Raw genomic sequence first — 107,744 nt, forward strand, 5'->3', positions numbered from 1 at the left:
TGATTCACAAGAAAAGTTTATGTGGTTTTTATTAATTTCCTAGGATCTTCACAAAAGAGCAGAATTCAAAATGACCACACCATGATATTTTTTATACATTCTAGACAAAGAACATTAAATTTGTGAAGAAATGGCAGAAACAGTCTATATGTGAGAGAGTATTGAATTCTAGGGTTGTTATTAAGAAACAGAGAGATGGTGGCGGATGCGGGGACCATAGTAAGGTGAGGATTATTTTGGAGTTTGTTTTCTCACATTTACAGAATTCTCACTTGCCAGTCTCCAGAGTGTAAGGGCATTTTCTAGCGCTGCTCTGTGAAGTAGGTCTCCCTCCCCCCCAAATAATCTTGTCCTGCACAGGAAGGTAGACCAATGGCTCCTTCTGACGTGATTTCAGAATGAAATTAGTCAAGGTGATGATTTGGCTTGTTCTGAGGTGGCTTGTCTTCAACACCTTTATAACATTATCTACTAGGTTCCTACATGTGTCAGCACTGGGCTCCGTCCACTTGGTGGCTGGGCAGAACACAGGACTGAGAATGGTACCTGCTCCAAAGGGGGACACGCTCTAGAATAAAGAAACACCTCTGGGAAACCGAGGGGAGAATACTGCAGGCTCTCTCCTGGAACCTTGGAGGCCCAGGAGATAGATGCTACAGAGGGGAGATTGGAGATACAGTGAGTCTGCATACAGACCAAGAACTTGGCACTAAGTGATTTAGGTTTCTATGCACACTGCATGGTATGATGAGTTGAAGGCAAATTTGTTTGGCTTCTCTTAGAACACACAGTACCCAGCAGAAAATGAAGAAGACATAGTCGTGGCTCTCCCTTAGGAGGAGTTATGTTTGTCAAGTGTTTTGTGACTGGGAGGCACAAGTGTGCCCATTCCCTCAATTCCAGACCGTCAGAGGGAAGTTTCACTTCAATGTACATCCTAAGGAGGGCTCAGGCTTGGTGATGTGCAGAGGGATATGAAACAGATAATTAGACTTACAGGGAAGTGGGAAATACTCTGCCGAGCTTTCTTCACACAATGGAAATGAGTCATTTAAAAATTATGCAGTTTTTGTTACGATAGGTTCAGTTTGTTTCCTTTGAACGCTCTTATTTGCTTTGTTTTCTTTCTCCCTTTATTAGGCTACTAGTTCCATGCAGGAAAGGGGCATTTACTTTGCTCTCTCTGCATCCTCCGAGTCTCCGAAGTCTTAATATGTACACTGAATACTTGTTGATGATATGTTGTTGGATAAAAAAGGGAATGTCAGCTCAGAAATTCGACACTAGCAGGCCATATACATAACGTAATCTATTGTAACAACGACAAGGGAATGCAGCAACTGTTTAATTACAGAGGCGTTTCTGTATCATAGCTAACTTCACGGGGTGTCCTTTATCCTGAGCTTGCTTAGCTCTAAAATCTTACCTTAATTTTTTTTCTCATTTGCTAAGTTTTTAAAAAACCTTCAGGGTTGCGACTGTACAGTCCAAGATTTTGGAAACGCGCTCTCTAACCTTGGGATCCTGGGTGAGGACGGTGTCCTCTGCTGCCCACTTGGTGTGTCACTCTGACGATCTTAGTCTGAAGAATGCCCGCGCTTCCATGTCAGAGCTGTGGGCGTCTGGGTGACATCATCCTTATCCCGAAATGCAGGATCCTGCGCCGCATCGACCTTGGGCTCAAGTTTATGAAGCATCCCTGCTCGCCCAGATAGCCCTGCCTCTCCTAGTGTCTCCTGCGTCCTTGGCCTCAGGACCTCCGGCGGCCACCCGGGGCCACTCGGTGACACCTGACGCACCGCGGGCCAGGGCTCTCCTCCCTCCCTCCCTCTCTGCTCGCCCCGCCCCGGCCGACTCAGTAGCCCGCCTAGGCGTGTCCCTCGCTGCCCGCCGTAGCCCGGCGCTCGGCCGGCCGCCGTTCCCAAGATGGCCGCGGCGCGCACTACTCCTGCGGCGGGCTAGAGGCGGAGGCGGAGTCGAGTCCCTCCCGCACCCCGTGGCGGCTCCGGGTCTCCCGCACCAGGCTGCAGCTGACGACCCGCGGCGGCCATGCGGGGCTCGGTGCACGGATGAGAGACGCCATCGCCGAACCGGTGCCCCCTCCCGCCCTCGCCGTCACCCCTGCAGCCGCCATGGAGGAGCCGCGGCCGCCGCCGCCGCCGGAACCCGAGCCCGAGCCAGAGCGCTGCTCGGCGGCGAGGTGAGTGCCTGGCTGCAGCGGCTGCTCCGAGGGAGCCCGACTGCGCGCGAAGGGGGCGTGGGGTCCTCCGCTGCATGCCAGGTGGGTGAAGAGCATCCAGAGCTCCGGCGGCAGGAGGGGCGCGGTGCAGCCCCGGAGCCTGTGCTTGGCTTCCGCGCGACCCCTGTCCGGGTCACAGAGGCCAAGCTCCAGAGCGACCACCGGCCCTTGCAGCCCTGCTCCCGGGGCCCCTGCTGCAGACTTCCCCCGCTTGCCTCCAGACGTCGCCGCCGCAGCGCGGGCTGGGCTCTGTGATCTGACTGAAGGAAGGTGGTCCCTCTTTTCCTTCTTCCAGGAAAGGAGAGGCGTCTTCCCCCTCCGTTCTTTCGCCTCTTCGCACCCCGCCTTCCAGCCTGCTGTCCCTAGGGAGAAGCTGCACCAAAACTGCAGACAGGGTTACTTGCTAAGGTCTTTTTTACTGTTCTTCAGCGGCAGCCTGATGCTGAGTATTGTGCACGGATAAACTGAGGGTTAACCTGTGAAACTTTGCTACCGCAGTAAACTCCAGGATGGAACTTTGGTGCCCAAAGTATCTCTTGCATTCTCTTCCATAGAAGCTCTCCTAACTACTTATAAAAGTCATTAATTTTTTCTTGGGGAGATAAACTCACCGTGCCCTGTTTTTGTGTTTACGTGTCCCCTCTCTTCCAGTCCTTTGAATCTCAGGATAAGCTTTGGCTGCCCCCTGTCTCCTATAGTGAAGGTGTCCCCTCTCTTCCAGTCCTTTGAATCTCAGGATAAGCTTTGGCTGCCCCCTGTCCCCTATAGTGAAAACACTCCCACAGCTCCTCCCGGTTAAGGTCTTGCCCTATAATCCCAGGAAGAAGGCAGTTAAATAGCTTGCTTTTTCCTGCTTGAAGAAATAGCAAATTTATAGCTTAGTGAGATCTGGACACAGGAGCCATTCACATCCTTACCTGTCACCACTGGGGTGACTGGGAGGAACTTTTTTTTTCAAAGCTGTGAAAACCACTACTTTGTTTCTTTTCTTTTCTTTCTTTCTTTTTTTTCTTTTTTTGAGACACGGTTTCTCTGTAGCTTTGGAGCTTGTCCTGGAACTAGCTCTTGTAGACCAGGCTGGCCTCAAACTCAAAGAGATCCGCCTGCCTCTGCCTCCCGAGTGCTGGGATTAAAGGTGTGCACCACCACCGCCTGGCTACTAATTCCAAGATGGTTCTGTGACATCTTAAGGGACAGTTTCTTTAAAGGCTTAGGACAGAGTGGTCTGAGAATTCCTCCAACATTTTTTAGACGTTTTATCAGAAAGTTCATAATTTTCCTAAATGTGTTGAGTTGTTGAGCAATTTGGACTCCTGCACACGTTATTTTTAGAAATAATAAATGTGAGTCCTTAACGCTTCAAGTGTTTTGCCCCTTGCCCATCACTTCTTTTAGTTCATTTAATCTTTACTACAATCTTACGAGTTAATTCTGCTATTCATCGCCTTTACACGGGGGGAAACTGAGGCAAAAGGTAAGCAGTGTATATGAAGATTAACTGCTGGTAATGAACAAAGGTCTGGCTGCATAGTTCGTGCCTTAATTATCGCGAGTGAGAGGGATGATTTCATATCCACAGGCCCGACGTTGTAATTCTGGGTAACTGTACTCTGGGGGGGAAATGGTCTTGAACGTTGTAAGGTAGAGGTGGAAAGGGAGAGGGATAAACAAATGTGCTGTAAAAACGCCACTTTTCTATTGATAAAGCCGCCTTGCTTTCCGGCCAGGATTCTGTCTCTTTGTTATAATAAAAATAGGTCAGGATAATGGGCTCCATCCAACTTTAAGTGAACAGCAGTGTACAGAACAAGAAGATCTTTGAAATATTTTTCTTAGCAACATTGCAGTTAATTTTACAATAGCAAATCTGTAAAGCAGATTCCTTGGTAAAGCTGTTGCTCTGCCTGCCTTTTTGCTGCAGTAATCGACACTGCCTCCTCTTCAATAGGCAGGGGTGACCTCTGGCATGGTTACTGTAGGTCTGTGGTGAGCGATGCTGCAGGGGAGCTGCAGTTGTTTATTTGTGGTCCACGTTCTTCACTATTTACAAGAGGCTCGCTGTGTGCATTCAGAATATGCTCAGCTCCTCCTCCAAAGACAATGGAGACCACTAATATGTTCCTTAGTGTTCCCAGGTTAGCTGGCTTGCTGACAGACCAGAATAAAGCTTCTGGCATTGTTGTTCATCCGCCGTACGTGTGTGTCATTGATCAGGAAGGCTGTATTAGCGCACAGGTCTTTGGTAGGAGTCAGGCCTGTACATGTTGGCCTCCAAAGCTGTATGGCAAGCACACCACTGGCAGATGCCAGCGCCCAGGACGTCTGCTGTGGGTGCGCTTTGCTCCTGACGCGTGAGTTATGCAATGATGGAAGAACACAAAACAGGTTGCCAGCTGACGGTGCTCTGTCATAGCTTTAGTGCTTATTGTCCGCCGTGGGTACTTCTGATCCTCCTTTTTGGTAAAGAATTCCCGAAGGTGATTCCAGTTGCTCTTAGAGATTAAGCTTTTGAATAAACATTCCTCTTTGTTTTTCAAGCATCTGGGTCAGTTTTAAAAGGATCCTGAAACTGCTTTCGAGAACTATTAGAATTAATTTGAAGCAACTTTTGTGATTTATATTTTATATCTGTGCATTTACAAAACAGAATAAATTTGATAGGAAGTCTGATATAATGTCCCTTCCTGTTGCAACCTTCGCTTTAAAATAGTTATGTTATCTATGGCTCATTGTTCTCATTCACTGGCTGTCTAAGTACATGCCAATAAATATTGTACGTCCTTCTAGCCAGTGGCTTTCTCATTTACTCTGAGTAGTGTGACTTTCTCCTAGCTTTATTGGTGATAAGAGGATTCACTTCTTAAAAAGCATTTGAGTGTCCTCCCTGAGTGTCTGATCTTGGTGTCTGTCATCTTGAAGCCCCACCTTGAGCTCATTTGTTTCTGTCTTGACTCGGGATGTCACTTGTTACTAACCTCGTGAAGTGCCAGACTGTTTCTGCATCTGATGTGTCTCGAACCTAAACCACCAGAACAGTAGGTGCCTTTGCAGGGGCAGCTTTAGACAGCAAGGAGCAGCCAACTGGCCACAGTGACCTAGAGCTCCAGCGACTGCAGAAACTGTGTTCTGGCGTAGATATGACTTGGCTGTCCCTGGTTCCTCACTTTGTGAGGTTGCTTTATTTCCTTCTTGTATATCATCCTCTTGGTGCCTTGAAAATCTTGTTCTGAACTCTACTGAAAGATGGGGATACACAGGTTTTGCCTACTTAGTGGCTAGATTGCCTTGACTTCCTGCTGGTTAGTTCCTCATTCCTCACAGGCTATCTGTTCGGAGCATTCTCCTGTCTCCGGCTTCCCATTAGACCAGGGGCAATGGAATCTGCTAAAGGACTATGTAATGCTGTTGACGAGTCTACAGGCTACTGGAAATACTTTTATTGGGGAAAATGGAAGCAATGTTAGGCCAGGAGATTGGCTGACGATTCTAGGTCTTCCTAAGGTAGTGCCATATTGGCAATGAGCAAGTCCACGTGCTTGTGGGGCTCGTGTTTCAAGGTAACTATGGCCTATAGAAAACCCCAGAACACACACACATGCATGCACATACATATATATCTATGTGTGTATATGTATGGGCGTGTGTGTACATATACATATATAAGTATATATTCACACATACATACATACATACATACATACACACACATATATATATGGGGTCCTTGATTTCAAAGGACACCATAATTAACGTCAGCAGGCCCGTCTTGGGCACAGCCTTTGCCGCCAGTCTGAGAGACAAAGGTCTTTCTCTTAGGTATTCCTCTTTCTTGACATGGCATGGGTTACTTTCTCCACCCTGTGTCACAGCTTTCCCTCGATTGGGTTACATAGTTAGTTTTTAATCTTTAGTCGGCGTTTGGTACCTTCCTAGCTGCTTTTCGAGTATTCCGTTCATGAAGGATCATGATGCTATGCGGTTTTTCTGGATCTCAGTCCACATTTAAAAAGTTAATTAGAATTCTGTAGCTATTAAAAGCTATGTTGTTAAAGAACATGTAGTGACATGGGAAATGCTCACAGAGCAAGTCTTTTTGGTAGGTCCTGACTACCTATTTTTAGAAAGATTCCCAAATGCCTCTACTGTCTGATGTGCCCTCCTTTGAGCCCGGCGTAGGAAGCAGTCACCACCAGGATCTGTAATGCACAGTTCTGAGTGGTTTGCTGCTCAGCTGCCAGCTATCCAGCTGTCTGCCTCCTGCCCCCACCTGAAAGTGCCTCTCTCTCCTCTGCACTGGGCACCGCCCCCTGCAGCAGCACCGCCCCCTTTTTGAGCTCTGCTTGCAGGAATAGACTCCTCACCAAACTGTGGCCTCAGGCTTACTTTCTAAGGCTTTTCACTTCAGAGCTGGGGAGAGGAAACTCCTGTTTGATAATTGGAATGCATCATATAAAGTTGAGTGGAGAACTAACTCTCAAAAGCTGTGGCCAGCCTCAGAGAGGTTTGCTCTCACACTGGGATAAAGGTGGAGACTGGAAAGTCTTTGACAAGTTAGTTTCCTGTATGCCCAGTCAGTCCTCCCTTTGCTCTTCATTTGACCTGTAAACTAGTAAGTTCTCTCTTTCCTTCCTTCCTTCCTTCCTTCCTTCCTTCCTTCCTTCCTTCCTTCCTTCCTTCCTTCCTTCCTTCCTTCCTTCCTTCCTGCTATATGGTTTATGTGTTCATGTGTGTATGCATGTGAATGCATGCACCTGTGTGTGTATGCATGGCAGCTAGAGGTCAGTGTTGAGTATCTTTGATTGCTTTCTGCTGTAGATTTTCTCAGTTTCTCATAGGACTTGAAATTCTCCATTTCAGCTCCATTGTCTGGCTAATGAGTTCCTTGTAGCTTCCTGCCCACCCCCCAAGCCCTGGGGTTAGAGCTGTCAATCATGCCTGGCCTTTATGTGGGTGCTAGGGATCTGAACACAGCTCCTTATGCTTGCATAGAAACTCTCTCCTCACTGAAACATCCTCAGCTCCTAAATTCCCTGTTCTTAGAACTATAAATTGGATTAGGTGTCTAAGAATCCCAATACATAGTCTGATATCATTTTAAAAGCCACACACAGAAAAACCATTGGGAACATACTGTTTTTTTAAAGCTTTTCATAATGAACAAGTTATGTTTATTTTAAAATAATACATAACATAATTATAGGACTCAAATCTGTGCGTGTGCATGTGTGTTTGTATGTATATGTGCACACGTGTGTATAGGTGCATGTGACCATGCACATCCTGCAGAGGCTAGAGGAGAATATTAGCTATCATCCTGTATTGCTTCCCACCTTACTTTTCTTTTTTCTTTTGAAACAGAGTCTCTGTGTAACTCTGTGTAGTCTCTGAAGTTCATCATTTTGGCCAGTGTGGCCTTTCAGCAGGCCCCAAGATCTGCCTGTTTTCTGCCCTGCCCCCACCACCCCCATGCTGGGATGGCAGACATGCATCTGACTTTTACATGGGTGCTAGGATCTGAACTTAGGTCCTCTTGGCTTCACAGCAAACACTCTTAATCACTGTACTGTCTCTCAAGTCCCAAATTATTTTCTTTAAAAATGATTATTTTTGTTCATAATGTGAAGCACGATTAATACAAACTCAGAGAGAGAAATTGGGGTTCAACTTGAAGATCCGAAAAGCAAAACAGTCAGCCACTGGCTCTTACCTCCACCTCAGTCTGAAATGGCGATCCTGCCTCCAGGAATCTCAGAATAAGACTGTGTGAGAGCTGTCTCCCCTGTCTTACATTCCTCTCTAGGGCTGGGATTAAAGGCGTGCACCACTGGGGTTAAGGCATGCACCACCTGATTTCTATGGCAGCTAGTGTGGCTACTGGGATTAAAGGTGTGTGTTACCATAGTCTGGTCTGTAAGGCTGACCAGCGGGACTGTTGTACTCAGATTTTCAGGCAGTCTTTCTTTATTAAAATACAATTGAACTGGCACTACACATACGTCTGTATATGTGTGTCTGAGAGTGTCTGCCGCTTGTGTGCAGTTTCCCATGGGGACTAAGAGGTGGCATTGGATCTCGCTGGTGCCGGTTCTGAGTCATCCAATACCCAGCCCCCATATTCTTAACTACTACATTTATTTGAGTGTCTTGATTTCGAATTTTTACTAAATATTGAAATTTATGAGTTTCTATATACCCTATGAAGAGAGTATTGTTACTAAATTTTAAATGAACTTAAATTTTATTTTATTAATTTTTGGTGTGTGTGAATTACACGAGTTGATTAAAGCAAACTGGTTTTCTTTAACCGTTTAGTTCATCTCCTATTAAAGGGTTCTTGAGTGGAAACAAAAGAAAGGGCTGGAGTTCTGATGGTCTTTCATATTTATAGAGAGCTTAGCTTAACTACGTTCCCCACACGTGTGCGTTGTTGAAAGCGGCCTCTGTTTGCAGTGGCATATTTGAGGGGGCCTCATTCTCCTGGCGGTGGGTGTGGTCAGCGTGTTCTGGTCTCTGCAGACCTCAGCCTCCTGGAGCAGAGTGTTTGCTTTGCGGTGTGTGTCCACTGACAGCCAAGTGAAGGCTGCCTTTTCACTTGCAAGCACATCCACTTGTCCTGTGTTGCAGACCGCAGTGGTGTGTTCGTCTCCTGGATCTTACCGGCGGCACATGTTGCTAAAGCAGAGCGAGTGCTGCTGGGAATATATGAGGCCTTCTATCAAAGTGTTTCATAAATGGATTTCATGACAGCGCTATTTCAGAAGGACGAAGCTGTCTGTAGAGAAATGTGAACCCTGAGCTAGGAAGCTGACAGCGTTCTGCTTTTAGGGAGCTCTTTGCTTGTGAGCTGTTTGAAGGCGCTGTGCATGGATTTTCGGCAGAGGGCATCTCGCTTAGAGAACTTAGTAGAAATTGTTAACCTTTTTAGTCTTTTGATAGGGGAAATTTTGAAAAAAAACCTTTGATACATTTATTTAAAATCTGAAGTTTTTTTTTATGAATTGTGTTCTCATGTAGCTTAGCGTGGGCATTGAAATACTGATCTTTCTGCCTCTCTTTCGGGGTGCTGGGACTATAGGTGTATGCCACCTTGTCTGATTTATACTGTCTACGGATTGAACCTAGGGCTCTGTGCATGCTAGGCAAGAACTCTACCAACTAACATATCCCCCTAGTAACTGAAATCTAAATTATTAAATTTGTTAGCACATACTCATGATACAGAATAATGTGTATCACAATGGGTGTGCGGTTCTCATGTTCTTTGATGATATTCCTCTCTCCCATTGCACTCTCTTACAGTCTTCTTACTGATTTCTTCCTCTTCCCATTGGATTATCCTGATAAAGATGTAAAAGAATATAACTTAACTTGATTTTCTCATTAAAAGTTTGAAATAATTTGTTTACATACAGTTAGTTTTTACTTAAATGAAGAACTATGCATTTACTAAGGCAAGTCTTAGGGATGGTAGATTCTTTAATGTTCATCTCATCCAACTTCCCAGCCATGAAGACTTTAGAGTAGTGGGAACTTGGAAAGACACATGCTGTGCCTCTCTCAGTGTAGAGAAGAGGGGAAAAAAATGTCTCCAAAGGCTGCAGTTGCACCAGGTTATAACTTAGGACCAGGTCCACGAAACTGCTTCTCGCTCCCTTCATCACCCTGAGCCCAAGATGCTCTTTAGCCATCTAACTCGCTCACATAGCTGGGCTTCAACTCAACCCACGAAAGCAGTGCCTTGGCCTTATGGCCATTATGAGTCCTAGGTAGATCAGTTAGACAGCCATTATGGGTTCTAGGATCAAATAGGGGGGAGATTCTTTTTGGGGGCAGAGAGAGAGAAAGAGAGAGAGAGAGAGAGAGAGAGAGAGAGAGAGAGAGAGAGAGAGAGAGAGAGAGGAGACAAGGAATTCCCTCTTAAGTCATTTTACACAATTTTTTCCCCCCATAAAAATGTTGGGCCCAGGATATAGATGTGCTAGAGGTCAAAAGACTTTGCATCAGTGGTTGATCGTTTGGAGAAGCAGGCAAGAAAGCTCTTCATGTTGTGAGCAGAGCTTACTAAGACATTGTGCTTGGAGTCTGGGAGACCAGCATAGCGGTGTTCATGCAGACAGTAAGAGTTGCTTTTGGTCAGGTTTTCAGTGAGTTCACAGTGGAGCAGAGGGGTGTGAGGAGTGTGGAAGTGAGAGTGAGTGTGAAGTGTGGACAGAGCTGCTGTGGATGAAGAAAAGAAAGTGCCCTGCACGTGGGGCCATAAGACGTCCCAGGAAGCTGTGCTCCACTCAGAGGCCCCTGCAGCTGCGGTGAGAACTAATCTCAGTGTGCAGGCGGACCTCCGTGCTGCCGTCCATGCAGTACTGGTTCTGCGTGAGTGGATCAGCAGACGGAAGGGTTATGAGGCCATGGAGCCTGAGCTAGGCGGTATGTGGCAGCGTTGACGTCCCTGTGGAGCAGGCTCTTTCTAAGATACTCTGGAGAGCACAGGTGGAGGAACAGGGGGCTCCTGGGGAGCCAGCACAGCCCTCTGGGGTCCAGGCAGTGTCAGCAGAGCCCCAGGTTATGGCCACGGTGCTCCTGACTTGCTTTGGCCGGTTTCACTGCTGCCCTCCTCCTGTTCCTCTCTTTTGGAACAGGGTTTTTTGTTTCATGTTGTTTTATATTGGAAGTGGGCATTTTGATTTTACAGTGGTCAGAGTCACAAAATCGCCTCAGCTCTCAGAAGACGCTGACTTTTGAGCAGTGTAGGAGCTGTGAGACGCTGAGACTTTCTAAAGTATGAACTAGATTTGTTTTGTATCATGGATGATGGTGTGTCTGTAGGGTCTATGGCAGACTATTGTCTTCAGTAGGAAGTATCCTCTGCAGGCTCACAACTGGTATGTAAACAGCTGGTCCCCAGCTGGTGGCACTGTTTGAGGAGATTGTGAAAACTTTGGAGCCTGGGGCCTAGCTGGCAGGGGTAGGCTATTGGCGCTGGCCTCCATGGAGCTCCCTGAATCCTGTCCAGAGAGATCTGAGCAAACGCCACCTCAAGCCTCTGCTGCCATGAGGAACTGTATTCCTTGTGCTGGGAGCCAAACCAAACTCCCTGTGAAGTTGCTTCCAGTCAGGTATTTGGCTACCTTGAGGAGAAAAGTTAGCAGAATGGGGATCAAAAGCAATTTTGAGAAAAACAGGCAAAATCTCATACTTTTGTGTCATGCAGGGGTGTTACACAGTCCAGGCCTTGTGTAGCCCATGAGGTGGTTCTCATGCTGTTTGTCCCTGAAGCAGGAAGTCTCTGAGCCTGGTTTAGGATTCACCGCAAAGAGTAACATTGGAGTATAGGAATGCCTTTTCTTTAAAACACGACTGTGTTTTAAGATTTTTCAAATAGTGCAATCCTTAAAGATGAAAATTGGAACTCAGTTTTCATTGCGTGCGTGTGTGTGTGTGTGAGAGAGAGAGAGGTGGGGGAAGGAGGAAGGGAGGGAGGGCGAGAGATTAGGATACAGGAATATTGCCTTCATCCTTTCTCAGCATTGCCTACTTCAGGGTCACCCTTGACAGTGAGCGCTCTGTTGCCCTAGATTAGGGAGCGTCTGTTTGTGTCCTCTCAAGCCCCTGGTTTTCTGTGATGGTCCCGTGTCACCATCTGGACTTGTGCACCCATGCACACTCTCACTTGTTTATGTTGCTTGCTGTAAAGAAACATGAAACCCCTTGAGGGCAGGGCAGGGAGTTCTGTCACTTCCCGGTCTCATTTTCTGGCTGGGTGTAGCCATGCTACCTACCACTGATACCTTCTGTCCCTATTGCTGAGAGTGTAGGTTTTGGTACAAATGGGTTTTGAGTCTGAGCCTTTGGTTACTCACTGTGATTTGGGGAAAGTTATTTACCATCTTTATTTCTTTTGAAAAGCAAAGGCAGTAATGACATGCACTGCATGGATTGTTACTAACCTTCTATACTTAGTGCCATTTTGTATTGTACTGTATTTTTTGGCTTGTTTCTTTGTGGCTTAAGGTAGAAGGAAGAGGGAAAGCTCACTGCAATAGTCTTTTAAAGCCATCCATGAATACCCCTTGAAACTAGAAGTCTTCCCCCATCTGCAGAAGCCAAGAAAATTGATTTTTGAGACCCAGCTTTTCCACATCCCCTCTTTTGCTCCAGTTGTTACTTCTTGTGCATACCCCCTTGCCCTGCTTGGAGTTTTGAGAAGTGCTTGGCAAGACCAAAGTCATGCTGTTGAACTCTCTGGGGTGACTACTGATGAAGCGTCTTATCACAGTAAGCGGGGACAGCTAGCTTTTGCTGTGGAAGCTCTCAGTTGTGCATTTGACTGGATGTTTTTGTGGTTTAGATTAATGTGCTTTTCAGTTTTTAAATGTTATCCACTATATTTAAGAGTAATCATTTTCTTCAAATTCCTGTAGTTCCTTCGCAGAGAAGTACATTAAAGTAACCGGTTAAAGTAGTAAACTGCTCCCTAATTAAAGTAACCAGTTAGAAAGGCGGCTCCAGTCTATTGTAGAGAAATAAGAGAAGCATAGAGACTTAGCAGCCACTGTTCCAGGCCACTTCAGTACTTATCCCTGGCATCGTGAAAACAATGAGGAACAGGTGTGTTTGTTACTCTGACTTTGGGTTGATCTTGTAGATCTGTTTGTTCCATAGCCCTGTGGCATAACAATGAGAGGCATGTTCTTCTACTTATGTGATAGAACCTTGTGGACTATGGTACTGCATATTTATGTTATCAATGCTTTGTAACTTTTATGACTTGATACAAACATTAATGTACATTTTTAGTATTCTATTTTTGAAGGATAAATTTCTAGCTCCTAAGGTAGAAGTTTAAAGCTCTTGAGACATGTTGCTACTTTTTTTTTTTTAAATAGAAATGTATCTTTACCCTTACTCACTCTAGTGTGAGAGACTCTGTCCTGGACAGTTCAAGCACAGAGTCGGTCTCTCAGTTCCTAGGAGTTATGTGGCTAGCGTATTAGTCCGTTTTTAGTACTGTAAATGACATACCTGGGGCAGACCAATTTTATAAAGAAGTTTTCTTGGCCCAAACTTCTGCAAGCCAAAAGTTCAAACATCCCAGCACAGGCTCTGGGCACAACCCATGCTGGCTGCATCACTTCATGGCAGATAGCAATGGCTGGGACCTGGAACGTGTGTGAGCAAGAGGTTCCATTGCCAGACAGGAAGTCAGAGTGAAACTGGAGTCCTGAGAATACTCCTTAGTCCCTGTTTAGGGCACACTTGCAACTGACTGGTCTCAAAATGTTGTAGACTTCCACTCTAGGGACAAGCTTCCAACCCGTGAACCTGTGGAGAAGACCATGACCATGGTGTAGAGTAAGGCTTTATCCAGCAACCATGCAAACAACCCAGGCTCATCTTTTTTTTTTTTTTTGGTAATTCTCACTCTGCTTGATTCCAGTCAGTAGTCTTATGGACCCATCTGGGAGTTCCAGAAACCCCAGCTAAGCCCACTGGTATTTTCTCAGAGCTGTTCAAACATGCCTTCAGAAACCTGTACCCAAAAGTACCTGGCATAGTCCCTAGTTAGCCTGCCCTGTGGAAGACAAGTACTCTGGCCTGTGGCTGGCTGCAGGTGCCAGCAGGAAGCAGCAGAAGAAAACAGAATCGAATCTGTGGCTGCAGAAACTTAGTGGCTCACAACTTGCTGCAGACAGTTGAAAGTATACAGGGCCCAGTGGGGATTGCTTGCCAGAATAAGGTGGTTGTTAGAGATGTTTGGTTGCTCCTACCACATGCGGACAAGATAAAAGTCAACCCAATAAGCTCTGGACACAATGTTTCTGAGTATAATGATGAACTCAGTGTTGAAGGAAGCATGACTGTTGGGTCTCATTTCCCAAAGTAGACACATGGTCTTTATGAAGGAAAATTGTTGCATATATTAGACTACACTAAGAATCCGTCAAAAATACCTAGTAAAGACTATGCCTGTGACTACTAATAAAAATCCAGAGATAAATTATATTAAAAAAAAACTGGTCTAGAGGATGCTGCATTCAAATGAAAGAAGTCGAGGCCAAGTGAGCATATAAAAGCATATCTGAAATTATGAATGATAATATCAAGCAGAGTCATGCCAGGACACTGAGACACTGATTGATGCCTGCTACAGCCAATGAGTGGATTGACAGTTCAACCACTGAAAACGTCTACAGCAAGTGTCTGAAATGTTTACATTTGACCTGTACAGACTTAAAGTGGAATAGTGTGTGTGTGTAAAAGTGTCTCTACTGGTTGAACAACCCATGAAAAGTAGCATCAAACTATCCTAATTATTTTAAAATAAGACAGCAGACCAAATCTTTGGTTTTCCAGGGGCCTTCTGGGAAATCTCAAGGACAATTTTAGGTTCATCTATCATTTGGTTTGGAGAAGGAGGATTCTGCAGGTGTTCAGTTTGAATACAATGAGATGACAAGAATTGTCACCGGCTGTGTACTTTACCAAAGTACAACAGAATTTTTAAAAAGTTAACGTAAGCAAGTGACATGTAAGGAACTGAAGAGTTTTGTTTCTTATGTAGTCAGGGATCTAAGTCAGGTATGAGCCACAGGTGACTGTCTCCAGTAACACGCAGAACTTTGCTGTGTAGACAGCTGGTACAGAGGTATGGTGACCCTGTCACCCCCCTTTAAGAACAGGCCAGTAATCTAAGAAGCTTTTGACACGGCAACACAACCGGATTTTAGTTTTGCATGGGTGTAACTTGATTCTCAAACAACAACAAAAATTTAGAAAAATTGGCTTTGACTCTGAAAAGTAAAACCCCTTCTGTAACTTTGTACATCATTAACAGGTTCACGTATGTGTACCCTTTCTGTGGCATATAGAAATAGAGGCTTATAAACCTAAATTATGTTTAATAATTGATGTTTTCATACTTTAGGCATGGTCTAAGTATATCCAGTGGGCAGCCATAAGTTAACTCAGTTTAGTGCCTATGAGAGATGGCTGTGTTGTTTTCGGTTCCCACACCTGTACAGCAGCTTACAAGCATTGCCATCTCCAGTTCCGGGGGCTCCGCCACTTTTTTCTGGCCTCTACAGGCACTTCATGCATATGGCGCACATACACACACATGCAAGCAAAACACTCACATTCATAAAATTTAAAGAGCTTTAGGTTATCTAAAGCTGGAGAGATGGCTTAGCGGTTAAGAGCACTGCCTGCTCTTCCAAAGGTCCTGAGTTCAATTCCCAGCAACCACATGGTGGCGCGCAATCATGTAATGAGATCTGGTGCTCTCTTAAGGAAGAGACCTGGTCAGTAGTCCTCATCAACTTAGAACATGAAACCCAATATGGACAAGTTCAGCAGAACTGCCATATACAGGCTGCCCATGCAGGCTTTAGCATCGCCAGGGCATAAATTTCATTTCATTTTCATTTCAGGTTATCTAAAGATCTAGCAATACAGTGTTATTATAATAGAGTTTGTCAGGGTGTGAATTTATATTCTCTCTTAGTGTGTCCAGAAATTCAGGAAGGATGCATATTAGTGCAAAAACCTCTGCGTAATTGGGAAACTCAGGAACAAACATTTTCACCAACCAGTGATATAATTTTTTTCATTTCCCAGAGGGTTGTCTGGGTATTATGAACTTGAATTCTTAGTTTTCTGACTTAGTTTCTGGAGGACACTTCTTTATCCCCCTCATGCTGAACCAAAGATCATGTCCCTTAATTTTGGCAGTTTTAGTAATGTACGGCAGGTTGAAATCTGCTGTGGTGTAGCTGTCTAGTGGTGGGAAATGCAGGGAGAGGGGAGGGCCTGAGTTTCAGACCTGGCAGGAAAGACTTACGTACCCAGTTATTTATGTCATTTTAGCCGTGATTAAGAGTGATCACAGGAGCACAGCGTCTCCCATTTCAAATCTGTGCCCGGTGGGCATGGATCCTAATTGATTTGAGCTCAAATCACAATGAGTAGTAGGCAAAGTAGAAAACCCTATGCTTTCTCTCAGCAGAGACGTGATCTCTGTTACCCATTAATCTGTTTATAGAGATTGGTAGATGATCAGACCATGAAACCCACAGAATCTCACAGAGAATTGGCATCCATCCCTTACTGTTAGGTCTGTGGTAAGGGCCAAAACATAGGAGGAGTAGAATTCACCCCTGGTCCCCATTGCAGGCCTCACGCCAAGATCCTGAAGATGGGGTCTTCATCCTGTCTGTCCTGGCTCCAATCCACAGCTGGCAGAGTGAACTGCATGGCCAAGGTGCTTTTATTCAGGTTGGCACAGGGAGAAAGTATTCATTAGTGAGCATATGTAGCAGCAAGGGTGATATGGGATTCCCCTCTGTATGCTGTGATTACCATTGGTTAATCAAGAACTGCTTTGAGGGGGCTGGAGAGATGGCTCAGTGGTTAAGAGCGTTGCCTGCTCTTCCAAAGGTCCTGAGTTCAATTCCCAGCAACCACATGGTGGCTCACAACCATCTGTAATAAGGTCTGGTGCCCTCTTCTGGCCTTCGGCATACACACAGATAGACTATTGTATACATAATAAATAATAAATACATAATTAAAAAAGAACTGCTTTGAGCCTATAGCAGAGTAGGGAAGAACAGAGTCATGGAGAAGCCATGTAGCCTGCCAAGACAGAGACAGACACTGAAACTTTAGTCAGTAAGCCACATCCATGTGGTGATACACAGATTAATAGAAATGGGTTAAATTAGCCAATAAGAAGTTAGAGCTAATAGGCTAAGCAGTGATTTAATTAATGGTTTCTCTGTGGTTATTTCGGGAGTCTGAGCAGCCAGGAATCAACAAGCAGCCTCCCTACAACAGAAGGGGAAACATGGCTTGATGAAACATGGGAATCCCTGCAGAAGGATAAAGGTGAGGTTTTCCTCAGGACGTGGCCAGCCTTTGAGACTGAACTTTGGAATACAAAGGCATTTCTGTTATGTTCAGAGTTCAGATGCTGTTCAGCATGTCACAAGGAATATGTGTTCAGTTCACCAGTCTTTGTAATGCTAAGTATCTTCATTTGGATCAAATAGTTGGAAATAGTCGATTTTAAATTTATGTGTTTGTTTGGTCTGCATATATGTATGTGCACATGTGTTCAGTGCATGCACCACACGTGTTCAGTATTGGGTCTCTTGGAGGTGGAGTTAGAGATGGTGGTGAGCTGACATGTGGGTGCTGGCACTCCAACCCCAGCCCTTTGCGAGAGCAGTAGTGCTCTTAAGCGCCGAGCTGCCTCTCCAACCCCTGAAGTAGCCCTTACCCGATTCTGAGATTCTGGACGTACGTATTTATAGCCCTGGAAACTGGACAGAAAGCCTTCACACTTTAAGCCGTTGCTTTGGTTCTGTAAGCAGTTAGTAGACACCAATTCTGTCTTTATTCATTTAGTGGTTGGAAATTGAGCTTTTGAAGATTATTTCTTCTACAGTCATATCTGTCATCTTTAAAATGCATTGTAATTTTATGTATCATTAAAATTTATGAATCATTAAATTATAACAGTGCTTTTTCGATGTTTTGGTTGTAGGATATAGGGAAATATCAGCAATTACAATTTTGAAGTATGTGTATGCAGAAGGAAGCCGTTGGCTTCTTTTACTGATCCTGGTAAAGTCAAAGAGAGCAGAAAGTGGGATGCGGTGGTTTTCACCGTGTGATGTTTGGTCCAACCTTTGTCTGCCAGGAGAACTTGTGTGGCATCTGAATAGCATCCTCACCACTTTCTGCTTTCTCTCAGGAGGCGGTTTGTTTTAGTCGACTGGTTGGTTAACTTGAGGCAGAGATCTTGCTGTGTTGCTTAGGCTGGTCTGGGACTCAGCGTCTTCTTGCCTTTCCCTCCCAGGTGCTGGGATTATAGGTACAGTTTGTCTTCATAAGTCCTCTTGGACTTTCTGGCTGTTTCTAGTTCTTTTGCTATTTTTCAGCTCAATTTTATGTATATTGATTTTTTTTGTTTTGTTTTTGTTTTTCGAGACACGGTTTCTCTGTAGCTTTGGAGCTTGTCCTGGAACTCGCTCTTGTAGACCAGGCTGGCCTCTAACTCACAGAGATCCGCCTGCCTCTGCCTCCCGAGTGCTGGAATTAAAGGCGTGCACCACCACTGCCCAGCATCAGGCTGTTACAATAGAGTAAAATCCTGGAAATGTAACTGCTATCTCAGCATTTGTTTATGATGTCTCAACTATAGGATTTTTCTATTGTGCTGTATGTGGCAGGACCCCACTTTTTAAGATTTTTTATTTATATGCTGCCAAATGCTTAGAATATTTTTTGCTAGTTTCTCCTATAACCCCCTGAGCTTATTCTTGCATTGTAATAATGATTTTGAGATGTTGTCAGGCTTGGCAGAGGGCTGGGTGGGTGAAGGCACACAACCACACAAGCTTGGTAAGCTCCATTTGATTCCCGGAACCCATATGAAGGCAGAGGACAGGAAGCACTCTACAAAGTTGTCCTGTCCACGTGTGTTATAGCATGTGTACCCCCAACTCTACCTACCCCCTTCTCTTTTCTCACTTGCATACACTCACCTGCGTGTGTAAATGCACGCCCGCGTGCACACGCACACAACTTGTAGAGGATCTGAATTTAGTTCCAGCACCAACCTTGAATGGCCCACAGCTGCCTGTAACTCCAGCTCATGAGAATCTGACGCCCTCTACTGACCTTTATGAGTACTGCATTCACTCTGCATAAACCCATACCCAGACACATAAACATTATTCAAAATAAAAAGAAATATAAAGGTCTGGAGAGATGGCTCAGAGGTTAAGAGCACCGACTGCTCTTTCAGAGGTCCGGGGTTCAACTCCCATACCCACATGGTGGCTCACAACTGTCTGTAACTCCAGCTCCAGGGCCCCGAACCCCATGGCAATGACACTGATGCACATAAACAAACAACAAATGAAATATAAAATAAACTAAGTTAACATAGTGTTTGTGACGCTGTGTTAATCAGAGTTTACATTTCTTCCTGTTACATTTTGGGATCTCTTCACCTCTTTATTAGACCATCAGGTGTTTTAGACAGGCAGAGTAACACAGCTTCACAGAGTTAGAGAGATGCAGCGTAAACAAAAGTCACACACCTGAAAATAATGTCCCCCAGCACTTGGGGGTAGTACCTGCCCGTCAGGTGTTCTCCGAATCCCTGTAGCACCCATTGCTGTTGCGGCCACATGAATTCTCAGGGTGTCTGTAAATGGGGGAGTGGGCTTGTGTGTGGGTGTGTTGGATGCTCATGAGGGATTTCTATAGTGTTTCAGATTATTGTGACCTGTTTAGAATATTCACAAAAGTGAAGTAAGAGAGAAACTACGAAGGGGAAGGAAGCGGTCTGCAGGGAGGAGGGGGAACGAGGATAATAGAGCAAAGAAAGACACAACAACTGATGTTTCTCTCCTGACTGAAATCTAGATTATATACATACACACATATACATACAGCAGGAGGGGTTCTGTTTGGAGTTGGAGAATGGTACAGGCGCAAGTATAAGCAAAATACAAAGATAGGTATGTGAAAATGTCTTGATGTAATTTTAAAAAATTATGAAAATATTTAGAAAAGAATTGTGTAATAGATAGGTAGACATAGTACTTGATGAGAAAATATCCCATTTAAGCCTTTGATTCCAGTGTGTGTCAGCTGTGTGGTCTTTCTCACTCTGCCAGGCTACTACCGAAGTGAAGACTCCCGCTGTGGCCCTTTACCAGTGTGAGACTCTGGATGTGCCTTTAGCGAGAGCAGCAGAGATAAGCCTTGTCCAAGGCATGGCCCAGATCAGCCTAGGAAGGGGGGAGAAAGATGACGGCTGGGACGTGGTGGGAGTGCTCACCCGGTCGTCAGAAGCCCGTATGTGCTTGCTCGTGTTTGTTCTCCATCACTTAGGTCGTAGCAGCTGTATGCAGTTTCTCTTGGTGGACAGGAAGGTCTGCTTAGTTACCATGCCATGACCTCTTGAATGGCCTTACTGATCCTTGGAGCACACTGCCTTTCTCTTTCTCAACGTGCTCGTGTTTTCTGAGAATGAAATGTAAATGAATGAGCAGAACTAAGGAAAGACTAGCTTCCCCTCTAGTTCCTCATGCCAGACTTGTTTGCGCAGTTGAGTTACACACCTTAGGTGCTTGGTTAGAGCCTCCTGTGTGTGCTGTTTGACTGAGAGTTAATGCAGAGCTTGTTGTAAGGTCCCTCTTCCCTCGTGTCTTAGTATAACAGAATTGCCTTCCTTTCAAATAATACTCTTGCTATTGGCCTTTGAATCAGTTTTTCAGAATCTGAATAGTAGGTGATTAAAATGGGCTAGGATGGTTGGCAAAGGTCCTTCTCTATTCCCTGATTTGCCAAACTTACTGCTGTTTTGTTTTCTCAAAAGAACAGATGAAGCACCCTTCTGTGTTGGAGCGCTGACAACTTGTACCTATTCTGAAGTGTGTTGGGATTCTGTACCAGCGAGAGCCTCCCATCCCCGGACACCGCTGCTCTAAACTAGTGGAAGGTGTGACTGAGAGATGCTCCCCCTGATTGCGTTCTGCAGTTTATCCTTTCAGCTGTGGGATCCTGGGCTGTTTCCACGTTCTGACAGTTAGTAGTGCTGCTGTGACCACTTACGTACTAGTTTTTGTGTGGATATGTCCTGATTTTTCTAGTCTGTCCAACTAGTAGACTTGCTGATCACTTGTTCTGCATGGCCACACTGTTTGGCATTCTCACCAGCCATGTAGAGGGTTCTGATGTCTCCACATCCTTGTGAACGGTTAGTATCCGACTTTTAGACTGTCCTGGGGGTGCAGACTGCTGCTTATTGGGCTTCTTTGGTGGTGGTGATCTTCTTTTCATGTGCCTATTGATCATTGTGTATCTTGTAGCATTGTGCCTTTTGGACAGGTCTCTTATCAGATCTATGATTTACAAGTGTTCCCTGCCATTATGTGAGCTCTGCTACCCTCTCAGAACTGCACAAAAGTTTAACATTTTGATGAGGACAGTTAATCAGTTTCCTGGCTTTTGTTTCTTTCTTTGGCAAGGGATTTTGTAGTAGGAAGATTGCATCTAAGTAAGATTGCTGCATCTAAGGCCTTGAAGAGACCCTGTTTGCTGCTAAAATGTCTTAGTTCTTACTCTCCATCGGTCTAGTTCACATCCATTTTCTTTGTTTTGAGCTCTAGTTGATCCTCTTTCCTGTGGCTGGCTGTTGCTGCGCTGTCTCTTGAGGACTCTTCCTTCTCAATGATGTTGGCACCTCAGCGGAACCTAGTTGGCTTTTAGAACGGGTTTATTTCTGGATCCTAGTTCTGTCCCACTGATCGATACATCTGGCTTTCCTGTCTAGCCATGTCTTTGTGGCTTATAGTACCAAGCTGGCCACTCAAAGCTTTGCGGTAAGCTCTGAAAGTGGGAAAGGGAATGCTTGTTTGCGTTGCTTTTCAGGATTGCATTGGTCTCCCTTCTCTGCAACTGTGTGTGAATGCGGTGCAAATGTCTCCATCCCTCGTAATTTCCATGTTAATAGAGTCCATTCAGTGTGTATCCGGTATGTATTGCCTCAGTAAAGGTCCGGTGTGCATTGGGTGAGAGAAAAAAAGATGGCAGAGGTCTTAGTGATTAACCAGGCTGGTAGTAATCCACAAAGAAATGGTTAGACTCGGTACAGTTAAAATTATCCTTGTAAGAGGGCTTCATTATTAACAGTAAACTTTCAGATAGGTGTCAGAATTCCATACTGGTTTTGTGACAAGTACATGAACTGTTGGAGGATTATTTGTCTTTGGGAACCATCTATATTTGAGAAGTATGTCACTTTTTTATAGTTGGGTGTTCTAAATGATGCCAGTTTCCCCAGTTAAATTTTAAGGTTTAGATATTTTATAATCTTCCTTAAGAACTGAATTTTCAAAGAATTCCTGTGTTCCCCTGAATAATCTGACACTGGGGCGAGGGTGAGGTGAGGTTGATTGTTTTTGAATAAAATTTCCCATCTGTTTTGTCCCCTAGAGGAATCCGTATGTAGTCCCTGTTATGAATGAAGTCTTTAGATTTGTTAATACTGCCTTTTCTATCTGAGTAATGAATTAAGTGATGTTGCTTAACTTTAACACAGAAAAAAGTCCAAAGAACAGCCTTGTTGGCTTCAACTATGAATGCACTGCTTTTTAGATAGGCAGATCAGCGTGGGTGCAGAGTGCCTGCTCATGGTGCTGAGTGCCCACCAGCCAGGGCGATCCTAAGTCCCACAGCAGGAAGCACACACGGCAAGTCTCTTGGTGTGGAATATTATTTTAAGGTGTGTTACATTTGTTTATGCTGTGGAACATTTGTTTAATGATGCAAAGATGTGTTGCGTTTAACTCTGTGAAGCTGTGTTACTTTGCCTGTCTAAGACAACTGATTGTTCTAATAAAGAGCTGAACAGCCAACAGCAAGGCAGGAGAAAGGCTAGGTGGGGCTGGATAAATAGAAGGAGAAAAGGAGAGGAAGCAAGAGGATCAAGGAACAAGAGAATAAGGAGAGGAGGACGCCAGGGGCCAGCCACCTAGACACACCCAGCCACACAGCCAGCAGTGGAGTAAGAGTGAAAGTTAAGATATAGAGAAGAAAAGCTGAAAACCCAGAGGCAAAAGGTAAATGGGATAATTTAAGGAAAGCTGGCGGAAATAAACCAAGCAAAGGCCGAGCACTTAAAAGTAATGATAAGCCTCAGTGTGTGGTTTATTTGGGAGCTGGGTGGTGGGCCCCAAAAGAGTAAAGAGTAAAAAACATGTCTCTTCCTGGGTGGTTGTGTGAGGTTGAAGTGCAGGGAAGGCAGCCCCAGGCCAGCAGTGGAGGAGTGAATTGAGCTTTGTGGGCTGAGGCCATTGGAGGTTGAGGGGCCAGTACTTGAGAGGCAGGAAGAAGGCAGAAAAGGGCTCCAGGAGTCTGTGAGGCCTCTGGGTTCTCTAAGGACAGACATACTTGTTTAGGATCAGATTGCTCAGGGTGAGGCAGAGCCTGCCACAGAGGCACTGTGCCACGGGAGTCTCCCAGAGGGAGGCGCTGTGCGCGGGAGGCTCCCAGAGGCACACAGAAGCAGTGGCCACCCGAAGCCAGCGTGATGATGATGGAGATGTATGTTGCGCGCTGATCTTGGAGCTGTAACTTAGCAGTGGGGCAGACTGCTAAGGGCTTCTCTGTCATTAGCCAAACTTGAAAGGAAGCCTGAAGGAATTAAGGGAGTTAGAAACAATTTAAAACAGCCAGCATTCACCCCACATTCTAAAATACAGCAACAAAACCCAGACATTAGCTTTATGACATCAGTATTCAGTAAGAAATGACCAGTCACAGGGTGGCAGCATGTGGCTGTAATTCCAGTGTTAGGAGACTGAGGCAGGCGGCTACATAATAAGACCCAACGTCCAAAACAAAACAAACAGAACACTAGTCATTCCAATAAGCAGGAAAGTGACACAGCCAGGAGAAATCTGCACTTAGTGGGGACAGTGCCAGAAGTATTGGCAGAAGCCAGAAGTGCTGTTAAGATAGATGGTTTTCTTTAAATTTCTAAAGAAAAGCATGAATGTTGAAAAATTTAAGAAACACAAAAGCTCTTGTAGAGCTGCCTGAGATGAAAGGTTTGCCATCTGCAGTGAGAGCCGGAGAGGGATGGCTGGCACTGCAGACACCGAGCCGTGACTGGTCTGTGAACTTGGGATCACAGTAGCAGAAACTGCAGCAGTGGGCGGAGAGAGTGACCAGAGGAAAGGTAGCAGCGAGCACCCGGCTCAGCTGGTGAAACATAGCAACAGGAAACTGGGGCAGGAAAGACTAATGGGTCACACATAGGCAGCACAGAGCATAGCAAAGTTGTCTGAGTCTCTGTAGATCTGTGTTTGCAGTGTTTGTCAGTCCTGTGAATGAGGTTAGTGGCTTTCCTCCTACGCTCATACCCACAGGGTTCTGACAGAACCAGTTCCTCTTTGATCCTTCACCAAATCAGTTTTTCTTGTTTCCTCAAAAATTTTTGCTTTTGTTTCCTTAAAACAACTTTGTTTGCGTTATATTTAGTCATAGCCTTGGGAGGATTGTTGTAATTATCCTTAATTTATTGGCTGCTTAGTTCAGTGCTAGCTTACTTAGTTTGCACTGTTTTTGGAGTGTGGGGAGGATTATTCCATCTTAGACAAAGGCATAAAATATTGAATTATCTTACTTAGGGAATGTTTTGACTTGCATGTGATTTTTGAAGGATAAAGTGTGTGCATGTGTATGTGTGTGCTATGGCAGCGACTGTAGAGTGAGCATCCAGTTGCATTCACTTTTCTTCTGGCATCTGGATCATCGTGGTGTCCTCTTGTATTTGTCAAGATGAGACGCCTTGAGAAGAAAACCTAATTACATATGTCAGTGCTTCTTAACCTTTTCGGGAGAGGGCACAGACTGTTTAAGAATATCTTGAGAACTGTGGGCTAGAGCCAGAATATCAGCACATGTACTGTAGAAGTGTGTACTGAGGGTTCTCGCAGTCTCCATGGACGAGCTAGGAAGTCGTGCGTTTTTCTTGCGTGATCTTCATCCTGTATATGCTGAATACATATTGAAAAATGTTTCAGAAGCCGCCTGTGATTTTTATGTCTGGAATGCACAGGGCCTCAAGATCTACATTGCTAGTACATTCCATGTTGGCCTTGGGTATTCAGTTGCACCTAAGGGTTGTGTTCGCCTTTGTGGGGAGAACAGTTTAAAATAAGAGCTTGCATGCTTCTGTCTGGAAGCCTTGGACTTCTATTTAAACTCTCTTCAGTTTGCAAAGTTTTTATTTGTAAAAAGTTGTTTCCATGAGTTAAACCTTACATGTGTGTCTCCATTTCTTTTGTGTTGGGTGTTTTTTACTTCCTAGTTGCCAGCTTGCCGTCCTTAAGTGTTTCATAATTCCACAGGGTGTTATTGTCTCAAGTAGACAGTTGTTATTGCCTCTGCTGTCCCAGCAGGTGGACTAGTGTTACTGTTGGAGCAGCGTGGACAGAGTAGGTACTCGGGCTGGGTTCAGATGCTGCCATGCAGGCATAGTTATACTCTGAACCATCAAAATCCCATTGGAGGATAACGGAGCTGCAGACCTCCTATTGCGTGGTGACGTCATCACTGGCATGTCACTCTCATTTTTGTGATGCACTTTGGTACAGCTGTTAAAAAGTGTAATACATACAGTTATGCATAGTATATAATATTTGAAAATGAGAATAAACATGTTTCTGGCTAGTATGTTTGCTGTGCCTTTACTGGTGTGTGTGTGTGTGGCGCTATACTTAAGTGAACAGTTTGCTGCTTTTGCACCAAGGTTGAACTGTAATAGGCATATATATCCCTCACCTGTGTGCTGAGATTACTGAGCATCAGGCCTCGATAACATTTGCTGGACCTGCTGGAATGTACCGCCAGTATTGAAGAAATGCATGGCTAGAAATGGGAAGAAAAATCAAAAGTAGTGTCAGACAGCTGCATGGCTGTGTTCCTGTCTGCTGGAGCACACTGCTAGCTGTGTGTGTCTGTCTGCTGGAGCACAGTGCTAGGCTGGATCCCTTGGAGATGGTTCACAACTTCTCTTTCCCATGCATGCCCTCCTTTTACATTGGGATGAGACATAGAATGTCTGCCCCGGGACTGCCCTAAGTGCCCTGGATTTCCCTGCCCATCTTGCTGCAGTGTGTCCTGGCCCCTTTCAGCCTCTAGAGGAGGAGCTGTGCTTTCTTGGGCCTCAGGCCGTTGGCACCTGCTGCTCTTGGTCTCAGAACTCCCCAGACCTCAGCTCCTTCTGCTCAGAGCTTTGTAGTCTCCACTGAAATACTCTTTGGAGAAGCTTTTGTTTTCCTCCCAGTCCTCTGAGCCTTGGTCTCTGGCAGCATCTTTGTCCTGGCAGTCTGTTTCTCTATGCCTTGGTTGCGTAAGTCCCAACTATATTCTAAACTCTTGGGTGTGTAGTTTACATGCAGTGGGTGGATTTGTTGTTGTATTGTTTTTGTTTTGGAGACAGGGTCTCACTATGTAACCTTTCCTGGCCTGGAACTCTATGTAGTCCAGGCTGGTCTCACACTGACAGAGATCCCCCTGCCTCTTCCTCCCAAATTGCTAAGACTAAAGATGTGTACATGCTTCTCTACTAGCTTTGTCTTGAAGTCCTAGAAAGAGCAGCTATTCTGTTCGGAACTGTATTTTCCCAACTCAAGTTCTGTCCAGTTAGATCGGTGCTGAACCCAGTGAGTCCAGTATTGGCCCAAAGAGCTGACCCATAATTGGACACTATGCACACACTGCGGGTGTGCAACAGTGTGTGCTTCACCTGCAGACAAGGGACAAAACAGAAATGAGTAACAGAAAATAACGTCTTAAAAATTTTAACACCTAGCTTATCTCATAAAGCACCCTAACTTTAGCTGAAAAGGGGTAATGTTAATTCAGATTTTGGAAAGCTTGTTTTCCCTTACTTCTCAGGGCTAGATTTTCCTCTGAGGTATAAACACACAAGCTGGAATGCGCTGAGCTCCGCCACCGCTTCCTTAAAGGTGCTGTGCATTTGTGCAGAGTTCTTGGTGGGAAGGTGCGCTCTATCTGAGGGAGAGAGGCTAGTCAGTCTTAGACCTTTGATCAGTAGGCCGGGCAAAATCTCAGTTTTCCTCTTACTTACGGTCTAGTCAGTGTGGGTCTCCACCTGGCCTTAGTCTACTGCCTTATCCCTGTTGGTGCGGGAGTCAGTGTGGGCAGACACTTTGCCAGAGCATGAGCCCTCACACTGGCCAGGCCGGTAGCCCTGTGAGTTTCGGGCGAGATCTCCGTCCTTCTCCCCGCTTCCTGTGATGTTTCTCTAGCCAGTGGCCCTCAAACCATAGTCTGTGGTGGAAGTGACCTGGCATATCTGCCCCTGGGAGAACAGAAGCACCTAGTGACTCTGGTGCAGGGCAGCCATGGGCGAGGCTTGGCATTTGGATTAGTCCACAACTGCAGTTCTGCCGAGACCCAAGTTAGCAGCCAGGCTATGTCAGCAGCCCATCCTGATGCCCTCAGATTTCTTCTAAAACTGCCAGGGTCCTTGGGACTACCCAGAAGGTGGAGCTTCAGCTCGGGTCTGGGAAAGGTTCTGCTGTGAGCACATCAAGTAATCACCTTGAATTGGCTGTCTGAGCAAAGGGTCTTTCCTTAGAGTGGCCCTGAAGGGTCTGGTAAAGATTAAACTCAGTTATGGGTGGCATTTGGCAGACTGCCTAGCAGAGGGCCAGTACTCACTGTTTAATGACAGCAATTACACTGGCCTAATAAAAATCATTCTTTTTGTGTAACCAATTACAGAGCTGATTAAAAACACAGATACGAAGTCTGTTTATTGCTTTTAACCATTGGCTTAATTTTGGGTCTTCCTAGGTCTGCCTCTTCCACTGGGGTGAACGATAGATAACCGTGTTTCTCAGTCTCCGTCCTATTAGTGAGTTTTTGCTGTATCCTTATGCTATTGTTTGCCCTTTAAAAATAATTTTCCTGTAGGAATTGCATTTGTTTATAAAAGGAATCGAGCATTACGGCGATGGTAAATAGAGAGCTGGAACAGTAAGTAGCCCAGACACTTTGTAGCAGTCCCCTGCCATCCTTTGCATCATGAAGAGCTGTGCACTGGTCTCTAAGACTGCCTCAGAGCTGTTGAGGAGTCTGAGTTGCCTCTGCACTCAGCTCCTGGAGGAGAAGTGGGAACCCTGGGAGGATGGAAGAGTAGAGCTTGGCATTTAGATAGGAATTCAACACACAAGAATGACTAAATAGTAGGTGTTGTGAGTGGGACCGGGTATACAGGCATCACAGCCCACACCTCCTAGTTGTAATTCTTTGGGGGCACACCAAACTCTGTCATTTAGCAGTAAAGGTGAGGTTCTGATGCATTGCTTTTCTCCTCTGGCAGCATGCAAAGTAACTTCCAGCATCATACAGACTATTTAATGGGGGGAGGGGGGCTTCTAGTTGGGCAACAGCTCGATTTATCCATGTTTGATGACTGAGTAAGTGGTGTTTTCAACAATAGGGCCTTACCATCAAGTAGCCTGTGATTTTGCGGGGTGGAGTGGGGTATTGTCTGTGGAATCCCTTAGGCAGTCACTCAGCAAACTGTGACTCATGGCTGGCACTATGGGTTTTCTTGTCATCCTGCGTTATTTAGTTGGGGCATTGTCTCCTCTAACATGGTGATTCCAGTTTAATTCCTTTCGTATATGTGTGTAGTTCAGAGAATTTCTACAGTAATAGGTTTTAGTTGTTGTTTTGTTTTTGGTGTTTCAAGACAGAGTTTCTCTGTGTAGTCCTGGCTGTTCTGGAACTTACTCTGTAGACCAGGATGGCCTTGAACTCAGAGACCCAGCTGCCTCTGCCTCTGGGATTAAAGGCAATTAAAGGCGTGCACCATCATAGCCCAGCTGGACTATAATATTTCAAGTGCCTGTAGTGCTAATCATCCCGTCCCATAGTCCTCCTTTATCTTGCCTTCTATCTCCCTTCCCCAAACTGGCATTTGCAAATGGATGAGAAATTCCTTAAGAAAAAAAGAAAGAAAAAGCAAAGAAAAAGAAATGACCACACTGTCCCATTTCCCCCAGTAACAGGAATCTGTTTTGCTACTAAGCCATACAGAATAGGCAAATGGAGGGAGAGGAGAGAGCGTCACCCAGGTGAGCTACCATGGGCTAGCGAATCAGAGGCCACTTAATTCCAAAGTATGCACAGCAGAGCTTTGAGTGAAGATGCGAATCCATGGGCTTTTGCAGAACCCCAGATGCTCCTGAGCTCACCTCACCAGCTGTATGTCACACAGACTCCTGAACTCACCTCATGCAGCTGCTGTCACCCCGGCTCCTGAACTCACCTCACACAGCTGTATGTCACCCAGACTCCTGAACTCACCTCACACAGCTGATGTCACCAGGCTCCTGAGCTCACCTCACACAGCTGTATGTCACCAGGCTCCTGAGCTCACCTCACACAGCTGCTGTCACCAGGCTCCTGAGCTCACCTCACCAGCTGTATGTCACACAGACTCCTGAACTCACCTCATGCAGCTGCTGTCACCAGGCTCCTGAGCTCACCTCACACAGCTGCTGTCACCAGGCTCCTGAACTCACCTCACACAGCTGTATGTCACCAGGCTCCTGAGCTCACCTCACCAGCTGTATGTCACCCAGACTCCTGAACTCACCTCACACAGCTGCTGTCACCCAGACTCCTGAACTCACCTCACACAGCTGCTGTCACCAGGCTCCTGAGCTCACCTCACACAGCTGCTGTCACCCAGGCTCCTGAACTCACCTCACCAGCTGCTGTCACCCAGACTCCTGAGCTCACCTCACCAGCTGCTGTCACCCAGCCTCCTGAGCTCACCTCACACAGCTGCTGTCACCAGGCTCCTGAGCTCACCTCACCCAGCTGTATGTCACCCAGGCTCCTGAGCTCACCTCACCAGCTGCTGTCACCCAGACTCCTGAGCTCACCTCACACAGCTGTATGTCACCCAGACTCCTGAGCTCACCTCACACAGCTGCTGTCACCAGGCTCCTGAGCTCACCTCACACAGCTGCTGTCACCAGACTCCTGAGCTCACCTCACACAGCTGCTGTCACCAGACTCCTGAGCTCACCTCACACAGCTGTATGTCACCCAGACTCCTGAGCTCACCTCACACAGCTGTATGTCACCCAGACTCCTGAACTCACCTCACACAGCTGTATGTCACCCAGGCTCCTGAGCTCACCTCACACAGCTGCTGTCACCCAGACTCCTGAACTCACCTCACTCAGCTGCTGTCACCCAGACTCCTGAACTCACCTCACCAGCTGTATGTCACCAGGCTCCTGAACTCACCTCACCAGCTGCTGTCACCAGACTCCTGAGCTCACCTCACACAGCTGCTGTCACCCAGGCTCCTGAACTCACCTCACACAGCTGTATGTCACCCAGGCTCCTGAACTCACCTCACACAGCTGCTGTCACCCCGGCTCCTGAACTCACCTCACACAGCTGTATGTCACCAGACTCCTGAACTCACCTCACCAGGTGTATGTCACCCAGGCTCCTGAGCTCACCTCACACAGCTGTATGTCACCCAGACTCCTGAGCTCACCTCACACAGCTGCTGTCACCCAGACTCCTGAGCTCACCTCACACAGCTGCTGTCACCCAGGCTCCTGAGCTCACCTCACACAGCTGTATGTCACCCAGACTCCTGAACTCACCTCACACAGCTGTATGTCACCCAGACTCCTGAACTCACCTCACACAGCTGTATGTCACCCAGACTCCTGAACTCACCTCACACAGCTGCTGTCACCCAGACTCCTGAACTCACCTCACACAGCTGTATGTCACCCAGACTCCTGAACTCACCTCACACAGCTGTATGTCACCCAGACTCCTGAGCTCACCTCACACAGCTGTATGTCACCCAGACTCCTGAACTCACCTCACACAGCTGTATGTCACCCAGACTCCTGAGCTCACCTCACACAGCTGTATGTCACCCAGACTCCTGAACTCACCTCACACAGCTGTATGTCACCAGGCTCCTGAGCTCACCTCACACAGCTGTATGTCACCCAGACTCCTGAACTCACCTCACACAGCTGCTGTCACCCAGACTCCTGAGCTCACCTCACACAGCTGCTGTCACCCAGACTCCTGAGCTCACCTCATACAGCTGCTGTCACCAGACTCCTGAGCTCACCTCATACAGCTGCTGTCACCCAGGCTCCTGAACTCACCTCACACAGCTGCTGTCACCAGGCTCCATTGCAGTTCGCATTGTGTGTCACAGCAGAACTATTTAATCCCCAGGTCTTTGAAGTTGTGACTTGTTTTCTTTCTCTACATTTTTCATTAAGAGATTCCAAATCCCTTGGACCGAGTTCCAGATGTGCTTTTCGGTACGGGATTCTAGTGTAAAGTGAATGGCATTGGACAGGGTTTTTTGTTAGAGAGAAGCGTTGATTTATGTGCCGTCACAAGTTAGTCCTGGAAGGACATCTCACATTTGTAGGATTTTAGGCACAAATAAGGCAAACATTTCAGGGTGAGTCCTGTGGGCCTTGCGCTGCTCTCCGGTTTCCAATGCCTGGTGTCCATGTAAGTAAACACTGCCGCGGTCGGCCGCCACATTAGCTCACCGCACATGTGCTGCTGAGAGTGGGGCTGGGATGCTTGCGGCTGCTCAACTGGAGTGACGCAAGCTCTGCTGAACACAGCGCTACTGACTGGAGTGATGCAAGCTCTGCTGAACACAGCGCTGCTGTTTATCTCCCTAGCTGTCTGTGTCCACCTATTTAAAGAAAACAGTAAGCTTGCTTGATACCTTTCCTCTGTTAAATATTACTTCTAAGCCACAGCTCCTAAAATGAGTTGTGTCTCTTTGGCTGCCTTAAATCCAGTACTGACTTCCAGCAAATTGTTTATGAAATGTATATTAAATTATTCCTAATAAAACTGTTTTCTTCATAGTGGTCCCTAAGCATAGTTCTCGAAGTTTGTTGACTCTGAAAAACTTCAGCTCTCCTTCCTTTCCTGTGCCGGCTTCTAGCCTTGGACCTGCAACAGGGGAGTTAGACTTCTCCAAGTGGTCCTGAGCCCCGTTGTATTCCCTCCGCTCTCATCCAGCTCGGATTGCTTCCGTCTGCCCTGTCCAGGCTGCTGTTATCTCCAGAGTTTTTATGCCTCAGGGCTAGTGTTTGTCTTTGCACGCCCCGTCACTCACAGTCTGCCCCCCTTGACTTCTTTTTGTGACATTTTCCTTTTTATGAACTTTGATAGGATGGCAGAAATCATGGGTTTTGGTTTTTGGGGTTAGACTTTTTTTACTTTTTTAAACAATGTTCTGTTTTGTTCTGACATGTCGTTAAATTGCTGAGTTACTTGGATGGAATGTAAACTAGAACATTTCTGATGGGGTGAACACTGTCTCAACCAGTTTAACTGCACGTTAAGAAAGTACGGCAGTGTAGCTTCACTGTCGGAGAGTAGCTTCTGGCTGGCTCCATGTGGCTCGCTGGCTCCTGGGCTGGCTGGCGCTCCTCGTGTCTTTCTGGGCTGTATAAGGAGGAAGGTGGTTCGTCGGCCAGGATATGCTGTTTATGACAGTGCTCACCTACACTGCAGTGTGGCTCTTTAGTGTTTGTTTGTAGAGTAATTATGTATCACTCGTCCATGTCACACCCCGAAATCCTGCACCGTGCTGCTGTGGAGAAAAGGGAGCTGCTCGTATTCTACTGAGCCCCCCATTACCTCAACATCCGACACATTGGCTTTAATCCTCGTAAGGACAGAGTCTGAGGATTCTCTCAGAAGAGAGGTGTTGAGTAGTCCGTCTCAGATCCACACAGTACACAGCAGCACAGCCAGCGTTTGAATGTCAGGCCATGCCTAGGTCCACAGATCCCACACTGACAGTGATTCTAGCGCCTTTTAAAAATATTTTTATCACTTCTTTGAGAGAACATTTTCGTCTTCTCCCACATCCACCTCCCATCTCATACCCCCTCAACTCTGTGTCCTCATTTCTTAAACACCCACCAAGTCCTATTCCTGCTGTTTGTATGTTTTTAGGTGTGAGACTGTCTCTTGGAGTGTGTTAGACCTACTAGAGTCACACCCTTGGTGAAACCGGATTCTTCCTCCCCCAGCAGACTTCTGTTACCAATAGCTCCTCAGCTAGGGGTAGGACTTCATGTCCACTTCCACTCTCCGTGCTGGGATTTTGTCTGGCTGAAGCCTGTACAGGTCTTTGCACTGTGAGTTCATATGTGCGACTGCCCTGTTGTGTTTAGAATGGTTTCCATCCCCCACCTCTGGCTCTTACTTTCTGCTCCCTCTTTCACCAAGGAAGGGCATGCTCTAGATGTCTCCTGTTGAGCTGAGCACCCCCAGTCACTTAACATCTTGGCCAGTTGTGGGTCTCAGTGTTAACCACACTCTACTGTGCGGGTTGACAGATGCACTAACAGATGTGCCCAGAGAGAAATCACTAGGAGTTAATTCTGTGTTGATACTGTGTCCCTTTAGCAGAGTATTCATCCTAGAGTCTTTCCTAAGGCTTATGACCTCTCTAGCCACAGGTCCTCAAACTGGTGCCAGGTATGGGTTCCATCTTGTGGGTCAGGCCTTTAATTCAGTCAGAAAGTAGTTGGTTCCTCCCGTGCCATTTGTGCCACTATTGCCCCAGAGGGCATATGTTGGCACACTGGTCATTATTGTAGGTCACAGAGTTCACAGCAGGGGAAAATTGATGACTGCTTTTCTCCAGTAGCAAATATTGCACCATTCAGTACTGTGAAAACTAGCCAGTAAGGACGAGCTTCTAGGCCAATTGCAGCTCGACAGCTCCATGTTCTATGGCGCAAGTGTTTGACTGTCAAGTTTGGAAGGCAAGCAAGAGCAGTCTCAGTAGTCTGTGGGGCCTCACTGCCCAACAACTCCGGTAGAGGTAGCCTGTTCTTGACATTGGCCTCTTTATCTGCTAGTGTGTGATGTGCTGTCTAGGGGGGCATTGTTGCTCCATTCAGAGTGACTACATTGAAGTTCTTTTTAGGTTGTAAATGTTCATATTCTAGAAAGCTTCCGCAGTAGTATGAAGCACGATTAGTAAACATCAGAGAGAGAAATTGGGGTTCAACCTGAAGACCTGAAAAGCAAAGCACCCAACCATTGACTCTTACCTCGACTTCCGTCCAAAATGGTGATCCTGCCTCCGGGAATCTCAGAATGAGACTGTGCATTGAGAGCTATTTCTTCCCATTTTATAATCCTCTTTAGGATTGGGATTAAAGGTGTGCACCACTGTGATTAAAGCCATGCACCGCCTGGTTTCTATGGCAACGAGTGTGGCTACTGGGATTAGAGGTGTGTGTCACTACTGCCAGGCTGTAAGGCTGACCAGTGGGGCTGTTTTACTCTCTGATCTTCAGGCAAGCTTTATTTATTAAAACACAGTTGAGATGCCACTGCAGTAGTAGTTTTTCAGAAGGTTGTGAGCCACTATGTGGGTGCTGGGAACTGAACCCAGGTCCTTTGCCAGACAAGGCTCTTAACTGCCAAGCCATCTCCAGCCCAACATCCCTTTAGCTTGAGAGGAGTCCTCCTGTGAAACTCAGGCTGGCCTTGAACTTAGATCTGTGTGTGCCTCTACCTCCCAGAGCTGGGACTCTGCTGTTAAACCACCACACCTGGCAAACCGTGTAGTTCAGTAAAACTTTTGTGTTGTGCATGTGTGTATCTGCTGGCACATGCGCATACTGACAGAGATAACTTGACATGATATCTCCCTTGGCTGCTTTTTACTTTATATTTTTAGACGTGGCCTCTCACTGAGCCTGGAGCCTATAGGCACATGCCTCCACGCCACACTCTTCACATGGGTGTTGGCTGGGGCTCTGGACTCGGGTCCTCTTGCTCTTGCAGCAAGCGCTTCACCTGCTAAGCCAGCCACTCAACCCAAAATTTCTATTTTTCAGAAGATAGCCTTTGTTTTGATTTTGCTAGTTTATTAATAATGATGTCACACATCTTGAGCGTTTGTTTTGTTTTTTCTCATATCCTTGTGATTTTTGGATTAGCATTGGTTTTATGTTGAGACATTAGTTACCAGGAAGAAGACTGTACTGGACACAGTTTTGGGGTTGCGTTTAGGTGTTTATGAAGCTTATTTCATAGACAGTATTCAGAATGAGATGGGCAGTTGTGATGTACATATGCGAAACGTTAATTCCTGGTATGCCCATTTTGAGGTTTTAGAATTAGATATGCTCTCACTTGGTGTGACTGGATTTTACTGTGTGAGTTTCATAGAAAAGGAAATTTATCAAAATAGCCATGCTGCCTGAGAATTGGCTGGCTGGAGGCCGGCAGGCACTGTTTTCAGAAAACAAGTCGCAGAAGCACCGCCTCTATGAGAGAAGAGCAGGGAAGCTCTCCTGTCTGGGGCTGCCTCCTCCCACTGCACCTGCCTGAGGTTTGTGCTTTTTACCCTGACGCTCAATTTTATTTCTTTTTGTTTGAGAATTAAAGATTTTTTAAAATTATGTACTTATTCTTTGGGAATGTCATACAATATTTTTGACAAATTAAAAGATGGATAGCAAGAGTTTCTGTCGTAACTCTTTAGGTGGCTCAGTGGTGGTAGTGGGGTTTTCTGGACGCTGCACTGTGCCTCCCTTGTGGACCGTGGAAACACTCCTGCTCAGTCTGTGCCCTTCGGGAAGAGCCGGGTGAGGCTCTGGAATCCAGGGCTGGACTGTGCTTGCCAGAGCTGGGACACAGGCCTATTTTTAGCTCTGTCTGATTTGTAACTTCCAGTCTTTCACTGTTTTCTCTTTAATTTGTAGTTTTTGGTTTGAAACTCAGCTAGAAAGGGTTGGGAAACAGCATGCTAAGTGTGCCCACGTTGCACCTGACAGTTCACACTAAGTGTGGCCCCAGGCACTGTCATTGCTCCCTTGCAGTGGAAGGAAGAGTTTCCACAGTGGAAACTAAAGGATTGCGAAGCTGCAGAGATGCAGGTGGAGAAGTTCTGCAGTGTTCTTGCCGCGCACTGCACCCCCGTGTCTGCGCTCTGTGCGCTATTACCCAGTTCGCGAGCTTCGGGCAAGGGGCTGGAGGTTGACAATACAGACACAGAGACAGACCGACACATGCAGAGACAGATCAACACACGGACCTCCCAACTGGTTCAGAAAGCCCCTCTTTATTAACACCATGTAGGCTTAAATACACTGCAGTCAATGGCCAACAGGTGATAATCCCATCCTCTGATCCTCTAACTAGGCACAGCTTCTAATAACTTCAATTAGAAGGTTCTAGCAGGGTAGAGCATCTGAAGGCCAGGACTCATTAATCCCAACATCCAGCTGAAGGCCAGGACTTAATTGGTCCCAACAGTTCTCAAAGCTGCGAATGCAGCCCCTGTGCCGCTAACACTCGCTCTTTATTGCTTCTCCTAGGCCAGAGTGCGTGTTGGGAGAGTCAGCTTGCAAGAGTCTGGAATCTGACCCAGAGGACTTTTCTGATGAGGCGAATTCAGAAAACCTCTACAGCACCTCACCCCCGAGCACGCCCCGGCAGATGAAGCGCCTGTCAACCAAGCACCAGAGGAACAGCCTGGGGAGGCCGGCCAGCCGCTCCAATTTGAAAGGTGAGCCTGTGACTTAAAGGTGCCCGTGCAAGGGTGTGTCAGGTGCAACGCCTCACCTTTATGTGACTGTATTGATTGACAAGTCTTTTTGACAGTGTTAATGACTCCTTTGTTTTAAATTTTACCTCAGTGTTGGCGGTAGGGTTTGTAATTTGAATTATTGGCACTAGCTGTGTTGCTAGTGGAGGACAGTGATTATCCAGTGGAGGAAGCTTTGTCCTGGGCTGTGGTTGACGTCAGTGACAGTGAAGGAGGCTGGTTGTTTGCCAGCCTGCACACTCAAGGTGGCTACATACTACGGCAATGGCCTTAGTCTCTTGCCTGGGCTTTCCGAGTTCTTCTCTCCAGCAATTGTGTATGGGGGATCTGAGAGGCGACAGCCAGGCTGGAACTAACCAAAGCCTCTGTCTTCTGCCAGTGACACAGTGTGTAGGGCTCTTGCTTGCTGTCTTAGTTAGGGTATCTATTGCTGTGAAAAGGCACTATGGCTAACTCTTATAAAGGAAAACATCTGATTGGGGCTGGCTTACAGTTCAGAGGTTTAGTACATTGTCATCATGCAGGCAGACATGGTGCTGGAGAAAGAGCTGAGAATTCTACATTTTGATCCGCAGGCAACAGGAAGTGAACTGTGACACTGGGTGTGGCTGAGGCATATATGAGACCTCAAAGTCCACCCCCACAATGACACACTTCCTCTAATAAGGCCACACCTATTCCAACAATGCCATACCTTCTAATAGTGCTGCTCCCTGTGGGAACCATTTTCTTTCAAACCACCACACTTGCTAAGCAACTGCTAGATGGGGGACCCCAAATCCAGAAGCCATAGAGGGAACCTAGGTGGTATCCAAGGTGCAGGTGCCATGGAGGCAACCTGGCTGGTACCCCAGATCCGGGACTCGTAGAGGAAACTGGATGGTACCTCATATCTGGGACCGTGGAGGAAACATAGATGGTACCACTGAGGGAATATAGATAACACCCCAGATCTGGGGTCCCCTGAAGGAACCTGTTCTTTCCCTTCCTGTTTGTGTAGGCTCTCAGATCCCAGCTATGTCCTGTCCTAGAAGCTGACAGCATGGCTCTGTCTTCTTGACTTCCTCTGACTCATCCTAACTGTCCTTGACAGGTGGGTGAGTGGACCTTTGCCAAGATGCTCTCAGTGTGCTCTGCTTATGTCCTACAGCCCAGGTACTGAAACCTCGGGGTTTTACAGTTTTCAGTCCAGCAAACCACTTTCACCTCGCTGAGGGTTTCCTCCCTTTGACCTGTGGGCCATTTCTTCTCTCCTTGTCCTTAGCTTTTTCTTTTCCTTGTTCAGTTCCCATCTCTGCCTCCCAAGTGCTGGGATTAAATATGTGCCAGCCCCACGCAATGATTCTTACAAATAGTTAATTTTAAACTTTGTTTTAGAATATTTATTTACAGTAGAATTTTGATATAGCTATAGTTTAGACACTAATAACTGTATTAAGCATGTGACCTTGAGTATCTATCTCTGTCCATTTTCCCCTGAGGTTTCTGGCCTAAAACGTAAGTGTCAGAGACAGGACACCCGCTGAGTCTGCCATTCAGCCAGCATTTGCTGGGTGCTGGGCCAGCTGTCACGGTACGTCCTCTCCTCATTGCTTGGTGGGCCAGGTTGAACGTCTAGGAAACTGAGACTTGGGGGTTAAAGCAATCAGTTTGGACCTTATCTCCAGACAGGTTGGGCATATGTCGCTGCTCCCCGCTCCTGCCCTTCTGCTGTATAGAGAACGGATGGAAAAGGACAACCTTCACTTTCCCTCCTTAATCGCTTTCAATTATGTTTCTTAAATAATACAGTTTGAGGGATGGAAGAGGTCTTAGTCACTCACATGTCCTCTGGAGGTGCTTCAAGTGAAGCAGCTAACTCTTGGGTTGTCACAGTTGTCTAGTCCAGGAACATAGGGACCTTTGTCACTTCTCTTTCTTAGTGCAAAGGATTGCAGATTGGTTGTGAAGCTTAGACACACAAACAGAAAAATCACTGGCACTGTTGGAAAAAATGAGCCCTTTGAGCGCATAGGCCTGCTGTCTGCTTGAGTCTTTAACTGCGTTTACTGTTGACAGCGGGCTTCTGTGCTTACTGCTTTCTGAGCGGCCTATGCCTCCTAGTGACCTGTGCTCCTGGCTCCTGGGTGTGCAGTGTTCTCATGGATGTGGTAGAGAGTAGCTACACATGTGCTGTCCCGTGAATTTTCTGTTGTCAGATTTTGTTCATAAATGCCAAGAACAGATGGATGAGGCACCCAGCTGGGGCAAGTGAGCCATCCTTTAATAACCGTGGCATTTGTGTTGTGACAGTCACAGTAGCCCCATGGAACTCATTCGCCCTCAGAACTTAGATGTGTCGAGTGCTGCACACGCGTCCAAACACAGGTGTGTGCTGCACATGCTTCCAAACATAGTAGCTGTGTCGAGTGCTGCACACACGTCCAAACACAGTAGCTGTGTCGTGTGGTACACACGCATCCAAACACGGTAGCTGTGTCGTGTGCTGCACACATGTCCAAACACAGTAGCTGTGTCATGTGCTGCACACACGTCCAAACACGGTAGCTGTGTCGTGTGCTGCACACACGTCCAAACACGGTAGCTGTGTCGTGTGCTGCACACACGTCCAAACACGGTAGCTGTGTTGTGTGCTGCACACACGTCCAAACACAGTAGCTGTGTCGTGTGCTGCACACACGTCCAAACACAGTAGCTGTATCGTGTGGTGCACACACGTCCAAACACAGTAGCTGTGTCGTGTGCTGCACACACGTCCAAACACAGTAGCTGTGTCGTGTGCTGCACACACGTCCAAACACAGTAGCTGTATCGTGTGGTGCACACACGTCCAAACACGGTAGCTGTGTCGTGTGCTGCACACACGTCCAAACACGGTAGCTGTGTCGTGTGCTGTACACACGTCCAAACATGGTAGCTGTATCGTGTGGTACACACGCATCCAAACATGGTAGCTGTGTCATGTGGTACACACGTGTCCAAACATGGTCGCTGTGTTGTGTGGTGCACACGCGTCCAAAACAGGTGCCGATATGCCTGGACTCCCTTCTGGCTTAGGGACATTCTGGGTGTGCAACCTACTGGGTGTCATTTCCTTACCTGTGAACTTGTTTTTTACAGTGTGTTGGGGTTATGTGATAACTGTCGTTATTATTACTTTAAACTAAAATTTTCCCTCAACACTTTTCTCTTTGCCTTAAATCTTAAAATAAGATTATATTCTTACATTTTTTTATCTTATTAATTAGAAGCCACATGAAGACTTGGATTGGCTGCTTGTGGTCACATGGCTATTTTGCCTGCATCTTTCTTCCTAGACATGTACCCTTTTTCACTGTGGCTACTGTAGCTGTTGTTGCTGTTTAGTCTTTCCCTTCTCCCCCTTTTGTTTTTTCTTCTTCCTTCTCTTCTGTCTGTCCATGTTTCTCCTTCATTCTTTCCATTGACTCCACAGACACATCCTCTCATAGATGATGGGTAAGACATGTTCCCATGTCTTGCAGGGAACCTACAGCTCAGACAGCACAGGATGGGCATTGAGAAGACCCGGTAGTCCCAGCTCCTGCAGGGAACCCACGACTCAGAGGCGCAACATGTGGTCATGTTGTGTTAGGAGCGGTGGGCTACTTTCCCGGCACCCGGCCACCTGCATGGCTAGCTTTACCCAAAATAATTACACGGAAACTGTATTCTTTTAAACACTGCCTGGCCCATTAGTTTCAGCCTCTTAACCCATTTCTAATAATCTATGTAGCACCACGAGGTGCGCTTACCTGGAAAGATCTTAATCTGCGTCTGTCTGGAGTGGGAGAACCATAGCGACTCCCTGACTCAGCTTCTTTCTCCCAGCATTCTGTTCTGTTTACTCCACCCACCTAAGGGTTGGCCTATCAAATGGACCTAGGCAGTTTCTTTATTAATTAACCAACGAAAGCAACAGATTAGAAAGAAATGACTCCCACATCATGTTCAGGTAAATGAAGTCACCAAGGGTGCATAGGAGGGGCTTTGAGAAGACCCCCTGGACGACTTCCGGAACCAGTGATTCTTGTACTGTGACCAGGCTGAGTCAGGGGAGCACGGTTTCAGACCAGCGCCTGAGTCATCACTGTCTGTTGGTTCCTCAGTGATTGAGAGCTCCGTAGAGCTATCAGCTTGGTCAGATTTATTTCCAGAGCTTTCTGAGGTCTGGACTGGAGCGTTAGTCCTGCTTCCCAGTGACTCTGTGAGTCACACTGTTAACTTCAGGGCTGCAGTCCTAGTTGGACTTACCTTTCGGACAGTAAGTCCCTGATGAGATTTCCGTTATTCTGATTATCTATTGCTCTTTATAAACCACCTTGAAACTCTGGCTGACAGTGTATCTATTCACTGCTCATAATTCTGTCATGCAGGTGTTTAGGCAAAGTAGACGGTTATCTGCCCATGGTGTCTGGAGCCTTGGCTGGAGTGGTTCCATTGGCTGGATATATGGCTTGGCTTGGCTAGGGTCCCGACTGAGCCCTTAATCCTTCTCCGTGTGGTGCCCGCTGTGTCTCAGATGTCCCAGGTGGCTCCCTTGCTTTCATGGCTGCGTCTGAGCTGAGATGGCACTACCAGGCGAGGGCTGGCAGACACTGTTTTGTCCCTGTGGTAGTTTACAAGGTTAGCATGGATGTGAGCAGGGTGGCCTAGTCCCTGAGGAGTTGAACCTGTCACATGCATGAGGTTTCTCTCAGCAAGGTTTTGAGAGTCTAGTGTAGAGGTTCTGAGGCTTCCTGAGATTTGACCTTGCAAGTCTTGACACATCCCTTCTACTGCACTTCCTTGTGTGCGGTGCCAGCCACGTGCTTTGGGAGGGGCTTCACAGGGCCCCAGGAACCAGAGGTTGGTTCATTGGCTGTCGTGGACCAGCCCTGCTGGCCTGCTGGAAAGCTCTGGGGAATTGGCATGCTGTCCTGTTGTCTTTTGTGTACTCCGGCACTTCTTCCTCCAAATGCTAGAAAAGTGGGAGTGTAAGTCCCAGAGAGTCACCGAGAGCAGAGCTCAGATGGGGTGTGTTGCTACCAGGGCCGTCTCTAACTTTTGCAGTGGAAGTCATTGTTATAGATGTGATTTTAAGGTATTATTTCAGGCTCAGAGTGAGGCAACTTATGGTGTAGGCTTGTGTTTTAGGGTTTCTAAGTTCAGGTTCTGAAGATCTGTAGCACTCTGGTGCATATGTTGGTTCTTACTGAAATTATGTGGTGGAATCACAATAGTGCTGATTTCCTGTGGATTTCTATTAGTGATGTGTTGGAATGGTAAACTCAAGCAGTGACATCACAGGTGAGACACTGGTACTGGGAAGAGCTCAGCATCCTAGGGGCGCAGCCAGCATCCTAGCGAGCGAGCTCTGCATCCTAGTGAACTCTGCATCCTAGCGGGCAAGCTCTGCATCCCAGTGGGTGAGCTCTGCTTCCTTGCAGGTGCTCTGCTTTGTAAAGCTGCACTGTCACCGGGCTTTAGAACTTAGTTGTTAGAGCATGCCGTTTGTGGGTGAAGCCTGCCAGCACATTTAAACTCATGCTTTCTCTGGAACCATTTTCTTTATGGACTTTCTCTCATATTTTCATACAAGCACTCCTGTTGGAGAAACATCTCATCTGTGTCTTTGTACACGTGTGGAGTTATTAGTGATAGATCTGCTGTATTGGAAAGTGTGTGTTTAAAGTTGGTAGGTCATTCCTCAGTAGGTCTATTTTCTTGTTTTACTCTTACAGTGTATGCAAGCCTTGTTTGTTTGTATTTTCTGTATTATTAATGTTTTGGGTTTCTGCTAGCCTTCTTTAGCTGTTTAAGTTTTCTTGTTTTTAAAAATATGTGTTCCTAAGGGGAAATGATGGTTGTAGTTAAATATATAAAGGTAGTGTAAAATTTATTAGAAAAGGAGGTCAAGTATAAATACCATGTGTAGACATAGTGTGTATCTAAGCACACGAAAGTGTGCACACCAGCAGTGTTAAGCAGGGTGTTTGAGGAAGCGCAACTTTGAGCAAAATGCCAGGAGCAAGGGCCAAGTTGCCTACATCCTGGTCTCTGTGTCACTGTCATGGTGACTCCGGAGCCCTAGAGAGTGAATGGGCCTCTTATTGGTAACAGTCTGTAAGTTTCCTTCAGATTCTCCAATGCAGCTTGTCATTCACAAAAGGTTAAGAAGCACTGGCCTGGGCTGCAGAGATGGCTCAGTGGTTCAGATGCTTGTGGTTCTTCTGGAAGATGGGAGTTCAGTTCCCAGCACCACATTAAACAAGCTGTCTTTAACTCCAGTTCTGGAGATGTGATACCCTCTTCTGGACTCTTCAAGCACCTGCACACATGCGGCATACACATGTATAATATATAAATAGAAGAATAATAAATCTTTTTAAAAATGAAGTACCGACCTAGAGTTTGTCACACACCTGAGAAATTTCTCTTCTCAGAATGGCTCGTCCCATGTATAAAGGTGTTGGGTAGGCGGCTAACTCGTACCCATTGCTGTAGCTACAGTCTCTCTTGATGTTGACCTGGGACAGACCACTCCCAGCTCCAGCCATGTATGGGAGTTTTTCAAAACACTGACTTAGAAAGCTCACAGTGAGGGTGTTAGTGTGATTCCAACTGTGGGGACATGCTGCCTGTGACACTGTGGTTGCTGCCTCATCTGTAAATTCCTATTTAATTTACTTAAACTATGAAATGAATCATCTTCTGTTGGTTGTAAAGGAAACAAATTTAAGGATAAAGTGGTTTGACTGTCTTTTTCTTAAGAAGTAACATACACTTGGCTGATCATTGTTCAAACCTTATCAAAATCTTAACTGTTAAAGTACAGTCAACATTGCCATTATCCAAAGTATGATTACTTATTTATTTATGTACTTTTTGGAGGCAGAGTCTCACCATACAGCCCTGGCTGAATTGAAACTCCCTAAATAGACCAAGCTGGCCTTGAACTCACAGAACTCTGCCTGCCTCTGCCTCCTGAGTGCTGGAACTAAAGGTGTGCATCAGCCTCATAGCTCTTAGATATCCATGTTCAGAGGCTCTGTCTATGCTGGAGTTTTGTTGATTTCAGAAGATTTAGTATCAACAGAAAACTGAGCAAACAACCCTGTGTGTTAGCAGTGAGCCCTGGGTGGTTCTAAAGGCTCCCTGGGTTGTCAATGTACAAACTTGCAGCTTCGAGGGTGGCTTCTGTGTCTAGAGCCTGGGTGTTCCCAGGTCTCTCTGAGCTGCTGGATTCCCTGTGATGTGGGGGGCCTGTCTGACCATCGGCTTTTAGAGAGTATGTCTGTTTACACCATCAACAATAAATACATCATTTGAAGAGCAGAGTGTGCAGACTGATGAGCTAACCCCTGTCTTGGCTAAGTTTGCTTTCTGTTTGAATTTCACTGTAATATGTGAGTTTCTAATACACACACACACACACACATTTAAAAATCAACTTGTCTTTTCAGACAACTGGGGAAGAACCAGTTGTCTGTCCCATCTTGCCCCATTACCTATTTGTTTTCTGTCACGTCACACACTGTAGATCCGAGTGTTAAGCCACTGCTCTCTGTAAATGCACATTCCACACAGTTGTGTAAAAACACATACCACATATTGAGTACTGAGCTCAGCTAGATTGTGTGTGTACAGTACGACCTACAAACACTAGCTTTTCAGGTCTGCTAAAATGAGATTATGTCTACACTGTAGAGTAGGATCATGTCAGCCCTAGCCCTGCCATAGGCCTAATTGCTGAAGTAAGTAACCACATAAAGTAGGTTCGTCTCCTGTTCTCATGGTTTGCCTTTTGGTAGATACATTAGAGATCAGGACATAATGTTTGCATTGTGGAACATGAGCAAATAAAAGTACACCTTTTCACCATTGTGTTACTTCTCAAATTATAAATGACACACATTCTGTGACTATTACCAGTAATGCATGCCACATTAGTTTTATAAAGTGTGTGTGCATGGATGTGCATATGTGTGCACACTTTTTAAATGAAGAACCTAGAGAAAACAACCAGGAGGCAAGATGATTTAGACACCGGTCTTGTGTTTGAATGAAGGTTGGGAAGTGTGACTGGGTGGGGCAGAAACCTCTGTCAACAGCTGGTGGCTGCAGAGAGGAGGGTTGAGAAGACATTTATTTGGGTGGATTGCATAACAAATTGTTATGCAGGTAGAGTAAATAACTTTATAAATAACATTTCCATCAGTCTTAAGATGGCACTAATTTAAAAAGTAGTGGGGACTGGAGAGACGGCTCAGCACTCTGGAGCACTGGCCTCTCTTTCCATTCCCAGCCAAGATGTGGTAGCTCATAGTCATCTGTAGTCCATTTCTGGGGAATCCAAAGCTTCCTGGGCTCCGTGGGCACAGGGCACACGTGTGGTGCACAGGTAGACTGCAGGCTATCAGCCATGCATGTAACAAATAAATCAATAAATAGAATAGTTTTATGCTGAAATGTAGTAGACCTCTGTAGACAGACTGTTAGCAAGGCCTCAACCTTATCACCCTTGAAGACGGGCCTGAGCTGCGTGGGACCCACATGGGGGAAGGAGAGAACCTGCTCCCGTGGTTTCCCTCTGATGTCACTATGCACACTGCGGCACATGTGTGTTCTCCAGCACGTATGCATGTGCTCTCACACACAGAACAAATAAATGATATAAAAAAATCACTTTTGATGGATTATAGCATCAGTATTAGACAGACCAGGAGAGTCAGTTTCAAGAGCAGAGCTTTGGAAACATCAGCATTCATCTAGTTAGGTGAGAGCTTTCAGAGGAGTGGGCCCAAAGGCCGCTGTGTTCAGAACGCTCTAGGATGAGGGGCTGAGGCATGGCTGGCTAGTGGTGGTAAAATAAGCAAAAAGGCAGATGTGTGTGTTTCCTCTGAAGTTAATATCAAATCAGTAGATCCTTTGCATTGGTTTGGAGGAATTATGTGAGGCTTCCTTTCTTTTTTACTGATTTGGAATGACTTCCTATGCTAATATGGCAGAGTAAATGAATCATGATCGGTTGGTCTGTGTGTCTTCAGTTCTGTTCACGTTCAGGGCATTCGCTGTGACAGAGAAGGAAGCCAGAGATGAGGTCAGCGCTCAGGTTTTGTTTATTGGTTGTCTTTCTGCTCTTTATGAAACTAATCTTGAGGTGCTTTAAGCATTCCTGGTTTCTTTGCATATGTCTGGGTGTGCATGAGTGCTTGCTCGTGTGTGAGCACATTTATGTGTTCGGGTGTGTGTCAGTGCGTGCAGAGGGCACAGGGCAGCACTGGGGTCTCTAGTTTTTTTACTGTGGCAGGGTCTCGTGCCGAACCTGGAGCTCCCATGCTCAGAGCATTAACTAACTGGCCAGCAGGATGCAGGTCCTCCTGCCACCATCTGGCATCACTGGGCTCACAGTTGACCATCATGCCCACTTGACTGTGGGCATTAGGGATCCAGTCTGCTTGAGTGGCAAGGACTTTACCCACTGAGCGTCTTCTCAGCCCAGTACCTCACGTCTGATGTCATGTCACCTCATTCTGCCAGAAAGAAGAGAGACCCAGGAGATTTTTTAACAATTTGCTTCTAAATGGGCAAGTTTTGTTAAGACATAGGCAGGCATTGGCTGTTCTCTGGATCTCAGTCTATGACACTTCCCATGCCATTTCTCCTTCTTAAAGTTGGAGGTGCTTACATCAAATTGAGGGGTTCAGTACATTTTGTAATGTCGAATTTGACTGTTTGGTGGTTGTGAGTATAAAAGAATACAAGTATATAGTAAGGAAAATGAGTATAATCATTAAAAAATGACCACGTGTCTTGTTTTCATGACTTTGGAGTTTCAGCTTCTGAGCCTGTTTTGCTCACAGGAATAGCCTGCGTGGACATGCAGGTGAGGATCAGTCTGGTTTAAAACAGCGACTAGCTTCATGTTTTAGAGCTTCATACTGTTGAATTTTGTTCTTTTCTTTAGAAAAAATGAACACACCAACTCAGTCTCCTCATAAAGATGCAGGGAAAGGAGTGGAGACTGTGGAAGAGTACAGCTACAAGCAGGAGAAGAAGATCCGAGCGACTCTGAGGACCACAGAGCGAGACCATAAGAAGAACGCACAGTGCTCCTTCATGCTGGACTCAGTAGCTGGGTCTTTGCCAAAAAAATCGATTCCAGATGTGGATCTCAATAAGCCTTACCTCAGCCTCGGCTGCAGCAACGCCAAGCTGCCGGTCTCTATGCCCATGCCTATAGCCAGAACTGCACGGCAGACATCCCGGAGTGACTGCCCGGCAGACCGCCTCAAGTTCTTTGAAACACTGCGCCTTTTGCTAAAGCTTACCTCAGTCTCGAAAAAGAAAGACAGGGAGCAGAGGGGACAGGAAAACACGGCTGCTTTCTGGTTCAACCGATCAAATGAACTGATATGGTTAGAGCTCCAGGCCTGGCACGCAGGTCGCAGCATCAATGACCAGGACCTCTTTTTATACACGGCTCGCCAAGCCATCCCAGATATTATCAATGAAATCCTCACATTCAAAGTTAACTATGGGAGCATTGCCTTCTCTAGAAATGGAGCTGGTTTCAATGGCACATCTCTAGAAGGGCAGTGCAGAACCCCTCACACGGCAAACAGTCTGGGCTGTTCAACATACCACGAGCACCTCCAGCGCCAGAGGGTCTCATTCGAGCAGGTGAAGCGGATAATGGAGCTGCTAGAGTACATTGAAGCACTTTATCCATCCTTGCAGGCTCTGCAGAAGGACTATGAACGCTATGCGGCGAAAGACTTTGAGGACAGGGTGCAGGCGCTCTGTCTGTGGCTGAACATCACGAAAGACTTAAATCAGAAGCTGAGGATTATGGGGACTGTTCTGGGAATCAAGAACTTATCAGACATTGGCTGGCCAGTGTTTGAAATCCCTTCCCCTCGGCCATCCAAAGGCCACGAGCTGGATGACGAGGGTGAGGACACAGAGGGAGAGCTGAAAGAGCTGGAGAGTGGGGCAGAGGAGAGCGACGAAGACCGGGCTCCCAACCCGCGGGCTCCAGAGTTCAGGCCGTCCACAGACAATTTTCTGGACGCCCACTCACAGGACTGCACCTCCAGGAGGCTTGAGAGACTCGAGTCTGAGGAGGATTCTGTCTGCTGGGGAGCAGCAGACTGTGGTTCTGAGGCCAGCGTCAGCAGGCATTCTTTGACTTCTATTTATAGACCGTTTGTGGACAAAGCGCTGAAGCAGATGGGGCTAAGAAAGTTGATTTTACGACTTCACAAGCTCATGCATGGCTCCCTACAGAGGGCTCGAGTAGCTCTGCTAAGGAGTGACCATCCAGTGGAGGTAGGTTTCGGTGGCTGCGATGCCAAGATACCACAGCTTTAACCCCACTTCCTGTGCAGTGTTGATCATGTGGACTTTCATAGTCTTAGCATGGCAAAGCGTAAATGGCAGGTATAAGTTGCATATATAATTATTACCATAAAGTACTATGATAAGAGGAGCTGTTAAAAGCTCACCCAAGTTTAGTGAACAGAGTGAAGGTGATTATGCGGATGGAAGACACAACCATGTACATAGCATGGAGAGCGAGGAGTGAGGTGTAAAATGAGGAGGTGGTCCTGGGCGACCACAAGCTGCATCTAAGTCAGTAATAAAGTCGACGTCATACACAGGCATTTCAAAATGTCATGGCCTCCAGAGCCACTGATCAGCCCTTCATTCTCTCGCTTGTACACTTGTCCTGGTCCTGCGGGGCCTTGTACATGGCAGGCAGGTGCTCCACCACCGAGCTGAATCTCTAGCTCTTTGGATTCTTTGAAAAAGCTCGTTCTGGGTTGGGATATAGCTGAGTGCTAAGCCCTGGGTTTAGTCTTGGTCTCTAGCATGGCAAAACAACAAAAACAAAACACCAGAGAACTCCAAACCAGAAATGGAAATAGCTTACCACCCTCCTGCGTAGCAAAGCCCAGTTTTGGTTACTGGATTTTCAAATGGTGCAAGGTTAGAAAGCAATGTAAGACTGTCTAGAAGGGGAGAGTCTCGACTATCTGTCAAGACTCGCTCTCCCAGTGCAGGCAGAGGGATTGGCGCTAAGTGCATATTTCATCATGTCCGCCAGAGGAATAGATTATAATTTGAGTTTGAAAGCTTGACATTTTAGAAATTCCTTACTGTTCAGGGTGGTAAAATTAGGAAGGGGTGTATTGTGGGGCACTGATACAGAGAGTCCAAGATTCGATTTATTGTATAAGCCTGCTTGATTTAGAGTCAGAAATGACAGAAGGCATTTCCATAAGGCAGAGGACACCTGAAGAGAACCCAGGGTCTGCAAGCTCCGTGCCTGCATTCTCAGGGCAGCAAATGGAGGGTTCTCCCTTTTCACACGGGAGACGTTATAACAAGATTTCATCGTGCAGATTCCACAAAGCAAAGCTGTGGCTGTAAAATCAGGATTTTTTTTCCAATCTCACATGGTGAGTTCTGTACTTTGGGAATTTATCAAGACACATGTGACAAGGCAGGGTTTTTTTTTTTTATTACAAAGTGTTAGTTTTGAGAATACGATTGTCAAAGACTGTAATGAGAGCTGCCTTCAGACAGCTGAAGTAGGAAGCTCCCGCTGTGGCCGCTGGGGTTGTGCAGTGTCAGGTAGGCAGTCACAGGTGCAGCTGGAGTCCTGCAGCGAGGCCAACCACACTGGTGTCACCGTTAACTTGGTGTGAAAGTAAGAATTTGTATTCATCCCCACTTCAGGGACACAGTGCCTGTAAGTGGAGGTGTGCGTGCATGTGTGTGCCGTGCATACAGGTGCTTATATGTGTGTGCACATTCTCATCCTGAATTTATTTTGTCTTAGTCATGTTGCTAAGTAGTTCAGGGAAAGAGCCCCTGTTGTTTTCAAGGCTTGAGGACAATTTCATTAAAGTTTCAAAGAAGAACCCCAGGGTAGTCCAGCTGTAAGTCATAGCAGCTGCCTGGAGGAGGAAGACGGAGCAGAGGAAAGGGGTACACACCTACCCCCGCCCCCCCCCCGGAATCAAGATGGCAGCTGCCTGGAGGAGGATGGAGCAGAGGGAAGGAGAGAGCACACCCCCCCAGAGTCAAGATGGCATGGGGGGAGAGGAGCTCCAGAGAAAGAGGGAAGCAGGCTGAGAGAGAGCAAGAGGAGCGCTCTGCTGAGCAACCAGAAGGGGCGACCTGTGGGGCTGCCTGCCGCAGCTGTGTAAGTGAGCAGCTGCCCAGGAGCCAGGCCCTGTCTCCAGACTGCCTCTCCTCACCACTGGCTCTTCTCTCTGGGAAATGCACGTGACCATGTCTTCCTGTCTACCCACAGAGCATGTTTGTGCTTGTGGGAAAATCTGTATGAGTCAAATACAGACTCCTTTATTTTTAGGATTATTGTTACGTTTTTTTCCCTATCAAAGCTAAGTATAAGTCAGTGCGGACTTCTCTCTATTTCTAAAATGTTATTTTCCCTTTAATCTCTTCCAAATAATGGTACATTGGAGGCATTCGAGGCTCAGGGGGAAATGCTCTTGTGGTGGTGAGGGCTGAGCCCTAGTACTTGCAATGGTATGCGAGCCTGTGCGTCCTGCTGCAGTGTTGGCAGCCTCTGGATTGGCTCATGCCGCAGATAGGGCAGAGCATGCCTGTAATTGCATTCTGTCTTTGTGGTTCCTGGGTGATATCATTGAAGGACTTTATTGAAAAGTTATAAAGAAATAACGTTTATTTGTGATATTTGGTTTTTCTTATGTATGCTTTATATCTTTATTCTTTATGATTAAATTACTCGTAACCAGTGTTTGTAAATAACATTTAATAACCCTTTCGAAGCATACTTTACAAAATGCTTTTCTTCTAAGGCTTCATTGCATTTATTGTTTAAAAGAATTGCAGACTGGAAATGTTCCGAGTCTGCTTGCATTTACTCTAGTAACTTGGGCAGCATCCTTGTTAATGACCTGTGTGAACTCTGTTATTGTTGCTCTCTGCTGCTGCAGACTGACCTCCCAGCACACACCCTGACCCCACAGGCGCGCTCCAGTTAGTGGATGGGACTCCTGCCAGAGTTCACATGTAAGGCGCTGTTTGCCATCTGAAAGGGTGTTCTGTGAGACTCTCAGGTCCTCACGTGAAATGAATGCACTTAAACCCGAATGATCCACTCATAATGCCCCAGAACCCCCCAACGCCTGCCGGGGGTGGGCGGTGTAGTGTGAGAGGGAGGAAATGGAGGAGGCTCTAGTCTTCCCTGTCTGCTGAGCACCTAGAGCTGCCCTGAGAGGTCTTTGTTGTCTCCTCATTTATCTTCTGGGTCTCTTGCTCCTTTGCCGCTGAGTCTACTTGACTCTCGGCCCTCTGCTTCCTCTCTCCTCACTGGGATCTAACTTTGCAAACGGCAGACCAGGCCCCCTGAGTGTGAGCGCAGTGCTCCAGTGTCCAGTGCCTGCCTTTCTGGAGACGCTGCCTTTGAGGACAGTGACTGCGGCCTGGCTGCTGTGCTGTCTCTGCTGCCTGGGCAATGTCTTTCGTGTGCACACGGGCCTGTAGTTACTTGTCCATCTACCTGTAGCAGGGATGATGCCCTTACTGTGGTACTAGTGTACCTCCAACTCTTTGCCCCGTATTTAGACTTTTGTTTTTTTCTGGTGAGAACCTGTCTTGTGTGCCTGCGCTCCTTTACCCCGTGAGGACTAAATGCGGAGCCACCATGTGGCGTTCAAGTGTTTCCCTTTGCCATTGTCCTTTCACAGTGAGGGCACTTTCCTAACGCTCCTCAGTGAGGGTATACACATCTTAGTACAGTGTGTGAGATATTAACACTGCACAGTGAGATTCTGTGTATTCTAGTGCAGTGTGTGAGATATTAACACTGCACAGTGCGGTTCTGTGTATGTTAGTGCAGTGTGTGAGATATTAACACTGCACAGTGCGGTTCTGTGTATGTTAGTGCAGTGTGTGAGATATTGGCACTGCACAGTGCGGTTCTGTGTATGTTAGTGCAGTGTGTGAGATATTAACACTGCACAGTGCGGTTCTGTGTATCTTAGTGCAGTGTGTGAGATATTGGCACTGCACAGTGAGGTTCCATGTGTCTTAGTATAGTGTGTGAGATATTAACACTGCACAGTGAGATTCTGTGTATCTTAGTGCAGTGTGTGAGATATTGGCACTGCACAGTGAGGTTCCATGTGTCTTAGTATAGTGTGTGAGATATTAGCACTGCACAGTGCGGTTCTGTGTATCTTAGTGCAGTGTGTGAGATATTGGCACTGCACAGTGAGGTTCCATGTGTCTTAGTATAGTGTGTGAGATATTAACACTACTTGGCTGCATTTGCTAAATTACCACAAACACTGAGAAAGTGCTTGGTTACTGTCTTAATTACTTTCTTAGATTAGAAATTATCATGTAATTATATGTTTAATGGCCAATAAAATACTGTTTGTCTTTGACGGTTAAACACTATGCCAGTCCTTCCTGTAACATAGGAAACCTGAAGAGCCCGCCTTTCTTTATATTTAGAGTGGGTACAGCAGCAGGGATGAGGCTGCCACTCAGTCTTACCAGGTGACAGGTGGTGTCATTTCTCTAGTTTACCCCTGAGGACACTGGGCTAGAGAGGAGGTAATCACAAAATTTGTAGGTAATCTGCATATCACAGTGTTGTGGCTTGTTAGGGGAGCGTGAGCTATCTGACTTGAAAATGTGCCTGGTTCCCAAGCCTGGCTACACATCAACCTTACCCAAAGGCTTTAACAATACACACAGCACCGCCTGCCCTGGATAGCAAATTAGCATCTTCTGGTGTGGAATGCAGGACTGACATCATGGACAAATCTGTGGTCTCCAAGTAGCCAGGCTAGCCCAGTGCAGTTCTGAGTCACACTCCAAGTTCCAAGGAGGCTGTGGTTATCCTCCTGCTGCCATTTAGTGCCACGTACCTTCTGGGGAGCTGCCACAGATAACTTATTTGCTACAGTTATTGCCTGTCTGATTTCATAAGTAGAGTTACGAGACCCTTGGTTGAGTGACAGCTGGAAGCACACATCGCTCATTTGCCTAGAGGTTTTCTGTTTTAAAACAGATTTATATGGGGGAGGCTGTGCCACATGGTCTGACAGCTGTGAGCCTGCAGAATCAGACCTGGCAGTGAGATGGGTCCCATGGTAACAGCATAGCAACAGGGAGAAGAGAGCCAGTAGCAGCCTGCGCCTGGGAGAAGGAAGGTCAAGTAACTTGGTCAAGGGTGCACATGCTGTATGCAGCAGCACCAGGATATGAACCCAGAAGTCTGGCTAAGCTATGCCTGCTCTTGGCAATACTATACTGCCTCCTAGAGTTAACACTTCGTCTCACATGTTTGTAAAGATAATATACCTATCGTATACACATATAATGCTGTCTTTTAACTTAGTGGCTAGTATTTAAGTGGGAGGAGTTCATCTGAAACTTTGGGTTGGGGTTTTCCTTTGGAATACCAGGGTTGTTGATTCTGGGCCTTATTCCCACCCAGGAACTGCTGGCTGGAGCTGACCAGCAGCATAAGAGTGAGTTCACCTCAGCCCCTCCCACAAACATCCCACTGTGCCCTTGTCTGCTGCCTACTTGGCTCCATAGAAATTTCACTTTGTGATGGCATCCTTCCATAGCATAGTAACAAATCTGAGGACCAGGTACTTACTGACAGCAGAGGTCTGGGGTTAGATGTTTCATGGTGCTGTTGGCGGAGCTGGAGCAGAAGCAAGGTAGGTTCTTGTGGGAGTATTCGCCATTAACTTATTGGTTAGACATCGACTCGGCATCCTTGCAATTAACTGGAGATAAACAGTCTTTTCCTCTGGACTGCTGCTCTACCAGGGAACTCAGGCTGGATATGGCTGAGTAACTAAGCATGAGTTTAAAGACATGGAGATTGTGAGAAATGTGCTTCCTGAGGCAGCCACAGACAACTGCCAGAGGTGGGCATCCAGGCCTCCTCTTGAGGAGGAGACTGGATCCTTATTGTCAGGGATTGACCTGTGCAGTATCACAGAGCCTGCTCGCTTCAGTCAGCACGGTGTAGGACGTTACACCAAACTTCAGGTCTGTAGAGTCAGTCTGCGTGGATATCAGACTTTCGGACTAAGTGAAGGCATGGCCTTCACAGCTATTAGTGTACACTGAGTTTCATATAGAAGGGCAAGGCAACCCTGAGAACAGAGCCTTCTGGGGCTAACTCAGGTCAGTGGGTTAAGATGCCAGGATCTGGAGCAGCTGGCCCAAGCCATGCTGTGCACTGGAAATGGGGAATGCAGGGACAGGGAGCCATCTTGAAGAGGGCAATTGACATGGATCATCTCGTCAGCAGCCAGGGTTTATTGTTAAGTCAGCTGTTGAACCCTGGAAAGTTGTAGCTGGGGACGAACAGCATAGATGAGACTTAAGATGCCTTTGCCTGCATTTGCTCCAAACCAGAGGGTTGGAAGGCATAGCAAATGGGTCTTCTAAGTTCCCTTCCTGCAGTTTGCTCTATTTAATCTGTCTAATATGGACAGTGGTGGGGGGAGCGGGGAGGGGGGAGTTTTGTGTTAAGGCTAGGCAAATACTTTATACTAAGCTGTAATTCCTAGCCCAGGTCTGATTTTAAAGGAAAGCAACAGCCTGAGGAACTCCTCGATGATTCCAGAACCATAGAGCTAATTAAATGACCCAAAGCCGGGCTTTCTGACTTTTGAACCTTGATTTTTTTTTTCCCACCCTCATTGAACTCTGATATTTCTAAGATGGCAGTCAAAATGATCTCAAGGGATAGTGTGGTTGGCATGCTTACTTAGAAAAGTATCATGGCGTGAATCTTGGGAATTAGGATGAGACAGGAAAATTTCTAGAGGAGCCAGCAGCCCGGGCCAAGGTCAACATGATGGACACGTGTGTGAGGGTCAAAGAAATCTTGTATGGGAGCACTGAGGAGAGATGAGGCCATCTAGGAGGGTGGGAGCTAGGCCAGGGCTTAGGCTGGTAGATGGAAGGAGGCCTGGAAAGGGTCAGGGAGTCTCCCGTAGCAAACCCCGAGTCCCGTAGACTCTGGCTAAGGCTTCAGTTCAGGTGCCAGCGGGCGAGTCCTGTGAGTGTGTCTTGAGCTTGGCTCCTGTGAGAGGAACGAATGAAAGGTCAGGATGTGAGTGGAGAACAGCCCAGAGTTCCCTGAGTGACAAGGAGGGCAGACGCCAGTGGTACCACAGGTGCAGAACAAGCTACAGCTGGAGATGCTGCAAGTTGAGAGTTTCAAACTTTGATGACCTCACTAAATAAAAGAGGTCAAGGCTTTTTAATACTGGTAATAGATGGAGGTGGAGGAGGAGATAGTGGAGGTGGTGGTGGCGGTGGTAGTGGAGGAGGTGATGTCAGAAGCTTAAGAATGGTGGGAGAAAGTTCCAGGCTTTCCACTTTCTAGGGAAAAGCCTCAGAATTTGGTTGGGGACAACTGAAGCAGTGGATGAGGACACCCAGGACATGGCAGGACTTCCAGACAGCTTGAGGAGACAGGCAACTGAGGGCTGCTGTGGGAAGAAACCGTCTTCTGCAGCATCAGGAAGTGTGACTCCAATGAATGCAAGGTTGGCTGAACTCTGGCTTTTATTTTCATGAAAACAGCGGCTGAAGAGTTTTGTAATCTTGTTTTCTTATAAGTTTAGCAAGTCCTTCATTTCTCAGTCTAGACATAATTGTAGATAGCACTGTGTGTAATGTGTCCCGATGGTTTTGTTTTTAAAAGAAGCTTCATTGTTCCGCCCTTGACGATAGTGTAGGTTAGATTTCTAACACACTGGGACTTGGAGGCTTTGTGTAAATGTTGGACTGTTGGAGACTTGTAGATACGTCAACAGGTTGTAGCAAAGTCTACAACCACAGCTTCAGGCAGTGTCCTGCCACAGTTTTAATCTGTCTTGAACTTTTGCTGCAGTTCTCTGACTTTCCAGGTCCCATGTGGGGCTCGGATTACGTGCAGTTGTCGGGAACACCTCCTTCCTCAGAGCAGAAGTGCAGCTCTGTGTCCTGGGAAGAGCTGAAGGCCATGGACCTGCCCTCCTTTGAACCCGCCTTCCTGGTGCTCTGCCGAGTCCTGCTGAACGTGATCCATGAGTGTCTGAAGCTGCGGCTGGAGCAGCGGCCTGCTGGGGAGCCTTCTCTCCTGAGCATCAAACAGGTGTGCTTCCCACGGCCGCTCCCCATTTTGTTCCGAGGATTTCCTCCCCCAGTTACTACAAACAGTGGAAAGACATGCCTTAGTGTTTGCTTTTACTTCTCTTTGGGGGTGATCTAGAATGTTCTTTACCTTTAGTCCCCAAAGATAAGAGTCTGTCTCAGTCTCTTTCCCTCTCCCTTCTTTCGGAAAAGTGTAAAAACCGGCTGTGCTGTGACTGTCAGTCTTGATAACTGGCAACAACATTCTTTTTAAAAAACTTACTTTTTGTTTTTGGTGATACTTGAGATGAGACCTGGAGCCTTACATGCCAGGTGACATGTTGCTGAACTGTATCTCCAGCCTTCGAAGTTTATCCCTAGAAGACAGTGTAGGTCCATTTGGGCTCCTTCTTTACTGTGTTGGAGGGGTAAGGAGACAGGAAAATGTTGGGATAATGTGGACTTCGTGCATGCTTAAGTAGCCGTGGAGACTGAGAGGTAGAGTCCACTTTTTCCTTCTCAGCTGTCTGTTTCAGGGGGTCTTTGTGGGGCTCTTTTCAGGAACAGCAGCAGAATGACTGGACGTAGTCTTACTGGACAGAGCGAGGGCTGAACAGTGTTGTTAGGCTTTGGCTATTAGCATGTTGTCATGACATACAGAGTAAAGCCTTTCAGGTCTTCACAGGCGCCTGCTAGAGCCTGAAGGTACATGGCTCTGTGAATCACAAGACAATGCAGCTGAAGGAAGACAGGTGAATCCGCTCACACAGCAGGTCCACAGAGGATGTGTGTCTGTCTGTCTGGTCATTTGGGAGTAGGCCCCGTGTCACTTGCCACTCCTGTGCCACTCCGCTCCAGCCAGAGCTGTTTCCACAGTAGCCCCACTTCCTTTACACTGTCCCGTTTTCCCTTACTGTCTGCCTGGTCTACCTGGCTATAGTTTTATCTTGTTCTGTGTACCGCGGTAGGCAGCTGAGCCCTGCTAGTCAAACACCTATCCCCGTTCCTCATCAACACTTCAGATACAACCCTGTAACCCAGGGTGAAGTCTATTTTGGCTCAGTAATGGGGCTCTTGTGGTGTTAAATAGCAGTTTATGTGAAAGCACTTCAGTGACCAGCAGGGCTAGGACTGATGTCATATTTCAGAGAAAAAAAGAAAAGAAATTTTCTGTTATAAGTATTCAAGGATCAGTAGTAAAAACCTACATGGCATTTAATACAGAAAAGTAGACATAGACACTTTTAGGAGATGTGACTTGTAGCTATAGTTCTTACACCATGAATAATTAAAAAAAAATTTAAGGGCTTTTGTCTTTAAAAGCAGCTTAGCTCTTATTTTAGACAAATTGAAAATGCATAGAAAATAACACAAATTAAAAATAGTCCCTGTTCTCCTGGCATCCAAGAGATGAGCACAGAGCATGTCTTCCATTCAGCTGTCTTCCCTGCACACACACTCCCTATACATGCCAATAAGAGATGAATTGTATGTATGTGTTGTACATGTGTGTGCAACACACATAAGTATTCCCACTTTCCTCCACACTCTGTCAATCAAGACTTTACAGGCTGCAGTGCTCCCCAGGTGTACACACCCGCACTCGTGGGTAAGTCTCCTTTGCATCCCTGATTATTGCTTGTAGTAGTAAATAGTGAACTGCCCATCAAAGAGTCTGGGAAGCTGCAGCCTTTGCTTCCTAGCTACTGCCCTGAACTCCTTCCATGGCTGCTGCCTCTGAACATCGGTGTGACATGTCAGTGGTCTGTCCTCAGCCCCTGGGACTGTCGTTCCCAGCCTGATCATGGAAGAGGCCCTCTAGGTCACCTCACCTCTGTCTTCTTCCTCCACCCCTCACCTGCTGCACTACCACATCGCAGCTTTTGCCGTCCTTTTCTGTTTTCCTTGAGTTCTGATGTTATCAGTGTAGCTTGGTTTGCCACTTTAGTAGTAGGTGAAGCCACACCCTGCAGAAGGTAAGCTGTGCTGTATTACTCAGAAGCCACTGTTTTCTGTGGTTTGTTATTTATATCTTGGTTTTGGTTAAAATTCCTGTCCCATGAGCTTTCCTTCCTCCTCTACCTCTTGTCTTACAGTATACATTGGTAAGAGTGGCTTATGACGTGAGGTTTGTTTTCACTATCAGTTCACCTGTAGGCTGTATTCTAGCTGAGCAGTGGCTGCTATGTGATTCTTCACTGTGTGCTCAAGGGTTACAGCTGGCTGAACTGTCACACACAACAAGCTTCTCTGGAGTCAGACTATCTCAGACTCCTCAGAGCAAGGTCCCTCTGGGGCTTTAGTGGGGCAATCTGTGAGGACCAGCAGTCTATGTGGCCAGGGTGTGCCGGTGACAGTGGTGTCTTTTGTGTGTGCTCTCTTGCAGCTCGTGCGAGAGTGTAAGGAGGTCCTGAAGGGGGGGCTACTGATGAAGCAGTACTACCAGTTCATGCTGCAGGAGGTTCTGGACGGCCTGGAGAAGACCGACTGCAACATGGATGCCTTTGAGGAGGACCTGCAGAAGATGCTCATGGTAAGAGAGGGGTTCTCGGGCTGTGTGCACTCAGCATGGCAGTCTGACCTGCTTCTGTCTGTATGGCAGTGGATGACACCCCCCTCCCAAAAAAAACCTTATTTTAAAAAGTTCTCAAGGATTTTTAGATTGACATTTTGGACTAACCTTAGCCCAGTCTATTGTTTAATTGTAGGATAATTCATCTTATATTAGAAAAAGGATTAAAACTGGCTCTTCTTCCATCTAATCCCCAAACAGTAGTCCATTTTACAATTCCTGAGATGGGTGCTGGGGGTCTTGCATGACTCAGGAAATATTGGAGGAAAGGAGAACACCACTAGTGGGGACCAGCCAAGAACGGCTTCTGTTCCTGCATGTCTGGGACCCCTCAACACAGACGTGTCACAGAGCACTTCATCTCAGAGATGGGGCAAGGCCACACAAGCCGCCAACTTAAGGACTTAGCAGTCGGAGCAGGCTGTACTATGTTTCTTCACAGAGCCCATCTCATCCTTGCTGTCTTAGTTAAGATCTCTGCTGCTGGGAGGAGACGCCGTGACCACAGTGACTCTTGTAAGGAAAGCATTAATAGGGGTGGCTTACCGTTTCAGAGGTTCAGTCCATCATCATGACTGGGGGCATCGTGGTGTGTAGGCAGACATGGTGCAGGCAACAGGAAGTTGACCTACAGTCACACTGAGGGAAGCTTGAGCAAAAGAGACCTCAAAGCCCTCCTCACGGTGGCACACTTCCTCCGACAAGGCCACACCTCCTAATAGTGCCACTCCCTTCCGGGACTATTATTTTTCAAACCACCACACTCGTTCTGTGTTTCTAATCTCAGGGCTGTTCGTGCTGTTCTTTCCGGCCAGAATTGATCTCCTCCTCGCCCACTTAGACTTACTTTCAGGTTGTACTTTCTGCATTTACAGTTGAGCCTTTGAGCCTACACCTATCCTTACCATCTTTGAACTCTCAACAGTTGCAGTTAGATGTGACTAGATCATAACATTTAAACAGCCTGGCAGGCCAAAGCATCATGAATTGGGGCTGTAACTTGTAATTCCCTTGTGTCCCATGTTGTGTGGTAGAGATCGTGTATAGATAGGAAGAGCTTTAAAGCCAAAAGAGCCATTTGGGAGATTGTGCTCAGTCCATTTTGCCCATGCCATATTGACCGGACTGCCGTGTAGCTTTGGAGTTATCTGCACAGGGTGGGGGTTCAATACACTGAGTGGCCACTCAGCCTCAGGAGAAAAGGTAGGAGGTGGGCAGAGGGGCTTACAGTAGCTAGTGTCCTAGGAGAAATTGTTTGGAGAGAGCACAGAAAAGGCTGGAGTGTGTGAAATGCCGTAGATCTCTCCTGTAGGAAGGTGTAGCCACTGAGACGCTGTGGTGGGAAGCAGTGTACAAGTAGGTCTCCTCTCCAAGTTGTTAACTCAATGAGTTTGGAAAGACACAGTGTTCTTTGCTTCTCAAAAGCTCTTTGATGGCTTCCAGAGGCACATTTAGTGCCTTTTACCCTGAAATGGTGGGGACATGGGGTTATAAGCCACACTCCCCTTTCCTGCCCTCGGGGTGTCTGTGCCCAAGCTGAGATGAGAACCTTGCAACAGTTGTAGGGAAGTACAGCGTTTCATTTGGCTTTGCTGCCCATGGCTGCTGTGAATCAGACTGTAGCATCTTGTAGATGCCAATGTCCTATTGTGTGCTGGAAGGATGGTCCAAGGAGCTGCCTTGAGGACTGAGGGGGCCCAGCATCAGCATGTCTGTGGAGGTGAGCAGATAGATTGGGTCTTGGCAGTACTCAGATCATTTTCGCCACAGACCCTCCTCTTGAAACACAGCACAGAGGAAAGAAACAAAATTCCATGAAAAGGAGGAAACAGTTTTAGAGTTTGTTCTCCACCTCTGTGACAAAACAGCTGCTAATTTGTCTTCTTATTCAGGCTGCACTGTAGACATAGCTGTGATGCTGCCTACCGTGGGCCGATGGTGTGTGCGTGTGTGTGTGTGTGTGTGTGTGTGTGAGAGAGAGAGAGAGAGAGAGAGAGAGAGAGAGAGAGAGAGAGAGAGAGAGAGAGGTGTCTAGTGGGGCTGCACTGAAGATCCTCACAGGCCAAAGCCTTTTCTGTAGACTACTTCTCAACCAGCCTGCCCCCTGCAGCTTGGCTGCCCTGGAGGATCGGGAACTGACTGGTCACCGTGTAGAAAGTCAGACTCAGGGCAACACTGGCCGTTGTAGCATCTACTTAATAAGAAACAGGGCAAGCACCCACCTCCAGCTCCAGTGCTGTGTCTTGGTGAGGGCTGGAGGCAGCACCTGAACTGATGCTGTTGATGTCAGAGCACAACTTGCCAAAGTTAGTTCCATTGTGGTCAGTGCTGAGCTACCTCACTGCCCCACCTCTCCCTTTTCAGTTTCTCTAATTAAGAAATTGACACAAGTACTAAGGTTATGGGCATTTGAGACCGTGTCCAATTTTGTGTGGTTCTAGGGTCCGAACTCAGGACTCTGAGCATGGTGGGGTGACGTCATAGCACCTTCAATTTTGCTAATTCTCATCCTTCAACTCCCTCCCCTGTCCTGCTGCTGCTGTGTGCAGGGAGGGCTCTTACACTGACCTCATTCCTCTCCTGCTCCTGCTGCTGCCTGTGGGGGGGGCTCTTACACTGACCTCACCCCCCCACACACACTCTTCCTGCTGCTGCTGTGTGCAGGGAGGGCTCTTACACTGACCTCATTCCTCTCCTGTCCTGCTGCTGCTGTGTGCAGGGAGGGTTCTTACACTGACCTCATTCCTCTCCTGTTCCTGCTGCTGCCTGTGGGGGGGGGGGCTCTTACACTGACCTCACCTCCCCCCCCACACACACACACTGTTCCTGCTGCTGCCTGTGTGTGGGGAGGGCTCTTACACTGACCTCATTCCTCTCCTGTTCCTGCTGCTGCCTGTGGGGGGGGGGTTCTTACACTGACCTCACCCTTCCCCACTTTTCTGCTGCTGCTGTGGGGGGGGAGGGTTCTTACACTGACCTCACCCCCCCCACACACACACACACTGTTCCTGCTGCTGTGTGCGGGGAGGGATTTTGCACTATCCCGAAGACACTCTTAAGTCTGAATTAAGTAGGTGACAGTATAAAGGGCCTCATGGTGGAGGTGGTGACACAAATCTTAGAGGCAGAATGAAGCCCCCGCTGTGTGCATGGCTTTAATTTTGCTTTTATGACCAAGGACATGGCAGCGTGATTGTTTTAAAGAACAGTGGAGACAAGAGGACACAACTCTTTGCTGACCCTGAGCACACAGCAGACAGTTGCTCCCTGAGCCTGCTGAGAGGATGCAGCCAGCTTGCCAGGATGGCTCTAGAAGTGAGAGGGCAGCTTGGGCCTGGCCTGTAGAGGCGTGTCACAGCCGGGTAAGATAGTATGGGATTATGAATGCCGGGTTCTTGTGTACAGCTCCAATCAGAGTGAATCTGAGCCCACAGGGTCCTGGGCCATAGGCTAGAGAGTACAGGACCCAGAGCATTCAAAGATAACAAAAAAAATTGCCTGGAAATAGTCTTGCAGAGTGCTGTCTGAGGGGTGTTTCAGGATCTCAGAGGAAAATTATAATGAGCTCTTAAGATGTAGCCTGGTTTAAAAGAACAACAACAACAAAAAAAAAAAAACCCAACTGAACAAGCAAGGAGCACCCGCAATGGGACTCAAGAGTCCTATAAACTTCAGAATGTCATTCAGGTGTGGTGTGTATGCTCATGACCTCAGCTAGAGGCGAAGGCAGGAGGAACACGAGACATCTAGCCTGGGCTACATAGCAAAAACTGTCTCAAGAAAAGACGAAAATGGAGAAAACGGAGAGAGGAGGGAAGAGAGGTCACCTTGGGGAGTGACGCGTGGGGAGCCTTGGCAGGCGGGCAGCAGGGCTGGCTTTGTTTTTTCATGGGAATAATCGCGTTGAATGTGGGTAGGTGGGGTTGTGTCTTCACAGTTCTGGTCAGATATCTTCTCCTTGGTCTGCTCATCCGTTAGATCAGAAAATGCCCCGGTGGCGTGTTTCTTAGCCGACTTCCTTCCAGGGCCTGTTCAGAGGAAACTGCTCATTAGTGGAACACTGCCTTAGCTTCTTTTCTTGCTGGGGAAGAAAATTCTATTGGCAAAAGCAACTTAAGAGAGAAAGGGCTCTTTGTGGCTCACAGGCCAAAGGTACAGTCCTCATGGCTGGGATGCCAAGGTGGCATGGCAGGGTCTTGAAGCAACTGATTACATCAAATTCACAGTGAGGCAGCAGAGAGCAATGAACGCATGCACGCAGCCGCTCAGCTCTCTCCATTACACAGTCAGGACCCCAGCTAGGGAATGGTACCTCCCGTAGTGTCCTGGTCATCCTACCTCGGTTAACACAGACAAGGTCATCCTCCACTTCAGGATCAGGCATTCCAGAGGCCCATCCTGTCACGGTGATGGTTCACACTGACCACCACACACCAACAGAGAAATCAAGGTGGGAATTCAGGACTAATAGAGTGGTTCTGGCACTTGTGGGTATAGTCTAAGCCTCAGATACCTGACATTTTTTTTGTTTTGTTTATTTATTTATTAAAGATTTCTGCCTCCTCCCCGCCACCGCCTCCCATTCCCCCCCCCAATCAAGTCCCCCTCCCTCGTCAGCCCAAAGAGCAATCAGGGTTCCCTGCCCTGTGGGAAGTCCAAGGACCACCCATCTCCATCCAGGTCTAGTAAGGTGAGCATCCAAACTGCCTAGGCTCCCACAAAGCCAGTACGTGCAGTAGGATCAAAACCCACTGCGATTGTTCTTGAGTTCTCAGTATTCCTCATTGTCCTCTATGTTCAGCTAGTCCGGTTTTATCCCATGCTTTTTCAGACCCAGGCCAGCTGGCCTTGGTGAGTTCCCGATAGAACATCCCCATTGTCTCAGTGTGTGGGTGCGCCCCTCGCGGTCCTGAGTTCCTTGCTCGTGCTCTCTCTCCTTCTGCTCCTGATTTGGACTGACACCTGACATTTTGACTGTATCATAATTGAATGTTATGACCCTCAGAAAATTCATGTCACACATTTGGGCATCAAGAAGTTTTGGTGAGACCTCTGCTAGTAACTCTCCAACTGAATCAAGTAACCAAACACACATTAATCTCTCAAAGGCACCATGTCCACGTTCATGATAAAAGTTTTTAAGTGCATTTCCCACGTCACTGTGCCCCCTGCATGCTGTGCTATTTAAGTCACTTTGCAGGAGTCTGAAAGGTTGTGACTGTTGTTGCTGAAGACTCAAGCGGTTGAAGAAGAGTCCTCATGTGGACACCAGATGGCTGTGGTACATGCAGTCTTGTTCCCAGAATGCCATGCATGCTTTCTATGGTCCCTCCTCTGTCTTACCATTCCAATTGATATTGTGTATTAATAGGCCAAGTTATAAGTTCCTGGATTCTCTGAAACATGTCGTTTTATATTTGTTTTAAGGTGTATTTTGATTACATGAGAAGCTGGATCCAAATGCTACAGCAGTTACCCCAGGCTTCCCATAGCTTAAAAAATCTGTTAGAAGAGGAATGGAATTTCACCAAAGAAATCACTCATTACATCCGAGGAGGAGAAGCGCAGGCCGGAAAGCTTTTCTGGTAGGAACCTTGTGCTCGGAGCACCTTCCTTTCTCCCCCTTCTCCTGTACGTGTGCAAGTGTCAGTTATGTGAAGGTGCACGGCCCTGTTTGTGTGCACAGGTTCTCACCTGGGTGGCTTTGCCTCTTGGGGCATTCACGGTGTTTGGAGACAGTTTTGTTATCTTGGTGGGGAGGGCACTGCTAGCACCTGGGCTGCCGAGGGCAGAGTGCATGGATCCACAGCAGGCACGGGGCAGCAACACAGTGACCCGCCCACAATGTGGGTCTTGAGTCTGAGATGCCTTCAGTTGGCCTCTTGCTCATCTTGTTGTTAATAAAAGGATGGAGACTTTGAATCCTGGAAGGGGAGAACAGACCAGTGTGTTTGAACTTGGTGGGGGCACCCAGAACCCAAGTCTTTAGTTTTCATTGAGAGTGGTTTGGAAATGTAATCGAATTGTGTCTCTTTATAAACTCCTTACATATGGTGGAGGAATAGGAGTGGGACTCAGGATGCTTGTCTGCTTATTCTGGGAAATGAACATCTCATGTTCGGGCCCTCTGTATCCTCTGGCGGGTGCCCTGCGTTCTGACACCCTGATGCAGGATGAGGCCATGTGCTCTGTAGACCCGCTGCCCACGTCCTGCTGCCCCATGCCTCCGCTTCCTCCTTTTACTTCTCTTGCCCCTTCCTGTGAGGTGCGTGCGCTGGCGCAGGTGTGCATCCCTCCCTGTGAGGTGCGTGCGCTGGCTCAGGTGTGCACCCCTCCCTGTGAGGCTCGCGTGCTGGCTCAGGTGTGCACCCCTCCCTGTGAGGTGCGTGCGCTGGCTCAGGTGTGCATCCCTCCCTGTGAGGTGCGTGCGCTGGCTCAGGTGTGCATCCCTCCCTGTGAGGTGCGTGCGCTGGCTCAGGTGTGCACCCCTCCCTGTGAGGTGCGTGTGCTGGCTCAGGTGTGCACCCCTTCCTGTGAGGCACGCGTGCTGGCTCAGGTGTGCACCCCTTCCTGTGAGGTGCGTGCACTGGCTCAGGTGTGCATCCCTCCCTGTGAGGTGCGTGCACTAGCTCAGGTGTGCATCCCTCCCTGTGAGGTGCGTGCGCTGGCTCAGGTGTGCATCCCTCCCTGTGAGGTGCGTGCGCTGGCTCAGGTGTGCACCCCTCCCTGTGAGGTGCGTGTGCTGGCTCAGGTGTGCACCCCTCCCTGTGAGGCGCGTGCTGGCTCAGGTGTGCCCCCCTCCCTGTGAGGCACACGTGCTGGCTCAGGTGTGCATCCCTCCCTGTGAGGTGCGTGCACTGGCTCAGGTGTGCACCCCTCCCTGTGAGGCACACGTGCTGGCTCAGGTGTGCACCCCTCCCTGTGAGGCGTGTGCACTGGCTCAGGTGTGCATCACTAACGGTTGTGCTCCAGGACTTCAGCAATCTCTGTCCTCTCTTGGTGTCAGAATCTTGTGTCTACTTTTTTTGGTGTCTCAGAAGCATCTGCCACTTTCCTGCATGGCTCTCGGTTCTTATACTGCGTCTTCATCTTGAGTGAGCAGTGAGCTTACAGGGCTTCCCGGTCCTGTGGGGATGTCCCTTGTTTTTTCTGTTAGTGTCCGTCTGTCCTGCTGTTTCACTCTGCTCTCACTTCGGTCACACTGTGTCTTTGTCTCACATTCCCCAAAGCCATCTCTGGACTCTGCCATTGTGCCCCTTGTTCTGAGAACAGCTTCCAGGGTTCTGGCTGTTCTCCCTGCGCTGTCACCTCTGGTCTATCCCAGTGTTCTTCCCATCCCCTGCCTTGGAGCAGCCTCTCTGGGTCCAGGCAGGGTAGAACCAACCACGTCCCCCTCAGCTTTGCTTTTGGATGCCCCCAAGGACATGGCATGGACTAGATTTCCTTTCCCCACTGCACCCCTTCTGTGCACTCTGTCATTCCTCGTGTGCACAGCTCAGTCTCAGTGGTCCTGCCCAGATCCCCCACTCACTCGCAGCACCAGCTGCAGACTGCTCGTGTCGAGCCGTCTACCAGTCAGACGGCCTTGGAACACTCAGCAGCTCCCTGTCAGGGAGGACACTGAAGCAGTGGGCGTCAGGGCTGCATGCAGTCAGCCTTCTCGTCCAGCGTCCAGTGTGTGTCCTCAGCTCCCGGACTCCGTACTGTGCAACCACAGCAGTCCCTCCCGTGCTCGCAGGCTGGGCAGATGAAGCTTGCTGCCCAGGGACCACTTGTCACAGTTACTTTCATGACTGACTCACTAACCCCGTCCTGCAAATGTTACCTTCCTATAATATTTAGAAGTTTTTACCCACAAGTACTTAGGATTTCATTTTTTGTTACTTTTTTCTGTCCAGTAGAGGGCTTCTGCTCTCATGTTCACTGCTGCTTCTGTATAGCAGGAGCCCAGTAGCTGTTAAATGAACGCATCCCAATGCTTTCTGTGATATTCTTAATCCTTTTCTGACCAAGTCTCCTTCCCACTCAGGTATTTTAACCCCACCTGTGTAGACAGAAGCTTCTGTCCCACCTGGTCCTTGGCCCGCAGCTCCTCCCCGTCTGTGAAGAGCAACCCTGTAATCATCATGGTGTGGCTACCATAGCTGACCTGTGCTCTCCCCATCTTGAACATTTAAGCTTTGATGGCCATGTGATTAAACCAGTTAGCATGATAGCCAGGCTCTCCAGAGTGTGGCCTGACCTCATGTGCTTCTGAGTTTCCTGCCAGGCTTTGCTTTTCCAGGCATGCCTCATGCTTGACCCAGCTTCACACTGTGATCCAGTTCAAGTTCATTGTCTTTCCACTCCTGTCCCCCTCAGTCTGCTCCCTGAAGATCCATCCATTCCCCTTCGGATGACCCTGCTGACATTCAGCCTTTGCTTGATCTGGGCTTTCTGCCAGGAGAGGCTTTACTGCCAGCTAGCCTTGGCCTCCTCGTCTGATACCCAGTGTTCCCCATCATTTGATGGTTGCGTACTTTGCTCTCTCTTTCCCTAATCATCACTGCCTTTCCTTCATGGTGAAGGCTTACCACAGTGATTGACCTTGTTCTGTGGGCTTGTTCGTTAATACTAGTGTTAAATTGTCTGTTCACTGGGAAAGTTCCTGTGTGGAGTATTTGTGTTTATCAGCTGTAGGAGCTAACTTTGAGGGAAGTAAAACCAGCTGTGTTTCAGTAGTTTGCTTTTCTAGACCATCATTTGGTTTTTTTGTTTTGTTTTTGTTTTGAGGCATTTTATACTATCTTGAACATTTAAACAATCACAGTGAGTAATCACATGACTACTACAGTTTACCACTATGGTTTATACTCATGCTCCATATAATAGCACAGAGATGGCCCGTGCTATCATCTAGGTTTCTGTGTTTCTCATAGTCGTGCGCCAAGAGAAACCTCCTGTTGATTTGTGACTGTTGCAGTGACAGCTGCTTCTCCTTCTGCTTTGCTGTTTGCCCCCAGTGACATCGCAGGGATGCTGCTGAAGTCCACAGGCAGCTTTCTGGAGTCTGGCCTGCAGGAGAGCTGTGCAGAGCTGTGGACCAGCGCTGATGACAACGGTGCAGCTGACGAGTTGAGGTTGGCGTCACACTGGCTTTCTCTCTGTTTCTTGCTGTGGGAGTTTTACTTCCCAGTGGGCTTCCGGAGGTCTTTGTTTAGACTGGACTGTGTTGGCCCTGGGGTGGGCACAGCACGGGGAGGGAGGGTTATCAGTGGTCTTCTGGTTGTGGCTTTACACGAAAACTTCTTTATAGAAACTTCAACATGATAAAAATATAGTGGAGATTAACTGAAAATGGCTATAGCAACACTCTGTACCCATGTTTTCCTGTTGTGTCTTTAGATGTTACATTTTTGTCCTTTAAACCCCTGTAGCAGTCCACGCTACCTTTTAATGCCGTTTGGCACATTTCTATTATTTATGCTTGTCTTACCCTTTCTGTTGAACATCAGGGTAGACTCATCTGCTGGATTCCCTCCAGTGATGCAGATGCCACTGAACTGTTGAAATTGCACCCACCATGTGTGTGTGTGTCTATCTGTATGTGTCCATGTATTTATGTATCTGTGTCTGTCTGTCTGTGTGTGTCCGTGTATTATGTATCTGTGTGTGTGTGTATGTCTTATGAGATGCTGCACATAGAGCCATTGTGTGCCATCTGTCTGTCAGGTACATGTTCAGAGCTGAGGCGTTTTACTCACTGACCCTAGTCTGGGGAAGAACAGTTAACATCTGGGTATAGACATTCCATTCCCACTGAGGCTCTGAGCTGGTAAAACACTGATAGTTGAGACACAGAATGAGCCTTTGTGTGTCCCTGTAGTTTTAAGTTATAAATGTAAAGTTGACATGAGACTTGAAGTATCGAGGCAGTGAGCTAGGCAACAGCTTTGATGGCTCCCTCATCTGCCAGGGCCTCCGTGTGCCATCATGGCTGCTCCATGGTGTCCGGCCCCTGTGATCAGCTGTGGTGGCAGCACTCTGCCACACAAGTCAGCATGATCTGCCAGGTGGGCCTGGGGGCTAGCTGTATTGGCTACACTGAGTGTGTATTTCTTTTCAGTCATATCATGAGCTCTTAAACTCTAAGAACTTGTCATAGCAATGTCTAGAAAATTAAGCATACTGCTACTTGAGGGATACTTGATGTCCCCTGTGTACATGGAATACTCAAGCACTTTCTACAGAACTCTGCGGATCAAGCTTCCCAGGATTTTGGCCACAGCATCAGTAACTGCTTGTTCGCATTGAGGAAATCTGTGGGAGCAGTTTGTTGCTATGATTTGAAATGTGCTGCCTGTTTGTTACTAGTGGCACGTGTACCCCGGTGCCCCAGTGTGAATTAACTGACTTCCCCCGACAGGAGGTCTGTCATAGAGATCCCTACTCGGGTGCCCCTGTGTGAACTGACTTCCCCCGGCAGGAGGTCTGTCATAGAGATCAGTACTCGGGTGCCCCAGTGTGAACCAACTGACTTCCCCCGACAGGAGGTCTGTCATAGAGATCCCTACTCGGGTGCCCCTGTGTGAACTAACTGACTTCCCCCGGCAGGCGGTCTGTCATAGAGATCAGCCGCGCGCTCAAGGAGCTCTTCCACGAAGCCCGGGAGAGGGCCTCCAAGGCGCTGGGCTTTGCTAAAATGCTGCGGAAGGTGAGTCTCCCAGCCTGGCTGCTGCTGCTGCCCTTTCCTTGTTTTGTTCTTAAGGCCGATCCTAAAGAGGCTTCTCTTCTGTCATCCTAGGACCTGGAAATAGCAGCTGAGTTTGTACTGTCTGCCTCGGTCCAAGAACTCCTGGACGTTCTGAAAGCGAAGCAGTATGTCAAGGTGAATCCCATGGTGATCTCGGGGCTATTGGTCTCCACTGCATTCTAAAGAGGCTGCTTGTTCATTACGTCCAGAGTTAATAGTCTTGGCAGTCTGCACACTACTGGACATGTTCCTACTAGAACACGCTTCCTCACACTTATGTTTCTTATGAATGCAGACAATGCATCAACCACAGTGTATACTGATTAACTTAGTTATACATGTTTAAAGTAGTGACCACAGTAGAAGATGCAAACGACATTACTGACTTCGCATCACTGATTTTAGTGTTAGCCCGCAGGACTCTAATCCGGTAGTCTTAGTGTGATTCTTTGGTAATGCATCCTAGTCGTCATCGTAGTTACTTCTTGGACCCATCTTCACCCCTCTTTAAGTCTGAGGTTTATCACTTTGGGACCTGCATATGGCATGTCATTGGCAACTGTATGCCAAGCCCGGATGTCTTAGTTAAGGTTTTTGTTACTGTGGTAGAACATAAGACCAAAGCAACTTGGGCAGGAAAGGGTTTACTTGATTTACCCTTCCCCATCACTGTTCATCACTGAAGGATGTCAGGACAGGAATTCACTCAGGGCAGGAACCTGGAGGCAGGAGCTGCTGCAGAGACCATAGAGGGGAGCTGCTTACTGTCTTGCTTCCCATGGCTTGCTCAGCCCGCTTTCTTATAAAAACCCAGGACCATGAGCCTAGGGATGGCACCACCCACAATGGGCTGGACCCTCCCCATTAATCATTAGTTAAGAAAACGCCTTACAGGCTTCCCTTTAGCCTGATCTCATGGAGTCATTTTCTTATTTGAGGCTCCCTCCTCTCCAGTGACTCTAGCTTGTATCAGGTTGACATAAAACTAGCCAGCACACTGGGAATGTGTGACGTAGGGCTGACTCTTGTGCAGCTTGTGCCCCCATCATGGCATTGTATTCCATGTTAAGGTGACCCTCAACTCCTGGAACCTAGCACTGACAGGTTGTTCCAGGCACCCTTGTGATGAACGCAGTGTTGGCAATGGGACAGGGAAGCAGTGCCCTGCATCTGTAGAAACCTCAGTGCTACCCCAAGTCCCCTCCCAGCCCCTCTGCCTTCTCCTTCAGCCGCACTCAGCAGAGCCATGTGCAGTTCAGCTTGCTGTTGGCACTGATGCATCTCTTCCACTGTCCACTCCCGTCCCAAGCCCCTGGACTGGGGCTGAATTCACTACATAGCCCAGGTTGGGCTCTAAGTACTAGGAATGCAGACATACACCTCTCCATGCCTGGCTGATGTTAATCTCATGCTTCTTAGTTTAAGGCTGGGTTATTTGCTTTCCAGGTACAGATTCCCGGCTTAGAGAACTTGCACGTGTTTGTCCCCGACAGCCTTGCTGAGGAGAAAAGAATTATTTTGCAGCTACTCAATGCTGCCACGGGAAAGGACTGTTCCAAAGATCCGGATGACGTCTTCATTGATGCCTTCCTGCTTCTGACCAAGCACGGGGACCGAGCCCGTGACTCGGAAGATGGCTGGGGCACCTGGGAATCACGGGCTGTCAAAATTGTGCCTCAGGTGGAGACTGTCGATACCCTGAGAAGCATGCAGGTTGGTGGCCTCACTTGCCATCCAGCTGTGCGGGTCAGAATGTTTTTATGAAACAGAGCGTGACAGCTTTCAAACATCACCCCTAATGTTCTGAATGCTCCATGAAATGGGCCTGTATGGTTCATTACATGAATAGTTAGCATGATTGTACTAGAAGTATCCCGGCTGGTTTAATTATGTCAGATTATACTGGAATGTTTGAAGTAACCTGTCTGCTTGATTTGTACCTTTTAGTGTTCAGTCAGTTAGATTTAAAAGGCGCCATTTCATTGATGAGTCATAATTCCAGACAGCACAGTCCCAAAGTGACCCTGAGGACAGAAACAGTGCTGGCCTTGTCACGTAGTTCTCACTTGTATAGTGAAGAGCAGATTCTGAGACTCACTGAGGACCGCTGTCGGGAGCCTCCTCACATGGCTTCCAGCTCAGGCCGTGAGAGCAGATGTCGCTGTGCACCCGGAGCTCCTCCACCCCGCCCGCCTGCTCTTTCTCTCGCACTCTCAGGCAAGCCTGCCCACTCCCTTGTTTAAATCAGGAGTGTGGCAGCAAGTGTAAACGTGTCCTCCCACTTCTTCTGCTAGTCACCAGCCTGGCAGCCAGACATGTGTTCAGCAAATGATCTGTCTGGAGTTCCCAGGGCCACTGCCACAGCTCAGGCATCGTCGCCTGTCCTGTTTGTGGTTTCCCTGCTTCAAGCCCCTTTCCCTCCCCAAGTTCTCCAGTTGGTTTGTGGTTTGTTGGAGAGAGAGCATGGCAGCACTCAGATCTATCCTAAACACTACAGTGGCTCTCGGGCTCTTCGAGGTTCATAGTCATAGTCTTGGCGCTTTAGTCCTTAGTGCTGGGGCTCTCATCTCTGTCTTTCCCATCTCCTGGGCTGCTCCAACACAGCATCTGTGCATGCCCATGCCTTTTCCCAGTGGAGAGTGGGGCTTTTCTTCCTTTGCTGAAGAGCCAGGTCACCAGTGCTTGCTGCCCTTGGTCAGGTGGCTAGCTGGAGCATGGTAGCCTTGAGGGTGGCACTGTCTGAGGGTGGGGTTGCAGCAGAGTGGGAAAGCAGTCACCGGTCTCGTCTGGCTTTCCTCCCAGGTGGACAATCTTCTCCTGGTTGTCATGGAGTCTGCTCATCTCATAATTCAGAGAAAAGCCTTCCAGCAGTCCATTGAGGGACTGATGACTCTTCGCCACGAGCAGACATCCAGTCAGCCGGTCATTGCCAAAGCTTTGCAGCAGCTCAAGGTACTGACCATGCCATGCTTGCCTCTGGGTGAAATGCTGTGGAGATGTCACGTGGCGTGAGGTGATGTCATGTGATGGATGTGAGTGGTCGCCATTCTTCCTAGTGTCCACTTATGCGTGTGTGTATATGAAACATTTTGTAGGTTCTTCCCCAGACTGTAGAACTGGGAAGGATGGGGTTATGAACTGTCACACTGAGAGGTCAGAGGTCATCACCTCCTTGTAGCATCTGGGAGTTACTGTGGTATCTCATACAGAAGCACTGAGAGTTTAAATAAGACTGGGTTTCTCAGCCTTTCCCTTGACATTAGGGCCAGTGATTCTTTGTTGTGTGGAGTGGTTGTAGGGAGTGGGGTGTCTTCTGTTGTGTGGGGTGGTGGGGTGTCTCCTGCTGTATCGATGGTGGGGTGTCTCTTGTTGTATGGATGGTGGGATGTCTCCTGCTGTATGGGGTGTCTCCTGCTGTATCGGTGGTGGGGTGTCTCCTATTGTGTGGGGTGGGTTCTCCTGGTGTATGGGGTATGGGGTGTCTCCTGCTGTATTGATGGTGGGGTGTCTCTTGTTGTATGGATGGTGGGATGTCTCCTGCTGTATGGGGTATGGGGTGTCTCCTATTGTGGGGTGGGTTCTCCTGGTGTACGGGGTATGGTGTCTTCTGATGTATGGGGTGTCTCCTGCTATATGGGTGGTATGGTGTCCCCTGCTGTATAGGTGGTGGGGTGTCTCCTGCTGTCTGGGGTATGAGGTATCTCCTGCTGTATTGATGGTGGGGTGTCTCTTGTTGTATGGATGGTGGGATGTCTCCTGCTGTATGGGGTATGGGGTGTCTCCTGCTGTATCGGTGGTGGGGTATCTCCTATTGTGTGGGGTGGGTTCTCCTGGTGTATGGGGTATGGTGTCTTCTGATGTATGGGGTGTCTCCTGCTGTATCGGTGGTGGGATGTCTCCTATTGTGTGGGGTGGGTTCTCCTGGTGTACGGGGTATGGTGTCTTCTGATGTATGGGGTGTCTCCTGCTATATGGGTGGTATGGTGTCCCCTGCTGTATATGTGGTGGGTGTCTCCTGCTGTATTGGGTATGGGGTGTCTCCTACTGTATGGGTGATAGGGTGTCTCCTGCTGTATGTGTGGTGGAGTGTCTCCTGCTGTATGGGCTGGTGGGCTGCCTTCTGTCATTTAGGATGGTACAGGGTGTCTTATGTGTTGTGGAATATCTGGCAGCATCCTTGGTCTCTATCCACCAGATGACGTAGGACTTAGCTACTCCAGTTTTGATCCCGTGGAAATGCATAGAAACGCCAGTGACACCAGTGCCTGTTCACAGACCAGAGTGCAGTTAGGTCCAACCACTCTATGTGGGTTGTTTTCACTTGGTGTTCTGTAGGGTGCCAAAGACTATCTCAGACAAATAATGGAGAAAATAGGATTTCTCTGTCATGTTTGGATGAAGTACCTCAGTGGTCTCTGCCCATGGTTAATGCTGGTTTGCTTCTCTTTGGACTGATTGTGGTTTGGGACTCCTCAGAATGATGCGCTTGAGCTGTGCACCAGGGTGAGTGACGCCATTGACCGAGTGGACCACATGTTCACGCTGGAGTGCGATGCTGAGGTCGATGAGTTGGAGTCCGCCACGCTGCAGCAGTACTACCGAGAGGCGATGATTCAGGGTTACAACTTTGGGTTCGAGGTAGGTACCAAAGGTGAGGGAACACCGCACAGTCCAGAAAGTGCTGTGAGGGTTACAAGAGGCTTTGCGGACTCTCTACGACAAGTCTTACCTTCATTATAATCATTGCATTGTCAGGAATGTCCCCTATACTGCTGTAAAGTGTCCAAAATGTTAGTTTCCAGCTGCCAGATATTGCCCAGGTTTTATTTTCTACTCATAACTGTCTATTATATTTTAAAATGTTCTCTAAGAACATAAAAGTACATTCTTAATTTAAATATGAATAAAGTATTTACCAAACTATCTATCTATCTATCTATCTATCTATCTATCTATCTATCTATTTATTTATTTATTTTGGGGGGTGGTTTCGAGACAGGGTTTCTCTGTGGTTTTGGAGCCTGTCCTGGAACTAGCTCTTGTAGACCAGGCTGGTCTCGAACTCACAGAGATCCGCCTGCCTCTGCCTCTCAAGTGCTGGGATTAAAGGCTTAAAGGCGTGCGCCACCACCGCCCGGCTTACCAAACTATATTTTGTGACTGTATTCTGTAATTCTATGGGTTATTCAGAGTATACATGCTGATTAGACTTTGCTGTTCATTTTTAGAAACAGACATTTTGGGCAAATATAGCATTATTGTGTATAGGTATTGCTAGAATGGTTTTGTTAATTTTGGTATGCATGGAATCTTCTAACAGTATCATAAAGAAGTTGTTCGTTTGATGTCTGGAGAGTTCAGACAGAAGATAGGAGACAAATATATAAGCTTTGCCCGGAAATGGATGAACTACGTCCTGACCAAATGTGAGAGTGGCCGAGGCACACGACCCAGGTAACAGCCAAGCAGCACACTTGATTCTTGCACGAGGCACATGGGGCTGGTAGTATTTTGTTTCTGTGCGCCATGTGAAATTCATAAGCAGATTATACAAGAACATTTATTCTAACGCAGCACTTTTTAAATGGCAGTATGTATCTATGAAGCTTGTGGCTAATCGTAGCAGAAAGAAAATCTTTATGTGTCCTAAACGGCCTGCCTCCTCAGAGGGATGTGCAGGGTGTGCATCAGCTGTCCCTGACTGTAATGCTCTGGCACTGCACTTGCACTAGCACAGAGTGGTCACTAAGTTTGTGAGTCACACCTGGCCAGGCATCCTGTAATCCATATGAACAGACGGGACACTTGTAAGCCAAGTCAGCACAGTGCAGACGGTCTGCCTGTGAAATGCAGCGTGAGAACCTGTGGGACAGGCTCACAGGTGACTCGGTGTGCCTGCTGTCCTAAGTGCCTTCATGGTTCTTTTTGGTGTTAGAATCGTCTTTAAAAAGCTGTCCTGTCTGTCACTGTAAGCTCGCTCTGCTCAGGTGTTTATACAGTGATCACCTCCCCCTCCCCCAAAATACGAAGCATTTTGTCCTAGACAGTACATTTGCAATTACTTTTATACTGATTTTAGTATTGTGTAGTCTGCAGCATTTCCCCAGCTATTGTTGACTGTTTTCCTGTGACAGGTGGGCCACTCAAGGATTCGATTTCCTACAAGCCATTGAACCTGCCTTTATTTCAGCTTTGCCAGAAGACGACTTCCTGGTAGGACACACTCTAAATACCTTTTCTGTTAAACTGGGTGGTGCGTTGTCTGTGGTACACTCCTGTCTCTGCCATGAGGACATGGAGCCACAAAAGTGCCCTTTAAAATGCGTTGAGGTTTTCAGTGTCCTTCTGTTACTACAGCTCTGTGCAGCTGACTCTGGTGATTCTCTACCCTCACACTGTGGATTAGATGCAGTCTCTATATTTCATGAACTGCTAGCTCAGGAACTGCCTTTTAGAAGTTACTGAGAACAGGATTGACTGTTGCCCCTGAGTGCCCATTATCAGAGCACAGCATCAGTGCCCAGTGTTCTGAACAGCCTCTGGCCGTGGAGACACTTGATCTTTGCTTATAGATGGCATTGTTCCCTGGGGAATAGTCTGCTGAGTTCCTTTTATTTATTAGAATGGAATGTATAATATATTATTTAAATGGTACTTAGCTTATATCCACTTTATCCTTGTATCTTCTGCCTTTTAAACTAACTAAAAACACTGAAGGTCAAATAGACTGACTGTAGTATGCTGTTTATAGAATTAAGACTTTCTTTTCTCTTCTTCCAATTTTTCTTTGGTTTCTAGAGTTTGCAAGCCTTGATGAATGAGTGCATTGGCCACGTCATAGGAAAGCCACACAGCCCTGTCACAGGTTTGTACCTTGTGAGAACGGGATACAGGGATACACTGGTTGTGATGAGCAAACTGTCTTAGGATTGATGCTATTTATAATAATAAAAGATGTATTTTAAAAATATCCAGAGGGTGACAGAGAAGAGGTTTGTCCAGGAACTCCACAGTCATCCTACTAAACCCTACAGAAAGATTAAGCCTTACCTTTGAACTGGTTTTTGTTTGTCTTGTGTTATTGCTGCACCCTTGCTCTCCTTGTTAAAATCTTTGTGTATAGGGACAACAGGGAGGGGTTCCTCTGGTCCTCCTTTCTCTCGCGAAGGAGGACTGTTTGTTTTTCCATGTTTTTCCAACTTCGCCACTCGAGTAAATTTTTATTTGCTTTTGACTTTTTTTTCTTTTAATTTTTTCTAAACAGGGTTTCCCTGTGTAGTGCTGGCTGACCTGGAACTCACTTTATAGACCAAGCTGGCCTTGAACTCACAGAGATTCACCTGCCTCTGCCTCCTGAGTGCTGGGATTGAAGGTGTGTGCCACCACTGCCCTGATGGTTTCAGGGGTGTTTGTTTGTTTAAAAATGACATTCTTAGCTGGGTGGTGCTGGCACACACCTTTAATCCCAGCACAAGGCCAGCCTGGTCTACAGAGTCAGTTCCAGGTCAGCCAGGGCTACACAGAGAAAAACCCTGTCTTAAAAAAGGGGGGGGAAGGGCTGGAGAGATGGCTCAGCGGTTAAGAGCATCGCCTGCTCTTCCAAAGGTCCTGAGTTCAATTCCCAGCAACCACATGGTGGCTCACAACCATTTGTAATGAGGTCTGGTGCCCTCTTATGGCCTTCAGGCATACACACAGAAAGAATATTGTATACATAATAAATAAATATTTAAAAAAAAGGGGGGGGGAGAATAAAATGTTTATTAAGAAAGACTGTGTCATTCTTGATACAGTCTGTGAGTAAAACCAAGTCATGAGCACTCCAAAATAGAAAGTTTAAATTGCATAGAATAGTTAAGAAATGGTACATTTGCCAAACATTGGCTATTCTGGTTAAAAGATACTTGGTAGCCACAGAAAAACTTACTATATGAACAGGCCTTAATCACTACTTTTGTTTTAGGCTATAAAATTCATTAGGTTTAAACAGCATCCTTCTTCCCAAGGCTCTCATGAAGGTGGCAGTTGCTATTGTAAAACTGCTCACGTTCATTTGTAGAGACGAGCATGTCTCTGCAGAGCACCGTAGCCTCCTCATGTTCTTGGCTGGTCAGTAGCATCAATAGAATTTGATCTTCTGATTTCTCAAAACATTTTTATACATGATCAGTAACCAGGTCAAATCACTTTAAAGTATTTTATTACCCAACATATACATTTCTTTTATTTTAAATTTATTTATTTAGTGTGTGTGTGTGCGCCTGCCTGAGCACACACATATGCATGTATGTCAGGGTGTATGTATATTGGCCAGAGGGCGTGTCTGGAGGAGTTTCTTCTCCTGTGTGTGTCTTAGAAATCTAACTTGGGCTGTGAAGCTTCACAGCAAGTACCTTAACCCACTCAGCCATCTTGGTGGCTCAGGTAGAAATTTCCTTATAAAAAAATTATAAAGTAAGGTGGCCATTTGTGGACATTTCCAGTATAGAAAGTTACAGAACATGAAAGCCGTCACGCTGCCGTCATATGCAGTGGTAATCACCAGGACATCCTCAGCCACTGGGGGTAGGGTGGGGGGCTGAGCTCACGAGCAGAGGATTGCTCCTTTAGACCATCCAGCCGCTCCCATGTTACCTGAGCGGCTGCCATCTGGACTTGGACCAGTGATTATTTAATGTTTTATAAATTCTAGGGTCCCACACAATGGAGCTTTCTTTTCCTTTAGGTTTTGTATTCTTTTCTTACATTAGAATTTAATGTCGGTAACAACAGATAAGCTGCATTCTTTGGTCATAATTCTGTATTTCCTCTTCAGCATGTGACTGACCAGTGGTAGCAACTTGGCATATAACCTTCTGTATGTGCTCGACCGAGTTCCTCTGTGCTCCGAAACCATGAGCACAGAAAGGGTTGTTTGTCCCCTGCTGTTTGCTGTGTGTGGCTGGGTCCCATTGGGTATGACAAAACTCCTCCATGTCAGTAGCGCACATCCAGCTAGACCATACTCTGGCCCCCCTGGTGGATGGACCACCCTGGATCGATGGACCACCCTGGATGGACCACCCTTCTTTCTGCCACTTTTTATGGGGCTTTGTTTACCATGAAGCCTCCCATAGTAAATGTTTACTCCAGAGAAATGTAGAGGTCTGTGTTTATTGGCCATTTGGATTTGCTTTCCAAGGAAACATCAATTTTACAGCATTATACATATTTATATATATGGAGACAGGAATGGGAAAAGAGAGACTCTTAAATGTTTTGTACATGAAGAATACTAAACACATTTTTGCATAGTTTTTTTTGAATGGTACTTTTCACTTCACACCTTTGTGTGAATTCCTGCAGTAATTTTTGACTGAGCAGTTTCCAGTGTCTGCTGGCTTATGACATCAGCTCCATCAATTGTTTTTGCATCTTCCCTATGTTCTTATTGCATTTCTTCCATTTGGCATTGAAACAGACATGGCCAGCCCCGCCCCTCTGCTGCAGAGTCCACTCTGGTGTGTCTCACTGTGTATGCCATGTTACCAAGAAGAAACAGACTTTTGACATGAAGGCTTCCATTTAGGGTGAACTCTATGCGAACTAAAACTGCTACCTCATGAAGAAAAAATATGCCATAACCAGGGGGATGTAGAAACCAGGAGCCCCCTGAAAGCAACTGTAAGAGAAGACGTGTTAGAACAGACAAAATGGTAGCCTGTCAGTCACTGCCTCTGCCAGGTTCCTGGGGAGGTGAAACTGTCCATTTTGTAGTAGGAAAATCTCTGGTTTTGTGTTTCCTTTAGAGTTTCATCTAATTTTAAGACTGGGATGTAGAGTACATTTTTAGCGCGTGCTGGGTCTGGCTTGAGTTCCCAGAACATGAAGTTTGTTAATAATAATGACATCTAGTTCTAAGTGTCATATGGCTTTTAGGTTTTAGTTTTATCTTAAATTGTATATGTGTTAGCCTCGTATTAACCCATTTAAAAGGAGAAGAGCGGAAGTCTACTCTAGGGAGAGACCAGGGTAATTGTGCCTGTCCCTAGCCTGGTTTGGTGTTAAATAGCCCTGCATGGTTGTATGTGTTGAGGTGCAGAGATCTCCACCCAGAACCTTCACAGACATCTGTGTGCGGAATCTTCATGTGTGCGTGGCAGAAAGAGTTCCTTTTTTACTGGTGAGCTGCCACATGAGTGGTTCAGTCGGTCCAGATGCCTGCCAGTCATTTGTTCAGCAGATGTTATGTAATGTTCACCCCTGGGTTTACAGAAGCATTGTTTTAGTGGAAAAATGTTTGAATATGTAATATAATTTTGCTTACTTTTACAAAGGTAACATATTTGGTAATATTTGCTTATTTTTTCTCCCAGTGAGTGAATTTGTTTCAGTTCCTGGCAAAGCCAGTTGACTTTCCATTTCCAGACTAGGTGGTCTGGCTTGGCAGCTTTCTGTCACCCACTTTAACAAGTTTCCTTTGTTGACATTTGCGGCAGCTATCCATCGGAATAGCCCCCGTCCTGTGAAGGTGCCCCGATGCCACAGTGACCCTCCCAACCCACACCTCATCATCCCAACCCCGGAGGGATTCAGGTATGAGGCGCTCCTGCACCACAGACTTGTCTCTGCCATGCTTGCTTGAGCTCTGGAGTCAGCTGGGTGCTCGCTTTGAGTGCAGGGTTTTCCTTTCTGATTGGCCAGATGCTTCCTAGAGCTTTCTCCTGCTGTCTTGAGGACACACCGCAGTGTCTTAGTTGGAGAAGAAAGACAGCCTGAGTCTTTCAAGATGATTTAGCTCCCGGCTTCCTTATAACCCCAGCTACTGGGTGCTTTCTGCCTTTGGAGTAGTTCTTCCCTTTTCTTTCTTGGAAAACAAATTTAAGTGTGCAAAGCTTAGTGAACATGCGAGGACAGTTCTCGGTGTCTTTCTAAGAGTGGAGATAGGTGGGGTGGCCATTCCACTGCTGACATTCGTGCGTGTGGATAGTTGTGAAGTAGACAGTCCAGAAGCACCCCATGTTCACAGTGATGCTGTCATTGACCTCCACACGCCGTGGCAGTGGACCCCCGTTCTCCTACTGCAGTCCCTCTGACCAGGATTTCATGTGGAAGGGTTTCTAGGCGAGGGCCTGTAACGCTAGTTCCTTTTTTTTTCTTTCCATGGACCAGAACTCTAAGTAGCGATGTGCATTTTATACTTTTAAAGATTTTTTCATTTTCTACCCATGTATTATGTACCATTCCACCTCCTTTCCTACCTGTGTACCTGAAGCCTCTCTTCTCGCCTTAGCACTCGGAGCGTGCCTTCTGACGCTCGGAACCATGGCAACTCTGTTGCTGCTGCTGCTGTTGCTGCCGCCGCCGCCACCACTGCCCCTGGCCGCCCTGGCCCAGGTGGTGGCGATTCTGCGCCGGCCAAACCCGTCAACACTGCCCCTGAAACCAGGTAGTCCCACTACACCAGCAGTGTGTCGCCCACCCCGTTGCCCCTCATACCCTTCCATTGGGTTGGTAGCATTGTGTCACAGAGTGACAGCCTGGAGTCCCCTGTGGGTTGTCATAGCCTCCAGACCCTGGGAGCAGGCAGCAGAAGTAGACTATGTATTGATGGTAATGCTTCTCCTGTGGAGCCAGCACTAGCTGAAAGGACCCTGGCTCTGCCAGTCTTCACCCCAGTGCACCACAGGACTCCACGCTGGGCCTCGCAGTCTTTCCCGGGTCGGAGCAAAGCAGTTCTGACTTAATTTTACCCAGTGTCTGAGCAGAACGGACACTGCCAGAGTTCTTCCAGCTAGGAAGGGGGTGTCCCAGAGTAGGGGAACTGGGGAGGTCTAGTCAAAAGTGGAACCATCTTGGACTGTGCCATGTGTAGCGCCTACAGTGAGGCAGTGTGGAAGCGGGCAGACGAGGCTTTGCAGCTCAGAAAGCTAAAGCCATGTGAGCCGAACTTTAACACCAGTCTAAAAGGCCTACAAGCTTTCTATTATTGCTACTAATTAAAATCATTAATATTCCTAATTTTTAGTAATAAATGTCTATAACCTTAAAAGTTAAATGTTTTACAGCTTAATCCATTCACAATAAAATAAAATAAATATTAAAGGCAACTCCCATTTACTGTTTGTTTTTAGTTTTGGAGCATTTCGTGGCATATGTCTTCACATTTGCTTCCGTCTCACCGTGGGGAGCTCCCTAGACTTTGTTACAGTGATGTGCAGAATCCAGGAAAGCAGGGAGAATGGTAACTGCCAGGGCCCAGCTTCCCGGCTGCCGCGTCTGCATCCAGAGCTGTGCACAGCTGAGGAGCTGCTGTCAGACACTGTACTATGCCACAGCCAGCTTCTCCTACACCCGCCTTATGCTGCCTCAGCATAAGGAGAGCGTCTTTATGTGACGCTGTGTACGTCAGGATCCTAATTCAGATCCACTTGGCCTCTAGTGCCTTTAGTAGCAGCATAGTTTTGAAGGTTTTTTTATTATTATTTTTTAATGCAGAGTAAGAGGGTTTGCTTTGAGATAATATGTCTGTGAGCATGGCTAGAGTAAGCAGAGTCCTCCAAAGGCGTATGGGAGTCCAGGCCTGCACTCCCTTCCGTGGCAGGCTAGGAGTGTCGCCGGGCCTGCCAGGTGGTGCACTCTGCCGAGAGCACAAGTCCTAGTACAGCATGGCCTGCAAAGGGAGCTCGGAGACACCTGTGTCAGCCCACAGTGTCCAGGGTGTTTAATTTTCTTTTGTTGACCTTGAAAATAGCTAGGCTAGGCTTAAATTGTCATCAGTATTTATTTGAAAACATTTTTCAGGCTGGCTTTGCCTGACCAGCTTCCACTGATGCTCAAGAACTGCCTGTTTCTTTTCAGCAGTGTTCCAAGCTGGTTGTCACTCCACAGAAATTGACAAACTTTTCACCCCACTCCCTTACCTCCCACCCACAAATACACCACTTTTCCAAGGACACTTCTTACCATTTACCCTCACAAAAATCTCTGGAAGTCATGAGATTGACTTATTTCACCTTCAGGAAAGCAAGAAGGTAGAGATATCGCATGACCCCCATGGCCTCCCAGATAAGACCCGGTTTAGGAGTGGACAGGAGTTCAGGAGTCCTCCCTTTTGTCAGTGGCCTAGCCCTCACGTGGCACCAGAGATAGTTCAAGGAACCAAGGCAGTAGAGGTGCTGCCCGCAGCAGATGTCCACAGAGCAGCCCACGCTGAGGCCATGGCTGGTTGCCATACCGCCCCAGCCCCTGCTCAGGTGCACCACACTCCTGGATGCCCTGAGCATCCACTGCAACCACTTGCTGAGCAGCAGATCCCGTTTCCATGTAGTCTTGGGTTACGTGGCTCCAGTAACTCTTCCTAATTTAATCACAGCCTTTCCCTGTGAGCTCACTTTGTTGTAGGAAAGCAGCCAACTAACCTCTCTGACATGCTGGCCTCTTACTCTCCAGTTGCTTGCCGCTGCTTGAGAAATTGTTAGGCGCTCCTTTCTTACTGCTAGACATTGGCGATCTTTTGAACCATGTAACCATTCTAGTACTCTTGTTATAGTTATTTTAAATTTAATTTTTTGGCAACCTTAAATATCACCTAATTTGGTTAATGCCCCTCTATCCACGGTAGGCTTAAACTGTGGGCTTTTCCATGCACTGCCTTTTAAATAGACGGGCTTTATTTGTGTTTCAGTTGTTAATGTGAAATAAACTAGTTTTGAGGCCAAGTGCCCTACAGTCAGACCCCAGGAAGACCCTGGCTCAGTGGCTACTCTATTTATTTGGGTGATAGGTTTTGTGGGCCTTGCCCATGTGTTGTCCTCTGCCCCCTAGATGCCAGTTGCACCTCCCAATCAGCAGTCACAAGTGTCCACAGACACTGCCGCGGTCCCCAGGCAGCACTGTCCTATTGAGAATCGGGACTCTAGAAGAGTCTCATAGACCTTTGCATTTGATGCGCCATTGACTTGATAGCTCAGTTGTTGTTGTTTTACTGTTAAACAGGGGTTCCAGCGTCCCTGAAAATGACCGCTTGGCATCCATAGCCGCAGAGCTGCAGTTCAGGTCTCTAAGTCGGCACTCGAGCCCCACGGAAGAGCGAGACGGTGAGTGTCACTGTCAAAGTTTCCCACCAGCACACCTGTTTATCCTGACCCACCAGTTGTGATGTCCTTGAACAAGACTTGTGGGGAGCCACCAAGCTTTAGGAGCAGGTTTAGCCCTGTCCATGTGGCCTTTCAGTACAGCTTTGCATATTCTAAATCTTCTTCATTGTGTTTTACAAACAGTGCCCCTCCTGATATTTTAATTCTTCAGTGTCCTCTTTCTGTGGAAATACTCAAGTTACTACTGTGTTTGTTGTAATCTGGCAACAGCCCCCTAAAGTGCCATTTTCTAAAAGTGAATAGAGACTCAGTCACTAGGAAGGAGCAGGTTGGCCGTGATTGGTGCCATTCAGCACCTCAGCATAGGGTAGTTTTTAGGTGAATCTTAATTTGTATGAAAACCTCTGCAGAGCCAGCATATCCCCGAAGTGACTCAAGTGGATCCACACGGAGAAGCTGGGAACTTCGCACACTCATTAGCCAGACCAAAGGTAGGAGAAAAGTGCTGCGCTTGATCGTGTTGGTGCTTCGAGTCATGAGGTCTACACCGTTAACATCTGTGGCCTCGCTGGTACCTCTGACGTCATAGTCACTGCCATGACCTTTCTGGACATTTTCTGTGCCTTTGGGCACGCTCATCCTCTAAGTAGCACAGTCCCTCGATGTTGTGAGCGTTTGTGATCGTAAGCGTTCACCTTTAGGCTGAGAAACTGGGGGAAGGAATTGTGACTGGTGGGAGGGTGGTACTAGTAAGTTACTATGAGAAATTTGTCCTGTCAGCTGGATTAGCAGAGAAATAGGGGCTTGGTTAGAGTTCCATTACAATGATTCAGGCGCGCGAAAGTATTAGATTAGCATGAGTTTCCAGAGCAGGGTGGCAGCAAGAAACAGCTTTGGGGCAACAGTTGTCAGGCCCTGTCAGGTCCTGTGCAGATTCTTGTGTATTGAGGGGGACATTTCAGAAACTGGGAAGCAGTCTCTATGTGAGCCCACCCGTAATGGTGGTTCCCCCAAACACGGTGGTGGCCATTACTTTGCCCTGCTTATGAAAACAAGTTTAGAGCACATAAGACCCGCTTTCAGTCACAATAGAACCTAAGGACAGCAAAGGTAAAGTAGTTTGGGTATTTTGAGACTCATCATGATCATCAAGACAAACTAATGTAAATATTATAAGAATTATTACCCGTCCACTCCCCACCCAGGCTAAGAGTGGGCAGCTGGCCCTGCCCCTTGCTAGCTTTGGCACTCTGTTGAGCTGGCCCTACCCCTTGTGGCATGGGCATGGAGGAGCTGGCCCTGATGGCATGAGCTGTGAGCATGCGGAGCTGGTCCCACCACTTGCCATCCAGCTGCTGCAGCCAGGAGAGCTAGTCCTGCCCTTCTCCTGGGACCATCAGGAGAGCTGGCCCTCGTGGTACAGGTGCAGGAGAGTAGGCGGGCTAACCTGCTCAGCTGCCACCCAGCTTCAGATCCAGGACTTCTGAGTTGGCACACTCCAGCATCCACTCCATCCAAGAGCTGCTGGAGCGTGTGAAGGGGCTGGTCCTGCAGAAGCAAAGCTGCTGGATCTCCACGACATAGGGCAACAACAGGACATCCCAGAGGAGTCCTGGAGAGGATCTGGATCCAGCACTGATAGTGTAGCAGAAGCCAGAGACCTCCATCAGACCAATGTCTAATTGCAGTGAACATTCATTGTTAAAGCTGTTTGGACAAAAGGGTATACTGTGTGACACACTGCGGTTACCATGGCGAGGTTTTTATTATTTTTAATTTTTTTGTTTTCTTTTGCTGGGGAGGTTGCAAGGACAGAAAGCAGATATGGAGAGATGGGGAGATGTGTGGGATTGGGGTGCATGAAGTAAAATTCACAAGGAATCAATAAAAAGTAGAAAAAGAAAACTACTTGGTAGTCAGGTAAAATTGGAAACCACTAGGACTATGTCCCTTTCTGAAAATCTGCAATTTTCAGTGGCATATTAAAGTCCAATTCTCCTGGAGAGAGGCTCATTGGTGTATGCTTAAGAAATCTTTTCACAGATATTTTGACAGTGGGGTCCACAGCCTCATAGTTGTGAAAAACTTGTCTAGGCAAACCTGGTGTATCATATATTTATTTGGGTAAAAGAAACAAATTAGATTTCCAGGTTTTAAAAAAATGATTATGGTAGAAAGGAAGAAAACAAACTAATTAAAACATAAATTTTTGGGAATGCTACTTTCCAAATTAGCCTTACAGCCATCCAGATCTTCAAATGGTCCTGTGTCTGCTGGAGCTCTTGGGCACTAATAAGTCATGGTTCTAGCATATCAAAGCTGGAAAATCTGATATGATCAGCTCATATGTGCATGTTGATGCAAACACAACATGGAATACCATGGCTAAGAAGGATATTATGTCGTGTAAGGAAAATGGGTGGAGCTAGAGACCATGTGTTGCTGTCTTCTTTGAGTCCTCTTGGAAACTGCCTGTCCCACATTCTGGTTCATCTCTCCGCAGACTCTGTCTCTAGGCAGGGACCCATGGAAGCTATCCAGAAATCAGTCCGGCTGTTTGAAGAGAGGAGGTATCGAGAAATGAGGAGGAAGAATATCATCGGTCAAGTTTGCGATACCCCTAAATCCTACGACAACATCATGCACGTTGGACTGAGGAAGGTGACCTTTAAGTGGCAGAGAGGAAACAAGATCGGTGAGGAAGCCCAGGCTTTCCCTGCCGGGAGCCACTCTTCTCCCTAGTGCTTTGAAAATAACTTTTTGATGTTCTGTTCCCAAACCATTTAGAGAACATTATAAGATGAAAACTGAGGAAAGACTTTAAGGTAGTTCTGTAAATTGACTAGATTTGCTCAGTAATTCCAGAAGTTTCCATTTGAGAATTACTGAAATTTTGCCCATCTGTGTTCTTTTAGTCCCACAAGAATATTTGAAAAAAGACTAGATATAAATCAGGGCAGGTCAAGTTTTTGTTTTTTTTGGTTTTATTTTTAACCCCTAAAATATTGCCTTGTCAATTGATTTCTAGGTGGAATTAACTCTTAACAAAATAATCAGTAGTAGAATGTGCTGTCCCAGACTCTTATTTATTTACCCACTTAAATACATTGATCCATCAAACATTAGGTCTGAGAGGCAAACACAGTTTTAAGAATTTTGTGGAACCTAGGAAACTAGAGGTGTACTATCGAGGACCAAACAGTCAAATAATTTATAAAATGTCTTAATTGTGCTCTTGATCTCCTTCAGTAATATGTCCCTGGTTTAGCATCCCAGAAGTAGTGTCAGAAGTTTGCCATCAGGCCTGTGGCCGTGTGGCCAGGGTTCAGACATGCTACTGGGCACTCCCTTCTGCCCCAGGCCCAGCCCAGGCCTCTTGAGGGGGAGCAAGGGCTCAGAAAGATTCTGGAACAGTGCCCCTTACTTCCCTTCATGGCTGTCCTGGGGTTTCCCACAGCTCATCTCCGTCACATGACATTTTCAGGTAGGATGTGTGCAATGACGTAATTGCCCAGAACTCTGGGTGTCAGGAAACCCTAAGACTGCTTCGGTCCTAAGTAGCAAACTAGAGTGAGTGTAATGGTAGCCTTATAAACACATGTCTGAAGCTAGAGATTATTGTAAGCTGCATTGACAACGGTCTGTAGTGACTGGAAGAGTGGCCTGTTTATGTTGTTGGCAGGAGAAGGACAGTATGGGAAAGTGTATACCTGCATCAGCGTCGACACAGGGGAGCTGATGGCCATGAAGGAGGTGAGTTGTGGCTCTCTGGGCCTTTGTGTCAGATAAATCTGGGTGATTTAGGTTCAGGAAAGCCACTGTGTGTGGCCTTTGTGCCAACAGCTGACCCCAGGACTCTGAGTGTAGTGAGTTGCTTGGCCTGCATCTTGTGTTTTAGCATTTGACATTTGGGACCAGCAGGCAGCTGAGATCTCTTAGTGGAAGATTGATGACTCTAGAAAGGACCTGAGAGCAGGGTCTCAGTTATTGCACTGCAAAGCAGGTGGGCGTGGCCTATGGCGGCAGCTTGGGAATCCTACAGAAAAGCTTAGGGAGTGGAGCCACCACTAGCAAGCACCCTGTGGACACTTGTGAGGAAAAGACAGAAGCTGCAGAAGTGAGGATGGGCAAGAGCAGGGGAAACAGGAACGGCCACTGGAGGTCTACAGACCCTGGGTAAGAGGGTGAGGGGAGTGTTGGGGACTGGCTCAGCTGCAATCACCTCTGAACTTTGGTGGTTTGCTCCTCACCCTTGCCTGCCTTGCTCCAAATTGACCAAATGCATCATCAACCCCTTCTGTTTTAATGTTTACAAATTTTAACTGACAAAATACAAAATTTTAGTAGATAACACAATTATATATAATTCATGGTTTATGAAATATGACTATATAGTCATGGTTTATAAACTGTGTTGACTATGTGGAGAATGTGAAGTGACCGGATCACGTGTGTTCATCTCTTCATTGTTTGCTGACTTGAGATTTCCTCTTGAGGCTCTCTTCAGATGAGTGCCGTATTATTACCCGTGGTCACCCTTTTGACAATCTGGATTAATTTGGAGGCGTTAGGCTAAGTGTAGCGGGAAGCACAATGCTGCATGGTCTTGCCCTTGTGTGGAGTTAGACGGAGTCTAGTCAGGTCCCTGTAAGGTAGTCAGGGCTCCAAGGCTAACTAAGTCAGCAGGACTAAAGACCAAGAGAAAACACACACAGGTCAAGTCACAGACACACTGGCCCTGTTCCTGTAGGACAGGAACTGACATGTCAGGAGTCAGCTGCCCACCCTCACTGTTGACGACAGTGTCCATAGTAACCCCAGTTTTCCTTCTCCAGATTCGATTTCAACCCAATGACCATAAAACTATCAAGGAAACTGCAGATGAATTGAAAATCTTTGAAGGCATCAAGCACCCCAACCTAGTTCGATACTTTGGTGTGGAGCTTCACAGAGTAAGCCGGCTTCAGTCACACTGTGTGGGGAGTCAGTGGGCTGCAGCGCAGTCCTGTCTGGGTCCCAAGTCTTCTCATTGTAGAGACAGTAACTGCCTGATTGTCAGGAAACCTCCATGCCTACATCACTTCTGCCCTCTCTCTGAAGTCAGAGGCACTCGTTCTGAAATTAACTCACAGACTGTCATTATCAGCCCGATGGCAAGAGCCCTGACAGTCATCTTGGCAGGCAGACATTCTTCTTGAGTGCCCTTCCTGTCGCTGTGCCAATTGTCAAAACTATTAGACCTCAAGCTTCTCTCTGTTTAATAAGCCTGCATGGGATAGCAAAAGCCCGAGACCTGAGAGTACCTGTGTTGAGTGATGAGGGAACCAGGACAGCTTGCAGCGTTGATGGGCCTGTGTTTTCACTAATGGATTTGTGATTGACAGTACTTGATAATACCTGTAGGCATGGCTGTCACTCCCTGTCTAAGGTTGCATGGTGGATAGTCTCAGGATGAACAGTCCCAGACAAGAGGCAGGCAGCCCCTGCAGGAGGGTCAGGCACAGCCGTATGACTCTGTCCACACTCAGGGTGGAGTCCACCCCCCACCAGAAGGAGCGTGGATTAAGTCTTGTCCTGCTCCCGCCCCAGGAAGAGATGTACATCTTTATGGAGTACTGTGACGAGGGCACGCTGGAGGAGGTGTCACGGCTGGGGCTGCAGGAGCATGTCATCAGGCTGTATTCGAAGCAGATCACAGTTGCCATCAACGTCCTCCATGAGCATGGCATCGTTCACCGAGACATCAAAGGTACACCCCACCTGTTACTTCTTCAGGTGGCTTAAAGCCAAGAAATGGCAGCGAGCCCAGGTGTCCATGCATGAGTGGGAAGTCCTCGCTGTCACCTGCGCAGCCTGCCTCAGAGATGTTGTTTTCCTGGAGATGAAGTGTGCTGCTGCTTCAGGCTGCGTGCTCTGGTTTAGTCTGTGCTGGCTACACACTTGGAACAAAGCTCCCTTGCCTAACCCGTGTCAAGGTCTTTGTGCATTTATGTCTGAATGCGTGTTGTAAGTACATGGAGTGTGACGCATTCATGTCCGAATGTGTGTTCTAAGTACATGGAGTATGAAGCATTTATGTCTGAATGCGTGCTGTAAGAACATGGAGCGTGTGATGCATTCATGTCTGAATATTCTAAGTACATGAGCGTGTGACGCATTCGTGTCTGAATGCGTGTTCTAAGTACATGGAGTATGAAGCATTTATGTCTGAATGCGTGTTCTAAGTACATGGAGTGTGACGCATTCGTGTCTGAATGTGTGTTCTAAGTACATGGAGCGTGTGACGCATTCGTGTCTGAATGCATGTTCTAAGTACATGAGCGTGTGATGCATTCATGTCCGAATGTGTGTTGTAAGTACATGGAGTATGAAGCATTTATGTCTGAATGCGTGTTGTAAGTACATGGAGTGTGACGCATTCGTGTCTGAATGCGGAGCATGCAGCTGTGGCTTCGGAGGCTAAGGGAAGTTGTGTGCGCCACGCTTTCCTGTCGCAGGAGTGTCGCTGCGACACTTGAGACCTACCACACACTCAACTCACTCCCTGACGCCGACTTTTTTGAGGAGATAAAGATAGTTAAAGCAGGGGAGTACTTCCATCCTGTCCTGCACTCTGAGGTTAGCCCAAACACAGGGACTCAAGAGTGACTGCCTTCTGACCCAGGACTAGACCCCATTTCTGTACAGTCATTGGTTACACTGGAAACTGTTTTGGCCTGGGTCTGAGAATTAATTGTTCATGTCCTGCTGGGTACCGTGCCCTGAATGCCCTAGCCTGTGCCAGCTTGATGTGCCTTGCCTGGCTGCACGTAGCTTTGCTGGGTCAGTCTGGGCTTTGCTGAGCCATCATTGCCCATCTCCAGTAGTCCCGTCTCCCACACCACACTCAGTTTCTGTATATCCCCACGGCAGAATCTCTGAGCCCTAAAAGCAGTTTGGCTCATTAGCATCCTTGTCAAATGCTTTGTCATTGAGCATGACTAAGAACAAAACAATTTCAAAATGGTCACTGTGCAGTCCGTTGTTGAGGCCACCCCTGGCGACTTGAGCTGTTACAGATAGACTGTCAGAAGTTCACTGCGTACTGCATGTCCAGCATGTACTGTGGTACTTGGTAAAGTGTGTTGTCTGACTTGATTACAGCGGGACTGTCTTACCTGTAATCATCTAGGCTACTCTGAGAGACAGGCAGTAACCCCAGGTTCCGACAGGAGTTGATACATGTCTGTGTTGCTTGTAGGAAGGTTGGGATGGAAGAGTATCCAGCACTATTTTCATTACTGTGAAAATGAGCTCAGAGGTGGCCTTAGTGTGTGCAGGTTTTCTTCTGTGCATCCTTCCTGTTAGAGAAACTGCCCATGGCAAACAGTCCCAATGTTCATTGGCTGCCACACACATCTAGATTTTGTATTAAATTTCTCTTTAAGTATGTCTGAATTTTTAATGAATTACATATCTCTTAATTTAGAATGTGTCTGCTTGGATGTTTGTGTTGATTTGCAATAGTTTGTAATTGTGGTCCATCAGTCTTCCTGTGGTTGAACATGGTAAATGAAACTTCACAACTTCATTTTATTTAGCTTATGAATGAAGTTTTAAGGATTTGGATTCCCATGAAAACATCATGAGGTATCCACATTGCGTTTCCGAGCCTGCTCAGCAGCTGCTTGCTTGTTTCTGTGTAGGCGCCAATATCTTCCTTACGTCGTCTGGACTAATCAAACTGGGAGATTTTGGATGCTCAGTAAAGCTTAAAAACAACACCCAGACCATGCCTGGAGAGGTGAACAGCACCTTGGGGACAGCAGGTAAGGACTAGCCCAGCTGGCCTCTATGCTCCGACGCGAGGGAAACCTCCTTGCCTCTCAGACACCTGGTGGTTGACTTTGGTGGGTTGAAACTGTGCTGGTTTAAGCAACCATAGTTACATGGTAATTACTTGTCGTTACTGATTGGGTCGGGTTAAGTTTCCTGTTTTCAGTGAGAATACAATGTATTGGAAATTTTGACATTCTGAGTTGCTTTTGAAAAGATAATTTTGCCCCTAAAATGTCAATCAAGTTGACTTGAATGCCAGTTTTCAACATTGGCTGCCTATAACTGAGGGAGGGAAGGGTATGGCAGATGCCTGACGTACTGCTTGCTGCTGTTACTATTACTGCTGTGCTGTTAACCCTTGCTGTCACTGTATTTGATTGTAAAGCTTATATGGCTCCTGAAGTTATTACCCGCGCAAAAGGAGAAGGCCATGGACGTGCGGCAGATATCTGGAGTCTGGGGTGTGTCGTCATAGAGATGGTGACTGGCAAGGTAAGCCTGCTGTGCACCTGGAGGAAGACTCCTCGCAGGTTGAGCACTGAACTGTGTAGTAAGGAGGAGCCCACTTATTCCTTCTGTCTGCCCAGAACTGAAATAATCACACAGAAACTATATTATTTAAATCACTGCTTGGCCCATTAGCTCTAACTTCTTTGGCTAATTCTTACATATTAATTTAACCTATTTCCAGTATTTTATATTTTATTATGAGGCTCGTGGCCTACCAGCAAGACTGCAACATGTCTGTCTCTGGTGGTGGCTCCATGGCTTCCCCCCGACTCCACCTCCTCTCTCCCAGCTTAGTTTTCTCCACCTAGCTCTGTTCCCCTATAGCTCTGCTATCAGCCCAAAGCAGTTCCTTTATTTATCAGTGGTAATCACAGCATACAGAGGGAAATCCCACATTAGAACTGAGCTGGGATACATTATAAGAGCGAATAAGAAGCCTGAGCTAGTGGGCCAATCAGTTTATATCTAATATAGATCTCTGTGTATTTTCTTTGGGGACTTATTGGCTGTGGGAACTGGGCAGGACAGAAACCCCAACAAAGCAGGCCCTTATGTTATACTGAGGTTTTATCGTAAGTGCTGCAGACACCTTTCTACCTGAGCTCATTGAGATTATGCAGCCAATCAAAAGGTATAGTAAGGTTCAGAAAAATGACAAACACCTGTCTGTAAGGCACACACCTTAGAGAAACTTCAGGAATTCAGAAGTTTCAGCTTTGAAGTAAAGCATAAACCCATGCAGCCATAGCCACCTGGTCTTTGACAAAGGTGCCAACAAATGGAGAAGAGAGTCTGTTTGACTGGTGACCGTGTGCGGGAGAATGACACCAGGTCCTTATCTCTCACTCCAGACAACGCCAAATGGATCAGATTCCTTTATATAAGACCTGAAATTCTGGAAGTGTGAAGATTTGACAGAATTGGGGCACTGTTCAGGATCTGATCATTGGCAAGGGCTATCTGTGTAGGACTCAAGTGTTCAGGAAATAACAGAGAGGGCCTCATGAGATCCAAGTGTTTCTGTGCAGCTTCTGGGGAGACGGTGCCGTCCCAAAGACACCTTTCATGCAAGCATCGGATCCCTAGCATGCATGTAAGAGAGGCTGACTATGAAAGCACATGTCTGTGACCCCAACACTGCACAGAGACAGGAGGATGTCTGTGACCCCGACACTGCACAGGCAGAGACAGGTGGATGTCTGTGACCCCAACACTGCACAGGCAGAGACAGGTGGATGTCTGTGACCCCAACACTGCACAGGCAGAGACAGGAGGATGTCTGTGACCCCAACACTGTACAGGCAGAGACAGGAGGATGTCTGTGACCCCAACACTGCACAGGCAGAGACAGGAGGATGTCTGTGACCCCAACACTGCACAGGCAGAGACAGGAGGATGTCTGTGACCCCAACACTGCACAGGCAGAGACAGGAGGATGTCTGTGACCCCAACACTGCACAGGCAGAGACAGGAGGATGTCTGTGACCCCAACACTGCACAGGCAGAGACAGGAGGATGTCTGTGACCCCAACACTGCACAGGCAGAGACAGGAGGATGTCTGTGACCCCAACACTGCACAGAGACAGGAGGATGTCTGTGACCCCAACACTGCACAGGCAGAGACAGGAGGATGTCTGTGACCCCAACACTGCACAGGCAGAGACAGGAGGATGTCTGTGACCCCAACACTGCACAGAGACAGGAGGATGTCTGTGACCCCAACACTGCACAGGCAGAGACAGGAGGATGTCTGTGACCCCAACACTGCACAGAGACAGGAGGATGTCTGTGACCCCAACACTGCACAGAGACAGGAGGATGTCTGTGACCCCAACACTGCACAGGCAGAGACAGGAGGATGTCTGTGACCCCAACACTGCACAGGCAGAGACAGGAGGATGTCTGTGACCCCAACACTGCACAGGCAGAGACAGGAGGATGTCTGTAACCCCAACACTGCACAGAGACAGGAGGATGTCTGTGACCCCAACACTGCACAGAGACAGGAGGATGTCTGTGACCCCAACACTGCACAGGCAGAGACAGGAGGATGTCTGTGACCCCAACACTGCACAGAGACAGGAGGATGTCTGTGACCCCAACACTGCACAGAGACAGGAGGATGTCTGTGACCCCAACACTGCACAGGCAGAGACAGGAGGATGTCTGTGACCCCAACACTGCACAGAGACAGGAGGATGTCTGTGACCCCAACACTGCACAGAGACAGGAGGATGTCTGTGACCCCAACACTGCACAGAGACAGGAGGATGTCTGTGACCCCAACACTGCACAGGCAGAGACAGGAGGATGTCTGTGACCCCAACACTGCACAGGCAGAGACAGGAGGATGTCTGTGACCCCAACACTGCACAGGCAGAGACAGGAGGATGTCTGTGACCCCAACACTGCACAGGCAGAGACAGGAGGATGTCTGTGACCCCAACACTGCACAGGCAGAGACAGGAGGATGTCTGTGACCCCAACACTGCACAGGCAGAGACAGGAAGATCTTTGGAACTCATTGGCCAGCAGCATAATCAGACTGATGTGCCCCTGGTTCAGTGAGAGCCTGGCACAGGAAATGAGCTGGAAAGCGATACAGGACAACACGTGATGTCGTCCTCAGACCTCTACACACATTTTAGCTTGTGCATGTGAACTCACAGACACACATGCACATACCCATGTGAACATGTGTGTACACACAAAAACTTCTGAGCTGCAAAAAGAATAAGTAACTGAGTTAAGAGGTAGAATGTAGGACTGGACAGCAGCCTGCACATCTGACAGGATAAATATGAAAATCTACAAAGACCTCAAAACAACATAACAAGCAAACAGACCAAAAGAGGTGAAGAGCTGAACAGAGTCTTCAAATGAGAAGTAAATGCCAATAAGTGGTCAACATCCTTAGCCATTAAGGACATGCAGGTTAAAGCTACTCCGAGGCTCATGTCAGAAAGGCTGTGAAGAAGACAAAAGGTAACAGATGCAGGCGAGGCTGTGAGGACAGAGGAGCCATTGTAACCACTGTGGTGTCCGCATAGACGCTTCTCAGAAAGCTAGACTATCACATGGTCCAGCTATGCCTTCACACTGCCAACAAATGGAGTCGGCCACCACCAACAGATAAGTAGGATATGAAAATGTACAATCGTATTCATACACAGAAAAATGAAATTATGCGTTTGCAGGAAAATGGGCGGAACCAGAAAATACTGAGGCAACAGGAGCTCAGAATGAGAAATATCGCTTGTTCTGTTTATATGCAAATCCTAGCTTCTAATTTTAATCTACACATACTCATGTGGGAATGGCTGGTTATGGGTGCCAGGAAACTAGAAAGGGTGCAAAGGAGACTTTAAAGATGAGCAGTAGGGAAGGCAGGAAAGTCGTGTGATAGGAGAGTTGGGCTGGGGGAGATAGGGCGATGGGGGAGTATGCAGGCACAGAAGAACACACGAAGTCCCCAGCTTATGTCTACATGAAACCTGCACATGGATGCTCACGGCAGCTTTACTCGAGAATGCCCAAACTGAGAGCTAAGGTGCCTTCAGTGGATACCTGGCTCAGCAAACTGCACTTCCCCTTCGATCTGCCAGCCAGGTTAAGTGGGTTAACAAACATGTCACGTTCATGTAGGTAACTATTACAAAAAGAAGTAGGCTTTGGAAGCCTCTGAAAGAGGGAGGGAAGTGTGGTGGAACCTGCCATTTGACAAAGCTGCCTGTTGTGAGTTTGTCCCAGCTCTGTGAGAGGCAGACCTGTAGGACAGTAAAAAGGACCTGAGTCCATGCTTGGTGTGCACACCTCTGTGATCACAGCGCTGTCACGAGAGAGGCCAGCCTGGGCACATGGCCAGACCCTATTCCAGAACAGACCAAGTTCATGGTTGCCAGCGTAGGAAGCAAAAGGTAGTAAAGAGAGGAAGGGGGTCTTGGGATGACGAAACTCCTACTTAGCACATCAGTGACTGTCTCACTGGCGACAAACAGTGACAAAACCTTCAAAATACTGCTCAAGGGAGAAGGGCTTATTTTGATGCATAAAGTCCACCCTGACTTCAAGGCATGGCGGATGAGCAAGAACAGAAGGCAGCTAGTGATGTCTTACCAACAGTCAAGGAGGTGACAGGAAGTGGGGGCCAGGCTATAAAACCTCAAGACCACTCCCCTATCCCCTGTGGCCTACACCCTCCATGAATGCTCCACCTACTGAAGATAACACAAATCCAAAAGAGCGCCACCTGCTGGGGGCCAAGTGTTCAAACACAGTAGCCTGTGGGGGGCAGTCCACATTCAAACCACTGCAGGTAATAGATTCTCATCACAACTGTCTACACTCACAGAATGAGCAAGACTGGAAGCAAACCCTGATGGTAGATGCTCACTGGCAGCAGGGTAGCCGTTGAGTCACAGGTTGTAAAAATGATGACTAGTAGGAGAAAATGGGGAGACTGGGGCGAGTGAGGGTGTGGGGTCCAACCACTCTCTGGTCAGGTTTTCTATCACCTTAAAATGCACTAAGAAGCAAGCCTGGGCTGTTAAAGAAACACTGGATCATCTTCATTATCATCAGAATAGTACATTTAAAAGTGAGATTAATTTTCCTTAGCACATGAATGACATAAAATTTACGGTATTCACTCTAAGAGACATGTGAATGCTTCAGACAAAAATTGCAAAGGGATGAATACCCTGGAGAACTGTTTTCATTCTGACGAAACTTAAATGTACTTCACCCTGAAACCAAAGGAATTTGCTTCTGAGGTGTGGTACATTTGAGAGTAACTACACATGTGTGTGCAGCATGCGGAGGCTGGGTTGCAGGAGACAGTGGGCTCCTTCTCGCCCCGCTTGCAGCGGCTGAGAGTGCACAGTGAGAGCTTGCTGAGATGGGCGCTGCCTCTTCCCTTAGCGCCAGAGTGGGAGGTGGTGTGCCACCTGCTTTATTCTGGTCAAGCGTGTGAAACAGGTGGGCCGAAGAGTACTTGTTAGCAATCACACTAATGTGTGAACCAGGGTGTGTATAGACCTAGTTCCTGCCCTCTGACTTTTCTTTTTCCTGCAGCCAAATAAGGTTTGTGGTGATGGGATTCTCATAACTCAACAAAGTGGCCAAGAACTACTTCTTTTTACCACCTTTCAGCTGTGTGTGGCAGCTTCTGGATCACATTAAACTAATGGCACTGTTCAGTGCAGCAGGCAGACACAGGCTGGTACCTGTGTTTAGATGCAGCATAAGCATGCCTGTGTGTGTGTGTGTGTGTGTGTGTGTGTGTGTGTGTGTGTGTGTGTGTATAGCTGGCTGCCTGTGTTTAGATGGACAGTCTCACTGCAGCAGGACCACACTTGTTAATGTGTGTTGACTGAATCTCTGAAAGACATCACGTGACCTTTAAGCGTTCCAGTGCGTGTTTGCTGGCCCATACCTCAAGAGGGCCGGGGCATTCGTCACCCTGACCATGTGTGCTGAAGCCTGGCTCTTTCCTGTCTTTGCAGCGGCCGTGGCACGAGTACGAACACAACTTTCAGATTATGTACAAAGTGGGAATGGGACACAAGCCACCAATCCCTGAAAGGTTAAGCCCTGAAGGAAAGGACTTCCTCTCGCACTGCCTGGAAAGTGACCCAAAGATGAGATGGACAGCCAGCCAGCTCCTCGACCACGCCTTTGTCAAGGTTTGGCCAATTGCTGACATTGCCCTCTTCAGGGTTAAACACTTAAGCTTGCGTTTGCACCTGGCACAAGAAATTTGAGAAGTTAAATATAAAATACTTATATCTAAACCAGACAAGAACTAAATGCCTTACAACGAACAGGAACTAAATCTCTTTATATATCAGATTTGTTTTCCACTAGTAAATGTTCACTGAGTCCCTTCTACATGGTAGAACAATGAAGCGCACTTGAGCAGACACTTGAGGGGCTTTGCGTGAGTGAGGTAGGAGGGAGCACAAGATGTTGGAGGTGGTCAAAGATAAGGCTGGAAAAGAGGCAGGAGCCGCACAGGGGTCACAGGGGTCTCAGTTAATGTAAACCCCCTGTGACTGACCTTCAGACAGAGTACTTCGAGGAAGAGGAAGCTGCACTGCAGGCCTAATATGGCCCACACAGTGTGACTCAGCTACATGGAGGAGTTGGAGTGGCTCTGGCAGAGGAGCAGGTTGGAGGTGAAAATGAGTTCTCTTGGTGGCCCCATCTCCTGGCTTGTTGAGTCACGAAGGTTGCATCTCCCACAGGAGAGCCAAAGGGCAGCAGGTAGAGGGGCAGTCTCGGCATTGACGGTCTCTTTGGTAAGGTCGATTCAAGTGTTCAAAACACTTCTCGGGACTTTAGGTGTGTGTTTGATTGCTTGAGGCTGGCAGTCCAGAGATCGCCACGGTGCAGTGGATTGCAATAGAGATGGGCACATATGTTGCTGGGAAAGTGTCAGGTGTGTGGTGACGGCGGTGAGAACGTGCTGCTAAGCAGCATAGCCGGACCCTGCCCAGGAGGCCCTGTGGAAGGCCAGAGGACGGAGCAGGGCTCCCGCATGGGGACTGGCTGTGGTGGAGGAACTCGTGTTTCCTAGCTGTCCAGAAGATGAGTCCAGTGCCCTGTCCTGAGAGCAGACACACCACATGTCTGTTCCTGAGGCTTCCCGCACGTCGGGGGCTGGTGCCAAAGGGACTGCTAGGTCTTGCCATGGGTGAGAGGCCTCCAGTAGGCACGTGGGAACTCCCGAGAACATTCTGGCACCAGCAGGGGCTCAGCTTTCTCTTGCTTCCTCACAGGTTTGCACAGATGAAGAGTGACGCCCAGCAGTCCGTGGCCTAGTAGTGTGTGGCCAGAATCCCCGATCACTACTGTATGTAATATTTACATGAGACTGCCGAGCGCAGTGCAGCCTTTTTAACCTGCGAGACCGAAGACTGCACGGTGACCAGCGCACTGCTGATGCTCCCGTGGTCTGCCGTAGCACCGGGCCCTCCCGAGCGACAGTGTCGACGAGGTTAAGGAAGCCGCATGCTAAGTGCCATTACTACTGTACACGGACCATCGCCTCTGTCTCCTCCGTTCCTTGCGTGACTGAGAACCGTGACATCAGTGTCGTGTTTTTGAGCTTCTGGGGTTCAAAAGAAAATGTAGTGTTGTCAGGTGTCCAGGACCTTGTTTTACTCCCGTTTGTTGAGTGCTCTGACTGTGAAACCTCTCTGTTGGCGAGCTGCGAGTTTGTTATGCAGAGGCTCCTTAGTGAGACTGCAGAAAAGGTTCTTTTTCAATAAATGGTTTATTTTAGGAAAGCTAAGTCAGCGTCTGTTACTGGCTCACAGTGAAAGAGCGAGCAGGACAGAGGGTGGGGGTCTGTCACCTGCCTTTACCTGCTGTCCCTCAGTAGAAAGAGCACAGGGAGCAAGCTTGCCCAGTGGGACACCGAGCCAGGAATGTCCCACCTGTAGCCCGTGAGCCGTGTGCGTCTCAGGATCACTCTGAGTGGGGCTCAGTACATAGGCAGATGGCAGCATATCACACGGTAAGATTGGGCACGCCTGATCTAGTCTGCTTGCTCACAGGCGAAGGGTGTGACTCAGATGAAGGAAGACTAACGCTGAAGTTGGCTCCTAGAACAGTCAGCCATCCATAGTGGAGGCTTGGGCCGTGCCCCATATGTGTAGAACCTGGGCCAGGGGGGCAGAGTGCATGATCTCTTCATAGGCAAATGTCTTTTCAGAGCCTAACCTGCAGTAGGCTAGACAAGTAGCTGGAGTCGGTTCTCTCCACCATATGGGTCCCGGGGAGTTGTACGCGGGTCCTAAGGCTTGGGCGTCAGGCTTTTCTACCTGCTGAGCCATCTTGCTGGCCCCATTTCTGTCTCCCATTTGGGGGAATGCCTGTTTAGATATTTTGCCGATTTTAGAATTAAGTTATTTGTCAACTTTTGCAGAGTTTTAAGTGTTTAGTTTTTTTTTTTTTAACATGCTCTTGAGTAAACCTTCTGTACCTAATCTGCGGTGTGAAGATGTCTTTTCCCGTCTGTGGTTTATCTTCTTTTAGTTTCTTCATAGTGTCTGTGAGATTCAACAGTTTGTTCTAGAAGCCCGTTCACTGTCTTGCTCTTTATTGCCTGTGCCCACCGCCTGACTTACCTCTCATTTTAGCTTTCAGATTAGGCATGAATTAGGCCCCCTCTCTTTCAGTTGTTTTTGGGGGTCCAGGTTTGTGTCTGTTACAGAGACCTCTTTCCCGTGGATCTCCTCACAGTGCTGTGAATGGAAACGCATTTCAGTTCATAGTCAGCAGCTCATGGCACATGGACACAGATACGGTGGACTTTGTGTTTTGATCTTTTATCACACAGCCTTGCTGACTTCATCTCAGAGTTGTAGACTCCATCCCTATACAGCGACGTGTGGCCCAGGAGCAAGGTCAGTTCCTCTTCCTGGGGTGAAATCTGCTTTGCAGTTGAACGTGTCCCTTTTCTACCTCCCTGCACCATTTATGCTATTTTTGAGAGGACTTTCCCTCTGTATTCCCAGACGGCTGTGCTCTGCAGCTCTTGTTTCTGGTGATCCCTTGGCTCCCTATTAGGAGGGTGAGGCCTTCCTAGAGTGAATCAGACATCGCCTTTTCTCCATTTACTCCAAGATGGTGTGGGTTGTGTTTTCTTGATCTTTTGTTGTGTCTTAGTTAGGACTTGCTCACAAGCTGGCGGGGCTGGACCTGTCTGTGGAGGGCTGTTTTCAGTTTCTCTGAGCTGACGTTAGAATCTCTCTGTCTCACCAAGTTGTTGGATTTCTCAGCAGACGGCCGGTCAGTCACTAACTGCCATCACACTCGGTGTCTGCTCGGCCGCTGTCCCTCGTACTCTTGTGTACACATGTCTGCTGTCCTCGTACTCCTGTGTACACATCTGTCTGCTGTCCTCGTACTCCTGTGTACACATCTGTCTGCTGTCCTTGTACTCCTGTGTACACATCTGTCTGCTGTCCTTGTACTCCTGTGTACACATCTGTCTGCTGTCCTCATACTCCTGTGTACACATCTGTCTGCTGTCCTCGTACTCCTGTGTACACATCTGTCTGCTGTCCTTGTACTCCTGTGTACACATCTGTCTGCTGTCCTCGTACTCCTGTGTACACATCTGTCTGCTGTCCTCGTACTCCTGTGTACACATCTGTCTGCTGTCCTTGTACTCCTGTGTACACATCTGTGTGCTGTCCTCGTACTCCTGTGTACACATCTGTCTGCTGTCCTCGTACTCCTGTGTACACATCTGTCTGCTGTCCTCGTACTCCTGTGTACACATCTGTCTGCTGTCCTTGTACTCCTGTGTACACATCTGTGTGCTGTCCTCGTACTCCTGTGTACACATCTGTCTGCTGTCCTCGTACTCCTGTGTACCCATCTGTCTGCTGTCCTCGTACTCTTGTGTACACATATCTGCTGTCCTCGTACTCCTGTGTACACATCTGTCTGCTGTCCTCGTACTCCTGTGTACACATCTGTCTGCTGTCCTTGTACTCCTGTGTACACATCTGTCTGCTGTCCTCGTACTCCTGTGTACACATCTGTCTGCTGTCCCTGTACTCCTGTGTACACATCTGTCTGCTGTCCTCGTACTCCTGTGTACACATCTGTGTGCTGTCCCTCGTACTCTTGTGTACACATGTCTGCTGTCCTCGTACTCCTGTGTACACATCTGTCTGCTGTCCTCGTACTCCTGTGTACACATCTGTCTGCTGTCCTTATACTCCTGTGTACACATCTGTCTGCCGTCCTCGTACTCCTGTGTACCCATCTGTCTGCTGTCCTCGTACTCCTGTGTACACATATCTGCTGTCCTCGTACTCCTGTGTACACATCTGTCTGCTGTCCCTGTACTCCTGTGTACACATCTGTCTGCTGTCCTCGTACTCCTGTGTACACATCTGTGTGCTGTCCCTCGTACTCTTGTGTACACATGTCTGCTGTCCTCGTACTCCTGTGTACACATATCTGCTGTCCTCGTACTCCTGTGTACACATCTATCTGCTGTCCTTGTACTCCTGTGTACACATCTGTCTGCTGTCCTCGTACTCCTGTGTACACATCTGTCTGCTGTCCTCGTACTCCTGTGTACACATCTGTCTGCTGTCCTTGTACTCCTGTGTACACATCTGTGTGCTGTCCTCGTACTCCTGTGTACACATCTGTCTGCTGTCCTCGTACTCCTGTGTACACATCTGTCTGCTGTCCCTGTACTCCTGTGTACACATCTGTCTGCTGTCCTCGTACTCCTGTGTACACATCTGTGTGCTGTCCCTCGTACTCTTGTGTACACATGTCTGCTGTCCTCGTACTCCTGTGTACACATCTGTCTGCTGTCCTCGTACTCCTGTGTACACATCTGTCTGCTGTCCTCGTACTCCTGTGTACACATCTGTCTGCTGTCCCTGTACTCCTGTGTACACATCTGTCTGCTGTCCTCGTACTCCTGTGTACACATCTGTGTGCTGTCCCTCGTACTCTTGTGTACACATGTCTGCTGTCCTCGTACTCCTGTGTACACATCTGTCTGCTGTCCCTGTACTCCTGTGTACACATCTGTCTGCTGTCCCTGTACTCCTGTGTACACATCTGTCTGCTGTCCTCGTACTCCTGTGTACACATCTGTCTGCTGTCCTCGTACTCCTGTGTACACATCTGTCTGCTGTCCTCGTACTCCTGTGTACACATCTGTCTGCTGTCCTTGTACTCCTGTGTACACATCTGTCTGCTGTCCTTATACTCCTGTGTACACATCTGTCTGCTGTCCTTGTACTCCTGTGTACACATCTGTCTGCTGTCCTCATACTCCTGTGTACACATCTGTCTGCTGTCCTCATACTCCTGTGTACCCATCTGTCTGCTGTCCTTGTACTCCTGTGTACACATATCTGCCGTCCTCGTACTCCTGTGTACCCATCTGTCTGCTGTCCTCGTACTCCTGTGTACACATCTGTCTGCTGTCCATCGTACTCCTGTGTACACATCTGTCTGCTGTCCCTGTACTCCTGTGTACACATCTGTCTGCTGTCCTTGTACTCCTGTGTACACATCTGTCTGCTGTCCTTGTACTCCTGTGTACACATGTCTGCTGTCCTTGTACTCCTGTGTACACATCTGTCTGCTGTCCTTGTACTCCTGTGTACACATCTGTCTGCTGTCCTCATACTCCTGTGTACACATGTCTGCTGTCCTTGTACTCCTGTGTACACATCTGTCTGCTGTCCTCGTACTCCTGTGTACACATCTGTCTGCTGTCCTTGTACTCCTGTGTACACATGTCTGCTGTCCTTGTACTCCTGTGTACACATATATGCTGTCCTCGTACTCCTGTGTACACATCTGTCTGCTGTCCTCGTACTCCTGTGTACACATCTGTCTGCTGTCCTCGTACTCCTGTGTACACATCTGTCTGCTGTCCTCGTACTCCTGTGTACACATCTGTCTGCTGTCCTCGTACTCCTGTGTACACATCTGTCTGCTGTCCTCGTACTCCTGTGTACACATCTGTGTGCTGTCCTCGTACTCCTGTGTACACATCTGTCTGCTGTCCTCATACTCCTGTGTACACATCTGTGTGCTGTCCTCATACTCCTGTGTACACATCTGTCTGCTGTCCTTGTACTCCTGTGTACACATCTGTCTGCTGTCCTCGTACTCCTGTGTACACATCTGTCTGCTGTCCTCGTACTCCTGTGTACACATCTGTGTGCTGTCCCTGTACTCCTGTGTACACATCTGTCTGCTGTCCTCGTACTCCTGTGTACACATCTGTCTGCTGTCCCTGTACTCCTGTGTACACATCTGTCTGCTGTCCTCGTACTCCTGTGTACCCATCTGTCTGCTGTCCCTGTACTCCTGTGTACACATCTGTCTGCTGTCCTCGTACTCCTGTGTACACATCTGTGTGCTGTCCCTCGTACTCTTGTGTACACATGTCTGCTGTCCTCGTACTCCTGTGTACACATCTGTCTGCTGTCCTCGTACTCCTGTGTACACATCTGTCTGCTGTCCTCGTACTCCTGTGTACACATATCTGCTGTCCTTGTACTCCTGTGTACCCATCTGTCTGCTGTCCTCGTACTCCTGTGTACACATCTGTCTGCTGTCCCTGTACTCCTGTGTACACATCTGTCTGCTGTCCTCGTACTCCTGTGTACACATCTGTGTGCTGTCCCTCGTACTCTTGTGTACACATGTCTGCTGTCCTCGTACTCCTGTGTACACATCTGTCTGCTGTCCTCGTACTCCTGTGTACACATCTGTCTGCTGTCCCTGTACTCCTGTGTACACATCTGTCTGCTGTCCTCGTACTCCTGTGTACACATCTGTGTGCTGTCCCTCGTACTCTTGTGTACACATGTCTGCTGTCCTCGTACTCCTGTGTACACATCTGTCTGCTGTCCTCGTACTCCTGTGTACACATCTGTCTGCTGTCCTCGTACTCCTGTGTACACATCTGTCTGCTGTCCCTGTACTCCTGTGTACACATCTGTCTGCTGTCCTCGTACTCCTGTGTACACATCTGTGTGCTGTCCCTCGTACTCTTGTGTACACATGTCTGCTGTCCTCGTACTCCTGTGTACACATCTGTCTGCTGTCCCTGTACTCCTGTGTACACATCTGTCTGCTGTCCCTGTACTCCTGTGTACACATCTGTCTGCTGTCCTCGTACTCCTGTGTACACATCTGTCTGCTGTCCTCGTACTCCTGTGTACACATCTGTCTGCTGTCCTCGTACTCCTGTGTACACATCTGTCTGCTGTCCTTGTACTCCTGTGTACACATCTGTCTGCTGTCCTTATACTCCTGTGTACACATCTGTCTGCTGTCCTTGTACTCCTGTGTACACATCTGTCTGCTGTCCTCATACTCCTGTGTACACATCTGTCTGCTGTCCTCATACTCCTGTGTACCCATCTGTCTGCTGTCCTTGTACTCCTGTGTACACATATCTGCCGTCCTCGTACTCCTGTGTACCCATCTGTCTGCTGTCCTCGTACTCCTGTGTACACATCTGTCTGCTGTCCATCGTACTCCTGTGTACACATCTGTCTGCTGTCCCTGTACTCCTGTGTACACATCTGTCTGCTGTCCTTGTACTCCTGTGTACACATCTGTCTGCTGTCCTTGTACTCCTGTGTACACATGTCTGCTGTCCTTGTACTCCTGTGTACACATCTGTCTGCTGTCCTTGTACTCCTGTGTACACATCTGTCTGCTGTCCTCATACTCCTGTGTACACATGTCTGCTGTCCTTGTACTCCTGTGTACACATCTGTCTGCTGTCCTCGTACTCCTGTGTACACATCTGTCTGCTGTCCTTGTACTCCTGTGTACACATGTCTGCTGTCCTTGTACTCCTGTGTACACATATCTGCTGTCCTCGTACTCCTGTGTACACATCTGTCTGCTGTCCTCGTACTCCTGTGTACACATCTGTCTGCTGTCCTCATACTCCTGTGTACACATCTGTCTGCTGTCCTCGTACTCCTGTGTACACATCTATCTGCTGTCCCTGTACTCCTGTGTACCCATCTGTCTGCTGTCCCTGTACTCCTGTGTACACATCTGTCTGCTGTCCCTGTACTCCTGTGTACACATCTGTCTGCTGTCCTCGTACTCCTGTGTACACATCTGTCTGCTGTCCTCGTACTCCTGTGTACACATCTGTCTGCTGTCCTCATACTCCTGTGTACACATCTGTCTGCTGTCCTCGTACTCCTGTGTACACATCTATCTGCTGTCCTCGTACTCCTGTGTACACATCTGTCTGCTGTCCTCGTACTCCTGTGTACACATCTGTCTGCTGTCCTCGTACTCCTGTGTACCCATCTGTCTGCTGTCCTCGTACTCTTGTGTACACATCTGTGTGCTGTCCTCGTACTCCTGTGTACACATCTATCTGCTGTCCTCGTACTCCTGTGTACACATCTATCTGCTGTCCCTGTACTCCTGTGTACACATCTGTCTGCTGTCCTTGTACTCCTGTGTACACATCTATCTGCTGTCCTTGTACTCCTGTGTACACATCTGTCTGCTGTCCTTGTACTCCTGTGTACCCATCTGTCTGCTGTCCTTGTACTCCTGTGTACACATCTGTCTGCTGTCCTCGTACTCCTGTGTACACATCTGTCTGCTGTCCTCGTACTCCTGTGTACACATCTGTCTGCTGTCCTTGTACTCCTGTGTACACATCTATCTGCTGTCCTCGTACTCCTGTGTACACATCTGTCTGCTGTCCTCGTACTCCTGTGTACACATCTGTCTGCTGTCCTCATACTCCTGTGTACACATCTATCTGCTGTCCTCGTACTCCTGTGTACCCATCTGTCTGCTGTCCTCGTACTCCTGTGTACACATCTGTCTGCTGTCCTCGTACTCCTGTGTACCCATCTGTCTGCTGTCCTCGTACTCTTGTGTACACATCTGTGTGCTGTCCTCGTACTCCTGTGTACACATCTATCTGCTGTCCTCGTACTCCTGTGTACACATCTATCTGCTGTCCCTGTACTCCTGTGTACCCATCTGTCTGCTGTCCTTGTACTCCTGTGTACACATCTGTCTGCTGTCCTCGTACTCCTGTGTACACATCTGTCTGCTGTCCTCGTACTCCTGTGTACACATCTGTCTGCTGTCCTCGTACTCCTGTGTACACATCTGTCTGCTGTCCCTTATACTCCTGTGTACACATATCTGCTGTCCTCATACTCCTGTGTACACATCTGTCTGCTGTCCTCGTACTCCTGTGTACACATCTGTCTGCTGTCCTCGTACTCCTGTGTACACATCTGTCTGCTGTCCCTGTACTCCTGTGTACACATCTGTCTGCTGTCCTCGTACTCCTGTGTACACATCTGTGTGCTGTCCCTCGTACTCTTGTGTACACATGTCTGCTGTCCTCGTACTCCTGTGTACACATCTGTCTGCTGTCCTCGTACTCCTGTGTACACATCTGTCTGCTGTCCTCGTACTCCTGTGTACACATCTGTCTGCTGTCCCTGTACTCCTGTGTACACATCTGTCTGCTGTCCTCGTACTCCTGTGTACACATCTGTGTGCTGTCCCTCGTACTCTTGTGTACACATGTCTGCTGTCCTCGTACTCCTGTGTACACATCTGTCTGCTGTCCTCGTACTCCTGTGTACACATCTGTCTGCTGTCCTCGTACTCCTGTGTACACATCTGTCTGCTGTCCTCGTACTCCTGTGTACACATCTGTCTGCTGTCCTTGTACTCCTGTGTACACATCTGTCTGCTGTCCTTATACTCCTGTGTACACATCTGTCTGCTGTCCTTGTACTCCTGTGTACACATCTGTCTGCTGTCCTCATACTCCTGTGTACACATCTGTCTGCTGTCCTCATACTCCTGTGTACCCATCTGTCTGCTGTCCTTGTACTCCTGTGTACACATATCTGCCGTCCTCGTACTCCTGTGTACCCATCTGTCTGCTGTCCTCGTACTCCTGTGTACACATCTGTCTGCTGTCCATCGTACTCCTGTGTACACATCTGTCTGCTGTCCCTGTACTCCTGTGTACACATCTGTCTGCTGTCCTTGTACTCCTGTGTACACATCTGTCTGCTGTCCTTGTACTCCTGTGTACACATGTCTGCTGTCCTTGTACTCCTGTGTACACATCTGTCTGCTGTCCTTGTACTCCTGTGTACACATCTGTCTGCTGTCCTCATACTCCTGTGTACACATGTCTGCTGTCCTTGTACTCCTGTGTACACATCTGTCTGCTGTCCTCGTACTCCTGTGTACACATCTGTCTGCTGTCCTTGTACTCCTGTGTACACATGTCTGCTGTCCTTGTACTCCTGTGTACACATATCTGCTGTCCTCGTACTCCTGTGTACACATCTGTCTGCTGTCCTCGTACTCCTGTGTACACATCTGTCTGCTGTCCTCATACTCCTGTGTACACATCTGTCTGCTGTCCTCGTACTCCTGTGTACACATCTATCTGCTGTCCCTGTACTCCTGTGTACCCATCTGTCTGCTGTCCCTGTACTCCTGTGTACACATCTGTCTGCTGTCCCTGTACTCCTGTGTACACATCTGTCTGCTGTCCTCGTACTCCTGTGTACACATCTGTCTGCTGTCCTCGTACTCCTGTGTACACATCTGTCTGCTGTCCTCATACTCCTGTGTACACATCTGTCTGCTGTCCTCGTACTCCTGTGTACACATCTATCTGCTGTCCTCGTACTCCTGTGTACACATCTGTCTGCTGTCCTCGTACTCCTGTGTACACATCTGTCTGCTGTCCTCGTACTCCTGTGTACCCATCTGTCTGCTGTCCTCGTACTCTTGTGTACACATCTGTGTGCTGTCCTCGTACTCCTGTGTACACATCTATCTGCTGTCCTCGTACTCCTGT

At 47.6% G+C, this 107,744-nt stretch overlaps 1 protein-coding gene across 2 annotated transcripts; it reads left to right on the forward strand.

The window, feature by feature from the left end:
- Positions 1-1,886: 1,886 nt before the first annotated feature.
- Positions 1,887-98,639, forward strand: Map3k4 (mitogen-activated protein kinase kinase kinase 4). Of its 2 annotated transcripts, XM_075950811.1 has the most exons (27): positions 1,887-2,200; positions 36,244-36,434; positions 46,441-47,804; positions 55,414-55,656; positions 58,021-58,167; positions 63,634-63,791; positions 67,209-67,325; positions 68,800-68,899; positions 68,990-69,073; positions 70,385-70,651; positions 71,741-71,890; positions 73,415-73,576; positions 74,259-74,392; positions 75,073-75,151; positions 75,737-75,803; positions 79,417-79,513; positions 80,211-80,366; positions 82,916-83,016; positions 83,427-83,507; positions 85,520-85,711; positions 86,699-86,769; positions 87,852-87,968; positions 88,606-88,765; positions 90,702-90,824; positions 91,220-91,326; positions 96,850-97,029; positions 98,125-98,639. In XM_075950811.1, exons 1-27 carry the CDS (start codon positions 2,070-2,072, stop codon positions 98,143-98,145), a joined length of 4,800 nt encoding a protein of 1,599 aa, XP_075806926.1. In that variant the 5' UTR covers positions 1,887-2,069; the 3' UTR covers positions 98,146-98,639. The 2 variants fall into 2 exon arrangements, with proteins under 2 accessions (XP_075806926.1, XP_075806918.1); XM_075950803.1 differs by lacking the exon at positions 80,211-80,366 and having other exon boundaries at positions 1,932-2,200.
- The last annotated feature ends 9,105 nt before the right edge of the window (positions 98,640-107,744 follow it).

The sequence above is a fragment of the Microtus pennsylvanicus genome, chromosome 1 (assembly GCF_037038515.1).
Source record: "Microtus pennsylvanicus isolate mMicPen1 chromosome 1, mMicPen1.hap1, whole genome shotgun sequence".
NCBI lineage: Eukaryota > Metazoa > Chordata > Mammalia > Rodentia > Cricetidae > Microtus > Microtus pennsylvanicus.

Excerpts from the sequence above, each read along its gene's own strand:
- Map3k4 (XM_075950811.1), top strand. The coding sequence starts at position 2,070 with ATGAGAGACGCCATCGCCGAACCGGTGCCCCCTCCCGCCCTCGCCGTC. Across the intron at positions 67,326-68,799 it reads GGTGCAGCTGACGAGTTGAG|GCGGTCTGTCATAGAGATCA; the intron begins GTTGGCGTCACA and ends TTCCCCCGGCAG. Across the intron at positions 86,770-87,851 it reads AGCTGATGGCCATGAAGGAG|ATTCGATTTCAACCCAATGA; the intron begins GTGAGTTGTGGC and ends TTCCTTCTCCAG.